We start from the raw sequence: 144,179 nt of genomic DNA, 5'->3' as shown, positions 1-144,179 counted from the left end.
TATTGATGATGACGAATATCTCTAGAATTCTCTAAAACATCAGTAAGGTTGTAACATAATTCCTGCGTCAGCGTCTGTTTCCATCCAGAAGTGAAGGGGTTAAACATTGTTTACATGCTTTCTATTTTTTAAGTTATTTTTTGCACGTGTTTTGGAAAGCTATCAATCTGCTGAATGAAAGGACAGGAATTAGATTGCAGAAATTGTAGCAGCTGTTCAGAACATCTACAGACAATAAAAGAATTTTCTAATTTATCCAAATGCAGATGGAAACTCTGAGATCATTTGTTCTCAGCCCATATTCAGGAGGAAATCACTCTCAGGTGATACACAGCACTAATAGGCTCCTAAGAAGGATATTTATTGTCTGGAGGGAACATTGGATATAGTTCTGTTGAGTTTCCAGATGTAATGGTCCAGTGATACATACAGCACGACCATAGACAAAGCCAGGACCTTATACTGCCTTCTACAAAGCAGGTATAGTAGCGTCCTGTACGTCATCAACTTCCTTGCTGGCCTCTTAATAAACCAAGTACGCTCCCATACCCCAGAGCTGAACTCTATGCAGATAGGAACTGGTGTGGATTTCAGCAATACCTCTACTCTACTATAGGAAATTTGTTAGGCTGAGGCGTCTTTACCATGGCCTGCCATAGTCTGCACCACACTTCACCCACTTTGTAAAAAAATAATTGGTAAACAGGGCGCAAAGGGAACAATGTGGCAAATCTTTATTGTCCAAGGGCAGCAAGTGATAGATCAGTGATTAAGTCTCTGTCTTCCTATGTGAATCAGCATCAACCAGTTTTCCCTGCCTCCTGCTTGAGGCAGATTTTCTCCTACTTTGCTCTTACAAGCAGGAGGGACAGGGAAATTGTGTTAAGGTGCATCTCACAGAAATACACTGGAGATTCTGCACACAGCAACCATACTGTACACAACACAGAAAGACAGTATGAATCAAGGGAATTTATACCACTCTCTTATCATCATAGGTACTACTTTATATGCTTTATATGCCATAGTCTCCACCAAACTTTACCCACTTTTAAAAAATAATTGGTAAACAAGGCGCAAAAGGAACAATGTGGCAACTCTTTGTTGTCTAAGGCCAACAAGTGATAGATCAGGGATTAAGTCTCTGTCTTCCTATGTGAATCAGCATCAACCAGTTTTCCCTGCCTCCTGCTCGAGGCAGATTTTCTCTTAGTTTGCTCTTACAAGCAGGAGGAACAGGGAAGTTGTATCAAGGAGCATCTCACAGAAATACACTGGAGATTCTGCACACAGCAACCATACTCTACACAGCACAGAAAGACAGAATGAGTCTACACCTTATCATTATAGGTGCTACTCTATATGGTTATATATTGCCTTACATCTATTTGAGCCCCAAACAGATGTAAGGCAAAAAATTGTTTTGTGTGTTGTCCATCCATAAGGAGTACATCTGCAGTATCAGGTCTTGGTTTCTCTAATATTCTATTCTAGCATGGTGTGTAATAGTTCAGAGGATAATCCCGAGTCAGACACATGCTATAACTTAGGAATACTGCTCTTGCTGCTCAAGTAGTATGGGTAGTGTTATAGCAGTGAGAAGATCAACTCTCACTACAAGGCTTGGGGCAGGCTGGAGATGCTAGTGGTCTGTGTGGCAAAAGCAATAATCTAGATAATTAAAGGCCTGCCCCCATTGCACCAAACATTGACTCATTTTCGTAAGACTTCAAAGCTATTTGTCTCCAGATCTACACAAGTGACATATATAACAAAGGTTATTGTTTGTCATTGTAAGGCTAGGTTCCCGCTAGCTCTGAGCTCTCCATCATTCAGGTCTTCCAGTGGACCGAAACGTTGAAAAGTTCATCTGCTAAAACAGCAGTTATCCACAGATCCTCGCGGACCCGATAGACTTTAATGTAGTCCGCCAAATGTCTGTTGGGTTTTTGCTGGTTTTATACTTAAACTGGGTTCACATCTGCACCAAAGTCTCTGTAGGAAATTCTGCCACAGATTCCAAAGGAAGTTTGTCAGGTTTCCACCGTTTTTATACTGATACCAGCCTGGGGGTAAGGAGGAGAGAAGATACAGTATGTGTGAGCAAGAGGGCGGTCTGGGGGCAATTAAACTGAAGGCAGATGTAGGGGGCAATTAAATTGAAGGCAGATAAAGGTGAACATTAAACTGGTGGAGGGGGGAATTAAAATGGGAATAGATAGCCCCAAAATGGCCGCCGGCCAGCTCCTGTATTGAACTGCAAGAGCGGCTACCCCATTTTGGGGTGGCCTCTCTATGCTCCTGTATAGAACTACAAGGGCAAGAGAAGCCAGAAGAGGCGGAGTTGCTGCAGAAGAAGGAGGCAGCGCAGGAAAGAGCTCTCGGGCAGCAATGGGGATGCGCTCATCGGACTTTCAGCTTTGGGGCCCGCCCTCGTTGCTGCGGAGAGCTCATTTGCATACCGGTTAAAACTGGTATTTCTACGGAACGGCGCGACGGAGACCACGTCTAAAGGTAGGAGACGAATAGTCTTTCTTAAGGCTATTCCGACGTGGTAATTAGAAAAAAAAAGTAGTTTAATGGTAGAATCCCTTTAAACTGGGGGCAAATGGTGGAAGATATTAAAACATGGAAGATAGCTGGACATGTCTGCCTCTAGTTGCTCCCAGTTTAATGTCCCACTCCAACTACCCCCACTGTTTAATGTCCCCCTTCAGCTGCCTCAGTTTAATGTCCCCCTATAGTTTCCGCCAAAAATGCCCCAGGAGAGGGACTTAATACAGTGGGGCATTTGGAGGAGAACATTATAATGTGGGGACATATAATGTTAGGGTGACTGTACAAGCATTATACTGTGTGGAGGCACTTGGAAAAATAGATGAGAATGGGCGGAGTGAACAGAGAAGTGGGTGGGGCTAAATTTGCGGCTGCACACATAGCCCTCTAAAACAAATTAAATTGTTCATGTGGCCCAATGGGAAAATGAATTGCCCACCCTGCTCTAGTGGCTGTTGCACCAGTGGCTTCTTATGTTAATCATGGTGCAAGTGAATTTCACTTTTCTATATGAAGTTAGTATGGTTGTAAAATATGGGATTATTATTTTTGAAAAGATGGAGAAGAAGTTGTGCCTGAAGTTCAGGTAAACTAAAAGAGCTGTACAAGCCAAAAACTTTCCCATATATAAAGATATCAGAAAAAGCAGCCTACCACGCTAAGATCGCTCGCAATGTATGTGCAGCATATGCTTCCCAATTACAGAAAACAGATTAGTCATACAAGATGTTTGTCTTATAGCTGTGTTTTTCCTCCATCGATTTAGTCATATATTCTTTCCTTGAGCACACATTTTCGAAATTGGCAAAGCATATCTAGAAACAAGGAACAGATTGCGGAATATTGATCTTTCATAAAAGATTATTTGAAGAATAATTTCAGCTAAAACTGAAAATTCTATTCTCGACAGAAAATCACATATCACCAAAAGAGTATTCTCTCTACAATTATTGGATGGATTTGCCTTTTGGTGGATGGGATACAAAGTCGACATGTTCACTTGTAGGTGGGGATGTTCAGAAACATCCTTCTGACACTAAAGCGCTACGGTACCGGCACCGAATGCTCTTTACAAGAGGCACAGATCGTGAAAACCAACAGTGCGCTAAATTCAGCGCACTGTCTGCTTTCCAGCGGTAAATAACACCACATGTGCCCAACTGATGAAAGGTCCTCTTTAACCCTTTCCCGCCGATGGAAATTTTTTGATTTTTGTTTTTCGTTTTTGACTCGCCTCCTTCTAAACCCCATAACTTTTTTATTTCTCCGCTCCCAGAGCCATATGAGGTCTTAATTTTTGCGGGACAAATTGATCTTCATGATGCCACTATTAATTATTCTATATAATGTACTGGAAAGCAGGAAAAAAATTCAGAATGGGGTGGATTTGAAGAAAAAATGCATTTCTGCGACTTTCTTACGGGCTTTGGTTTTACGGCGTTCACTGTGCAGCCAAACTGCCATGTCCCCTGTATTCTGTGTTTCGGTACGGTTCCAGGGATACCAAATTTATATGGTTTTATTTACATTTTGATCCCTTAATAAAAATCCAAAACTGTGTTAAAAAAAAATTTTTTCTAAAAGTCGTCATATTCCGACAGCCGTAACTTTTTTATACATCCGTGTACGGGGATTCATAGGGCGTCTTTTTTTGCGGGGCCGGGTGTACTTTTTAGTTCTACCATTTTCGGGAAATGTTATTGCTTTGATCACTTTTTATTCAAATTTTTATCAGAATCAAAACAGTGAAAAAACGTTGGTTTTGCACTTTTGACTATTTTTCCCGATACAGCATTTACCGAACAGGAAAAATATTTTTATAGATTTGTAGAGTGGGCTTTTTCAGACACGGGGATACCTAACATGTATATGTTTCACAGTTTTTAACTACTTTTATATGTGTTCTAGGGAAATGGGGGTGATTTGAATTTTTAATACTTTTTATATTTTTTTATATTTTTTTTAAAAAAATTTTTCTTTGCATTTATTAGACCCCCTAGGGGTCTTGAACCCCAGGGGGTCTGATCACTAATGCAATGCATTACAATGCTAATGCATTGCAAAAAATCATCCTTTCTTTTGCAGGCTGCTTAGACCAGCCTGCAAAAGAAAGAGCTTGCAGACAAGCCTGGGAGCCTTGTAAAGGCTCCCAGCTGTCATGCCAACGTGACGTCGGCCCTGGAGCATGCTCCAGGACCGGGAAACACCGGCAAAATGGCGGCGCCCATGCGCCGCCAGGAAAATGGGGCCTCTGGTGCCTTTGACCGTGGCGCCGGAGCGGTTAATGTCTCCGATCAGTCCGGGGACCGATCGGAGGCATTAGAGCCGGTTGTCTACTGCTGAAAGCAGTAGACACCTGGCGGCTATGGCGGCCACCCGGCTCCCGGACGGTCGCCATAGTTACACACCCGACATGCGACGTACTATTACGGTGGATGTCGGGAAGGGGTTAAGAGGCTTTGTGTAGGTGAGGACCATATGGGTCAGGTGCCTGGAGACGTGAGGAGTCAAAGATGTCTGTGCTACGAACCTTACAGAGACAAATCACATGCTGGAAGAAGTGGCCGTGGCGGTCCAGAGGGAAGAGATGGGAAATGTGAGCGATTAGTCAGGGACGTCTCCGGTAAGTCACCACAAAATGTTACCCACTGTATCAATGTATTCACTGCAATGTTACCACTAGCAACCCCCCCCCCCCCCCCGGTATTCAGTCCAGCGGGGGGGGGGGGCCTTTCTGTCGTCCGCCTCAGGCAGCAGAAAGGCTAGGTTCACCACTGTGTACAAAGCATAAAAAAACTTTCCCCATAGACCTCAATGTGTTGATTTCAGTCTATTGCCACCTATGGCTATGAATGTGCTGTAAAGCATATCACTAAATGCTGTTAACAGAGCAGAAAAGAAGCTCAGGCAAGATGGCCGCCCTCATAATCATACATTTTAAATAAAATTAAAAATCTACAATCAATAATTAAGAACAGATTAAACTAAAAACATTATTTTACTATCTGGATCTAATAAATACAAAGTTGGCAATACATTCTTTTTAAGAGAAGCCATTGATCCTCTGCCATCCAATATTAGTAAACACTTGTATTATCCATAAAAGAACAAATCTGGAGTACTTTTGCCGTTTTCTTAGAAATCTGCTTCTGCCGTTCATCTGTTATTTTGTCCTAGAAATTTGTGACTACACTGATAACTGGATGTTTCCATTCCCCTTGTCAATAAGTGAAGTCTTTATAAGAAAATATTCTCTTGACATTACAGGAGATGTCATAGGACTTCTTTAACCCTTTAACAATCTGTGCCATATTATTATGCCATGCTGAGTGTACAGTTAACCCTCAGAACCATAATAGTATGGCAGAGGGCTATAGCAGACACAGGAGTTGCGACTGCTACATCTTTTTTAGGTTCCAACTGTATTATACAGCCAAGACCCAGACTAGCTGCAAGGGTTGGAAAATATTCCAAAATACTAATCCCTCAACTCACGTGATCAATAATAATCATGGTCTATGGGTGGTTTTAGGGTTCGGGGTGCTCTTCCTTCTTTCATGCCTTCAGTTTCTCCCAACAGTGAGATCGTAGGGTTTGTAGGGGTTTGCTATGGCAAGTTCACTGCCTTGCCATGTTACACATAGGCTGCTTATGTATGATATACTGCAATATAGAAGTATGACAGTATATTCTACCTGGGGCTATAGCAATCCCATGTTCAAGTCCAATGGTGAGCCTCACATGACTGCTGAGCCAAACAGTGGCTAACACCTTCATAATTTAAAGGGGTCATACAGGGAATAATAATAAATATAATAATAAAGCTCAGAGACCCCCTTTCCTCTGCCGAGACACTCATGTCACATGACCGACTCTGCTATACCCTATGAGCATGCAGCCAGAGTAGAGTGGAGTCTGTGATGTCAGAGAGAGCCAAAGCAGTGCATGAGCGCACACAGACTTCTGGATACCCGTTGCACCCTGCAAATTTAATCATGGGTCTCAGCGGGACTAGTATATATATTACTATTATCCAGTGCAAAGAAAACACTGGTAAGCAGGGGCGTAACTATAAGGAGTGCAATCGCTACCAGGCCCTGGAGCCTGAGGGGGGCCCAAAAGACTCTCAAGAACATGAGAACATAACAGTATTATAGATAGTACATAGTAAGTGGGAGCCCCATTACAAATTATGCACTGGGGCTTTGAGTTTATTTCCCACCTGGTCCTTCAACATAGATGGTCAAGTATCTATAGGACCAGTGTCATTACTTAAAGGAGACAATTATTGTAAATTGTATATTTGTAATATTTTCTACCTGAATAGAGTAAAACAATAACACTCAGTAGTTTCAGGCCTTGGCCTGCCGAACAAAACATCAGGGTTGTATAGTATGGGAAGGAAGGGGGGATGTTGTTGAAGATATTGTGCATTATATTGAATTATCTATGATCTTCTACCATATTTATTTCTTTTCACAGATAACAACATCGAACACAAGCTGAGCGCGCCCTACTAAAGCGAACCACACTCATAATTAATCTGGAATAAAGTACACGCCATGAGTGCTTCTCTTACCTCCCGTCCATTATGGAGCTGAGCTTTTAGACATGACTGTGCCTCGATTCAGATACTAATGGCCGTTGAGTGTATACCTTCCCCTCTGTATCCTTAATGTACAGCACCTAAACCAGGGACGGTAATAAGCGTGTACATGAGCCGTGGGAATGATGCCTGCGACGTGACTCATCTTATGGATTCCATTCTCTAATTCCAAAGTCTAGGTTTTATTCCATTCCACTAACTATTGAAGGAATTGCTACCTTATAAAAATGCTGTTCAAGTTCTTTCTGCCGCTTTGGAAATCACAATGACCCTTCAGCTGGCAAACAACTATAGTAGATGGTTCTTGTAGGGAGCAGCCATTCCCCCATTAGATGAGGATAGTTTTTGGACTGCTGAATGGTTGTGATTGCTATAATTGACCACTTTACATTAGGACATAGATAATACTTTGATTCTACACATCTATAGGAGGAATATAGGGTCCAGGCCCTTTGTTCCCTGCTGTATAGCTCCTCTGTACAGCACCAGTACAGAAATATTCTCTGCCACTATTTAGCAGCCGTTTATTAAAGGGGTTATCCAGACAAATTTTTTTAAAGGCCTGTTATTGCTATTAATGGGTTAATAAGTGCACCCCTATAACTTTAGCAGTGTTTTGAGTGATTTCTGGGTTTCTTCGGGAGCGCTTGGCATCTTCTGCATTTGTTTACAGATTTAGCTTCCTGCTCTAATGCATTCTCATAGTTGTAGTCACTCACACTCTCCCTCTCACTCCTCCCCCTCCTCTCTAATACTCCTTCCCAGTCTCCCTAGCTATTCCTCCCTCTGCTAGCCCTTCCCAGCTCATTCAGCCCACCCTCCTACCCTATTATATTTTACCTGTCTTCTTCCTTCCATGCAGCACTCTGCCGCAGCCTTCAATACATCTCTATTGTGCAGGCTCCCAGGTTCCGCAATAGACTCTGCTAAACCAGGACTCTGGTTCAGTTGCGCATGCGTATGATGACATCAAGGAAGAAGGAGGAGCCGTTCTCTGTAGAAGGAAGCCTAGACAGGAAGAAGATAGGTAAGTATAATGGAGTGGATGGGAGGAAGAGTAGTGATGATCCGTTTCCGGAAATGGGGAAACTGATCGTCATCGGATAATCTGTAAATGTCCCTGGGGCGGTCTGATGACCATCCCAGGGATAAGGATAAATATACATTTTTGATTAATAATGTAATTTAGAAAGTAGGAGGGTGCTTAGATTAGTTTAGGAAGGCTATTCGTCTCCTACCTTTAGATGTGGTCTCCGTCGCGCTGTTCCTTAGAAATACCAGTACTTACCGGTATGCTAATGAGGTCTCAGCAGCAATGGGGGCGTCCATCTGCCTCCTCCCCTTGTCTGTCGTCTTCTTTCTTTGTCATGTCTGACGCCTGCGCAGTCGGCTCTGACAGCAGAGACCCTGTTAGAGCCGACTGCGCATGCTCAGTAAGGTCCGTACAGCCCTCCGACGCGCGAGTGAACTCATCCAGGCGTCAGAGGGCTGTACGGACCTTACTGAGCATGCGCAGTCGGCTCTAACAGGGTTTCTGCTGTCAGAGCCGACTGCGCAGGCGTCAGACATGACAAAGAAAGAAGACGACAGACAAGGGGAGGAAGCAGATGAAGAAGAAGAAGGATGCCCCCATTGCTGCCGAGACCTCATTAGCATACCGGTAAGTACCAGTATTTCTAAGGAACAGCGCGACGGAGACCACGTCTAAAGGTAGGAGACGAATAGCCTTTCTTACGACTATTCCAACGTGGTAATTAGAAAAAAAGTTGTTTTAATGGTAGAATCCCTATAAAGTATATGTACATCTTTGCAACCAAAAGCACCATAGCAATTCAGCAACCCATTGGAGGATATTCAAAGGCTGGGAGTAGTAGTAGCTTTAACAGCAGAGGTCATAGTCACTTGTCGACTCAAACGATTCCTCCAGGGCTAATGCAGGGTACCATACGGTGCTGTTGGTCTCCCCCAGAGCATATCCTAATATTCTTCAGTCCTCTTGAGCCAGATGGGAGTTGATGTGCCCATGATGGTAGATACAGGTAAATGTCTCAGGAGACATATGTGGTTGCAAGAATTCAGTTCACAACTTTACTGGACAACTGATGCAAAATAGCTCCCACAATGATGGAGGTATACTGTAGGTCTTACTCAGACTGTGGGTGTGGGATGATCTTGGAGATGGTTGTTTCAGAAGTCTACTCTTTGGTCTGACTCTCTAGATTTATGTGCCAGTCCCTCCATTCTTTCTCCACCCAGGACTGCCCTTTCCCAGGCGTGTACTCTAAGACCCGGGAAATAAGTGTCCTTAGACTCCACAAAATACACTCCCTGTCTCGGGGGTGAACTGCACACACACACAGACTTGGCTCTAACACCTACACTTTTCTCTTAGGAGGCTGGATGGGACACGTCTACTCTTTTTGGAAACTGGGTGAAGACTGATGACCTCCTCCTTTTACCAGAATTCTGTTGGCGGGACGGTACCCTCGCCTCACAGCTCCCAATCCCCAGTGAACAAGTCTATTTCGGGGGCAACACACAGTTAAAAATGTACAACTAGATACAAATGATTTTTCACAGTGGCACAGACATAGCAAACGTAACACAAGCAATATAAAACAAGTTTTTCCATATCCACTGGGAAGGAGTAGGCAATAGATAAAAGAAAGAATAGCTGCAGGATCTGACTACACAGATTTATTTGTAGTCTGTAACCATAGAGAAACCTAAGTCAGACATAAAGTGGGAGAATTTATTTCTAGTTAAAGGGGTTGTCTCTGAATGCAGCCCCCTGTGCAAGTATTTGATGTTGGCACCCCTGGTGAACAATTGCCCCTACAAACACAGCTCAACCATAGCTCTAATCCAATTCTTCCTCACTGATCATGTAGATAAGGAATGGGGGACTTCTGCAAATTTATATTAGAGATAACAAGGGGAAGTGGTGGAGTTAGGCCTCGTTCACATCTGCGTTGGTAATCCGTTCGGGGGAGTCCGCATGGGGAAAGTACTTCACAATTTACTTTCATGTTCGCATGTTCCCTGCAGAGATCTTGCGGCAAGCACACAGACCCCATTATAGTCTATGGGGTCCTTGTGCTTTTACTGCACACCGCTTGCAAATGTATTCGGTAGTCCGTTCAGGGGGTCCCCATGCGGACTCCCGGAACGGATTACCAAACGCAGATGTAAACCAAGGGTAAGACTACCATGGGCCCTGGGATGTTTGAAGATTGTGGTCCCCCACCAGGGTTAAGTTTTTCAGACCAATTCATAGGAATACTCATTCACAATCAATTCCCAGTGTTAGGTTTGGTTTGTACATTTGTAAATTGTGCATGCAATGTGTACAACACGCACTAGCGGATAGCTACCTAAAAAAGCCATATTATAATCCACCATTGAGTGGGGGTCCTGCAGTGAAGAAAGTTGCTACATTCTGTAGGTTTGCTCTAATTCTCCCGCCTCTTCATGTCATCCCAGATAGACTGGATGTTGATGAGATCAGGGCTCTCTGGGGGCCATCTTATCACTTCCTGGACACCTCCTCCAAATGGGTATAGGTCACACCAAATATTGATGGGATTTACTATTCTCTTCATTTTGATAACTGACAAAAATTAACTATTAAAGGGGTTGTCTGAGATAACTTGAAATCCCTACACTATTTATAAACATCCTCCTCCCTCCTACTTTCTAAAATGAAATAGTTACCCATATCCCTGGGACATTTTCCTTATTATCCGGTGATGATCCATTTCCCCATTTCTGGAAACAGATTGTCACTACTACTTCTTTTTCCTCCCCATCCACTCCATTACACTTACAGCTCCTTCTCCTGTAATGATGCTCTTCTCCACTGTACGCGCCGCCACTGCTGGTAATTCACCTCGACTGTGATTCCACGCATGCGCAATAATGGTGGCTCATCGCTGCTGAGGAGGAGTACCGGAGCAATACAGGAAGGAGGGTCTCGTCAGAAGAAGCGTGAAGGGGGAATTATATAATATGAGTCGGAGGTTGGGCTGACTAGGTAGGGATGGGAGGGATAGTTAGAAATGCAGGGTGTGGGGAGTGTGTAAGGAGGGAGGAGTAAGGTGAGAGGGGTTAGTGAGAAAGTTACATAGCAGGAAGCTGAACTATGCAAACAAAGGTAGAGATACCAGCAACCCCCAAAGACACCCAAAAATCACTCAAAACATGCTAACAGGTATATGGGTGCATTTACTAACCCATTAGTAGCACTAACAGACATTTTTTACAAAAAAAAAATTTTGCCCGGAAAACCCCTTTAAGGGTGCATGCACACTACGTAACGCCGGGCGTGTATGAGAGCCGTACACGCCGGCGTTACAGCAGGGCTGCCGAGCACTTCCCATTCACTTCAATGGGAGCGCTCGTAACAGCGGCGTTTACGAGCGCTCCCATTGAAGTGAATGGGAAGTGTTCGGCAGCCCTGCTGTAACGCCGGTGTGTACGGCTCTCATACACGCCCGGCGTTACGTAGTGTGCATGCACCCTAACCCTTCTATTCCTGAAAGCATTCTCACTTCGTAGCATCCTAAAACGCCAACATAATTTTTACCTATCGTTAAAAACGTGATACATACATGATACATTGTACAATAAGCTCCGTTACGTGCTAATGCTCCACACACTCCATCGCAATATTATCCTGTTCAAGACGCTAGCCATGAAGAGATGTAACGGCGGTGGGCGTGGCCTGTTCACTTATCATTTACAGACGATATTCAGATCAAGTAAGACAATCTGGAACAAGGAGAGGAGAAGACTAATGAATATATTCAGTATATAATTAGAAGCTTGTTATAATTGCCATGCAAATCTTACCCACCATTCTCTTCTGAAACCAAGCCGCGCCAACCTGTTATTTCCCAGGATCTATGAAACAAAGTACAAAAAAAAAACGGAGAATAAAAAAAAGCGCAATGAGATCTGTTTGTACAAGAATGTAAACACTTTATTTATGCTCCTCGCTGCCTTAAAAGGTTTTAATAATGGAAAGATGCTTTTATTATTGTACCTTCCATGAGCACCAGAACAACACATCACTCAAACAAAGCCAGAAGGACAAAGAGCGATGCTCTGCAGTGTTTACCTATATCTGGGAGGCTTGGAGTACCCTGCAAATTTAATGTGACTTATGCTTTTAGACAAAAAGCTACTTCATAAGTAAACACGACCATGTTAAAGAGAAATGCCTTCTATTTTTATAGATTGATTTAGTTTCTTAAAGAAAATCAGGATTCTTTACAGACGATCTGCTGGCGTAATACTTTGCTGTAGGGAAGGATGTTATGTTACAGCTACAGGTACGTGCTCATACGGGGCACGGAATGACGTATTTGGGTCCTGATTCTGATACTTGCCACTCCGGCATAGGCTCAAGTGAATGGGCTTAGTCTGGAGGGTGCAGTCGCGAGGCCAACGCCAGGGCTGACTCAGCCGCGGAATCCACCTGAAGAAAGGGCAGCTTGTTTCTTTTTTCCATGAGCCGGAACATACTGCTCACGGAAGAAAGGAAGGTAGCAGTCTATATAGACCTCTAGTGTGAGGGGGATTCGGCATCAGAATCAACCCCTCTTGCCCCATGTCAGCGAACCCTAAGGGGCTCAGTATTTTTCATCTGTTTTTGTAACCACAACTGAGCCCAAAACACAAATATTTCCATTAGTCTTTGTAACAATGACGGTCCTACCAGGGTATGCAACTGCAAGTGTATGTACACGCTCAGTTTTTTTGCAGGCGGATTTTGACGCAGAATCCGCCTCAAAATCTGCCTGCAAAAACGCCTTAAAAATTGAGTATGTGTCAGCTCACTCACGTGTCCCTTTAGAAGCAAAGTCCACTGTATTGATGGTGCATTAAGATGGGAGATGCAAGGATGTCGAAAAGCCCCTCGGCCCAGGGTTAAAATCCAGTGAAACGAAAATATATCCAGCAGTCGATCCCAGTTTAAAACGTAACCTTTATTTATGAAGTTCAGGAACTTGACATAGTCCAATAAAAAATAAATTCAGTAGTCCATGATAGTGGGAAGAAAAGCGTCTGGTTTCACTGCAAAAACGCCTCCTATTCATTTCAATGGGAGTCACTCGCAGTTTTTTTTTCGCTAGTGATTTTTTTTCAGCTAGCAAAAAAAAAAAATTACAACATGACCTATTTTCACACAGATTCCATGGCGTCCGCAGCTTGAGACTCCCCCCCTGCTTAGGCCCATTCCTCCGGGCCTAATCAGGAGCAGGATGCCACAACAGAATGCCGATGCACTATATGGGCATCCTGTTGCGGCTAGCTGCACGAAAAAGTCAGCGGTGGAAAGTGATCCTCTTTCTGCCATGTGAACTTACCCTTATGGCACCTGTGAAGACCCCGCTCGTAAAACTTCAAAACTTTGATCTTTTCAACTGTGGGAGTCTAACACTAGGTTCACACCTGCGTTTCTGGGTTTCCAGAAACCCAATCCACTTAAAGAGCTGTTATCCGCAGACCCCTAAGGGGGCGTTCACACTACTGTCAGTGTCCAACAGGTAGTGTCCGCTCAAAATCTGGCACGGACATTAGGAGCGGACACTAGCTGTGTCCGTGACACCTGTCATTTATTTAAATGGCGATCGCGTGCGTTCTTTTGCACTCCGTGCCTGGCCTTCACTGTCCGCTTGTAAAGATGTCCGACTTTTCAAGCGGACAGAAAAACCTGACATGTAGGGTTTTTCTGTCCGCTTGAAAAGTCGGACATCTTTACATGCGGACAGTGAAGGAAGGGCACATAGTGCAAAAGAACGCACCCGATCGCCATTTAAATAAATGACAGGTGTCACGGACACAGCTAGTGTCCGCTCCTAATGTCCGTGCCAGATTTTGAGCGGACACTAGGAGCGGACACTATCGGACACAGACGGTAGTGTGAACGCCCCCTTAGACTATGATAGGGTGATTTCTGCCAGAAAAATGCAAAGAGAAAATTCCTGCTTCCAGGTCTTTTTTCTCTCCGTATTTTTCAAGCGGAATTGGGAAACTGAATCCCCGAACGGAGACTGGGCAAAGGCATGAACCTAGCCTAAGGCGACAGGCACATGACCATGCATATGTCACTGGGCCATGATTAAATGGCATATGGATGACATCCATATACTGCACATGCCTCAGTGGCCCCATTCATTGAGATCAGTGAGCAAAATGGACAGGAGTAGGACCTGCCCTGAGTTTTGGCCCCATAGATGGAGAAATACACACAGGACCATAAGAATGAATAGGTCAGTGTGCTATCCTGGAAAAACATGGCTAGAACAATGACAGTGCTCACGGTCGTGTGCATGAGGCCTAAGCATCAGAGATCATTCCCCCCGCTCTACTGACATTTATGGTATAGTCTTTCAGACATGCCCCCTTAGACTGAGGCCCCACATTGTGGAAACGCAGCTTTTTTGTTGCAGATTTTGTTGCAGTTTTTTTGGACCCAAAGCCAGGAGTGGATTGAGCAGGAAGGTAGAAATATAAGTGCTTTATATATACCTCACATTCTTCTTGTATCCATTTTTGGCTTTGGCTCAAAAAAATTTGCAACAAAAAAAGCTGCGTTTCCGCAACGTGGCGTCTCAGCCTTACCCTGGTAGATCATTCTTTAATGAAAAGTAGCAGTACAAAGTGAAAAAAAGCTGCAAATTTTTGTACAAAACTCTTGTTTGCGCCAAACATTTGTGACTTTTTTTTCATACCTTGTATGCCAGTTTTCTGGCATGTTAAACCTCCTTCAATGACCCAGGGTGGGGCCACTAAACTTATGATCATTTAGCTTAATTGCATACATGATGCCTCAATTCTATGCCATCTCTCTTAAGGCAAGCGCAAGGAGGCGCGCGCCTTGTCATAAATGAAGCAAAATCTCCCCCAGCATAAAAGATATAAAGTTGGCATTGAAAGTGCTAGTCCTCATAAAACTTCCCCATTGGCCACTTGTTTGTCAAGTCAAGAAAGTTAAGAAAAGCAGGGGGCAACACGTTGGCTCAGTGGCTAGCACTGCAGCCTTGCAGCGCTGGAGTCCAGGGTTTAAATCCTGCCAAGGACAAAACATCTGCAAGGAGTTTGCATGTTCTCCCTGTGTTTGCATGGATTTTCTCCCAAACTGCAAAGACATACTGATAGGGAAAATGTACATTGTGAGCCCTATAAGTTAAAGGGGTATTCCCATAACCCTTGTTCACCAACCTGCAGGCTCTGTGTTCTGTTCACTTCCTGGTTTACTCGGCACATTGGTGGGCAGGGTTTCACTTGCTCTGCTATCTGCTATGCTTGCAGTTAGTAATGAGGGATTGGTTGTAAATGCATTACCACAGTATGAAGCTGATGTAGAGGATGATGTAGCAGAGCTGGATTTGAGTCAGCTTGCATTACCTACAGAGGTACCGTACTTCCTATCTCAGCCCTTATCAGCCAAATTCAATTAATTCAGGTGATAAGTGGAAGAGCTGAAGATAGAGTTCAGAAATCCCGGAGCTCTCACCTCCCCCTCCCCTATCTGAGGAGCTCCATTGCTTGTCAGACACACACAGCTCAGAGCTGCTGCTGAGCACTCAGCCCCTCCCTCCCCCCTGGGAAATGAGCAGATAAGCCCAGTGGCCATAGAAACTGAGTGTAAACAATGAAGTGAATAAATTAAGATAGCGGCCAAACAAAGCAGTTTTAATAAAGTAATGTATTTAGGAAAAGTCTTAAATCCACATAAACTAGAAGTATAGATAGGATGCTTGTTCTGTGACAACCCCTTTAAGAAAAGTGTTATTTGTGTTCATGGCCATGTTATTCAACTTCTACCACCATGTTACAGAGCACATTACAGTAATAAACACCATATCTTTGTTATATAGGTCACTTGTGTAGATTTGGAGAAAAACAGCTTTGAAGTCTTATGGCAATAATGTGCATTGGAGGCGGGCTTTAGCCTTAGGAGCACTGCTGTTGCAGCTCAAGTTGGATGGGTGATGTTGTAACAGTGGAAGGATCGACTCTGATTGCACATGGGGGGGGTGGTAGGGGTCTACGTGGAAAAAGCAGTGCTCCAGGGAGCTGAAGTGCACCCCCAGTGCACCAACTGCCTCATTAGCATAAGACTTCAAAGACTTCATGTATCACTTTAAATTGCTCTTTAAGATGGCGGTGAGTATTGAATATGGTTGGAGAAGGTGGTAGACTCCTTCTAAATAAAACTATAAGAAAATATCCCAATTAGAGTATAATAATTTTATCGGGTTTTACAAAGGAAAGACTAAATCGGGTAAAGCCGTTGTCGCCATCATTAGCCCATTAGGTTGAATAGATTTGTTATGACTCTAATTCTAAGCATGAATTGTAAGACAAATGTGTGTTTGCAGAATTCGCCGCGCAGCGCAGACTTCCGTCACTTGTGCCTCTCTGACAGTACAGATGACAAGTCTCAGATGACAATCCGAGGTCTCTCTCTGATAAATGAAACTGATTAAACAAAAACAACCACCAGCGCCCTTGTTCTGGTAAAATAGACAGCAAACGTTTCTATGCTTGGATGGGAGCTAAATATAGAGTCGTGAAAGCAGAAAATGCACTAAAAATATAAATGGGAGGTCTAAAATAGTCCACGAAAAAAGAAATCACAAGTATTGATATTTCCTCAGAGAAAAATGATTGTGTGCTTGTTCTTCAACTGCTTGAATTTAACTTTCTATTTTATTTCCGAGGAATCACACCATCTAGAAAAAGCAAGTCTTCGCATGGGATATAGCTATAGGGGGCGCCGGCGTAGCAGTGGTATAGGGGCCCCGATACCTGGCTGGTTTTACATAAGAAGACACCAGTATAATGAAAGTCCATGGTAGGTGAGTGTCCTGGCTACTTATATAGAAGCTTTAATGAAACCTATAAGGTGATTTTTTTAACCCTATACTCCAAGTAACAACCTTTCCTATGGTGTCCCACACTAAGATTTCTGTTGCTGAAAAGTCAAGTTATAAGAATATAAAACCTTAGGCAGGGCCAGGTCATCACCCAATAAGCCCGAGCAGCTTTCAGGGCCCACTGGGTTCAAGGGGGCCAACTGATCAGCTAAGACCTAAAATAAGTTTTATTATCAAAACAAGGCTCTTCCCTTGCTAAACTTGTTCTTGTCCATCAGCAAGCCCTTGTCTGATAATATCTGCCCTCTCTGCCTGCTCTGTAGCTTCGGTCTTCTCCAAGTGATGTATAGTACTTCTATAACTGACCTACGCAGACACTGGAGAGCTGGTATATTACTGGTTCATTGCAGATATATAAGGATCATTAAGGCCATGGTATCTGTTGAGTAAAGGTGGCGTCTGCCATGAGACAAACCCAAAATTATGGCTGATATGGTTTATATGGTGAACAGAGACTTAAATTGTGTTGGGTTTTTTGTGTTAAAGGTTTGTTAAGAAGAATATTGAGATTTCAACAGGGATAGGGAACCTTTGGCTCTCCAGCTCCTGTGAAACTACAACTCCCAGCATGCTCCATTCACTTCCATGGGAGTTCCAAGAAGAGCAGAGCAAGTATGCATGCTGGGAGTTGTAGTTTTGCAACAGCTGGAGAGCCGAAGATTCCCTACCCTTGACTACAATGAATTGTATTAATGTCTACATTCACCCTTTACAGTCCATTGTTCTGACAGAACGACAGATGTAGACAGTGCACCCTCCATTTACATCCATCACCATTCACTGCCACGTTAAAAGCAAGATGGAAACGTTCTTCCATCTTGCTTGATATTGTTTTAACTTATTGTGGTGGATGTCAAGTATTTAAATATGGCGGCTCTACACTGTATTATACAACAGAGACCAAGCGCTATTGCCCACAGTCAGTTCCCACGCTGTGGACTTTAAGGTGCCTGGGTCAAAGCTGACCGAGTCGGCAATTTCCTGGTGGAACATGAATTTTAGGAGAGAATTGCTGGCCCATGGAACGAGATCCAGGGCTGGCAATCCATTGTCATGACAGCTGGGAGTCTATTGATGACTGCCGAGCTTGTCTGACATACACTTGTATTACAGGCTGTTCTATGCAAAGTTTTGGATTTGAAGGACCCTGATGGTATATACACTAGTATTCTACATGGCACAAGGTAGGTAGGTGCTCCATTACAGCATTACAGGTCTTAGATTGAGTCCAGAAGCTTCACATTACACCACTGGTCTGACCCCTTTGCAGTCTCCTCCATCTTGATACATAAACAACAAAAATGTGTCAAGGAAAACTATACAAAATGTATGCATGTCAGAAGAGAAGAAAAAAAAACATTTGTCTGCTGCTACTCTGCAATTTTCCCTGTCGGTAAATGACCTTTCCATTCTTCCTGCTGCCATTGTTATAAATTCATTGAAAATGATGAAGTCTTTTATTCAGGTTTCTCATGTGCGTTTTGTCTTTTAACAATATCTCTGTTGTCTTCAGCGGCATGAAATGTGAACACATTGCCTTCCCGCGGAGCAGCGCAGCATATCCTGTGTAGACCTTTTTAACTTATTTCAATAATTAACACACATTGTAACATTGTCATACACCCTCTAATATCCAGAGCAATCCCAATTGTAATATCCAGAGCAATCCCCATTGTAATATCCAGAGCAATCCCCATTGTAATATCCCAAGCAAACCCCTGTAATATTCAGAGCAACCCAATTGTAATATCCAGAGCAACCCCCTGCAATATCCAGGCAAACCCCATTGTAATATCCAGAGCAACCCCCATTGTAATATGCAGAGCAAACCCCTGTAACATACAGAGCAACGCCCATTGTAATATCCAGAGCAATCCTCATTGTAATATCCAGAGCAAACCTCTAATATCCAGAGCAATCACCATCATATTATCCAGAGCAATCCCCATTGTAATACCCAGAGCAAACCCCTGTAATACCCACAACAGCTACCTGTAATGTCCAGAGTAATCCCCATTGTAATATCCAGAGCAAACCCCTGTAATATCCAGAGCAAACCCCTGTAATTTCCAGAGGAATCCCCAGTAATATCCAGAGCAAACCCCACCAAGTGTAGTTAAACAAAGAATAAGGGGGCAGTCAGTATTATAGGAGATTTATAAGATGATTTTTGCCCAACCGATTGACTGCCAGTGCTTAGCAGGGCTTTTGACAACTTGCCTCACTTTACCTCATCAACCTTGAAAGTGTTATCCAGATGGTGAGTCAGAATTTTGGAGCTCCTAGAAATACTCCATATTTATGAAGTTTAGTACGAGAGATTCATAAATGTCTAAAACTACAAGTGCCAAGATAGACAGTATTGATCAATGCTCCCCAATATGTTTCTGATAACTCATAGGCCTTATTATATGACATATCAGGAATATCATGTGAGAATGGTGTCAAAGGATAAAGCAAAAACAAAGTGGAAAAGTAGTCTGTATCAGAAAAGAGGAGTAGAATATTCAGTGCAGTACGAAAAGGCATAAACTTCATTGTTAAGCCATCTGTGTCCAAAATTAAGCAAGCAATGAGCAGGAAGCAAACAACACCAGGGCAAAGGGTATATACATAATGGCAGAGGCATTGGTAGTGTTGGGGATAGAAATTTCACACATACAAATGCATGCAAAATTTCAATTGTATCTGCCTTTGACATATATGGTAGAGCAGGAAGCTGCTGGCTTCCTGCTCTATCATTCTGTAAAATATACGCTGCAGGCCTGGAAACAGCTAAGACTTCTGTATCCCAACACAAGTGAGTGCTGGACATCTGGTGGTATTGTGCCTTGTGGTGGCTTTACCTGAAGTGGCTTGCAGCCTATAAGATAAAGCAAGAAGTAAGAAGAGGCAGCAGTAGCAAATATTATTAATAGAAGTGTTTCTTGGGGCAAGCAGTGTTAATACAAAAAAGTCACTACTTTTGCAAATTTTTGATGCCAGAATTCTGGAATGCAGTTCTTCATACAATTCCTTCTATGTTTATATGGTATATGAGTTGGTTTACTCTGTAAAATTTGCACTGGAATTTTAGCCCAATTCTGGCACACATTCTCCCATTGTAAACCCTTCCATGTTAAGACCTGTTCCTTGTCCCACATGGTGGAAAAAGTGTCTCAAACATAACAAATGGAGTGAGCAACATGTAAGTAAGTACGTAGGTGGTGCAAATACAAGTCAAAATTCTGGTGCATTCATTAAATCTGCCCTTCAATTCCACCAGGTTGGTGGGATCTACAGACAATTTGGTTGCATGAATATCTATTAGTCAGATCTGGTGACATTGTTCTGTAATATGCAAGTCAAAAATGCAAAGTGATCTTCACTAGAGATGAGCAAACAGCGTTCGATCGATTACATGTTTGATCGGATATCAGGCTGTTCGAGATGTTCGGTTCGAGTCGAACACCAGGTGGCAAACTCACAAAAAATTTGATTCCCCTCCCACCTTCCCTGGCGCTTTTTTTGCACCAATAACTGTGCAGGGGAGGTGGGACAGGAACTACGACAACGGAGGCATTGAAAAAAAATCGGAAAAAGTAATTGGCTGGCTAATTCAGGTGACCTCCAATTTATACGAATAGTGGATTTAATATCCGGTTCATATGAGACTGTGAACTATGTGAGTGTGAGACAGGGATAGATGTACAGGCAGGGTTAGCTAGGGATTACCTTTATTTAGGTGGGAATGTCACTCACCCGGCTCTTTGGGGCTCTATCTTGTCAGGATCCCTGTCAGCTTGCGATATGCGCAAGCTGATTTTTTCCCATAGGAATCCATTGACCAGCGTTGATTGGCCAAATGCCATACAGAGTACAGCATTTAGCCAATCAACGCTGGTTCTGCTGGAGGAGGCGGAGTCTAAGATCGGTCCACAGCAGTCTCCATTCTGGTCCGATCTTAGACTTCGCCTCCTCACAGACGAGCCATCAGCAGAACCAATATTGATTGGCCAAATGCTGTACTCTGTATGGCATTCAGCCAATCAATGCTGGTCAATGCATTCCTATGGGAAAAAGTCAGCTCCCGCATATCGTAAGCTGACAGGGATCCTGACGTAATACAGTGACTTGGGCATGTTAGATGCCCCCACACATGCTTCCCCTGCTGTCCTAGTTGCATTCCAGGGTGTTGGCATCATTTCCTGGGGTGTCATAGTGGACTTGGTGACCCTCCTCAGTCGAATAGTGGTTTCCCCCTAAACGAGTATTTAATCCCCATAGACTATAATGGGGTTCGATGTTCGATTCAGCAGTCGAGCATTGAGCGGCTACTAGAATCGAACTTCGAACATTTCACATTGCTCATCTCTAATCTTCACCACAAAAGTAGTGGTCACTTGACTTCTGATCATATTAAGAACTTATTATTATCATAGTTTTGAGGTTAGGACAATGATCCAGGGATTTATTCTGATGGTAGTTGGGAAGGAATTTTTCTCCTAAAAATTGGTTTCTACGTCTTAGGGTTTTTGCCTTCATTTGGATCAACATTGCAGAATAATGGACTGAACAGAATGGACATATGTTTTTTAGGGCTTACAAGCTATGTTACTATTACAAAAAAAAATGCAAAAATTTTCTTGCATTATCCGCATCTGAAGAACTTCAGTTTAAAGGGAACCTGTCTCCAGGTTATATTCACTTCATATTAGTGCACCTTTCAAGGCTGAACTAATGGGTGCAATTGCATCAGCTAACTGAATGGGGGAATGAGAGGTCAGACAAAGGAAGCCTGCCATATAGCTTTATACAGAGAAGGTTCAGGACTTTAGGCTATGTAGCAGATCCCTAGAAATTAGGAGATGTTTTAAAACAAAACACTTTTGTTTCTAAGAATTCTTGCGCTGACTTATCTTGTTCTGCCTTTATCCGTGCCCCAGATGCTGATGCACCTAATCTGTGCTGCAGTGGGTGGGCTGTGGACAAAATCAATTTCCTTCAACCTCTGGCAGCTGACAATATGGCTTATTCTTAGCCTTTCCAGTTATAGGACCATTCCACTTCAAAAGGCGCTGCTCCTACTCTGACAACCAGGTCAGAAAGCTATTTCTTTTGTCTGCTGTGCAGTAAACAGACTATATAGAGAGACCTGGCTGTGAGGAAAGAAACTGAGTATAAAACATAGTGTAGAATATTTTCAGGGTTCCTGGGTACTTATCTATAAAACATAGTGTAGAATACTCTTAGGAATCCTAGAAACCTATCTAGAAATATAATGTAGAACACTGTCGGGATTCCTAGGAACCCATCTATAAAACACAGTGTAGAACACTGTCAGGACTCCTAGGAACATATCTATAAAACATAGTGTATAACACTGTCAGTGCTCCTAGGAACCTATCTATATAACATAGTTCCTATGAGCCCTGACAGTGTTCTACACTATGTTCTATAGATAGTGTAGAACACTGTCAGGGCTCCTAGGAAACTATCTATTAAACATAGTGTAGAATATTGTCAGCACTCCTAGGAGCCTATCTATAAAATATTGTGTAAAATACCGTCAGGGCTCCTAGGAACCTATCTATAAACATAGTGTAGAACACTGTCGGGGCTCCTAGGAACCTATCTATAAACATAGTGTAGAACACTGTCGGGGCTCCTAGGAACCTATCTATAAAACATAATGTAGAACACTGTCAGGGCTCCTAGGAACCTTTCTATAAAACATAGTATAGAACACTGTCAGGGGTCCTAGGACCCTATCTATTAAACATAGTGTAGAATACTGTCAGGGATCCTAGGAACCTATCTATAAAACATAGTGTAGAACACTGTCAGGGCTCCTAGGAACCTTTCTATAAAACATAGTATAGAACACTGTCAGGGCTCCTAGGAACCTATCTATAAAACATAGTGTAGAACACTGTCAGGGCTCCTAGGAACCTATCTATAAAACATAATGTAGAACACTGTCAGGGCTCCTAGGAACCTATCTATAAAACATAGTGTAGAACACTGTCAGGGCTCCTAGGAACCTATCTATAAAACATAGTGTAGAACACTGTCAGGGATCCTAGGAACCTATCTATAAAACATAGTGTAGAATTCTGTCAGGGCTCCTAGGAACCTATCTATAAAACATAGTGTAGAACACTGTCAGGGCTCCTGGGAACCTATCTATAATACATAGTGTAGAACACTGTCAGGACTCCTAGGAACCTATCTATAAAACATAGTATAGAACACTGTCAGGGCTCCTAGGAACCTATCTATAATACATAGTGTAGAACACTGTCAGGACTCCTAGGAACCTATCTATAAAACATAGTGTAGAACACTGTCAGGGCTCCTAGGAACCTATCTATTAAACATAGTGTAGAATACTGTCAGGGATCCTAGGAACCTATCTATAAAACATAGTGTAGAACACTGTCAGGGCTCCTAGGAACCTATCTATAAAACATAGTGTAGAACACTGTCAGGGCTCCTAGGAACCGATCTATAATACATAGTGTAGAACACTGTCAGGACTCCTAGGAACCTATCTATAAAACATAGTATAGAACACTGTCAGGGCTCCTAGGAACCTATCTATAAAACATAGTGTAGAACACTGTCAGGGCTCCAAGGAACCTATCTATAAAACATAGTGTAGAACACTGTCAGGGCTCCTAGGAACCTATCTATAAAACATAGTATAGAACACTGTCAGGGCTCCTAGGAACCTATCTATAAAACATAGTGTAGAACACTGTCAGGGCTCCTAGGAACCTATCTATAAAACATAGTGTAGAACACTGTCAGGGCTCCTAGGAACCTATCTATAAAACATAGTGTAGAATACTCTCAGGGCTCCTAGGAACCTATCTATATAACATAGTGTAGAACACTGTCAGGGCTCCTAGGAACCTATCTATAAAACACCACCTATTATACTCTAGAGTCTGCAGAAACCCCAGAGTATAATGTAGCAGCCATTTAAGTTCACCTGAGACAAACCTCCATTCGTTTAGTTTAGTAAATATTACTAGAATATTGGGGTCGAACCTGGCTTGTTACGAGTCGGTTCGTCCATCTCTAGAGCAGATCAGTCCTGGAGTGATATCGGCCCATGATGGTTCCTTTATAATGGATCCCTGGTTAGGCAGAAATCAAGTTCATTATTGGTGAACAAGACATTTATATCTCTAGCGTATTCATTGGAATTTTCCACAATAGAAGGCGACATAAGTGATATTTTAACCTATAATGACAAAATTATTCAATGCAGATTTTTACCCATACCGTTCCCATTTTGCAAGGTTAAGAGGCACATAACCACTTAAATGCACATCTCACCTATGTAACGGTTATGGCACTTTGGCTTTTTGACACGTCTCCGGTTATTGCTCCCCTGAAACAAAGTGACGCTGAAGTGGCAGCTGAAGTGTGAAGTGTACATTACGGTAATGACACCATTGGATTCTGAAGAGCCTACAATCTAATTGTGCCTATAGTATCTATGTTGTTGATTTCTGAAAGCCAAGTAAGATATTTCTATTGATGCAAAAAGAAAATGCATCCAATTTCTCCCACTTTTCACTTTGTCCTGTGAGAAAATAAAATCAATTCCCAGCTTATAAATGGCAATTTAGAAATATGTAATTCTGCGGCGAAATATGAAATGAAGAAAACTCATTCTATTTTTCTCTTTTTTTTTTCTTTTTTTTTTTTTGTTCGCTCCAATCAATCTTACTTTCCATCTATTTTTTTTTTTTTTTTTTTTTCCCTGGTACTAAAATTAAGAATTGATGGTAGGCAGTAAGTGGATTTTTTTGTCCTCTCTTTCAGAATACTTGCTGGATTTTTCTGCTGCTCAGAAAAAGCTTTTGTGAAAAGCTTTCTTGCATTATCTCGTGAATTATAGATAGAGTGGAGCTGTTCTGATTTACATACTTTCTCTATTTAAACATACACCATCAGAACAAAATTTGCACCCAAAGCAATTATTTTCTGAATAACAGGACAACCATCTATTAACCCGTTTCTTACCGCCGCTGCCTGCAAACAATAGTCTTCCCCCACAACAAATTTTAAGCATCTATTCCTTCCTGTAGGTGCAAAATAAAATGATTTACCGTATCGCCACTGCAGAAGTCGATGAATTCAGAAAGCTACTGCCGCAGCTGCTGGGAGATAAAAGTAAAGTAGGTGTTCTGTACATTTTGTATGCGTGCCACGTGTTCGGAGGAGATTACAGACATAAATGCCTATATACACTACTTGGACAAAAGTATATGGCACTTCAATATCAGAACTGAGTGCGCAGGAAAATGCAGAATATTTGAACGGGGGTTTCAACCGTGTTGGTGCCCATAAGAGACATGGGAAAATTCTCCTCCTGAACCCCCAATGATACTATCATTGCTGACTTTCTGCATATTTTTGCAGGGTATGGTTTGCCTAGTAATACTCATGGAGGACTACAGTGAGTCAGTGGTTAATGCATATCATGATATGCATTATATATGCGTGATATGAATATTGATGATAACTAATATCCATGGTGCACAAGAATCCTATCTACTATCTACTATTAGAAATGAGCAAATACTATTCGAAACTCCAGTTTCGAATACCTTGCTCCCATAGGAATGAATGGGAGTGGGCGAATTACAAGGGGTTAAGCGCCATTCCCATTCATTCCTATGGAGCGAGGTATTTGAAACTGCAGTTTCAAATACTATTCGCTCATCTCTATCTACTATCTAATCTACTAGTTATATCTAATCTTACTATCTACAACCACGAGGGTGGTATAGCATATTTAAAGAGGTTGTCCCATCTCAAGGATCCTATCTATATTGGTAGATTATGTAAATTGAAGACTTTTCCTAAATATATTGCTTTAGAAATTTTGCTTTGTTTGACTGCTATGTGAACTTATTCCTTCCATTGTTTACCCATTGTTGTTATAACCACGGAACTAGGAGATAGGACAAGTGACGTCACTTACACAGTGCCAGCAGGACAATCCAATCAGCTAATTGCAGTTTGCTGATAAAGCCCTGGCTGTTATCTCTGTATGTAAACAAACAGATAACACTGAGTCCATTCTGTACAAGCATCTGCATATTATCTGATCTTAAGATGTGTTTTGTGTCCTGTTCAGAAGAGGAAGGGGGAGGGAGGAGAAATACAGGAAGTGAGAAGCAGACACTGCAGGCAGCGTGGTGAAATACTGAGATGGGAAGACCCCTTTAAGTTAGATTGGTCACCAAGTATAAAATACTAAATACCATATCTCATTCGATTCACATCACGACCCCAATCAATTTGGTGTTTTTCTTTTTGTCCACCCGTTCCAAAGATACGGCCCCTGGAAGTTATATTGTCCACATGGGCAGTAACCTTATGTTTATCTATGTGAAAAGAAAGGTTCCCGTCCACATGGAGAATCAGCATTAATTCACATATAATCTCTTTTGAATGGGTGGATGGAAAAGAACAAATTGTTCAGGGGAACAGTAAAAATGAAATGGTGAATGTTATTTAGCAGATCCTATGTGGTGATAGGTCTTCTTTAAAGAAGTATCCCACATCTCTATAAGATGGGGGATAACTTAGGGTTCTATTGGGAGGCTTTCTTTGGAGACTGATTTTGAGGCGGATTCAGCGTCAAAATCAGCGCCAAAAAACTCTGTGTGTACTGACCCTTATACAGTTAAGGTCAGGGCTTTGTATTGACCAACTAATTCACATTACACAAAACAAAGAATTTTTAAACAATTCTGCCATTTCCTCCCTCCATGTCCTCCTTTTTCGTGGTTCTATGTTGTCTTACATCACAATTAAAACTTATATTAAAAAAAAATCTTCTCTATATGTCTCCGGAGATCAGCCATGTCCACCCTTCTCAAAGTCCTGGGTCTGACTGTAAGACGACTGGCGAGAGCAGGAGCCTCCCTGCTGTGTCTTGTGTTCAGTAAGACAAAGGGATTGCTAAGGATCATCCCCGTCATTTGGCCACCAAAGATGGAGTGGATAGTGCAGTTTTCCACTGCCTAGTCCAGGTTTATACCACCTATTTTGGGCCTACTTTGGGTTGGAGTTTTACTTCAAAATCTTGGCACATTTAATCCGTGTCCCTGTGAAAACATGCCCCATTTCCATGAAGCCATATGCACTATTTTGGAGCAACTTAGAAAAATTTTGGTCTAAAACTAGATGTGGTGAAAAGGATCAATTTTATACCAGTAATAGCTGCTTTTCATCCCAAGGTCAAGTTGCAACCACAATAATAAATTTGCCCCAGTTTTTGCGTCAAGTTGTTAACCATGAGATGGCAACATACTATTCCCATACAATTCCATGATGAGTTTCCTTTGATGAGACAAATCCCCAATTGTTCCATTTCATTAAACCTTGCAATATTCGGGTCAAACCTGGCTCTTGCTCAAGTGATTTTCCAATTCTATTCAACACTTTTCATTGTTGAGTAAGAACAGGTTCACATCTGTGTTGTTGTCTCCATTCGCAGGACCAAAAAAATGAAAAAACATTCTGTCTATTGAAAAACAATAATGGATCCCGTAGGACCACTTTGACTATAATGGGTTCCTTCAGGTAGCCATTAATTCTGCCCTTACATTGCCAGACAAAATAGATGGGTTTGCAGGACTATTCGTCCAGACTCTGCACTGGACAGATACCTGGTACAGATGTGAACATAGGTTTATATGGCTTGTGGGGAAGTTAGCTCGGTAGAAGCAATGCTGCTGACCCAAAGAGTCAAGACAGGGACACAAAATATGCAGCAAACAGGTTTATTTAGGGAAAAAAAACCAGGAAAATAAATAAACCTTGACTTTAGGCACAAAATGAGCAAAACATAATACAGCCTTAACTTCAGGCAAAAATAAAATAAAAACCTGCTCATCTGAGCAACTAACTAAACAGAAAGGATAACCTAACTATACGTGTGGATTACTACCAGCCACATGAACAAAACATGAGCAATATTATTTCACAGGACTCAGGGTTACATACATCTCCTTTCACTCCATGGAACTGCTCTGTAATGCAAGAGCTGCAGTCTTTTCTCACCCAGTAATGAGCCCAGGATCTACACCTGGGCTGAGGTCTACTCCAGATCCGATCTGGACCACACATATGTCAGAAACCTGGGGCTGATATATCTGGACTCCAACACTCTGCCTGACATCTTCTCTTTATGGTCCTGGAAATCCAATCCATGGAGTTGGCACTATGCACCTCGAAAAGTGACCTCCAAACCGGAGAAGAGAAAACATTCTGCCTGTTTAAAGGGAACCTTTCTCCACTTCAACCAACTCCAGTTCTTCACATCAGTCAATAGACATTGTTCTAGTCATTCTGGAGCAAATTATTTTTTTTTCTCTAGTCCCCACCATTCTTGAACAATTTGTGCTGCATCCAAAATGCTAATTAGGCTCTCTGCTGTCAGGTGGGCAGTTCTAGACTGGAGCAGAGAGTCAAGGCCGGCCCACCTGACAGTAGTAAGTCTAATTAGCATATTGGGGAGTGAAACTAACAGAAATGATTGCTCCAGAATGGTGGCAGCTAGAGAAAAATTTCCAACTGTTCCAGAATCTGTAGAGCAGTGCCTATAGATGAAAGAGAGGAGTTGGTGCAGGTGGTGAAAAGTCTTCTTCAAGACATACTCTATGATTTTATTTTCATTTTATATAACAATTTGCTTTCATGTAAGAATTAGGGCCACGTAGACCATGATGTGCCACTACAGGTGTACACATAGAGGAGCGCAGCATTTTCATGGCAATACTGTCAACTTCCTCATTAAAGGGGTTTTCTTGTCAAGACAACCTCTATCTATTTGCCCTGTTTGGACATATCGGTGTCATAGGTGGCCTCCATTCCCTGGAAACTTGAACCATCCTTATAGTACATGCAACAATCCGTCATTGTTCTTGTTAGGTAGTTGAGCAGTTCCATCTAAGCTCCAATCAGAATCGAGCTCTCATTCCTCGGACAACATTCAGTAATCAATAGAACTAATTTTTGGATGGAAAGAATCACTTAGTTACCATAGAAACCTGGATCATTCATGAAGGTGACACTTCTCAGACTGTAGCTCCATATCAAACCTTCATGTTCTTCATCTATACAATGAAGACATTGTTGGGATTCTGAGGCCAGATACAAAAAATTCACAATATTAAGGTTACACATCTTATATATATGGTCATATATGCTGCATTAAAGGTGTGTGTACTTAGAATTAAAGGGATTTTCTGATTTAGGCCATCAGCAACAATATTAGTACAGTAGTAGTAGTTAAAGCAGCAGTGGTCACAGTGATTTGTTGACTCCAATCCCTCCCGGGCTGGTGCTGAGCTGAGGGGGCCTGCAGTATACCTGATGCTGATGCTAGTCTTCCCCCACATGTTAATTGTCTTCAGCCCTTCTGAGCCAGATGGGAGTCAGAGTGCCCATGATGATAACGCAGGTAAATGATTTGGGAGAAACACGGTTGCAAAGAGTCCACACAGCTTTACTGGATAGCCAATGCAAACAATAGCTGAAAGCTTTTACAAATGGAGGTCCAGATCTTACACACTCCACTGTTGGTGTGGGGTAAGCTTGGTGATGGTGGCTCCTGCAGTTCTTTGACCTGTTTTTCTCTCAATATACAGTATGTGCCAGTCTCTTCACTTTCACCCTCTCTACCCAGCATGCCCTGTCTGTCCTGTGGCACAGAATGGTCTATACTCTAAGGACTCTCTTAAATCTCTCCAAAACTTCTTCTAGCAGTTGAGAGATGGTTATTCCGCCCTGTCTTAGGACTATATCACATTTGCAGAACTTCTGTCCTAAATCATGCACATTCCTGGATGGGAAATCTCCTCTCTCTGTGAAAGCTGGGTGGTGACAGACTTGTCTTCTTTCCCTTGATGGAACCATCAATGCTCAGTCTATCTCAATCCCAAGTGGACCAGCCCATTAAAGGGGACAGTCTATAAGTTACATATAAAACTATGTACAGGTTGTATAGTAACATGGCAAATGCAGAATGAACAATGCACCCTCTATTTAACTACCTTAGAACCCATGCCGATCAGCTGTTTGTAGTGGCCATGGTGCTTAGGTAAGTGCTACAGACTCTTCATGGTTTGCATTGCTCCATATTATAGAATACACAGGGTCCCACATTGCGGAAATGCAGATTTTTTAACAGCAATTTTTTGAGCAGAAACCAGGATTGGATTGAGCAAAAGGGAAAAAGTATAAGAACTTCCTATATATTTCCAATTTGCAACATGGTGCTTCAGTCTTAAAGAGGACCTTTCATGGTTTGGGGCACATGCGGTTTTATATACTGCTAGAAAGTCAACAGTGCGCTGAATTCAACGCACTGTTGGCTTTCATGATCTGTGCCCCAGGTGAAGAGCTATCAGTGCCGGTACCTCTTTACAGTCAGAAGGGCTTTTGGATAGTGCTTTTGGATAGTTAAAGCTGTGCTTTGATTGGTTGCATCTAGTAGTGGTTGTATCTGGTATTACAATTCGCTATGGCTTGGAGGAAGCTGCACTATCCTGCTCGGCCATTACTAATTTGAGGTGTATGAAGACGTGTAAACGATAAAGCGTGCCTAAGTAATGTGGCCTCCTTAAAAGGCTGGAGGAGGTGCCAAAATTCAGATCCCCACTGGTTTGATATTGATGACTTTTCCCCACTCTCCCGGAATATCTGGGAGACTCGTGAAATAAGGGTAACCTCCTGGACTCCTGGAAATGCTGGCAAATCATCCAGGTCCGGGGCACTCTCTATGACGGTCATGACCAGCACAATTACAAAAAAGAGACATGGAAAGCCTTCCAATTGGAGGTGGCTTTCGGCAAGGGTGTGTTCCTGACCCCAACTCATTGTTCTCCGAGACAGCTGCCAGCACATGTTGACCAAGTTGCCTATCCTAAGCATAGATCATCCATTTTCTGCTATATAATGCATTCCTACAGAGGCAAAAGCTCCAAGAAAAATATGTAATTTCATATTCTATCCCTATACCAGGCTATATAGACAAGATACTTTAATAGGGATCAATATATTAGAGACAAGGCATTTTCACCTGCAGCTTCATGCGCCGATCCCGTTTTCCAGGTTGCTTTGCTGCAGATTTAGAGAACATTTAGTGATCTGTTATATGCGCTTTATTAAAAAAAAAAAAAAAATGGAAAAAATAAGATGTATTTGTCCCATATATCAAACTAGCTGGGATCCTTCTGAACAGCTACAGCACACACAATGCTTTCATACAGACAGATTTATTCTACAGTTTATCATCTAGGATTCGGCTCCTGTGTCATCTAGGTACCGAGCTCCATCTAGTGAAGCAAAAGAACTTCTCATTGGGCAAACAAAGCCATTGTTGTGTATTATATACTGATAGCCTTCTATGGTAGTATTGCATGGCAGAGATAGCACAAGTCGGCATCCATGCCCTTATGCACTCCAAATTTAAAGGGCCAGTAACCTAATATTGTCTAATACATTAGGACTCGTTATTGTCATTATATGGTTTCAGGACAATGGTTCAGTGGGTAATAGTGCACTGCTAACCACTGAGCCATTGTGGGCTGGATAGTGATTAATATTGTCACTTTGCAACACTGGCGTCATGGGCTAAAATACAACATGGACATGGAATTTCTATATTCTTCGTGGGATTGTGTGGGTTTCCTGTGATATCGCAAAAATATACTGATAGGCCAACTTGCAATTCACGTTGTGAGTCCCAAAAGTGCCAGAAAAATACCTTGAGTGCCAGAAGCCAAATGGATTACTTTTTGCTTCCTAAGAATATCACTACTGGGATATGCATCACCAAAAGTAGCCGCAAAAACCAACAATGAACAGTTACATCAATTGTCCTGGGAACCAATAAAGCTACAACCCTGTATGGTGGTATTATTCACTAAGGCCTCGTTCACATCTGCGTCTGTAATCTGTTCGAGGGAGTCCACATGGGGAACGGACTACCGAACGCGTTGGAAAGTGATGCACAGTGAAAGCACAGGGACCCCATAGACTATAATGGGGTCCGCACGGAACATGACTCGTGCGCGGACCGTGCGGAAAGCACATGGACCCCATTATACTCTATGGGGCCGGTGTGCTTTCACTGTACACCGCTTGGCAACGCGTTCGTAGTCCATTCAGGGGGGTCCCCTTGCGGACTACCACGAACAGATTATCGACGCAGATGTGAACGAGGCCTTACTGTATGGCAGTATTTTTCAACCAGAATACCCCTTTAAGGCTCTATTCAGACCACATTTTTTACATCCATGCAAGAAAACGGACGTAAACACATGCAAACAGATGGCCATCCTTTTACCTAGACATCAGTGTTTAAGAAAACAGATCCGTTTTTGTGTCCTTCAAAAAAAAAAAATGAAGCAACGGATCCATTTTTCTTTTTTTAATAGTAATGTCTATGTAAACGGAAGGCCATCCATTTGCATCAGTTAAAAAGCGTGATCTGAATAGAACCTAAGTACGCTTTCAGAACACAACACCGGGATCAACTTGTAAAATCAGTTTTTTTAGGGAACCTTCACACGGAGTAAACGCACGTGTATTTTTGCAAAATACACGTGTAAAAACAAGACTCCCATTGACTTCAATGATATTTTTTACACGTGTAAAAATACGCCTGTAAAATGTCATTGAAGTCAATGGGAGTCTTATTTTTACATGTGTATTTTGTAAAAATGCCGCGTTTTTTTTTTTTTTTTTTTTTTATGTAGATTGTGAGCCCAACATAGAGCTCACAATGTACATTTTCCCCTATCAGTATGTCTTTGGAATATGGGATGGAAATCCATGCAAACACAGGGAGAACATACAAACTCCTTGCAGATGGTTTTTTTTTTGCCCTTGGTGGGATTTGAACACCAGGACTCCAGTGCTGCAAGGCTGCAGTGCTAACCACTGAGCCACCATGTGGCCCCTAAATGCTGTGGTTTTTGTCATGGTGTTTCCGCAGCAGTCAAACCGTGACTTTATGTCACGTGGGACTTCAATTATTTCATAGGGACCAATCAAATCATAATGATGACAATGAGGGCCTTCTTGCTACTGTTGAACAACAGGAGGCTCTTACAATTTTGGAGCACCATTTTGGTGTAGCTCTCTATAGAACTAAGTATGCTGCTCAGTATGTTCAGTTCTATATCGCGGACTACACCAAAATGTCACTCATACATGTGCCGAACCGCACATGCCCGAGACTTCAACTGCAGGAGCGCGATCTGGACGGACAAACATCCGGGGAGGAGGAGGCCAGACGGGAGCACAAGCAGTGGAGTGTGTGAGCAGAGGTATGATATGGGGGGGTGCTCGGAGGCCCTGGGGAACGCCCACGGTGCTCGGAGGAGTTAATTAACCTAAACATTTATAGGGATTTATAATAAAACGGCGGGGTGTCTTAAAATATAAAGGCAGCAGTAGAATAGCCATTTTAAAGGCTATTCAGAAATATGTTTACTTAAAAATGAGTTTTACCAATGAGAGACCCCCTTTAACATTTTGATGTTTTGTTTATTCAATTCGTATAGCTATTCCAAAGATATAAGCTCTTTTATTATCCATACAGATGAGGGAATAATAGTCTAGTGGACAGTTAAATACAGAATGGTATACGATAGAGATCCCACCCCCACAGAACCGCAGTGTTACCGCTCACTTAACTAGTATAACCTAATCAACACTAAAAGGGCTTATATCTTTGGAAAGGCTGAACAGATGTATGGGAGCAACATCCTGGGTCCTTTCCTTAGGCCGCTGAGGGGAAACAGGACTGCACAGCGGTCTGGGACACCGGAGGACCAGGGACAAGTGATTATGTTTTGGTTTGTTTTTAACCATTTCAGTACTGGGCCAATCTCTGATTCAAGACCAGACACATTCTCGGGTTTCTTTGATGTGCAGTTTTGAGGATTAAAAACTTTGCGTTATTCAACATTTTTTTTAGTTTTCTTTTCCCTAGAAAGCCCCTTTAAATAAGCCTTGAATGTATAATCCACCCAGAAAAACTGGTTGCTTTCACTCTCGTTCTCATTTCCTGACCTCAACAGATTGATATGCCTGTTTTTCGAAGGAAGGGATGATTTTCCCAATTTCATTTGGATGCCATATCCCTTTATTTTCCATAACTTTTATTTTTTTTGCACTTTCCTGTATTACATAATTTTGGTTAGTGAGACTCCAGTTACATCTACATCTAAATGATGTACATGATTGTGGTCAATGGAGCCATGGAGCTTCAAGGGATTTAAAGTGTTAATAAACTTTTTTTTTTCACAAATCCATAGAGTATGTGAAGATAAGAAACTTTGCAATATACTCTATTAATGAAAAGTGCCTGTGCCTTAATTGCCTCCTTCTGCCACTGATGATATCTGTACAATAGAAGTCTATGGAGAAGGCAGGTAGAGGAAGAGGAGAGCTCCTCAAAGCATAGAGACAATAAAGAAAAGGTTTCTTTCATAACACAGCTAGATTATTAAGAATTACTATCCAGCCCTATCATGAAAGAAATGAATCATTTAATGCTGTAGACCAGGGTTTCTCATCCCTTTCAAACAAAGTACTCCCTAGTGAGAATACGTCCCAATCGAGTAGACCTAAAGTAGTGATCAGTAAAATAAATAAGGCTGTTTTTTTAGCCTCTTCCAATAGATATGTATTGGCCCCGTTGGTGCCCCCCTTATATTATAATGGCCTTCACATTCAGTATAACGGCCCCTTCAGTGCCCCCACGTGCTATAATGATCTCTTTAGTAAACCCACATGTAGGGTAATGGCCCCTTAAATGCCCCCACATGTTGAATAATGGATCCATCGGTACCCCCATATGTGGTATAATGACCTCTTCAGTGCCCCCACATGTAATACAATGGCTCCCACATCCAATGATGTGTAAGGAGTGAGTGGTGAGCTGCATTACTAATCAACCAACACTCCTGTCTGCTCCTCGGTCTACACCACCACCGTGCATAGTTGTTCATCCTGGGTAGGGAGGACAATGCTACTCATCCCCTGTATGTACCCCAGGAACTGTGGGAGGTACCCCCTTGGGTAAATGTACATTAGATTGAGAACCACTCCTGTAGATAGCCTCAAATCTTCGTCCCTCTTTCTCCTCCTCACCTGTTCCTCTCCATAGACATCATTGTAAACTGGCACTGCTTGGTATGGAGTACAAACAACATCACAAAGACAAGTTAAAAACACAGGCATTTTTCTTTAATAAAGCATATTGCAAAGTTTTTCCTTTCTCCCGCACTATAGATTTACTGTATGAAATGTAGGCAATGTAGATCGGTAACAGCAATGGTGCGGACCCAACCAGTCAGAGAAAGGGAGACAAAATGTGGTGCAAAAAGCTTTATAATAATAAATAAACCTTTACTTCAGGCACAAAAAGATCAAATAAAATACAGCCTTAACCTCAGGCAAAAGATTGTCAAACAAAAACCCTGCTCGTCTGAGCACTAACTAAACTATAAAGTACTAACTGTACACGTGGCTTACTACCAACCACACGATACAGTCTCGTCAGACTCTCAGTGTGTCAGGACAGACTCACGTGCCTCCTCTCGCTCCCAGGATCTGCCCTGAAGTGTGGGCTCTGGAGCTTTTTATTGCCCAGGACCCCCACCTAGGGCTGAGAACTATTCAAGACTCGCCCTGGACCCACATAGGTTAGAAACTGGGGCTGATATATCGGCACTCCAGCACTCTGCCTGTCGCCTTCTTACAGAAGAAAGTTTTCTATTTTAAGGCTAGTGTAAAATATCCAGTATTTGGTGAAACTTGTGATCACGTGTTGAGAGGCCTTAAGAGTTAGGACTCATGATGAGAAGAGTCAGCTTGTTATAAAACCAATGTGGAGGTTTATTAAGGAGAACGCAGGAACACAGGAAAAACTTCCAGAATAACAGAAATATCAGTCAATGTCTCATTAGCTGACATCATCAGAGAAGCTCATAGTTCGGTTTCTTGATCTGGATATCTTGTAGTTCCAGCTTGGTTCGTGCTTGACCATCTGGTTGATGGACTCTGGGCTGGTCATGACTAGAGATGAGCGAACAGTAAAATGTTCGAGATTCGAGATTCGTTTCGAGTAGCCCCTCAATATTCGACTACTCGAATCGAATATGGAACCCTATTATAGTCTATGGGGGGAAAATGCTCGTTTCAGGGGTAGGCAACGTTCGATCAAATTACACTTACCAAGTCAACGAGTGAGGGTCGGGCTGGATCCTCCGAGAAGTCTTCTCCAGGCAGCGTCCCCGCGGCATCTTCCATCTCTGAATTCACTCTGCCAGGCATCGGGCACTACAAGCGGACATGCGCAGTCGGCTCTGCCCAGGCCCGATGCCTGGCAGAGTGAATTCAGAGCCGGAAGACGCGGCGGGGAAGCTGCACGGAGAAGACTTCTAAAGGTAGGAGAACAACCAGCGTTGATTGGCCGACTGTATAGCATTCGACCAATCAATGCTGGTTCTGCATCGAACTTCTCCATTCGAATAGCGAGTGGTACTCGATTGAGTACGAGTATTTCGAATACCGTAGTATTTGATCGAATACCTACTCGATCGAGTACTACTCGCTCATCTCTAGTCATGAAGTCTTTGTCCAGGATAACAAAGAGAGAGATAGCAGGCAGACCTGCCATAGATCCCCCATGGGTGACCACCACCACGACCACCCACAATGGCCCAGACATGTGTGTCTGTCACTTATTTATGTTCATGAGAGAGGATGTTGCCCTCCATCTTGTTGCTTTGTAAGGACAACTCTAAAATAGTGTACGCTAACCGCACCCATGTACCAAAATATAGAAGAGTGAAGTCAGCAGAGTATTAACCCTATGTATGCCTTGAATATTGTAATATCATATTTAATAGTAATGCTTATTTTTTATTCCCTTGCCCCAAGACATCAGGGACCTATAGTTATGGCCCTGCTCCGCACCTGTCCTATGAATTAGCCACATATAGCATTGTGAACAAGTAACGTCTTCTCTTTTCGAGCAGGAGCCTCTAGAATGGCGTCTCTAGAAAGCCTTCCCTCTGTATTTAACATCAATTGGCTGTACTCTTCTCCAAAGCAGCTACTTTTTAATGCACTTTGAGGAATGTACAAATCAGTTTCCAAATACTTTGGTTAACTTCACCATCTCAATAGCTCTGCTTCAGAAGAGAGAGATTGTTGTTCCAGCGTCTGGTAATAAATTACTTTGGAATGGCACACTCTTCAATTTCAAGTCGAGAGAAGCAACTTTAATAAAATGTACTCTGGTAATACACTGAGACTTGTTTCCACAGAATCAACTCTAGTTCTTTGGTTCTCAACGGAGCAGAGTGAAATATAACATGCAGCCTTGAGCAATGGAACGGGAAAACAGGCAGTTTTATGATAAATGGCCTTGGAAAGTGAAATTACAACTTCAGCAAATGAACAATATGTAGAAATGATTCTGTGTTTTCATTTTTTCTCCTTTCTTTTGGAAATGCTGCTGAAATGATTTGACAATGTGACGTTGGCTGTACATCGTAACGCAAGGTAACAGTGCCATCAAGTGATGGCTGGGAGAAAGGGAGAACAATGCTCGAGCCGTGCGAAATTGCTTTTACTCAAAATATTAGCTGTACAAGACGGAAGGCTCGTTCATTTCCATGCTATGGGAGAACAAGACCAATCTCCGTCCTCTAATACAATGTGTCAACATAATTATGAAGGGAGATTACAGAAAACTAATATAGGAGATTGCGTGATCCTCGCTAACCGGAGCCTGGACACATCACAAGTGCATATTAGATCATGTTAGAGGGGATTTTTTTCCTTATAGACACTGTCAATTAAGGTTTTTATTTTTTAGAGTAAAAATAATGACATTGCCGACGTCTGGACTCACTGTGTCGCTGATCTATGAAAATGGATGAAGTGGATTTTGCTTTTTACACCGCAAAATGCTGCAGAAAATAACCAAATAGGTGATAGGGGTGTCTACAAGATTTCGTCCGTGCATCCCCCATACTCTGGAACTCCTTACTAAGACACATAAGACTGACCCCCACAATCACAGGATACAAGAAGGCCCTGAAGACTCACCTATTCAGGAAGGCCTACAACCTCCAATAACACTATCTCCGTACTGCCATCTGTACAGTCTCCCCCTCTCCTTCTGTCTCTACCCCCTTCCCTCATAGATTGTAAGCCCTCGCGGGCAGGGCCCTCTACCCCACTGTGCCAGTCGGTCATTGTTAGTATTATATCTACCTGTATATTCTGTGTATTGTATGTAACCCCCAAATGTAAAGCACCATGGAATTAATGTGCTATATAAATAAACAATAATAAAAAATAAAAAAAATAGGGATGAATCAAATATGCCAAAGCAGCTGGGCTCAAGGGATGATCTGCAGCGTCTGGCCCATAGCCCTAGGCAAGTACCACCAGGGTCGGACTGGCCCACCGGGGAACCAGTGAATCCCCCGGTGGGCCCCAAGCCTTGACTATCAGTCCTCATTTTCCTATTGCAGATGCATTGCTCAGGGGCCAGGTCGGACCCCTGACCAATTCATTTGCATTGACAAATTGAGCACTGATAGTGGTAAGGGGCCGGAATGGTAACATCAGGGGCCCAAGGCTGCCGCCAGCACTGTGATGATTAAAGATGGCCAGCTGCCAGCAGTTTCCCAGGGCCCTGACACACAAAGAGGCCCCCATTGCATTGATATACTTTCCCTATTAATATAGAGATAGTATACATCGGGAGGACACCAGGGGCAGCAGCAGATATCGCTGCCATCTTATGAAGCGCTTTCTCTGCAGTAGTGAGTCATCACTTACATCGCACTGTGTGGGGACAGAGACAAGTCTGCTGCGATGCTGAACTTTCTGCTTCATAAATGTGAGTATATTTTTTCTTTTTTTAGCAAAATGTAATATTTAATATGTATATGTGTACATTTGTTTAACCCTTAAAGGGATACTACCATTAAAACCTTTTTTTTGTGGATAAAACGTCAGAATAGCCTTTAGAAAGGCTATTCGTCTTTTACCTTTAAACATGTCTCCGCTGCGCCGTTCCTTAGAAACAGTATGCAAATGAGTTCTCTCGCAGCGATGGGGGTGGGCCCCAGCGCTCAAAAAGCGATGAGGGCGTCCCCACCGCTGCCAGAGAATTGTCTCCAGTGCTGCCTCCTTCTTAGTCCGCAGCGTCATCTTCAATGTCTTCTTCCGGTGCAGGCTCGTAACTTCTAGACGTCGGGCCTTGAGCAGAGCAGACTGCGCAGGTGCACAGGCCACGGGAAAATGTCCACTAACTCTGTCTCAGTATCGCTGGACTGCAGGGTCCTGATAATGGGCCCCTAGAAACAATTCCACTGGTGGGCCCTACACACCCCAGTCCGACACTGCCTATGCTCTTAGCTGTATTTTGTGGTTTTGAGAGGGGTCTGAGTGCAAAATATGGGGCAGGTCCTGTTCTTGTTTGCTTCTGCAGTTCGGTCCATCTATGTTATTGGTTGGGTCAGTGGAAAACACAAATGCCAACCTTGTAGTCCTTCGGCCCTTTGGTTTTCCACTGATCTATCCACGACTATGGTCCTGAGCGTTGGGCCTTACAATAAATCAGTGCTGGTAAGACTCTGTTTACACCTGTTTTAGTAATATATCTGTAATAAATATGTTCTTAGATCATGTGTAGTTCCTCAGTTACACTGCCTGGAAAAATAATCAGTCTAGAGTAACCATCAGTATGGTGTGTCCCTGCAGAGTTTGGGCAGGCACCATGCCTACGGAGGAATCTCTATTGGTAGGATTTCCCAGCCCAAATTCAGTCCAGAGACCCAAAATCCAAGCACAATAGTGATTTATGATATTAGGAGTCCCTACGTCCCTGCCTCTCTTCTGTCCTGTATACGATATATAGATCACTATGATGCACTATGCCCGGTCTCCACACCGAGAAATCCGTCTGATGTAGGGACAAGATTTTCCCATCTGGATTTTGCCGTGCCCCATAGTCAATTTATTTATTCGTTTCCAGGAGGAACAACAGAGGGACAACACAATGTAGATTTCTAATAGATCATTCTGAATTGTAATGTACGGGAATGAAATATGTCAGGAGAGGTGACAGATCTTTACATCAATCTACAAGATTGGTGATATTAGATCGCTGGGGGCCCCATGAGCAACAGAAAAGGGGCCCAAGTCATGGAACGGTAATCGAGCATGTGAGGTACAAGTCCATACACCTGTATAGTCATTATAGGCTTGTATACAGCATAGGGAAAGGGTTAACTGCGTACTTAGGACCCTTGAAGTGACTAATGGGGGCCCTGCCATTGAGTATCACCTACATATAATGTACCTGTGGATCTCACAGCATTCTGGGAGTTGTAGTTCACGGGGCCAGAACTAGAACATTACTTAGATATGATGAGTATCTTGTATACAGACAATATTATTATTATTGTGCTGCCCCCTGCTGGTAAGCAGTCATAGTGTAATAATACACAGAAAGGGAAATCCCAGCAAACACTGAATTTCCAGGAGTAATTATTGAGGCACCCGTGAGACTTTCTATACAGCTGTTTGCTCATCAGGGTCTGAATGAATAAAAAATTCACTATGGTGGTATCCCTCTGTTATTCCTCCTAGAAATGTATGAATGAGTTAGAATTGCCCTTGTGCCGTAACAGTCAGCCCTGTATGATAATAATTGTCATTAGTCAGAATAGCCCTTAAAGGGGTTGGCCAGGAATTTCTAATTTAATATGTCCTATACTACATGGGGCCATATCAGACTCCCTGCCCAGAGACAGAAGCACTTGGCTCCATGTCTTGTATAGTGGCCGGGGCCGGTACTGCAGTTCAGCTCCCATTGACTTCCACTGCAGCTGATCCATGCGGCGATCATTTGATCACTGGGAATCTATAAGGAAACCATTAATATTGGGGCAGATTATATGGCAGATTATCTGCCAGATAAAAGCCGGTGTAGATTTCAGTGCAGGCGTGCGACCTGGAGGAGACCTCCTCATAATTCGGGTGCACCCTCCGCCAGCAGAGGAGATGCGATGACGGACGATAAATACATCAGTTTTGATAAATCTCGGCCATTGTGTTCAGCAGGAATGGCTGGAGCGTGATGTTACACAATGGGACGGTTTTACCCCTGTACATGAATGGCAGACGGCAGGTGATATAGTTTATAGGATTATAACAGTAATATATTCCACTTTTGTGCACTTTGCGCCATTTTCCAGTATGGCGTGACACTATGATATCCCCCGGTATCAGCACCAGTGACAGTTGGGATATTTCTTATATCCATCTGTTGGGCGGCTCATGCTATATTGTCATGGTCAGTACAGGCTTCAGTTGCGGCCTAGTAGAGGACAGCGGGGGATCTACAACTTGCCGCCATTCTGGTAGGTGACATATAGGGGGCAGTAGCTGATATTTCAGTGTTCCCTGTAGTTAGACGGTAAAGCAGACATCCGGTGATATTAATAAGAAGATATCAGGACGTGTGTACAGGTAAATAATAAGGACCTGCCATCCCTCCATGCCTATAGGCGCCTGGACCTCAGGACTGTTCACGCCATGAGATCACAGTATGGCAGTTCCATTATCACAGTGATTCCATGGAAACCAAGACCAGTAAGGCGGCCATTTTCATCCCAGAAGACCAAGCAGCAGCTCCATCCAGATCTCCAGGACAGAGACGTTCTTCGTGTGGATTAGGAGGGGGAGAAGTCTGTACAGCCGAGCCCTGACCAGAAGGACGTCACCCAGTTACTGATCGGGGGATTCAGGAGCAGCGAGAAGTCACCATTTGTGGCCAGAGGATCCATGTAAGACAGGTGAGAGCTGGGGTAGAGGGTCACCTGTAGCAGTCAGTAGTAGCCCCTATTGTCTTAACAGTGGTGTTTTGCTGCCATCTACTGGTGTGAAGAAATATAGCCTGGGACTGTACTACTGTGAGACAATAATCACCCTGTTCTGTTTGGTAAATGGTGCGGTCCAGAGGAAGTGACGTGAGCAGCGTGGTGTGGGCCCAGAGTGTGTGCTGTGAGGACCTGTGAGAGGCCATTGCTGCTGTAGGCCATAGTAGAAGGCCTGAAACACTGCAGAGACTGACTGGAGAAAGCGGCAGTGTTGTGGAGATTGTTCTGGAGACTAAAGCCGGACTGTGCCTTGGACTTTGTTCAGACCTTCACCCAAGACAGAAGCAAGACAGAGTCTGCTGAGTTCCTGGACAGGCCTGCATCGAGGGAGCACCACAGAGAGCTGAGAGAGACTGTATAAACCCGGTACCGTACAAGTATCTCAGGGACAGCTAGGGCCAGTTTATAGCGTGCGTTATCCTCATACTGTTATATGTAACTTAGTTTTATTTTGTTGATTCCTTCCCATTTTCCATAAGTAAATTGTGTTATATACCTGCCAGTGTGCGTCTGTCTCCTAGTCGCGGATCCTTGTTACCTGCTGGCCCGGACTTACACACCGGCCCCCTCACGGGGTTACCCAGGACTCAGATGGGCGGCCCATTCATTATATTGGGTGCAGTCTAATGATAACTGCCCCATAGCAATAACAGTGGGGTGCGGGCAGAGAGCACATTGTATATCACTGTATATATGACCTGTTACTGTATATATTGTCCTATATATCACTGTATATATGACCTGTTACTGTATATACTGGCCTATATATCACTGTATATATGACCTGTTACTGTATAGACCGGCCTATATATCACTGTATATGTGACCTGTTACTGTATATACTGGCCTATATATCACTGTATATATGACCTGTTACTGTATAGACCGGCCTATATATCACTGTATATGTGACCTGTTACTGTATATACCGGCCTATATATCACTGTATATATGACCTGTTACTGTATAGACCGGCCTATATATCACTGTATATATGACCTGTTACTGTATATACGAGCCTATATATCACTGTATTTGTGACCTGTTACTGTATATACGAGCCTATATATCACTGTATATGTGACCGGTTACTGTATAGACCGGCCTATATATCACTGTATATGTGACCGGTTACTGTATATACCGGCCTATATATCACTGTATATGTGACCTGTTACTGTATATACTGGCCTATATATCACTGTATATGTGACCTGTTACTGTATAGACCGGCCTATATATCACTGTATATGTGACCTGTTACTGTATATACGAGCCTATATATCACTGTATTTGTGACCTGTTACTGTATATACCGGCCTATATATCACTGTATATTGGGAGATATGAATCAGGGCATGTATATATCAGTGAATTGTTACTTTATAGCTACAGCTGTACATACGTCACTGTATATTAGGGATGTCGTATACAATGATCTATGCAGTGAATCAGTGCATAGGAGGGGACTGTCGCTGTATATACGAGGATGGGGATGTCATTGGATAACCACATATATAGATGTATATATATCATTGTGTGTATACATTATGCTTGTGTAGGATCAGGTATTTCTAGGATGTCATGTAGATGTGTATCTGGTTTCTTGTTGACAACACACATATACAATGTGTGTGTGGTTATGTTGTAGTGTATATGATATATGTATATATGATATATGTTAGGATGTATTCTTACATCCGTTTAGCAGTTCAGTTTTTTAAAAATTTTTTGAAAGACACAAAAACATTATATACCGTACTGTCATGTCCATGGGGGAAAAAATGGATAGAAATGGATCCATACATTTTTTTTAGATTGATCTCTATGTATACAGGATATATATATATATATATATATATATATATATATATATATGTATATCCCACAGTGGCCCACCCAACTATTATGCCCCACAGTGACCCACCCATGAACTATTATTATACTTAAGAAAGTAAGAGAAAAAACAGGGCGCCGAGCCGACCCTAGTGTAGTATTTTCAGCAGAAATAGTGATTCAATATAGGCAAATTATAGCCGCTCACCTTAACAGGTTGTGTAGTTCACAACAACCCATAAGCATAAACATGTGTAGAATTCAAGGGGGTAGCGGCTGCAATACCGTCAAAGGACGTAGAGTAATCAGCTTATGGAGACCTCACTCTTCAAAAAAGAATGCAAAAGGCAGCGCTCACCCAAAGACAAACTTTATTAGGCACAACGCGTTTCGGGCTCCTCAGGCCCTTTATCAAGTGCAACAGATTTCCTTTAAAAAATAACATAAAAACCAAAATGACCAGATACTTACAATAAAACTGATGCCAATACAAATGATGCATAATTACATTCAGTATTGAGCCAAATCCAATACATTTTTTTTAATACATTTTTTTTTTTTCATGATACAAAAAAATGTATTGGATTTGGCTCAATACTGAATGTAATTATGCATCATTTGTATTGGCATCAGTTTTATTGTAAGTATCTGGTCATTTTGGTTTTTATGTTATTTTTTAAAGGAAATCTGTTGCACTTGATAAAGGGCCTGAGGAGCCCGAAACGCGTTGTGCCTAATAAAGTTTGTCTTTGGGTGAGCGCTGCCTTTTGCATTCTTTTTTGAAGAGTGAGGTCCCCATAAGCCTATTATTATACTTGGGACTTTTCAGACCTCCAAGTATAATAATCGGAGCCCCAGGGGAGGTGAGGGAACATAATAAACTGTTTTACTCACCTCTTCGAGATCTGATGTTAGTCCTAGCAGGCTTCAGGCCTTCGCCAGCAGTAACAGCCTGTACCATACAGGCCTGAAGCCTGTGCTAGCAGTAACAGGTTGTTACTACTAGCAAAGGCTTCGGGCCTGTATGGTACTACTAGTGCAGGCTTCAGGCCGATATGGTAATGTCCCAGACCATGGGACGTCTGGGACATTACCATACAGGCCCGAAGCCTGCTAGGATTAACATCAGATCCCGGAGAGGTGAGTAAAACTGTTTATTATGTTCTCTCACCTCCCCTGGGGCTCCAATTATTATACTCAGGGGGTCTGAAAAGCGGTAGTGGGATCGAAGCCTGTTTAGAAAAAAAAAGTTAAAAAAAAACAAACCTGGCTGCCGCCCCCCTCCGGAGTGCCGTCTGAGGCTGCCACCTCACCCTGCCTCATTAGAGGTGCGTCCCTGTATATAGACCCCAAGCAAAGTCGCAGTAAAATCTCTTGTGGTGTCTACAGGGAGCCAGACTATTACTGTGTGGGCTATGGCTAGATGGTGACTTGTAGCGGTGACCTGAGATCACAATGTTGTGTTACTACATCACACCTAATACTGAGGCGCCCATCCCGCCTCCCGTTACTTCCAGACATCTCACATTTACACTTTTCTTTTTAGAGAGAAGAAGTTTCCATGTTACCAGCCTTACAGGTATGTGACGGGACAAGTGACAAGAGGTAGGTGACTGCTTACTATGAGTATATAGTCTTTGCTATTAGATATATTCCATTTATAGTATAGTGGTTCTCACCTGCTGGGGATATGCCCCGCTGAGCTCAGGGGTACGTGCCATAGTAAGAGCCCTCCTCATGATGGTAGTTTGTTGGATCTGCCCCCAGACTATAGCAGAAATCCATGGGCGGGGAGTAAATATAGACCCCAGCGTATAATAGTAGTTTGTGGGTGGCAAACCCCAGATATTTAGTCTCAGCAGAACCCAAAATTGTTAGAAAATTGTTAGGTGGTAGTTTTATCATTCCATTAGCATATGGGCCACCTTGCAATATTATACTGTGTGATGGATCGCTATAAATGGGGCACTGAGGGGACCATTATACTACATGTGAGGGAACTGAGGAGGACTACATGCGAGGGCCATTATGTTATATGTGTGTGGGGGGGGGGGGCACTATTTGGGGTCATTATTTTACATGTGGAGGCAGTGTGGGTGGACCATTATATTACATGTGGGGGTACTGAGGAGGCCATTATACTACATGTGGGGGTACTGATGGGACATTCTATTGCATGTTGTGTCCCTGAGGAGGCCATTATATTTCATGTGGGGACACTGTAAATGCCATTTTACTATATAGGGGGACAGTGAGGGGGCCATTATACTACAGCTGAGGGCAGTGAGGGGGCCATTATACTATATGTAGAGACACTGAGGGGCCTGCGGCCAAACACAGCTTGGGATTAAAATATCAAAACCTGTGATATTGAACTGACTTTTCATCCACAGTATCGAAATAGCATCAAAATTTTGATGCATCGTGCAATCCTAATGAGGATTTGATGCTTCAGCAGAGTTGTAAGTAACAGACTTTGGCTGCCTTCACACGGAGTAACGCCGGCTGCCATTCACAGCTGTACACGCGAGTGCTGCGGATGGCTCCCGAACACTTCCCATTCACTTCAATGGGAGCGCTCGTAATGCCGGCTTTACGAGCGCTCCCATTGAAGTGAATGGGAAGTGTTCGGGAGCCTTCCGCAGCGCTCGCGTGTATGGCTGTGAATGGCAGCCGGCATTACTCCGTGTGAAGGCAACCTTTAGGTGGTTCACAGAAACCTTGTCCAAATGAGGACCAACCTAAATGGTGCCCTACAGAGGCTAAAAATGAATGATGCCCAAATGAGGCCTAAAACAGATGATGTGCTAAAAAGTGAGGACCCTGGAATTGGTGCCCAAGTGAGGACCATAAAAATGGTGCCCGAATGAGGACCAAATAAAAATGGTGCCTGAATGAGGACCATATAGAAATGGTGCCGGAGTGAGGACCATAAAATGGTGCCTGAATGAGGACCATATAGAATGGTACCTAAATGAGGACCACATAGAAATGGTGCCTGAGTGAGGTCCATATAAAAATGGTGCCCGCGTGAGGACCATAAAAATGGTGCCCAAGTGAGGACCACATAGAAATGGTGCCCGAGTGAGGACCATATAGAAATGGTGCCCGAGTGAGGACCATATAGAAATGGTGCCCGAGTGAGGACCATATAGAAATGGTGCCCGAGTGAGGACCATATAGAAATGGTGCCCGGGTGAGGACCATATAGAAATGGTGCCTGTGTGAGGACCATATAGAAATGGTGCCCGAGTGAGGTCCATATAGAAATGGTGCCCGAGTGAGGACCATAAAAATGGTGCCCGAGTGAGGACCACATAAAAATGGTGCCCGAGTGAGGACCATATAGAAATTGTGCCCGTTTAAGGACCATATAGAAATGGTGCCCGAGTGAGGACCATATAGAAATGGTGCCCGAGTGAGGACTATAGAAAAAATGGTGCCCGAGTGAGGTCCACGTAGAAATGGTGCCCGAGTGAGGACCATAAAAATGGTGCCCGAGTGTTGACCATATAGAAATGGTGCACGAGTGAGGACCATAAAAATGGTGCCTGAGTGAGGACCATATATAAATGGTGCCCGAGTGAGGACCATATAGAAATGGTGCCCGAGTGAGGACCATAAAAATGGTGCCCAAGTGAGGACCATATAGAAATGGTGCCCGAGTGAGGACCATATAGAAATGGTGCCCGAGTGAGGACCATAAAAATGGTACCCGAGTGTTGATCATATAGAAATGGTGCCAGAGTGAGGACTATATAGAAATGGTGCCCGAGTGAGGACCATATAGAAATGGTGCCCGAGTGAGGATCATAAAAATGGTGCCCGAGTGTTGACCATATAGAAATGGTGCCCGAGTGAGGACCATATAGAAATAGTGCCCATTCTTGTATTTGCCGACATAGTGCCTGAATGAGGACTATAGAACTGGTGACCCAGAGAGGCCAAAAATGTATGATGCCCAAAAGAGGCCCAAAACAGATGATGTTCTGTATAAGTCGAGCCCTAACAGGAACAAAAGGAATGGAACACTGAGAAACTGAAACAAATGAATCCCTAAAAGAAAAGAAGAAATGGAGCCTTTCACTGGTCCAAAGAATTGGTGCCCAAGTGAGGACCATTCATGTATTATCTGACACCATTACAAGAGTAAAACATTAATGCCAAAAATGTAACTCAATATAAACTATTGATAGGCAAAGACAAAAACTTAACCCTTGTTAAAAAATAGTCCCATAATGAACAAAAAGGACCCACCCAGGGGTCAAATATCCAGAACTGCACCTAAATAAATGAATCCTGCAAACCCCTTAAAATATATAAGATAAAGTGCCCTGTGCCAAACCGAATTGTTTTACATCTGACCTCTGCTAGTGTAGGTTAGGCTTCATCTGTCTGCTCTGCTGGTCGGCGGCTACTCTGCAGACGCAACCTGGGGATTGTAGCAGCGAAGGCCAGATCCCTGTATAGGGGTTAAAGGGTGAAAACCTGCAATCCCTTAGACTCTGCTAACCAGAGTAGCTCAAGTCAAGTCCGACTGGCGGAAGCTCTATTTTAGACAGTTGACAATAGTGTTATAGCAGCCCTATGGATCTTATTTTAATGACTTATATGTGTAACAACTAGAGATGAGCGAACACTAAAAATGTCCGAGGTTCGAAATCCGATTCGAACAGCCGCACACATTATAGTCTATGGGGGGAAATGCTCGTTTCAGGGGTACGCAAAATTTGATAAAATTATACTTACCAAGTCCACAAGTGAGGGTCGGGCTGGATTCCCCTTGAAGTCTTCTCCCGGCGCAGCGCCCCCGCGGCGTCTTCCGGCTGGAATTCACTCTGCCTAGGCATCGGGGCCTAGGCAGAGCCGACTGCGCATGCGCGGACATGCCCGCGCATGCGCAGTCGGCTCTGCCTAGGCCGGATGCCTAGGCAGAGTGAATTCCAGCCGGAAGACGCCGCGGGGACGCTGCACGGAGAAGACTTGGGAAAGGTAAGAGAAGAACCAGCGTTGATTGGCAGAATGTATAGCATTCTGCCAATCAACGCTGGTTCTGCATCGTACATTAAACTTCGAACAGCTAGTAGTGTTCGATCAAGTACGAGTATTTCGAATATCGTAGTATTCGATCGAACACCTACTCGATCGAACACTACTCACTCATCTCTAGTAACAATCCCTCCAAAGCAATAATACCCAAGTGATAACAACAGAAATGGTGACCTCAAGAGGCCAAAATGAAGCCCAAGAGAGGCCTGTAACAGATGGTTCCCCAGAAAAGCTAAAATAAGTCAACAACTAAAAGAAGAAAAACACAATCAAAGGCCTAAACACATGAAGCATTTTAGCAGAGCAGACAGAAAATTGGTGTCCGAGTGAGTTCCACAAAAATGGTGCCCAAAAGAAAACCACAAAAATGGTGCCCAACTGAGGACCAAAAGAAATAGTGCAAAAACGAGGACCAGGAATATGGCACCCAAATGTGGACCAAAGAAATGGTGCCCGAGTGAGGACCAAAGAAATGGTGCCCGAGTGAGGACCAAAGAAACGGTGCCCAAAGGAATGGTGCCCAAGTGAGAACCAAAGACATGGTGCCCGATTGAGGACCAAAGAAACAGTGCCCAAGTGAGGACCAAAGGAATGGTGCCCAAGTGAGGACCAAAGACATGGTGCCCGAGTTAGGACCATAACGATGGTGACTGATGCCCAACAGGCCTAAAATTCATGGCGTCCTAGAATAAAATAAGTCCATAGAAATAAGTCCATAGAAATGACCTAGAGATGCCAAAAATAGGTGTTGCCCAAGAGAGGCCTAAAATACGTCCAGCCCTAAAGGTGCAGAAAGTGAGTTCGACAAAAATGGTGCCCAACTGAGTACCAAAACAAATGCCCGAGTGAGGACCATAAAAATAGTGCCAGAGTGAGAACCAAAGACATGGTGTCCGAGTGAGGACCATAAATATGGTGACTGATGGTGACTGATGCCCAACAGAGGCCTGAAATTCATGGCGTCCTAGAACAAAATAAGTCAAGCCCTAAAGGGGTCAAAAGAAGAAGAGGTCTATTGTAGCCAAAACAAATCCCTTAAGGGGTGAAAACAATGAACATTTAAAAGATCCAAAGAAAAGGTGCCCAAATAAGGAACATATAGATGGTGCCCAAGGACCATAGTCATGACCTAGAGATGCCAAAAATAGGTGATGCCCAAGAGAGGCCCAAAACAAGTCTATCCGCTCTGCCCTCATCCGCTCCTCACACAACCGTCTCCAAGATTTCTCCCGTGCATCCCCCATACTCTGGAACTCCTTACCACGACACATAAGACTGACCCCCCCAATCACAGGATTCAAGAAGGCCCTGAAGACTCACCTATTCAGGAAGGCCTACAACCCCCAATAACACTATCACCGCACCCCCATCTGTACAGTCTCCCCCTCTCCTTCTGTCTCTACCCCCCTTCCCTCATAGATTGTAAGCCCTCGCGGGCAGGGCCCTCTACCCCACTGTGCCAGTCCGTCATTGTTAGTATTATATCTACCTGTATATTTTGTGTATTGTATGTAACCCCCAAATGTAAAGCACCATGGAATTAATGGTGCTATATAAATAAATAATAATAATAATAAATAATAAATGGAGCCTTAAATCAGGCAAAGCAAAAATAGTGCCCAAGTGGACCTAAAGAAAGACAATGCCCTAAAGAGGGAAGAACAACTGGACCCTCCACATCCTAAGTAGGGTCTGGGTCTTAAGAATGCAGCAATTTTTTTTTTTTTATTCTGGTATCACTAAGAGCCAGAATTTTTCAGTTTTTACATTGACTATTTCATGACCTCATCTTTCTACCTGGTTCGTGACTGGACACATTTTCAGGTTTTTTGGGTAATGGAGATTTACAGGCTACTACATTTTTTTTTCGTTCTGGTTATTGAAATAATTTTTTAATTTTTTTTTTTTTTTTTTTTTTACAAACGGCTTCATTTTTTCTCTATTGTTTTTACATTTTTTTTTAAATATTAGAGAAAATAAATCTCTTTTTCCAATTTTTTTTTTTAATAGCACAAGGTGTTACTAAAATATTTTTTTAAAATATTTTTCCCTTTCCAGTATTTTTTATGTAGGTGACACAGGGGGCAGGGCTAGAACCTGCGATGTGGGCGTGGTAGTGATTTCTTTTTTATTTTACTTTGGGGGGTTTTTTTACATTTTTTTCATGTTTATTTTGCACATTGTGCCCCACAAGGTTATAAGAGACTTTTGGGGGTATTTTTTTTTTTTTTTTTTGTTGACTGATTTTTCCTGTAACTGGCTGATACATTCCTACAAGATGAAACGTGGATGGAGGCGTACAAGGCGCTGTATCCCACATGGAAAGAGCATTGGTAAGTCTACAATGCCATATACATCCTATATAAATTTGGGGTTAGTAATATTCCCTATAGAAGTTCGGTTTTAAACTCTATAGTACCACGGTAGCTATATGCACTATACTATATACCAGACCTGGGCAATGTACGGCCCGCGGGCCATATCCGGCCCCCTGACTGAACATTTAGGAACATAGGAATGTTATACTGGGGGCAGATATGGAGGGGGAATGTTATACTGGGGCAGATATGGAGGGGGAGTGTTATACTGGGGGCAGATATGGAGGGGTAATGTTATACTGGGGGCAGATATGGAGGGGTAATGTTATACTGGGGTAAGATACGGAGGGGGAATGTTATACTGGGGCAGATATGGAGAGGGAATGTTATACTGGGGCAGAGATGGAGGGGGGAATGTTATACTGGGGGCAGATATGGAGGGGAATGTTATACTGGGGGAAGATATGGAGGGGGAATGTTATACTGGGGGAAGATATGGAGGGGGAATGTTATACTGGGGGCAGATATGGAGGGGGAATGTTATACTGGGGGCAGATATGGAGGGGGAATGTTATACTGGGGCAGAGATGGAGGGGGGGGGACATGAAACGGGGAGAGATGGAGGGGGGACATGAAATGGGGCAGATGAAAGGGGATATGAAACTTTTAGAGAAATGGAGGGGGAGACATGAAACTGGGGGTAGATGAAGGGGGCACTTAAACTAGGGACAACTGGAGGGGGCATTAAACCGTGCAGGTAGCTGGAGGGGGACCTGTCTGCCTCTAGTTGCCCCCAGTTTAATGTCACCCTCCAGCTACCCCTACAGTTTAATTGTTGCTTCCAGCTGCCCGAGTTTAATGCCCCCCTCTAGTTTCCACCAGTTTAAACTGGGGCACCAGGAGAAGTAGTTAATACAGTGGGGCAGTTGGAAGGGAACATTATAATGTGGGGACAGATAATGTACGGGTGACTGTAGGAGGATAATACTTTGTGGGGGCACATGAAAAGATGATTGAAAATGGGCGGAGTCAACATAGAAGTGGGTGGAGCTAAATTTGCCACGGCATGCATGGCCCTCTAGAATAGTTTTAATTTCTTATGCGGCCCCATGGGAAAATTAATTGCCCACCCCTGCTATATACTGTAGTATATGGCAGCTAGCTATAGGCAGTGCTGCACCTATTCTATATATAGGTCCAGGTACGAGGGTCACAAGATGATAGTTTTTCATGACAATATTGTCCTGTGATCTTCCTATATGTGACCCCCTAGTGGTTGTGTTGTGAATTGCAGCCTTTCAAGGGTTTTGCTGTCATGTTGTGATATTGTATTGAATTGGTTTCAGGAGACATTGGAATCCTTATCCCAATTTGAGCTAAGTTATGGGTGGACACATCTGTACTATCCCCTATAATAGCAGCGGTCTGTGTATACAGCAGGTTATACCAACTGCTATGTACAATATAGTGTGGGGACATTGCTATGTATATACTGCTGGTATTACATGTACACTATAGGGCATCTGATAGAGGAGGCCATGTGAGGTCACATGATAACTTTTATCTCTTTTACAGAACTGGAAGGAGGAGACCCAGTGTTACCAAATTGGGGGAAAGGAACGTCCCAGACCAAGGTCATGAAGCTGCTCCTGGACAATCTGAAGAGCAAAAACATGAGATCCACCGCCCCCATAGGAGGATACGTAGCTATACCCTCGGGTACTCGTGTCCTACCTATCTCCATACAACAATCAGAATGTGAAGAGCAGGCAGAGAAGATCCCCCGCCCTCACTGGAGGACGCCCTGTGATATATGTGGTTATACCCACCGATCCTCAGGTCCTACTATCCGTAGAGTTACCTAAATCCATCAAATCAGAATCTGATGAACAATCCATCCAAGGAGCAGACGGCCACCCAGTAACCTTTGCACAGACTCTCGGCACTCGTAGTGACTTCTTGTATCGCAGTATTTCTTCTACCGATAATAAATTATTGAGATAAATAGAATTTGTTTCCTTTGTGGAGAACAATTATTATTATTATTATACACAAGAGCACAACCCTGGGGAGGGGACAGGTCTTCATGGCCCAAAAACAAACATACACTTATTTCCTCCAGAGATGGGACCTCCCGATATGCCCCCAGATTACTAAGAGGCTCACGTCTACCGCACATCACACTTACAACTTATTCACCCATCTGTGCGGGCTCAGTGCCATCCCCGGGGTGTGCCCGGCATGTATTGTGGGACAACCTACCTGACTCCGGCCGCTTAGTAATTCTTGTGCCTATAGGTGCATCTCAATAGTCTTGCCATTCAGGAATGTGCCCCCTGGGTTTCACTACTTGCACCCCAATACAGCTGATATTTCCCTTGAATCCCGTGGCCAGCCATTGTGAATGACCATCCTGTAATACAAGGACACTGCAGTGTCTGCCAGAACAGAGGGGGGTGCTGCTCTATGATATTTTTACAACCTAAAAGGGAATATGGACAAGGATCGTGATTGTGGCAGAACCCTGTTAATGTTATATAGGACCTTTCACATCCTCTAGTACCGGCTGTATTATATACCTCTAGGAAGCCAAATTCAGCGCACTGTCAGCTTTGCCGGTATGTGCCCAGAGATATCAGAGCCATTAGTTAGAAAGGTGGGCCTTAATGCCAAGCGTCATCTCTGGTCTGTGATGAATGACCCCCTAACAGTAATCCTTCATAGCCTTCTGCTGTGCGTTTCTGACAGTGGACGGATATCGATGCTGAAACTAACGGTACCAATATTTCCGGTACCCGGGAATTCAGCGCACTGTCAGCTTTCTAGTGGTATATAATACTGCCAGAGGACGTGACTGGTCCTCTTTAACCCTTTAGTGGCCGAGGCCATCAGCTCTACATCCCCCCAGAGTGGCACCACAGTAGTAGAGGATGTAGCTACTATGTCCTCCCTACTAATGCCGATATCTCTGGACTGCATGAACATATATTGATGCTTTAAAATTCATTTTAAAGATGAGAATCTCATCTTTAAAATGATATCAGGACTTCATGATAGAATTTATAGTTTTGGAGCAATTCACTGTTGAAAACGCTATTTGGCATTGAGATCCAACTGCAGATCTCAATTCCCAACTGCGTTTCAACAGTAAATCGCTCCAAAACTATAAATTGTATCATGAAGACCTTGGTATCATTTTAAAGAGGAGATTCTCATCTTTAAAATGAATTTCAAAGCATCAAGATATCTTAATGCAGTCCAGAGATATAGGGATTTAAAGTGTCCACCCCCCTCTTGTCTCGGGAAGCATTAGTGAACTGTAGCAGAAGGGGAGAGGGAAGGAGCAGCCCAGCAGCGTGCAGAGTGATAATGAATGATCATCATTATCTGTGCATAACCTGTATGTGACACCAGGAAGGGGGTTATCAGGGACTTTCATCCTTCTTAACCCCTCTCATGTCAATCAGAGAGCATACTATTCCTTTGCAATCTGATTGTCACATACAGGTATAATGTAATTCCCCCTGAGCTTTACTAGTGGGGTATTCTTATGTTATACCCCCTGAACATAACCAGGAAGTTCATTGGCGCTGTGACCCAGACGTTTACCATTGTCCAGGTCTCAGCGCCAAAAAAAGTTGCACCAAACACTTAAACAACATATACACAAAGTTGAGAATAAAATTTACATTTACCCAATCCCTGTCCTGTCCATACCTGAGCTTTCTACAGTAAAATACGCCTCCTGAGGGGACCTACGGGGCTGCCAGGTTGCTGACTGTGTGAGGTGCTGAGGGAGAAAGACTCCGTGCTGTAGGAAGATGCTCTTGGGCTTAAGGACTTGTGATGACGTCATGTTTGGGTGGAGCTAAATGGGATTGTACAGAACAGGGTGATGTTACACAGGAAGATGAATCTGCTGGGAACAGTCTGATGGAAGGAGAGAAGAGACAGCATGTGTGAGCAAGAGGGGAGACATGGGGGTGCAGGCTGTGTGAGCAAGAGGGGAGACATGGGGGTGCAAGCTGTGTGAGCAAGAGGGGAGACATGGGGGGCAGGCTGTGTGAGCAAGTGGGGAGACATGGGGGTGCAAGCTGTGTGAGCAAGAGGGGAGACATGGGGGGCAGGCTGTGTGAGCAAGAGGGGAGACATGGGGGTGCAGGCTGTGTGAGCAAGAGGGGAAACATGGGGGTGCAAGCTGTGTGTGTAATACTGTTTGGGAGCCACTGTGGAACACGTAATACTGTATGGGGGCCGCTGTGGTGCTTGTAATACTGTATGGGGGTCACTATGTAGCATGTAATACTGTTTTGGGGCCACTGTGGTGCACGTTATACTATCCCAGTATTGCTTACGTGTGAGGCGTTGCGCTGCTTGCTCACCGTATTCTTGATAACTGCAGTTGTGGGTACTAAAGCTTTATCACTTTTAAGTATCTGAGATATCGCTTCAGCGCCCATAACCGCCACTATCAAGAAATCACTCTAGGAAGGGGATAGGGGGCCCCAGACAAAAGTTTGCACTCAGGCCCACAAAACTTTAGTTACACCAATAGCGGCTGCTCTGGGCCCAGGCACCGCCATTAATATATCTTACTTTTAACTAGATCGACTGTGCTTATATAAAGACGTCCTGCACTTGGACATAAAGGAGGCAGCAACTCCGTTCATCCGGATCGCAGGTAGGGGAGTACAACTTATTTTTTTGTGTTTTTTTTTTTTTTTTAGCTTAGTTGTGGGTATTTTAATAGTACAAGGGGTTGTTTGGAGGGGAAATTATAACTATAAGGGAGGGGGCATTTTGAACATAAGTGGGGGTCAATTATATAAGGGTTATTAGGGGACATTATGACTACAGGGGGAAGTTATATTAGGAGGCATTATGAACATACGGGGTTGGCAATTGATAAAAGGGATCATTATGGGTGCAGTATTTATGTCAGGAGGAATCATCGGCATACTATGAGGGGGCAATTAATTTAATGAATGTGGTACTTGGGCATTATTAAGACTAAGGCATCATGTTGCAAACTGCAACAAAATAGCGCTGCAGAAAAAAACGCAGCAGCAACACATTGTGTTTTTTTTCCCACAGCCCTTTTCACTTTCTGCTTCCATTACACCTATAGGGTTTTCGTAGATTTTCGTAGGTATAATTGATATGCTGTGATTTCCAAAACCCCAAACGGTTTTAGACATCGCAGTATGTTCACTGCACATATTTTTCCACAATGTGTGGATGGGATTTGCTAGAATCCAATTCACTTTGCAGGAAATGTAAAATGTCGGGTTTTCCCGTGGTGTTTTCGCCACATGAGGCCCCATCCCCACTTTACGGTAACATAAAATACACGCTGTAATTTCCAAAACAGTCTCGGTTTTAGACATTGCAGTATATCTATGGAAATTCTGGCGGTTTAGATATAATTGAAGCAGAAAATACTGTAAGCTCTGCAAACTTTCTGTGCCAAGGGCTGCAGGAAGAAACGTGATGTGACATGGCCACGTTTTTTCCCGCAGCGCTTTTTTGCTGCAGGACACCACGTGGTTCCTTAAGCTTAAGGAGTTTTTCAGCTCATTTATATTGGTGATCTATCCTCAGAATAAATCATCAATAAGAGATAAGTGAGAGATATGTTACACAATGGGACGGTTTTACCCCTGTACATGAATGGCAGACGGCAGGTGATATAGTTTATAGGATTATAACAGTAATATATTCCACTTTTGTGCACTTTGCGCCATTTTCCAGTATGGCGTGACACTATGATATCCCCCGGTATCAGCACCAGTGACAGTTGGGATATTTCTTATATCCATCTGTTGGGCGGCTCATGCTATATTGTCATGGTCAGTACAGGCTTCAGTTGCGGCCTAGTAGAGGACAGCGGGGGATCCACAACTTGCCGCCATTCTGGTAGGTGACATATAGGGGGCAGTAGCTGATATTTCAGTGTTCCCTGTAGTTAGACGGTAAAGCAGACATCCGGTGATATTAATAAGAAGATATCAGGACGTGTGTACAGGTAAATAATAAGGACCTGCCATCCCTCCATGCCTATAGGCGCCTGGACCTCAGGACTGTTCACGCCATGAGATCACAGTATGGCAGTTCCATTATCACAGTGATTCCATGGAAACCAAGACCAGTAAGGCGGCCATTTTCATCCCAGAAGACCAAGCAGCAGCTCCATCCAGATCTCCAGGACAGAGACGTTCTTCGTGTGGATTAGGAGGGGGAGAAGTCTGTACAGCCGAGCCCTGACCAGAAGGACGTCACCCAGTTACTGATCGGGGGATTCAGGAGCAGCGAGAAGTCACCATTTGTGGCCAGAGGATCCATGTAAGACAGGTGAGAGCTGGGGTAGAGGGTCACCGGCCCCCTCACGGGGTTACCCAGGACTCAGATGGGCGGCCCATTCATTATATTGGGTGCAGTCTAATGATAACTGCCCCATAGCAATAACAGTGGGGTGCGGGCAGAGAGCACATTGTATATCACTGTATATATGACCTGTTACTGTATATATTGTCCTATATATCACTGTATATATGACCTGTTACTGTATATACTGTCCTATATATCACTGTATATGTGACCTGTTACTGTATATAACGGCCTATATATCACTGTATATGTGACCTGTTACTGTATATACTGTCCTATATATCACTGTATATGTGACCTGTTACTGTATATACTGGCCTATATATCACTGTATATGTGACCTGTTACTGTATAGACCGGCCTATATATCACTGTATATGTGACCTGTTACTGTATATACCGGCCTATATATCACTGTATATGTGACCTGTTACTGTATATACCGGCCTATATATCACTGTATATGTGACCTGTTACTGTATATACCGGCCTATATATCACTGTATATGTGACCTGTTACTGTATATACCGGCCTATATATCACTGTATATGTGACCTGTTACTGTATATACCGGCCTATATATCACTGTATATTGGGAGATATGAATCAGGGCATGTATATATCAGTGAATTGTTACTTTATAGCTACAGCTGTACATACGTCACTGTATATTAGGGTTGTCGTATACAATGATCTATGCAGTGAATCAGTGCATAGGAGGGGACTGTCGCTGTATATACGAGGATGGGGATGTCATTGTATAACCACATATATAGATGTATATATATCATTGTGTGTATACATTATGCTTGTGTAGGATCAGGTATTTCTAGGATGTCATGTAGATGTGTATCTGGTTTCTTGTTGACAACACACATATACAATGTGTGTGTGTGGTTATGTTGTAGTGTATATGATATATGTTAGGATGTATTCTTACATCCGTATAGCAGTTCTGTTTTTTAAAAATTTTTGAAAGACACAAAAACATTATATACCGTACTGTCATGTCCATGGGGGAAAAAATGGATAGAAATGGATCCATACATTTTTTTTAGATTGATCTCTATGTATACAGGATATATATATATATATATATATATATATATATATATATATATATATATATCCCACAGTGGCCCACCCAACTATTATGCCCCACAGTGACCCACCCATGAACTATTATTATACTCGGGACTTTTCAGACCTCCAAGTATAATAATCGGAGCCCCAGGGGAGGTGAGGGAACATAATAAACTGTTTTACTCACCTCTTCGAGATCTGATGTTAGTCCTAGCAGGTTTCGGGCCTTCGCCAGCAGTAACAGCCTGTACCATACAGGCCTGAAGCCTGTGCTAGCAGTAACAGGTTGTTACTACTAGCAAAGGCTTCGGGCCTGTATGGTACTACTAGTGCAGGCTTCAGGCCGATATGGTAATGTCCCAGACCATGGGACATCTGGGACATTACCATACAGGCCCGAAGCCTGCTAGGATTAACATCAGATCCCGGAGAGGTGAGTAAAACTGTTTATTATGTTCTCTCACCTCCCCTGGGGCTCCAATTATTATACTCAGGGGGTCTGAAAAGACCCCCCCGAGTATAATAATAGCGGTAGTGGGATCGAAGCCTGTTTAGAAAAAAAAAGTAAAAAAAAAACAAACCTGGCTGCCGCCCCCCTCCGGAGTGCCGTCTGAGGCTGCCACCTCACCCTGCCTCATTAGAGGTGCGGCCCTGGATATAGACCCCAAGCAGAGTCGCAGTAAAATCTCCCTTGTGGTGTCTACAGGGAGCCAGACTATTACTGTGTGGGCTATGGCTAGATGGTGACTTGTAGCAGAGACCTGAGATCACAATGTTGTGTTACTACATCACATCTAATACTGAGGCGCCCATCCCGCCTCCCGTTACTTCCAGACATCTCACATTTACACTTTTCTTTTTAGAGAGAAGAAGTTTCCATGTTACCAGCCTTACTCCTACAGGTATGTGACGGGGCAAGTGACAAGAGGTAGGTGACTGCTTACTATGAGTATATAGTCTTTGCTATTAGATATATACCATTTATAGTATAGTGGTTCTCACCTGCTGGGGATATGCCCCGCTGAGCTCAGGGGTACGTGCCATAGTAAGAGCCCTCCCCATGATGGTAGTTTGTTGGATCTGCCCCCAGATTATAGCAGAAATCCGTGGGCGGGGAGTAAATATAGACCCCAGCGTATAATAGTAGTTTGTGGGTGGCAAACCCCAGATATTTAGTCTCAGCAGAACCAAAAATTGTTAGAAAATTGTTAGGTGGTAGTTTTATCATTCCATTAGCATATGGGCCACCTTGCAATATTATACTGTGTGATGGACCGCTATAAATGGGGCACTGAGGGGACCATTATACTACATGTGAGGGAACTGAGGAGGCCATTATACTACATGCGAGGGCCATTATGTTATATGTGGGGGGCGGGGGCACTATTTGGGGTCATTATTTTACATGTGGAGGCAGTGTGGGTGGACCATTATATTACATGTGAGGGAACTGAGGAGTCCATTATACTACATACGAGGGCCATTATGTTATATGTGGGGGGCACTATCTGGGGTCATTATTTTACATGTGGAGGCAGTGTGGGTGGACCATTATATTACATGTGGGGGTACTGAGGAGGCCATTATACTACATGTGGGGGTACTGATGGGACATTCTATTGCATGTTGTGTCCCTGAGGAGGCCATTATAGTGGGGACACTGTAAATGCCATTTTACTATATAGGGGGGCAGTGAGGGGGCCATTATACTACAGCTGAGGGCAGTGAGGGGGCCATTATACTATATGTAGAGACACTGAGGGGCCTGCGGCCAAACACAGCTTGGGATTAAAATATCAAAACCTGTGATATTGAACTGACTTTTAATCCAACGTATCGAAATAGCATCAAAATTTTGAAGCATCGTGCAATCCTAATGAGGATTTGAGTTGTAAGTAACAGGCTTTGGCTGCCTTCACACGGAGTAACGCCGGCTGCCATTCACAGCCGTACACACGAGTGCTGCGGATGGCTCCCGAACACTTCTCATTCACTTCAGTGGGAGTGCTCGTAATGCCGGCTTTACGAGCGCTCCCATTGAAGTGAATGGGAAGTGTTCGGGAGCCTTCCGCAGCGCTCGCGTGTACGGCTGTGAATGGCAGCCGGCATTACTCCGTGTGAAGGCAGCCTTTAGGTGGTTCACAGAAACCTTGTCCAAATGAGGACCAACCTAAATGGTGCCCTACAGAGGCTAAAAATGAATGATGCCCAAATGAGGCCCAAAACATATGATGTCCTAAAAAGTGAGGACCCTGGAATTGGTGCCCAAGTTAGGACCATAAAAATGGTGCCCGAGTGAGGACCAAATAAAAATGGTACCTAAATGAGGACCACATAGAAATGGTGCCCGAGTGAGAACCATAGAAAAATGGTGCCCAAGTGAGGTCCATATAAAAATGGTGCCCGAGTGAGGACCATAAAAATGGTGCCCAAGTGAGGACCACATAGAAATGGTGCACGAGTGAGGAGCATATAAAAATGGTGCCCGAGTGAGGACCATATAAAAATGGTGCCTGAATGAGGACCATATAGAAATGGTGCCCGAGTGAGGACCATAAAATGGTGCCTGAATGAGGACCATATAGAAATGGTACCTAAATGAGGACCACATAGAAATGGTGACCGAGTGAGGACCATATAGAAATGGTGCCCGAGTGAGGACCATATAGAAATTGTGCCCGTTTAAGGACCATATAGAAATGGTGCCTGAGTGAGGACCATATAGAAATGGTGTCCGAGTGAGGACCATAGAAAAAATGGTGCCCGAGTGAGGTCCATATAGAAATGGTGCCCGAGTGAGGACCATAAAAATGGTGCCCAAGTGAGGACCATAAAAATGGTGCCCAAGTGAGGACCATAAAAATGGTGCCCGAGTGTTGACCATATAGAAATGGTGCACGAGTGAGGACCATAAAAATGGTGCCTGAGTGAGGACCATATATAAATGGTGCCCGAGTGAGGACCATATAGAAATGGTGCCCGAGTGAGGACCATAAAAATGGTGCCCAAGTGAGGACCATATAGAAATGGTGCCCGAGTGAGGACCATATAGAAATGGTGCTCGAGTGTTGACCATATAGAAATGGTGCCCGAGTGAGGACCATAAAAATGGTGCCCAAGTGAGGACCATATAGAAATGGTGCCCGAGTGAGGACCATATAAAAATGGTGCCTGAATGTGGACCATATAGAAATGGTGCCCGAGTGAGGACCATAAAATGGTGCCTGAATGAGGACCATATAGAAATGGTACCTAAATGAGGACCACATAGAAATGGTGACCGAGTGAGGACCATATAGAAATGGTGCCCGAGTGAGGACCATATAGAAATTGTGCCCGTTTAAGGACCATATAGAAATGGTGCCTGAGTGAGGACCATATAGAAATGGTGTCCGAGTGAGGACCATAGAAAAAATGGTGCCCGAGTGAGGTCCATATAGAAATGGTGCCCGAGTGAGGACCATAAAAATGGTGCCCAAGTGAGGACCATAAAAATGGTGCCCGAGTGTTGACCATATAGAAATGGTGCACGAGTGAGGACCATAAAAATGGTGCCTGAGTGAGGACCATATATAAATGGTGCCCGAGTGAGGACCATATAGAAATGGTGCCCGAGTGAGGACCATAAAAATGGTGCCCAAGTGAGGACCATATAGAAATGGTGCCCGAGTGAGGACCATATAGAAATGGTGCTCGAGTGTTGACCATATAGAAATGGTGCCCGAGTGAGGACCATAAAAATGGTGCCCAAGTGAGGACCATATAGAAATGGTGCCCGATTGAGGACCATGTAGAAATGGTGCCCGAGTGAGGACCATATAGAAATGGTGCCCGAGTGAGGACCATAAAAATGGTGCCCAAGTGAGGACCATATAGAAATGGTGCCCGAGTGAGGACCATATAGAAATGGTGCCCGAGTGAGGACCATATAGAAATGGTGCCCGAGTGAGGACCATAAAAATGCTGCCCGAATGAGGACCATATAGAAATGGTGCCCGAGTGAGGACCATATAGAAATGGTGCCTGTGTGAGGACCATATAGAAATGGTGCCCGAGTGAGGTCCATATAGAAATGGTGCCCAAGTGAGGACCATAGAAAAATGGTGCCCGAAAGAGGTCCATATAGAAATGGTGCCCGAGTGAGGACCATAAAAATGGTGCCCAAGTGAGGACCATATAGAAATGGTGCCCGAGTGAGGATCATAAAAATGGTGCCCGAGTGTTGACCATATAGAAATGGTGCCCCAGTGAGGACCATAAAAATGGTGCCCGAGTGAGGACCATATAGAAATAGTGCCCATTCTTGTATTTGCTGACATAGTGCCTGAATGAGGACTATAGAACTGGTGACCCAGAGAGGCCAAAAATGTATGATGACCAAAAGAGGCCCAAAACAGATGATGTTCTGTATAAGTCGAGCCCTAACAGGAACAAAAGGAATGGAACACTGAGAAACTGAAACAAATGAATCCCTAAAAGAAAAGAAGAAATGGAGCCTTTCACTGGTCCAAAGAATTGGTGCCCAAGTGAGGACCATTCATGTATTATCTGACACCATTACAAGAGTAAAACATTAATGCCAAAAATGTAACTCAATATAAACTATTCATAGTCAAAGGCAAAAACTTAACCCTTGTTAAAAAATAGTCCCATAATGAACAAAAAGGACCCACCCAGGGGTCAAATATCCAGAACTGCACCTAAATAAATGAATCCTGCAAACCCCTTAAAATATATAAGATAAAGTGCCCTGTGCCAAACCGAATTGTATTACATCTGACCTCTGCTAGTGTAGGTTAGGCTTCATCTGTCTGCTCTGCTGGTCGGCGGCTACTCTGCAGACGCAACCTGGGGATTGTAGCAGCGAAGGCCAGATCCCTGTATAGGGGTTAAAGGGTGAAAACCTGCAATCCCTTAGACTCTGCTAACCAGAGTAGCTCAAGTCAAGTCCGACTGGCGGAAGCTCTATTTTAGACAGTTGACAATAGTGTTATAGCAGCCCTATGGATCTTATTTTAATGACTTATATGTGTAACAACTAGAGATGAGCGAACACTAAAATGTCCGAGGTTCGAAATCCGATTCGAACAGCCGCACACTGTTCGGCTGATCGAACGGATTTCGAACCCCATTATAGTCTATGGGGGGAAATGCTTGTTTCAGGGGTACGCAAAATTCGATAGAATTATACTTACCAAGTCCACGAGTGACGGTTGGGCTGGATTCCCCTTGAAGTCTTCTCCCGGCGCAGCGCCCCCGCGGCGTCTTCCGGCTCGAATTCACTCTGCCTAGGCATCGAACACCTACTCGATCGAACACTACTCGCTCATCTCTAGTAACAACCCCTCCAAAGCAATAATACCCAAGTGATAACAACAGAAATGGTGACCTCAAGAGGCCAAAATGAAGCCCAAGAGAGGCCTGTAACAGATGATTCCCCAGAAAAGCTAAAATAAGTCAACAACTAAAAGAAGAAAAACACAATCAAAGGCCTAAACACATGGAGCATTTTAGCAGAGTAGACAGAAAATTGGTGTCCGAGTGAGTTCCACAAAAATGGTGCCCAAAAGAGAACCACAAAAATGGTGCCCAACTGAGGACCAAAAGAAATAGTGCAAAAACGAGGACCAGGAATATGGCACCCAAATGTGGACCAAAGAAATGGTGCCCGAGTGAGGACCAAAGAAACAGTGCCCAAGTGAGGACCAAAGACATGGTGCCCAAGTTAGGACCATAATGATGGTGACTGATGCCCAACAGAGGCCTAAAATTCATGGCGTCCTAGAATAAAATAAGTCAAGCCCTAAAGGGGTCAAAAGAAGAAGAGGTCTATTGTAGCCAAAACAAATCCCATAAGGGGTGAAAACACTGAACATTTAAAAGATCCAAAGAAAAGGTGCCCAAATAAGGAACATATAGACGGTGCCCAAGGACCATAGAAATGACCTAGAGATGCCAAAAATAGGTGATGCCCAAGAGAGGCCTAAAACATGTCCAGCCCTAAAGGTGCAGAAAGAAATGGAGCCTTAAATCAGGCAAAGCAAAAATAGTACCCAAGTGGACCTAAAGAAAGACAATGCCCTAAAGAGGGCAGAACAACTGGGCCCTCTACACCCTAAGTAGGGTCTGGGCCTTAAGAATGCAGCAATTTTTTATTTTTATTCTGGTACCACTAAGAGCCAGAATTTTTCAGTTTTTACATTGACTGGTTCGTGACTGGACACATTTTCAGGTTTTTTTGGGAAAGGAAGATTTACAGGCTATTACAGTTTTTTTTTGTTCTGGTTATTGAAATAATTTTTAATTTTTTTTTTTTTATTTTACAAACGGCTTTATTTTTTTGTCTATTATTTTTACATTTTTTTTTTAATATTAGAGAAAAAAAAACTATATCTTTTTCCAATTCATTTTTTTTAATAGCACAAGGTGTTACTAAAATATTTTTTAAAATATTTTTCCCTTTCCAGTGTTTTTTATGTAGGTGACACAGGGGGCAGGGCTAGATCCTGCGATGTGGGCGTGGTAGTGATTTCTTTTTATTTTACTTTGTTTTGTTTTTTTACATTTTTTTTCATGTTTATTTTGCACATTGTGCCCCACAAGGTTATAGGAGACTTTTGGGGGGATTTTTTTATTTTTTTTTTTTTGTTGCGATGGCTGATACATTCCTACAAGATGAGCGTGGATGGAGGCGTACAAGGCGCTGTATCCGACATGGAAAGAGCATTGGTAAGTCTACAACGCCATATACATCCATATACAACGCCATATACATATATAATATTCGCTATAGAAGTTCAGTTTTAAACTCTATAATACCTCGGTAGCTATATGCACCATACTATATACCAGACCTGGGCAATGTACTGCCCGCGGGCCATATCTGGCCCCTGACTGATTCAGTCCGGCCGGCATAGGAATGTTATACTGGGGCAGATATGGAGGGGGAGTGTTATACTGGGGGCAGATATGGAGGGGTAATGTTATACTGGGGGCAGATATGGAGGGGGAATGTTATACTGGGGCAGAGATGGAGGGGGGAATGTTATACTGGGGGCAGATATGGAGGGGGAATGTTATACTGGGGTAAGATACAGAGGGGGAATGTTATACTGGGGCAGAGATGGAGGGGGGAATGTTATACTTGGGGCAGATATGGAGGGGGAATGTTATACTGGGGGCAGATATGGAGGGGGAATGTTATACTGGGGAAAGATATGGAGGGGGAATGTTATACTGGGGGAAGATATGAAGGGGGAATGTTATACTGGGGGAAGATATGAAGGGGGAATGTTATACTGGGGGAAGATATGAAGGGGGAATGTTATACTGGGGGAAGATATGAAGGGGGAATGTTATACTGGGGGAAGATATGAAGGGGGAATGTTATACCGGGGCAGAGATGGAGGGGGGGGACATGAAATGGGGCAGATGAAAGGGGATATGAAACTTTTAGAGAAATGGAGGGGGAGACATGAAACTGGGGGTAGATAAAGGGGGCACTTAAACTGGGGACAACTGGAGGGGGCATTAAACCGTGCAGGTAGCTGGAGGGGGACCTGTCTGCCTTTAGTTTCCCCCAGTTTAATGTCACCCTCCAGCTACCCCTACAGTTTAATTGTTGCTTCCAGCTGCCCCGAGTTTAATGCCCCCCTCTAGTTTCCACCAGTTTAAAGTGGGGCACCAGGAGAGGGACTTAATACAGTGGGACAGTTGGAAGGGAACATTATAATGTGGGGACAGATAATGTACGGGTGACTGTAGGAGGATAATACTTTGTGGGGGCACATGGAAAGATGATTGAAAACGGGCGGAGTCAACATGGAAGTGGGTGGAGCTAAATTTGCCACGGCGTGCATGGCCCTCTAGAATAGTTTCAATTTCTTATGCGACCCCATGGGAAAATTAATTGCCCACCCCTGCTATATACTGTAGTATATGGCAGCTAGCTATAGGCAGTGCTGCACCTATTCTATATATAGGTCCAGGTACGAGGGTCACAAGATGAGTTTTTCATGACAATATTGTCCTGTGATCTTCCTATATGTGACCCCCTAGTGGTTGTGTTGTGAATTGCAGCCTTTCAAGGGTTTTGCTGTCATGTTGTGATATTGTATTGAATTGGTTTCAGGAGACATTGGAATCCTTATCCCAATTAGAGCTAAGTTATGGGTGGACACATCTGTACTATCCCCTATAATAGCAGCGGTCTGTGTATACAGCAGGTTATACCAACTGCTATGTACAATATAGTGTGGGGACATTGCTATGTATATACTGCTGGTATTACATGTACACTATAGGGCATCTGATAGAGGAGGCCACGTGAGGTCACATGATAGCTTTTATCTTTTTTACAGAACTGGAAGGAGGAGACCCAGTGTTACAAAATTGGGGGAAAGGAACGTCCCAGACCAAGGTCATGAAGCTGCTCCTGGACAATCTGAAGAGTAAAAACATGAGATCCACCGCCCCCATAGGAGGATACGTGGCTATACCCTCGGGTACTCGTGTCCTACCTATCTCCATACAACAATCAGAATGTGAAGAGCAGGCAGAGAAGATCCCCCGCCCTCACTGGAGGACGCCCTGTGATATATGTGGTTATACCCACCGATCCTCAGGTCCTACTATCCGTAGAGTTACCTAAATCCATCAAATCAGAATCTGATGAACAATCCATCCAAGGAGCAGACGGCCACCCAGAAGCCTTTGCACAGACTCTCGGCACTCGTAGTGACTTCTTGTATCGCAGTATTTCTTCTACCGATAATAAATTATTGAGATAAATAGAATTTGTTTCCTTTGTGGAGAACAATTATTATTATTATTATTATACACAAGAACACAACCCTGGGGAGGGGACAGGTCTTCATGGCCCAAAAACAAACATACAATTATTTCCTCCAGAGATGGGACATCCCGATATGCCCCCAGGTGCCGGAGGGGTTAATGCTATTAGCGCTGGCTGTCTATTGTGTAACACAGTAGACACCCGGCGGCTATGGCGGCCACCCGACTTCTGGGTGGCCACCATAGTTAAACACCCGACATGTGCCGTACGAGTATGGCGGATGTCGGGAAAGGGTTAAAGGTTCTATTATACGCTGTATATTCTCATCCTGTCGGCATACATTATCCAGGGCTGCTCATGCCATTAGAGGAAGCTGTGTGGCTGTCTGTTGCAGCCGTTCCTCAAAAACCATCAAGCAAGGAGAACACTCCGGCATCTAGCACCCTGGGGTAAGAACAGCAAGTCTGTACCACCCAGGACTGGTAGGACCAGATGACCTGCTCTTCAGCGAAGTGAGGCAGATTCTGTGCTCGGTCTCTGTCCTCTCCACTGGACGTGACTTCTTAACTGGATTGGCTGCAGCCAGATATATCCGCTGAATAATTGAGTTATCGGCTGCATTAAGAAGCAGATTCTACTCTTGGCCTCATCACTGGATGTGACTGTTATGGGCAGCACAGTGGCTCAATTCACTGTTGTCTTGCCACTCCATCTGCATGGAGTTTGTATGTTGGTGGGTTTTCCCCGGGTACTCTGGTTTCTTCCCACACTCCAAAATTATACCAATAGGGCATTCACATGAGCTTCTTTTAGGATCTTCTTAGCACTTAAAGGGAATCTATCATTGCCTAAATGTTTTTTTTAGCTAAGCATATCTTCAAATAGCCCTTAGACATACCCATAATTCTTTGTTCCTTGTAGCCATTTTCACAAAAATCTGGTTTAATTGATATGCAAATTAATCTTTAGAGCAGAGGTGGTGTTATCTCTGTGCTCTGAGCACCCCTGTATCACCTGCTGCTTCAGTTGCTCACTACCCCCTTCTTGAAAGATGATCCTTCCTTCTACACCTCTTCACTGCTTCCACAGCAGCTAGTCACGTCGGTGCGATTAAAATCTCACGCTTAGTTAAAAAATGATAGACTCCCTTTAATGCAACAAAGGTGGCCAACCCAACACATTAAAAGAGCTACAGCTACAACTAGTCTTCTCATGAGTAAGGGGGCAGAACCTTGTTGTGTGGGAACCTGCTACTCTTTCATAGAAGTCCCCCCTCCTACACCTTTGACTAAATGACAACTTTAGCCACGACTCCCTTCATGCAGCAAAAGATTGCCGTGCGCCCTGTTAGTCTTTCATTAACGTAAATTAATGGAGTTGTATTGAGACCCCGAGGGTGCTGCCATTGTGACTTCTATCTGTAAATAAATCCAGCAGTGCCCGATATTTTTGTGACTAGAAGTTGCAGTCGCTGCACCCTTGGGGTCGCAATGCTACTCCATTCACTTACATTAGTGAAAGAGTGGGAAGGCAGCAAGGCCATCTTTAGTGGTTTGGCATTGAACTGAATAGCAGGCTTGCAATACCTTATTTTCCCTTTAGAGGGCACTGTAGGAAATTGTGTGCTCTCCCAGCTGTTTAGCAGAGGTTTCAGAAACACAACCTGTAGCAGTATCCAATCGTTTTCACAAAAAGCAAAAATACAGCTGATATGAAAAGCAAAATTCTCAGAAAAATAAAACTTAACTAGAAATCAAGAAATGTGAATAGATCCTTAAATTTACTTTGTAAATCAGCAATAAGCACATGGCGCCTATGGACCCCAATGACTACCATCATTTTACCTGAATGCCAGGGTGGCGCTGTTCCAATATGTACAACTCTTTCACAGAACTTGCAAAGCAGGCTCCAGATGTGAACGTAGCCTTACATGTTCTTGCAGTTTCTTAACATTTTGGTAGTAAACTTTAAGATTGGAAATGTTTACCAAGTGCGCCCTCTAGTGTTAATACTTACTGGTATCTCCTATATAGATGCAGCGTATTAAATCCTATCCTACTAATATAATAATTATTATTATTATTATTATTAATAATAATAAATAAATAAATGTGATATTATAAATGTGAAAGTTTGTGTTTGGATGTTTGTTCCTCAATCACACAAAAACGGCTGAACGGATTTGGATGAAATTCGGCACATAGATAGATTGTAACCTCGATTAACACATAGGCTACTTTTTATCCGGTAAATGACATGGCTTCACGACTGTTATGAATTTATGTTCACATTTACACTGCTCCTGCAGCAGCCTTATCTCAGGTTCCAGGGCTGTTATTTCTCTGTGTAAACACACGCTAACCCTCAGTGGTTTGTGTACACACATTTGCATATTATCTGATCATCTCCAGGCAGTCCTGACAAACTGACACGGGCAAACACCTTTAATCCAAATTGGCAGTTTGTCAATTTTAAACATGCCTTGAAAAAGAAAATCTAATTTGTCGCAAACAACGAGAGTTATAAAGGTAGCGAGAAGTTAGCAGAGTTCTCCTCAAGAGGAGCTGAGGGGAATCATCGACGCCAACAACACACTCATTATATGACGTCCCAGCGAGCTGCTGAGATGCTGGAACAATCACAGGCACAGTGTGAAGACCCACTTCAGTGCCAGGCCAACTTGAGAGCTGCCGAAACACCGGAGCAAGTGGATCATCATTGCCAACAACATGCATATTATATGGTGTCCCAGCGATCTGCTGAGTTGCCGGAACAATTACAGGCACGGTGTGAAGAACATCTTCAGTGCCAGGCCAACTTGAGAGCTACTGAAACACCGGAGTAGGCGGATCATCAACACCAACAACTCGCTCATTATATGGCGTCCCAGCGAGCTGCTGAGAGGCTGTAACAATCACGGGCACAGCGCGAGGAACGAATTCAGCGACAGGCCAGCTTGACAACTGCCAAAACGCTGGAGCATGCGGATCATCAATGCTAACAACATACTCATTATATGGCTTCCCATCGAGCTGCTGAGATGCCGGAACAATCACAGGCACAGTGCGAGGAACAAGTTCAGCAATAGGACAGCTTGACAGCTGTCAAAACGCTGGAGCAGGCAAACCATCAACTGCAGCAATTTGCTGAATATAGGCGGATCATCGATGCCAACAACACGCAGACGAAGTACAAACTAGATTTTCTTTTTCAAGGCATGTATTTCCGTCATCGTAGCGGCCCACACAATACAGGTAACGTGTCATTTGATTTGCAGTGATCGCCCTAAAAACAAAACCCATAAGAACATGCTGCAAATGTGGTTTTTTTTTTAATTCCACCCCATTCACAACGTTTTTCCAGCCTCGCAGTACATTGTATAAAATATTACATGGTACCATTATGAAGTACAACTTGTCCCACAAAAAATAAGCTCTGTGAATGGAAAAACAAAAAAGTTACGGATGCAGGGAGTAAATAGAAAAATGTAAGAACAATAACCCATAAAATATGCAGTTATGGACCATATAGTCAATGTACTAACGTATAAGTTATATACAGGAGCATTTAGGACCTGACACCCCACTAACTGCAGTCCCACAAATAATAGGACCTTCCATCCCCTATTATACCAGAGACTAAGAAGTGTCAGCACAAGGCGCATGCGCAGCTTCCCTAGAACTGTCACTGTCAACAAAAACTGCGTTCCTCGCCTCGTTCTGGAGAACAGACGCTCCAGCCTTCTTCCGCGGTGAACGTCAATGAGACAAGACATTCTATTGGCTGGAGGGTGACGTGCGTCACCTTGTAGCCAATGGGCTTTGAGTTCCACTCGTGTCACGTGACCGGAGCGGCAAGCCAGCCATCTTGCGGCGGCTGTAGATGATCCGCCCTGCGGGTTGCGGAAGCGGTGACCCGGCCGGGCCTGCTGCTGCTTTATTGAGGGAGACAGAGACACTCATGCAAAACTGGAGCTGTAAGGAGGAGCGGAGACGGTAAGAGGACGGCGAGTGTCTGCCTGGTAGTGTATGGAGTGGTCGGTACTTGGGGCGCCCTGTGCTGGGGTGACCCCCGGTGCTGTGTTGTGGGCTGGTCCTGGCTCACCCATAGTTTGCCCCCCCCCCCCCCATGCTGCACCTTCCTGCTGCTTTGCTCCGTGTTATTGAGCTTTTGGTAGGAGACTGTTGTGGTCAGAGAGTAAGCAGACGTGTAAAGAGTTAAAGAAATCTGTGTCTCCCCCATCAGAGAGGAGTCTGAGCGGGAGACCCCCTTATAACATGAAAGGGATTGTCCGGGGTAATCGGGGAGACAGAATTTATTTTAGGAAAGTGCTAGGCGTCCATCTCTTGTCCTGTGCTAGGGCTGGAAGTGACCAATCACTGAGCTTACTTTGGGTAGTGATGACATCATCGGTACCCAACATGTGACCACTGAGATAAGTGATTGGCCGCGGCGGTCACCTGAGCCTCATCACTTCTAGCCTGCCCAGACACTGTATGAGGGGGCACTGGGGGGAGGGGAGTATCCGGGGGCACTGGGGGGAGGGGAGTATCCGGGGGCACTGGGGGGAGGGGAGTATCGGGGCCAAATCACCGACTCCTGTATATGTCCAAAACCCCACTCTGACTCCTCCATCTATTGCTGTGCATGACTGAGGCACTGGCTTCCTAATTACATCATGGAAGTCAGAGTTGCGTATTCTTCCCATGTTCCTTCATCTATGTCAGACAGAATACGTAAAGATCCTCTACTTCATAAACAGCCAGTATATAGGTGTATAATTAATAATTGTATCATATCATTAAAACTGACTTTGGTAACCTTCTCCCTTCCTCTATTGGCTCTGACCTCACTAGTTTTATTTTGCACCACCTTGTTTTGCCACCTTTACCCTAAACAACCCCTTAAGGGGAGTCTCCAGCAACGTTCACCTTTACATACTGCTTAGTCTGCGTTCACATCTGTACTATTATTTCCGTGAAACTTCGCCAGACGCAGATGGCAGCTTATGAGTATAATAGGGGCCGTCCTCATGGCTGTCACCTTACCAAAAAGTGTTCTGCTCGTACCTAACACTGTCCCTACAACTTGTCCCCTATGGGGTTTCCGCTGCTCCACTGTGATGACTGATCTGTTCCCTAAACTGACACCACAGCAGCAGCCAATATAGACAACTTGTCAATGAGCCAAGACCATAACACTTCAGCAGATGGAATCCACAAGGGACAGCGGGATGGACCGCCGCGGTTTTCTTCTTGATAGTTAGATCTGCCTTGTTGTAATGGAGTCGTCGGTTTCCGACAGATGTCATGTTGTCACTTTTTATCACTTTTGTAAAAACATCACTTTGGTATAAAAATGTCGCTATCTCTATGTACACTCTGAAGCTGTCACTGCAACCTTTATTTATATCCAGGGGTGCGGTGTCAGAATTGAGGCCAGTTTTAGGTGTAGTCGTAGTCACCGAGTCTGGTTTGAAAATACAATGTTCAATTATTTTGAATTATATGATACAATTATTAATAGGGTGTAATTATTAGATGTTTAGCTTGTTACATGTTTACTTTTTCCTTTGTAGATTATGAGCCCCATATAGGAATCACAATGTCCATTTTTTTTAATTTTCCTATCAGTATGTCTTCGTAGAATGGGAGGAAATCCACGCAATACAAGGAGAACATACAAACTCCTTGCAGATGTTGTTCCTGGTGGATTTGAACCCAGGACTCCAGCGCTGCAAGGCTGCAGTGAGGCTAACCACTGAGCCACCGTGTTGCCCGTTACATATTTACTTCCATAGGAATCGATCACTAGATTTTTCATGGATTAAAGGCCCTTTCCTCTTGAACGGTCTCTGCCCTACATGGCCCTATACATTTCATTACAGGGGTTATCTGGTTTCTAACATTGATGGACTTTTCCTTACAATCATCAATATTAGATCTGTGGGGTTCGACACCCGGGGCCCCCAAAGGTCACTGATACCAAGACGGCATGGTTTGCAGCATTGTTTACATACCACAAACTGTAGCGATGACTGTGGGATTTGGCAGCGCTGCCACATAAATGTCAATGTGACAATGTAAATGATACAGCGAACATTGCGGTCTCGGACCCCCGCAGATCTAGTATTGAGGACTTAAGGATAGACTGTCACTGTTAGAAACCAGATAACCCCTTTTATGAACCTAGACCACCATATGCACAGGAATAGGACCTGTCCTAAGTTTTGTCACTAAGTTCACAGATCTGTAATGACGCTGTCCTGTGTATGGGGTGCGACTAGTGCATGGGACCTATGGATGGCCCTACATTACATACAGCTGGCCAGTTAATGTTTATGGGGGGCTCCTGACTTTCCTTCTATGGTAGAGAGAATATTCAGCTAAACTTCAGCATGCCTGATGCTTTTGTAGCCACCACCAGTGGAGTCTGGCCGGGGCTTATTGCCCTCTCCCCATTTAGAAGATGTGTACACTTCACTTTGTATGCGTTTACAAGAGCTAAGGTGTCTGGGATGCCGGTGCATTATAGTATCCAATGTCATGGTGGAAGGTTCCAGCTCGATCTTGGATCTTGTAAGCTGAACTAACAGTATCAGAGGGATCGGTGATGGTTTTCAGTTCTGGACAATAGACCTGAGGTCAGGCCGTGTGATGCCGAAACTCCTGCTGTATGACAATCATCTGGAGTGTTTGTCTAGGCTGTGTATGATGGTATATACTGTGTATGGTCCTATATACTTATCAGCTGTGAGCAGGACCCGGCCTGTACTAGTTTCACTGGATAGACAAGAATGTTTCCCTTCACTGACTTCGAGCAGATCATACAACATAATATTTTGTATACTGTCTAACTGACCCCCCTTTAAACAGGTTGGGCCACAACACATACTTATCACCTATCTATTGGCTAGAGGATAAATGGCTCATTGCGGAGGTTTGCCCCCCTGAAGTAAATAGGTACCCCCTCTCCCAATCACATCGGTGAGAGCGCAGGGGACAACCAAGTGATGAATTCGGTGGTCAGACCTCACCTGGCAACAATTTATCCTCTATCCTATGGTTATTTTTGTGGTTTTCCAGCCCTAAATCCATTTTTCTTGCTGTTGACTTATCCACAGGATAGAAGATAAGTATGTGGGTCAGACACCCAGGCCCTGTGCAGATCAGCTGTTCTAGCACCCTCTGGTGGGAAGCGAATGGCGGCACTGCTCCTACTCATAGTGTTGATGTTGCAATTCTCCAGAAGCGACACTACACAAGATTTACCGGCCTATGACTATGGGAGACTCCTAGACTTTGCGGTATCTATGATGCTGGGAGTCTCCGCCTCTGTGCTATATACTGTCGTATACTGTAATCCCTACTGGGCAGTATATAGCCGAGAGGATAACTGTGTTGCATAGAGTACAGTAAGTCCAGCTGTTACTTGGTGTAGGTGTCATATTTGGGCCACCCAAGATGCATCCGAATTATTAAGAGGTGTACGCCTCCGAATTGTGGCACATCTGATGCCAGCAAGGATCAGAGTAAGAGCAGTGTAACAAATAATTGTCCTAATAAACTAACCCCACTGTGTCAGTCCTATTGTTGGTCACATGACACAGCAGATAACTCACAGATAAAGCCAGTGGTAAGACGTTTATATTCGCTACGTTTTTTTACATTATGTACATTGCTTGGGGGTTAGAATATAACATCTCCCTATGTCCTTTTTGTGAATGGAGCACCATTGTGCTTTTAAGGATTTTTGGTCCTCCTGATCACCAGGGACTCGGTCGGTCCCTGATCACTTATCCCATGTCCTGCGGATGGGGAGTAAGCGTCCGTAGCCGTACAACCCCTTTGACTGAACGCTCCAATGAACACTACTGACCCCTCTTATTGACAGAATAATGTCGTCCTGCTTTCTGCCAGGGTACTGGTGTGCTCTGTAGATATTCTTTATGGCTGATCCGATGTGTCCATAGTAGTCCTGTGGCTACTATAGCTGTGAGCCTAGTCTTGAGGGTGTCCTATACCTGTAAGCACCGTCTTCAGCCTCTGCCCTAGTGGTATATTCTGGCCTAGCTCTTCTGTTGCACTTGCACAGCTAGTACAGGTGACGCTTATTCAAGGAGTTTTGCGCGATTTAGACGTGAATGAGAAATCCTTTGGTTGGGTTATTAAAGGGCTTTTCTGAGACTCTGCAACTGAGCACGCTCCATCAAGGATCCCTACTATCCCTACTCCAGGCAGGGCAGTGCAGGTGTCCGTACACCCTCCATTACTCAGGGGCCTGGAGAGCACAGACAGGAGCACCTGCTATACCTGACGTCAAAGCAAGCAGCGAGCATGATCACATGACCACAATGGGAGCGCTGCTAACCGGACTGTTCCGGTAATAACATATTACAAAGCTACATCGCTGTCGTGATTTCAGAAGATCTGAGTCCTGGACCACCCCTTTAATACGGACTGATAGAAGCGTGAACTTGGACGTCACTACTGTGAATTTTTACAGTTACACGTGAGTCATCAGTTTAGTTCCTAAAACCCTAGACCAGGGGTCAGTAACCTCCGACACTCCAGCTGCTGTGAAACTACAACTCCCAGCATGCTCCATTCACTTCCTTGGGAGTTCCAAGAACAACAGAGCAAGTATGCATGCTGGGAGTTGTAGTTTTTAGAGATGAGCGAATACTGTTTGGATCAGCCGATCCGAACAGCACGCTCGCATAGAAATGAATAGACGTAGCCGGCACGCAGGGGGTTAAGCGGCTGGCGTCAAAGCAGAAGTACCAGGTGCATCCATTCATTTCTATGGAGCGTGCTGTTCGGATCGGCTGATCCCCACAGTACTCGCTCATCTCTAGTAGTTTTACATCATCTGGAGTGCTGAAGGTTGCCTACCTCTGCCTTAGAGGATTGTAGAGTACTTCTCTTATAGGGGGTGTCCAGGATGATGACATTGATGACCGTACCTAACCAATATTAGATTGGTAAAGTCTGATATGTCATCCTTCGATCATATAACCATGTGATGTTAAAATGCGCCCCAAGATCTGTCATGGGGGACATAATGTGTAAAAATAAGGGGGACAACTCGGTGGCTGTATTTAGCACTGTAGCCTTGCAGTGCTGGAGTCCTGGGCTTGAATCCCACCAGGAACATCATCTGCAAGGAGTTTGTATGTTCTCCCCGTGTTTGTGTGGATTTCCTCCCATTCTACAAAGACATACTGATAGGAGAAAATGTACATTGTGATCCCTATATGGGGCTCACAATCTACAATAGAAAAATGTGTAATAAAAAGTAAATAAAAAATAAAGTAAAATTATAAAAATAAAAAAAATAATCATTGCCACGCCCACATCACATGTTGTAGCCCGACCCCCAATGACTCAAAGCAGTGTGTCACCTATGGAACCTATGGAAAGGAAATATTTTATTTTTTATGCAGCGCTTTTTGCTATTAAAAAAAAATTGCTAACTATTTTCCTGGCCAAAAAAAACAAAAAAACAAAAATAAAACTTGAAACATGAAAATACAGCCCTATATATCACCAAAAAAATTTACAACCTGAATGAATGAAAGGAAGAAAAAAAATTACAGTATTTTCCGGACTATAAGGCGCACATAAAATACTTCGATTTCCTCAGAAATCGAAAGTGCGCCTTATAGTCCGGTGCGCCTTATATAAGGCTTGAAGCGGCGGCACGCGAGGAGTTAAGCGAAGTCTCCATGCCGCTTCCATACATTGCAATGGGAGCGCGCTATTCAAATAGTATTCATTCATCTCTAACTATTTGAATAGCGCGCTCTCATTGTAATGTATGGAAGCGGCATGCAGACTTTGCCGGCGGCCGCTGCTTAAAGGGATTCTACTAGAGATGAGCGAGTACTGTTCGGATCAGCCGATCCGAACAGTACTCGCTCAACTCTAGATTCTACCATTAAAAGAACTTCTTCCCCCTGACCACGTCGGAATAGCCTTAAAAAGACTATTCGTCTCTTACCTTTTCCATAGCCAGTGCTGCCTTCTCCCTGAGCTGTGTTCGCGCCTTCCGTGTCCCCGTCTGTGTTGTCTTCTTTGGGCCTCATGGATGACGCATGCGCAGTCGGCTCTGGCTGCGAGAGCCTGTTAGAGCCGACTGCGCATGCGTCATCCATGAGGCCCAAAGAAGACAGAGACGGAGCTGCGGAAGAAGGCGGCGCTGGCTATGGTAAAAAGGTAAGAGACGAATAGCCTTTTAAGGCTATTCTGACGTGATCGAGAAGGAAGAAGTTCTTTTAATGGTAGAATCCCTTTAACTCCTCGCGTGCCAAGCGCTTCCATTCATTTCAATGGAAGCGTGCCATTGAAATGAATAGAAGCGGCTGGCACGCGGGGGGTTAAGCGGCCGCCGGCAAAGTCTGCCGGCCGCCGCTTTCAATCACATATAAGGCGCACCGGACAGCGCTGCGCCTTATAGTTCGGTGCGCCTTATATATGGACCTAGGCAGGACTATAAGGCGCTCATGGGTAATGCGCCTTATAGTCCGCAAAATACGGTACATCCCTCAAAAGCACATGTACCCAAAAAAATCTGAAAATGTGACTGTGGGAAAATGGCCTAGTCATGAATTGGTTAAGGAGAGTTTCTGTTTGGAGTCTCGGGATGGATTTTTGGCATGGTTGTGCCTTCAAGTATTTATATCCCATCCAGAATATTCTTTCCAGTCGTCTTCGAGGCCCTTGGGTTGGTAAACACGAGACTTCCTTCTCTGGGAGACTGGAGACAAATCTCTTTTTACGACTGGTTTTTTTTTTGTAGATTGTGAGCCCCATATAGGGGGATATATATATATATATATATATATATATATATATATATATATATGGATCACAATGTACATTTATTTTCCTGTAAGTATGTCTTTGTAGACTAGGAGGAAATCCATGCAAACACGGGGAGAACATACAAACTCCTTGCAGATGTTGTACTTGGCAGGATTCAAACCCAGGACTCCAGCGCTGCAAGGCTGCAGTGCTAACCACTGAGCCCCTCTTTTTAGGACTTCTGACGCCCGGGAGTTATTGAGTGGTGGTCTCTTCTCCACTCTTACTTGTGGTTCTTCATAGACCTGAATGTGTAGAGGCGATGTCACATCTCGCCTACAGTAAAACACGTCCTAAGAGTGGTTGTCGGTGAGGTAGCCATATATCCGTATGTCTTATTTGGGTGTGTTGATGTCATGCTGATCCTTCCAGTCCTCCGGTGCGTCCGCGCTCCACAGCCTGTTCTCTCTGCTTTTCTGTCCCTTTCTGTTCTTCTTTGACATTCATATAAAAATAATCCATTTTGGTTCACTTTGCCTTGACAAATGTTATGTTTCACCTCTGGCAGGCAGCGGGACTAGAGACGTGTTCATCATGTACTCGGAGTGGCGGACGCTGCACCTTGTTATTAGGAACGACCAAGGTCACACCAGTGTATTGCACAGCTATCCGGAAAATGTGGGCCGAGACGTTGCGAACGCTGTTGTCCGTCCGCTGGGACAGGCACTCAATGCCCCCTCCACTGCGGGAAGTGAGAGCATACTGAAGACTGATAAACAGGTAAGAACAACTCTGTGCGGTTATAAATAGCCCCTGGCGTGATGTCCTCTCATCCAGGCCGTGTGTTTAGACATAGGCAGGACTGGAACATTTCTGCTATATGTATGAGGGTGTAGTGCTGACTCTGGTCTGAGAAGAAATTGCTTTTTACTTGCTTTACTCTGCTTAAAGGGACTTTACTCTGCTTTAGACGTCGGAATAGCCTTTAGAAAGGCTATTCGTCTCTTACCTTTAGACGTAGTCTCCGCCGTGCCGTTCCTTAGAAATACCAGTTTTTACCGGTATGCGAATGAGTTCTCCACAGCAATGGGGGCGGGCCCCAGTGCTCAAACGGCGATGGGGGCGTCCCCACTGCTGCCAGAGAGCTCTCTCCAGCGCCGCCTCCTTCTTCAGCTGCAACCCCGCCTCTTCTGTCTTCCGTCTCAGTCCAATCTCCGACGCCTGCGCAGTACGCTCCTGTATTGAACTAGCGGTTGCTCTTGCTCTTGCAGTTTAATTTAGGAGCGTAGTATGCAGGCGTCGGAGGTTGGACCGAGACGGAAGACAGAAGAGACGGGGTTGCAGCTGAAGAAGGAGGCGGCACTGGAGACAATTCTCTGGCAGCAGTGGGGACGCCCCCATCGCCGTTTGAGCACTGGGTCCCGCCCCCATTGCTGAGAACTCATTTGCATACTGGTTAAAACCGGTATTTCTAAGGAACGGCGCCGCGGAGACCACGTCTAAAGGTAAGAGACGAATAGCCTATCTAAAGGCTATTCCGACATCTAAAGCACGAAAAAAAAAGTGATTTAGTGGTAGAATCCCTTTAAAGGCATTGGATCGCAAATGATATATATGCATGGACACATGGACCCCCATAGGCTATAATGGTGTCCGTGTGCTTGGTGAACTACTTTCCTGTCCGCATCATCCATGCGGAGATCTGGCAGCAAGCACACGGACCCCATTATAGTTTGTGGAGATCCGTGTGGCTTCACTACACACCACTTGCAATTGCGTTCGGTATTGCGTTCAGAGGGGTGCCCATGCGGACTCCCCCGGACAGAATACAAACGCAGATGTGAACCAACCCTAAGGCACTGCTGAATACTCGGCTTTCCTATCTCTTGACAGTCCCATAGAGTTGAATGGAGCAGCGCTGCACATGCGGGGCTGCCACCCATACAAACAGGAGACTCAGGCCCCCCATTCTCATGATCAGTGGGTACCCCAGTGATTGGAGCTGCGGCAGTCAGACACTTATATCCTTATTGTATAGAGGGTGAAGGGGTTCACACTTACCTGTTCTTCTACGGAAAGGACATATGTAGGTATCGTGCGTCTCTAGTGACCTAAACTAAATAACTATCTTATTATACTGTATTTGTTAATGCTGTTTAGCCCTTTAATGACGCAGGGTATTTTGGGGGTTATTCCTCAGCAACTTTTTTTTTTTTTTTTTTTTTTCAAAATTCATATTTAAAAAAAAAAATCTTTCTGATGACATGGCTGTGTCAGGGCTTATTCTTTGCACAATGTCCATCTCTTTATATCAGTTAAGAAATGCTGCTCTACTGATTCTGACACAGTTGGAATTTTTTTCTCTAGCTCCCACCATTCCTGAGCAATCAACGCTGTTAGTTTTGGTGCCTGATACACTAGTCTCTGTACAGTCAGGAGGGCAGTGTCAGGCAGGAACAGACAAGGGGTGTGACTCTGAGCTCTAACACTGGCTGCCTCTGATTGGAGCTCTGATATCACGCCCCCTGCCTGATACCGCCCACCTGACAGTACAGAAATTCTCTAAAAGAACTGCACTTGTTACTCACCAACATGTAGTGATCGCTATTGGTCATGGCATTAAGCTGCTGGAGTCTGAGTATTTTCCGACTTGAGCATCAAGCCCCATCTCCTGTGACTGTGTAATACAGCTGAGACACGTAAGCCTTGCTGCAGGCAGATCTGCCAGGGTGCCCACTGATCAGCCATAGTCGGAGCTCCCTACAGCGCTCACTCACTGTACATTTGATAGTGGCTTTAATAAGTACTGCAGCCATTGTCCCATAGACATGAAGGAGGAGAACCCGGCAGTACTCACTATGGCCAATATTAGAAGTATGGTGAGTGAGTATGGCTGCTCACACTGGCATGGGAAAATAGTTGGACTTCCACCGGTGTAAAAATTGATGTCCTATTGTATGGGGGGAAAAAGTTTGGTAACCTCATACATCTACATGGGTGTTAGTGGGGAGAATGTATATCTTTGCAATGCTAAAAATTATTTGGCTTTGACGACCCAAACCAGGGCGGTCACGAAGAGGTTAATAAACGTGCCCGAGACATGAAGTCTTCTTACTGTTCTGTACATAATGTACCAAAATGTTGTTTCTGCATTCCAGGTGAAATGGACCATGGAGGTGATCTGTTATGGCCTGACGTTGCCACTAGAGGGAGACACTGTGAAGTACTGTGTGGACGTGTACACAGACTGGATCATGGCGCTGGTGTCTCCGAAAGATTCCATTCCCCAGCCCGTAGTCAGGGAACCAAACAAGTATATCCAGATCATCCTCAAGCATCTGCAGAATGTCTTCGTACCCAGGTGAGAACTCTGCAGCCAAGTGTAAGGAGACCTCGTGCCACTGGGGTCTTAATAATAATAATAATAATATTATTATTATTATTATTATTATTATTATTATTATTATTATTATTTTGCATCTTCATCTTTTTTATTCCACATCTTTATATATCAGACGTAGGCTACAAACATTGTAATGAGACATTTGAACCCAATCCTTTCTTCAGTTCTCCTCCCAGCGAGTGTAGAGAAGGCTTTAGGTTCAGTGTCCCTGTTACTGGAGGGGTCTGTAATAAAACAATGTAGGATCCGCCACATCAGTAGACCGGTCAGATCCTGCCGGCAGGAATTCCTGTCTGTTCTTGAGCGAGTACATTTCCATTTTCTGAGATCAGAAGACTATCTGCTTTGAAGAGAGGAAATATTTTTCGACTTTTGTTGTAATGTAAAAAAAAAAACGGAAGAAAAAACTATTGTGAAGGTTGTAGGCTGACACACACGGCAGACAGTATTACTATAGATCAAGATTATGGCTGCTGACAGGTTTATCTGGAAATGTTCTGACCTCGTGCAGCCATTTGGTTCCGTCCTCCATGTTTTATCTCAACGTCATTGGTTAAATAGGTTAGCTGGTGGCTAAGAAAAAAAAATTCTGTTTATACACTCACATGAAAGTTTATAATATAAGGGGGGAAAAAAAGCACAAAAATAACTGAAAAAAATTGTATAATTTATGAACTCAATGTAAAATATGTAAATATACATAAATGGGACCACAGAAAGAGAACAAACAGACCCCTCCTCGGAAAAAGCACAGATAATAAATGTACCAAAGCAATAGCAACTGCACAGTCCAGTCACATTACTGTGACCACCTGTCAAAATCCAGAATATCCACCTTTGGCAGAGCGGACCGCTGCGAGACGTGCAGGAAGAGAGGGGACGTTGTGATGATGTCACTGGGATGTTGATGCCAACTCCAGTGCCGTGGCCAGCTGCGCTAGGTTACGTGATTGAGCATCCATGGCGTGAACAAGGTGGTCGCACAGATTCTCGATTGGGTTCAAGTCCGGGGAATTTGCTGGCCATGGGAGTACGGTAAACTCATCCTGGTGCTCCTAAACCACACACGTACACTGCGAGCTTTATGACACGTCGTCCTGCTGGTAGATGCCATCATCCTGAGGAAAAGCAATTCACATGTGGGGGTGAACATGGTCTGCAAGGATAGATGCATACTTGTGTTGATCCAACTTGCCTTCCACAATGATGGCTGATGACACGTGCCTTCTGCAATTGGTTATTTAACGTTGATGTCAGAAGTAGGCGATGGTCACATTAATATGACCGGACTGTGTACATAAACCCCAATTTCTCATGCAAAGTGCGCATATACAAATAGAGCAAGTGTGAATAGTAACTTAAATATAGAGGAAGTAATGGTGGCGAGGGGAAAGAAAGCGCCGCACCTTTTGTTGTAAGCCGTCCGTAGATCAGATTGAAAATCTTTCTGCCGCTCACATAAAACTTTGTCTCTCACCGGAGATGTGGATCATCTAAGCCCTGGTCAACTTGGGGCTGTCGAGAATGGAGTGCGGCACCTAAGGTGTCTCCACGTTCTGTAGTACAACCAGGTCATAGTCTCCAGAGTAGCCACCCAAAAGCAGTAGAGTAGCCAAGCACAGAGCTTAGTGTTGTCACCAGGAGGCAAAACTAGGGGTCAGAACTACAGTCAGGTACCAAGAGAGTAATGTGCAAAGCAGAAGAGTACAAGGGTGAGGTCACACTCCTAGTAGGGCTGGGTCATTCATTTTCCGGCTCTAGTTGTCTTTACAAGAAAATGCCTGAGGCAACAGGCAGTGTGAAGCTGGAGTCCTCCATAGAGGATGTCTGGCCAGAGAATAGCAAGAGGCCCAAGGCAATCTGATCCGACAAGAGGGGGATAAACTAGCCAGGAGGTGCAGATTTGCAACCAACAGTGGATCAGAGTAGAGTAAGATTCCAGGCGACCTGGTGTCACTGCAGCCACCGGCCATGTCTGGTACTGAAGGGGACAGAACGTCTGAAATAGAAAGGCCTTTCCATTATGGAGAATATGGAGGTGTTTATTATGCTTACATATATAGCGCCGTCATACTTCGCAGTGTTTCGCAGATATTGTCATCACTGTCCCCAGTAGGGCTCACAATCTACGTTTCCTATCAGTAGGTCTTTGGAGTGTGGGAGAAACTTAGTAATGTAGATGGTCTGTCCTACTCAGATGAGCCAGAGGTAGGAAACTGCTTAGGGTCTGGTCACCCATGTAAGGCTGGGTTTACACAGGGTTTTTTGGGACGGATTTTGATGCGGAAAATGCATCAGAATCCGGGTCCAAAAAACACCTCCAATTGACTTCAGTGGGAGCCATTCACCTGCCCTTTCCACTGTGGAATCCGCCGCAGTGTCTGCGACACGAGCACTCCCTCCCGACTAGGCCGATTCATTTGGGCCTAATCCAGAGCTGATAAGAAAATGGAAAGGAGATGCAACAAGTGTAATATTTTCCACATACAGCAGGATAGGAGAACATTCAGAGTCTTCTCTACTGACACAGATGAGGCAGTGACACAAAACCATCTGTCCTACACACATCAAATGATAAAAAAGGGGGGGCACCGAGCTGATCTTTTTGGTTGGATCTTAGGATTGATTCGAAAAAACAGGGTTTTTGGGAGCTGCAGTTTGGACTAGTTCACCAATAGGGAACCGTATACTGGAAAATAGAAAGCAACCTATATGATCATCCAATTTAAGGAAGATCAATAAAAACTGCGCTTAACCTGAGATAGCATAAAATGTCCTTTATTCAAAACGCACTATAACACACGACGCTAAGTTTGTAGCGTTTTGGGGTGACTCCCCTTTCTCAAGTGATAAAAATCAGAGCAAAGTTGAACCTTGAAATAAAACATACAAAGAAGCAAGTCACTCAAAATGATAGATGGTGATTCGCGGTCTTTTTAGGTATACATATAGACCATGCGGACGCTAGCAAACTTAGACACATTTCTGAGCATTGCAGACGTGGTCACCTTCGAACTACAGGTATACTTTATTCCTTTTACATGCATATATATATGTACATGTCTGATTTGAATGGCTTCAATATGTATACATTTTTATTTTTCATTAATTTATTTTAACCAGGAATCTGTATTGAATTTTTTACCATACAGTGTGTGCTCTTTGAAATTTTATAATTATCACTTTGAGTGACTTGTTTCTTTGTATATGTTTGTGTTTTTTGGATTTTATATCTATCATTTTGAGTGATTTGCTTCTTTGTATGTTTTATTTCAAGGTTCAACTTTGCTCTGATTTTTATCACTTGAGAAAGGGGAGTCACCCCGAAACGCTACAAACTTAGCATCGTGTGTTTATAGTGTGTTTTGAATAAAGGACATTTTGTGCTATCTCAGGTTAAGCGCAGTTTTTATTGATCTTCCTTAAATTGGATGATCATATAGGTTGCTTTCTATTTTCCATATCAAATGTCAGACAGTACCGTACATGGAGCCGTTATGTAAGATGTTGAGTCATACTAGGAGGTTAATAATTCCTAAATATAAGATGCTTCTCTTATCTTATCACTGATATTAGCAGAGACAGATGGGCCAGGTGTTCACCAAAAATGACCCCTGAAAGGTGGCTCAGTGTGAGTCTCATAGGCTTGCATAGAGACTGACTACTTTTCTGCTCAAGGAGACTGATCAAAAAAACCCAAAGGCTGTTTTGCGGAAAATAACAACACTGCAGATTATGATATGCCCATCAGGGTTGGTTCACATCTGCATTGGTAATTCGCCCAGTAGAGCCCACATGGGGACCAATGAATGGAATCCCAAACACAATTGCAAGCGGTGAGCAGTAAAATCACATGGACCCCATAGACTATAATGGGGACCGTGTGCTTGCCGCACGCTGCCCGCACAAATCATGCGGACAGAAAAGTAGATTGTGAAGTACTTTCCTGTCCGCATGTTCCCTGTGGAGATCTGGCAGCAAGCACACGGACCCCATTATAGTCTATGGGGATTTGTGTGCTTTTATTGCACACCGATTGCAATTACGTTTGCTATTCCGTTCTGGGGGGGTCCTCATGCGGACTCCCCGGGATGGAATACCAATGCAGATGTGAACTAAGGGCAAGGGTATTTTCACAGGATAGAAAATGCAGAAGGATTTTCAACTCGACCCGATGATCCTAGGACCCGATGAAGGGGGCCTAGTCAGTGGGAATTTGCCTTATGCTAGGTTCACACTACAGTTTGTGTCCTTGTTGTTCAGGTCCGCATTGGGATCCAAAAGACCGGGAGAATCCGTACACTAAAAAAGCGGTGACCAGTCCAGTCCACCCCATAGGTTACAACATAGCCACAGTATGTAGAAATAGAAAAAGTTACAGTGTCAGTCACAAGATGGTAAAATCCATACACAAAAATCTAAAACCTTTAGGGTCTGGTCATACGGAGTAAAGTGGCGCTGATTCTGGCACGGTAACTCACGTAAGAATCAGCGCTAATAACAAGACTCCCATTGACTTCATTGGGTTCCGTTTTCCGCGCCGAACACATTGAACTCAATGGGAGGCTTTTTAACTCATTGATTTTAATGTGTTCCATGCAGAAAACGGAACCCATTGAAGTCAATGGCAGTCTGTTTATCAGCGCCGATTCTTACGCGAGTTATCGTGCCAGAATCAGCGCCACTTTACTCCGTGTGGACGGACCCTTACAGGTGTCACAAGATGGCAGCGCAAGGAAAGATTCCTTACACGGCATCAATGGATATCTAAAATGTGACAATGTGGCGGATTAAATGGCAATTTTTTTTCACCCTTCCTTCCTGTTTATGAAGTAGAATTTGTGACTTTAACCCCCTCCCCCCAAAAAAGCCCTTATTTTGTGCTGTGAATGGAAAAGTAATATAGTTCTAGGGTTTGTAAGACAAAGGAAGGAACAAAACTGTAAAAACTAGACCCTGCCCAGGAAACCGGGTGGGTGAGAGGTGCCACTGTCTGCCCTTCCTTCTCAGGATCATTGGGATCCCAGAGGTCGCCCCCCATGATACTTTACCCCAGCAATGGGCTGCACTTTTTAAAGTGGGGTGAATACCCCTTTTTAATGTTCCTTACATGACAAGACCTCACCCTGGCCTGTGATTGCTTTCCTGCAGACTGTATGTATATGTCCCGGTGTCCGGCCATCCTTCATTACTTTATCACCACCTCCTAGACTTGCCAAATCTGTATATGTAAGAGAGTTACGTTGCCCTGACAGACGTTTAGCCTGAATATGGGGTTGCTGGGAAGGGGCTTATTGTGTTCCTTTAGTCAGTACATTTGGAGCGTTGCAGTCTGGAAATAGCATGTACCTCTTATATGGGGACATGAGCGGAAAACCTTTATAAGCCGCCTGTAAAGTAATAACAGTTTATAGTAGGATTAGCGCCGCACCACTCCTGGCGCCCGCTGCACTATCCTGCACAATGTAAGCCCTTAAGTATTTTAACATTTCCCATAAAGTGGCCATGTGTAGCCTCTGGCTTGTCCCCCTACTTTTTTGTTTTTCTGAGATTTTTCCATAAGTAGAACAAAGCATTCTCCTCTTTTGATCTTTTTTTCCCCATCAAATGTGAACCGGAAAACATAATGCAATACAAGTAGTAGAATACGGAATGGCGTCCATCTATTTATAGGAGCCCGTGACCAGCGAGACCAATATCCGACCAGCCACAGTATAGTGTAGGGGACATCATGTCACGCACCGTCATCCCCTTTAGATGGTGCATTTATTGTATTATTTTCATACAGTTTAGTAATATGCCGCAAGGCCCTCATTGCGCTTGAAGCTCATTCACATGATTCTAAAAACTAATTTTCAAGGCCTTGATTAATATACTGAACTATGTAAGGCTAAGGCCCCACGTTGCGGGAATACAGCGTTTTCGTTATAGATTTTGCTGCGGTTTTTCGAGAATGGCTCTCAAAGAAAGGAACCTGCATCAAAAACCTCTGCGTGTCCGCAACGTGAGGTCTTAGTCTAAGGGTAAGTTCACACAGGATTTTTGTTGCGGAACCTGATGCAGAGGCCACCTCAGGTTCCGGTCCAAAATATGGGTATCTGTGACTGGATGCCAGTACACTGCAGCGGCGTCCAGTTGCGCACTCTGCTCTGGATTAGGCCCAAATGAATGGTCCTAGTGGAGAGGAGGGAGTGTCTTCAGGCTGAATCGTGAGGTGAATCCGCCTGAGGAATGAGCGTGTCGCTTCTTTTTTCCAGGAGCCAGAACAAACAGCTCTCGGTAAAAACTGACCGGTTCCTATTGATTTGAATGGGAGCTATCTTTTTGGTCAGGATTTTGAGGTGGATACGGCCTAAAAATCCTGACCAAAAAACCCTGTGTGAACTTACCCTAAAGGTAGGCTGGTTCTATAGGTAGTGTACCCTATAGCGCACTGCGGCTGGTGTGGCATTGAGTTCCCTGGTGTCCTATTCCTATCAACCTACCAGCAGACCAATAGCACTACCATAGTGTTTTGGACTCTCTTATAGGACACAGTGCATGCCTTCATATTGGAAAAACTACTTCTAACTTAGGTGCAAATTAAAGTCCAAGTGCACCCAGGGCGAAGCTCCACCAGAACGTGCAAAGGTCTTCAGTCCAGATCTCCTGGGCTCCTTCGCTGGTTGTGGTGCTGACTGTTTTGGCAGGCGTGCTAATGTATGCATAATGTTTCAGTATTTTATGCGGTTTTCTGTGGCAGCATGATGGCCCAGTGGTTAGCACTGTAGCCTTGCAGCGCTGGAGCCCAAGGTTTGAATCCATTTAAGAACAACATCTACAAGGTGTTTATATCCTATCCTTGCTTGCTTAGGTTTCCTACAGGTACTTTTGATTTCTTCCCACACTCAAAAGACATCCTGAATGGGAACTTACATTGTGAGTCCTATATAGGACAGCAGTGTCTGTAACGTGCTGCCGAATATTTTGGCGCTATATAAGTAAATAAATATTCCATCTAGCTTTTGTATCCACTTCTGGGAAAGGGAACTGAATACATTTGTTTTAACAAAGTTATTTAAAGCTTGTACTTTGGCTTATTGACAGGCAAGAACTGATGGGCAACCAGATCCGGCTGTGTCTGCAGGTCTTACGTTCTGTCCAGAAGTTGGCTCGAGACTCCACCAACATGGCCCGGGAGACCTGGGAGGTTCTCCTGCTGTTTCTTCTCCAGATCAATGACACACTCCTCGCTGCTCCGACTGTATCAGGTTAGTCACGCAGACAATGGTAGTTTGGTAATGGTATGACTGGTAATGAAATGAGTTTCAGGCCCAAAAGGATTGGGCCAAACAGCTGATCTGTGCGGCGTTCAGGAGTCGGACCCCCCCATAGATCACATACTGTCATCAGTATGAAAATCCTTTTGAGCATTTAGTTGGGACTACGATGTTAAGCTCCATTTTTTTTTTCTCTTCTGAGACCAGTGACCTCAACTTCGTTGGTCCCATGACCCTGCTGCAGTTTTGCCCCATTCAAATGAATGGTGCTGAGTTGCAATACCAATTACCTCCACTATACATTGTAAGGCGCTGTGCTTGGTAAGTGAAGAGGCTGCTGCGTTCTGTATTGTAGTCTTGGATAAGCCCTTTAAGAAATGATTTAACTGCTTAAAGGGGTTGCCAATTAAATTTATTTAGGGTAGGGGATAAGTGTTTGATCAGTGGGGGTGCAGCTGCTGGGACCACCAGAGATGTTGAGAATAGGAGTCCTGTTCCTCTCTGAATGCTCTATTAATCTCTATGGGCCTGCCAGAGGTAGATAACCTTGGTAGTTCCATTGACATGAATGAAGTGCAGCAGACATGCTGATATTGTCTCCATTCATCCACATAGGAACAGGCCCCTTGGTCTTGAGATTGGTGGGGTCCCAACGGTCAACCCGTCCCCCCCCCCACACACACACACACACACACCATTGAGACACTTGTCTCCTATCCTCTGGTACAATGTCACAGCCTCATAATAGAATTTATAGCAATGTTGCTAAACATTGAATATGTCAACATGTGATGTTTTGTTTTGTTTTTTTACACCTCCCTCTTTCTTGCGCAGGAGGTATTGCAGAAAGCTTGGCTGACAAGCTGATTGGGGTTCTCTTTGAGGTCTGGCTCTTGGCCTGTACTCGCTGCTTCCCAACACCACCCTACTGGAAAACGGCCAAAGAAATGGTGGCCAACTGGAGACACCACTCAGCTGTGGTAGAGCAGTGGAGCAAAGCAATCTGTGCCCTAACGTCGAGGTGAGGAGATGTATAGTACATGTACTGAGGAGAAACAGACTGTTGTGCTTAACTTCAGGCAAACCCTCAGGGGGTGTTCACACATAGGCATTTGTCACAGACTTGGGGTCAGATTCTGCCTAGATTTTTCCACCTTTAGTCTTCAGAGCTGAAAGTCGGTACGCAGCCCTTCTCTCCATTCACATAGAGCATTTGTGGACCCCCGTCCTCCTGATCCCTGGGTTCTCAGTGGTCAGATCACCACTGAACAGGCACTTATCACTTATCTTTGTGTCATTATTAGGAAATCCCCTTTAATGTCGCACACAACAGCCAATGTGATTTCTTTCTCTCTGACATCACTTCCTACTACGCCGCTATTAGTAGGAGGAGAATCTCACAGACTTCCTGCTCTGCCCACCCCATACTTATACCGCTCACATAATATTATGGGCAACTTCCTAAATAGCCCTAAACTGCTGACTGTCATGGTAAAGTTCACTGCTGCTCATACTTTACCCCAGCAGGGCAGCCATTGCGCACCAAGTCTATTGTCATTTTGGAGCCGTATACGTTGTAGTTTGTCACAAATATTGCTTAAATCTTCCTAAATCATGTTACATAGACTTATTCGTTTGTTGATATGGTTTCTTCCAGGTTGTTGCGGTTCACATATGGACCTTCATTCCCCCCCTTCAAGGTTCCAGAGGAAGATGCCAGCCTGATCCCTGCTGAAATGGATAATGAATGTGTCACCCAAACATGGTTCCGATTTCTCCACATGCTGAGGTGCGCAGTTGGTAAATTCACTGCAGTATAATGTATATTCAGCTCACGACATCCACCTGAAGACACTCCCTCCTCCCGACTAGGCCCATTCATTTGGCCCTAATCTGGAGCGGAGTGCGCGACTGGATCCCAGTGCACTGCAGCGGCATCCAATTGCAGCTATTCGTGTTTTGGTCTGGATCCTGAGGTAGCCTCCGCCTCAGGTTCTGGACCAAAAAACCCCATGTGAACTTACCCTAAAAGAAATGTCTAGGATTTAGGTTTTCATGACCTTGCCATAGGATAGACCATAAATATCAACTGTATGTGAATGTTTCTGATGCCTGTGCTGTACAAAACATAGCGCAGGAAGCAATTGGCGCCATTTCCTGTATAGTGGCCAGGTGCTGGTACTGCAGTCCAGCTCCTATATAGAATATATGTGCACAAAAATGATAACTTATCAGTAATATTTCATAAAGGTCTCGTAGTAGGCCAAGGCTCTCTGGCGAGGGCATCCAGTACTCCGTTCTGATGATTATAGAGGTCCTATTCTACTCCATGTCATCGACAGAGAATGGCTTGGAAGCCCCCACAGAAGTGAATACATCATAGAAGGCGCTTGTATATCTTCCTAGTGCATTTTGTTATAAAAATCATCCCCCATTTGTCCTGCACACTCTGCGTTGTGCTTGGACCTACAGCTAAATCCTCTACTGACCCCCATAAACAAATCTTATCCTCAATACAGCTTCTAAAACTATAAACCCACTAAGCCTTCCTCACCGTTTATTACCTCTTCCCTCCTCTCCAGTAACCCCGTGGACTTGAGCAACCCAAGTATTATCGGCACAACTCCAAAGTTCCAAGAACAGTTTCTCAATGTGAGCGGGGTGCCCAACCAGGAGCTCAACCAATACTCGTGTCTGAAACAGCTGCCTCAGATCTTCTTCCGTGCCATGCGGGGGGTCAGCTGTCTAGTGGATGCTTTCCTTGGTAAGACTGTTATCTTTGTTATATTCTATACAGCTTCCTGCAATGTATACCTAAATGACACAGCAGATTTTACTTTTCATTGGATTACATATCCCCCCATAACTTCCATTGTAAGAGCCCTTGAGCATTGGATAAGTCTACCCCTCTCCCCCCAAGGTTTTGACAGCAGGTTTCTCCGTAAGTATAACCTAGCCCCTATGATATCGTCAGTATACAGCACCAAGGTAAGAGGTTCTGTTGGATACTCTGCAAAATATATCTCATTGGGATGGCTGTTTTTTTTGTTATATCGTTTTAGGAAACCTGTCATGTTCTATAAGCCATGGTAAACTCATATGTTTCTTCTTCAGGAGTTGCAGTCTTTAAGAAGGTTGTGTTGGAAAGATTACCAAAATATGGTATCCACACCTCATTATCACTCAGTTTGGGCCAATAATCTGGTATTTGTTGGGTAATAACTACTGATCTGGGCTAGAAATACTAATCTCCATGTCATAGAATTCTACCCGAGCTCTACAAGTCACCTTGTTTGTGTCAAGTCTTGCAAAAGTAGCTGTAAGGGTTGTCCAGGATTTTAAGAAAGCTGCCCAAGACCAGGAATGGCCTCCAGTGCTGCCCTCTGGTGATTGCTGCCAATTCTGCAGTGATGACATTGCATACATAACTGCAGCCAGTCTTTGGATCAAGCAATAGCATTCTGTACATGAAAGGATCAACGCCAAGGCCAGTGGTCATGTGACTAAGGTACATGATAGCTTTGCAAACCAATCAAGGCCAACAGATTGACAGGGGATTTACTGCACTTGGGCAGTTTTCTAGAATCCCAAACAACCCCTTTAATGCTTTGATAGAGCTTCATTCGCTTCTATTGGATTTCCAAAACCGTAAACTTCAGCAGTCCCGTAGAAATGCCTGAGCATTCTCGCCATCGCCATCACCCTTTTTACATGGTACTTGAGGGCCCCCGTTCTCATCATCCCTGGGGTTGCAGTGGTCGAAACCTGCAATCAGTTATCCTTTATCTAGTGGATAAATGCCATTTATCTGAAAATCCCTTTAATTTCCAGTATTACAAGACATCGTACAATTTCTCTATAGACCATGTAAATGAATGCTTTACATTTGGGAAATATTCGTCCTTTACCACACCGTTTATATTACAAAAATAACAATATTGGATTCAGTCCTATTAATATTTCCTGCTTTATATTTCATCTCTGCATCTCTTTAAAGGGTTATTCCTATTTTATATAGTGAGTCAAATAACCCGCCTTTCCATAGATCTCTCATAAAGATAAGTACACAAATTTTGCATATCCATATCTGAAAATGTCTGGTCTACAAACATTACAAAAGCAGTAATTCTCTCTCTTTTATTTTTTGGGGCGGGGGAAGAGACTAAAATTACAAAATGTGTGCAGTGGGAAGGTTAATGCATACCTCCAGTTATAACCAACTTAACATAAATGCATAGCCCATGTGAAAATAAGAAACTTTGTAATATATTCTATTAAGGAAATCTGCTTCTTTCTCTACTTATTAAGCAGTTCTCCTGCTCCTTATCTTCAATCTGTCCGCTAGTATACATTATATCTTCGTATTCGGCATCACACTGAGAGTAAGTTCACATGGGGTTTTTTGGTCAAAATTTTGAGGCCGTATCCTCCTCAAAATCCTGACCAAAAAGACGGCTCCCATTGAAATCAGTTCTCTTTTCCGGGAGCCAGAACAAACAGCGACATGCTCATTCTTTCAGGCGGGTTCGCCTTGTGGCATCTGTCTGAAGACACGCCCTCCTCCCGACTAGGCCCATTCGTTTGGGCCTAATCCGGAGTGGAGTGCGCGACTGGATGCCGGTGCACTGCATTGGCATCCAGTCACAGCTACCCATATTTTGGACCAGAACGTTTCCAGTCCAAAAAACCCTGTATGACCTTATCCTTACACCTCTATGGAGAAGAGAGAGGTTGAGTATAATTCTCCTGCTGGCAGCCTCGTTCTGTGCACTTTTAGCATCTTATCTACAACCAAGCAGTGTTGAAAAAGAAAGTAATAGAGCGTAGCACCAGCAATTATTTGAGCGTCTTTTCTCATCTCCTCCCCTCTTCATAGACTAATATAAGAAAGTAACTCCCTGAAAAGCAGGGAAGGAAACCTATTTATATACTGAGATATATTACAAAGTTTCTTATTTCCACTTGCACTATTCATTTATTGTTTATAACTGGAAGTTCACTTTAAGGCCACCATACTCCTTTAAAACTTTAACACCTTTCTACTTTTAAACAGGTTCTTCCACCGAATCAAGTTATTCCCTATATCTATAAATTAGGGGATAACTTGCAGTTGGATGGGGGTCCTATCGCTTGGATCTCCACCGATCAGAAGAACGTTGTCCCCTGTTCTAATTGGAGCTGTGGTTGGGAAGTATGTACACTGCTCCATTCATTTCAATGAGACAGTGTACATAGCCTTGTCCTTCGGCTATCTCCGCATGTATATGCTGCCCGACCACCGCTCAGTATTTATTTTGCCGCTACACAAAATTGGCACAAACAATGATCACTTGTAGACTAACGCTCACTACTCCTTCCTGGAAGAGTCTAAGAACGATTTTGACAAAGGATCCAAATCTTAAAGCATGCTTTACGTCTGGATGACATAAGCCCTAAATTTTCAACATGATCTGGTGTCTCCGGTGATGGTGAAATTGTCTGTCTGTAAATCCGTAAATGTAATATATGAACTGAAATGCTTTTTATTTCATGTTTTGTCTGATCTGATTGTAAAAGGTGACACTTCCTGACTAGGTATCAGTTCACATGTAGTGCGGGACAATACATTTTATGTCCATTATGAACGCACTATAAGTAAACTGACATTCAATACAGAGGAAACGAGAGATCCTAAACATAAATTCAATGGACTCCTTTTATTTGATTCCTGAATGTACAATGAAACAACCTTCTAAATAGTGTCCTACTTCTGAATAAAAATGTCCTACTATTTTGTTGCCGTGTAGACTGTGTAACTCCTTCACCTAGCTGACTGTCCTGGTGACAGAAATAACAGAACATTGTTCCTGGCACTGTAGTAACTCTTTTGCTTATACCCCTTTTCTACAGCAATACAGATAGGAGGGAGGTTATTGGGGGTTGTACATAGTTGGAGGAAAGTGCACACAAGACAGTCTGTGGGGCCAGGGGGGGTCGGTAAGAGAAATATAACAGTGTAAAAGTCTAAACAGCAAGTGGACTACCCATGGTGAAGTCTATATGGAGAAGAACACTCGGTGTCCGTCACCACACGCAAGAAGATAACATGCATGCAAGGGGCAACACAGTGGCTCAGTGGTTAGCACTGCAGCCTTGCAATGCTGGAATCCTCGGTTCCAGTCCCGCCAGGAACAACATCTGCAAGGAGTTTCTATGTTCTCCCCGTGTTTGTGTGGATTTCCTCCCATTTTAGACATACTGATAGGAAAACAAAGTTTTTAAAAAAATGCATGGGTAGCAAAAGGAGGAATTAGACCAGAAAGCTGTGCTGATATATATGAACTGGTGAAGGCAACAGCGTCCTAAACACAGACCTCACTTGTAATACATTACTGGGAGGGATGCACGCCACTTAGGAGAAATCTGGAATTATAAGTAGGTTGGAAACTGTATAGAAGGATCAAAATTGAAGCTTAGGGCGGGTTCACACCTGTGCCTGGTCTCTGCTTTAGCCATTCCGGCGGGTTTCCATCTTCTGCCCTGAGAAACTGGACAGGAGACTGAAACCCGGCGGCCAGTTTTCAAATCCATTCACTTGAATGGGTTTGCAAAGTGACCGCCCGTGTGCGTCTTCCGCCTCTCCGCAGCAAAGCCGTTTTTGTTTTTTTTTTTTGTTTTTTTTTCTATAACTGTACACAAAGTCAGACATGCAGGACTTTGTGTCCGGTTAAAAAAAAAACAACTCTCACTGTGGAGAGGCAGAAGACGCGCACAGGCAGTCACTTTGTAAACCCATTCAAGTGAAAGGGTTTGAAAACTGACCGCCAGATTTCCGTCTCCTGTCCAGTTTCTCGCCGGAATGGATAAAGTGGAGACCGGGTGCAGGTGTAAACCAACCCTTAAAGGGGCTGTCTAGGACTTGGACCAATTACTGAGGATGCCTAAGGAGGTGTAAAATATGTATTAAAAAAAAAAAAAAAAACTATTACCCCTCCCTGGCACTCTGTTGCCCACTGCTGGTATCAGTTTGGTCTCATGCTGGCGTGACATGAACAATCAGACCAATTGATGGTCACTGGTAAAGAACCGATGACGTGTTTGGGTTTTTTTGGGGGCAAAATTCTGTATTGTGTTGTAAGCATCACATACTGTAGCTTACTATAACATTGGGGCCCCAGTTACTGCCCATTTCTGGGACCACAATGGCTCCTTGTAATCTTGAAATCCCACTCCTGGTGCAGGACAGAGCCGTGCATCTTTTGGGGTTGTTCTCGGCAGTTTGCTTCTGCTGATGTTTCTATGGAATTTTCCTTTATTGACTTCAGTTGGGAAAACCACATCAACACAAAACTGTAATTGTGACTTTCCATGGAAGAGATGGGAGAAACCATTTCTACAGCTGCCTCAACAGATGTGACTTGTGGTTTTCTAAATGAGGTGAACTAGATGCCAGACCGCTACCATGCCCTAAGAGCACGTTCACATGACAGATTTAGATACGACATCTAACGGCTGACCCTTGGATTTTTGCCACGGATCCGCATTAATCCTCACATTATTTTTGATGGCAGCTCCAGCTATATTAGACGTGATGATGATGTAGATCCAGTCTGTGAAATGTTGCGGCAAGGTGGCAGAAACGTGGAGGGTGTTGCTTTAATACTACAATGATACCCTGTATTGCACTTGATTATATACTGCCATGGAGCCCTAACCTGGTCAATCCCTACTATTATCCTTAAAGGATCATTAGGTTTCATGAGAAGTTGAAATATTTGCAGGGTCTTGCTGGTTAGCCTGTTCTATGACTGTATACGCCTTTACATTGGTGTCCCATCAGTTGTTCTGCTGCTTATCATCGCATTATGGCTGAAACACATTTTACTTTTCAGTCTGAGGCTGTTTACATTAAGGGGCAGTCCCTGATCCAGTGCTAATAATGTTCTGCCAGGAGGAACTGTACAATTGCAAACAAATACCTGAAAAAAGCCCAAGTGCCTGTAATATAGGCGATCTAGGAAAACTGGATACAGATACATGCAGCCAAGCAGATAAATAAAACCAATCTATGAGCGGCGTTAGTAAAGCTGCTTGCTGTCAGTGAATAATATCCCATCTGTGCCCACACAAGCAGCCAGTGGAGAAGGGAACAGATTTCTTTAATAAGATACAAAGTTTCTTACATTCACCTGTACTATTCATTTATAAGAACTGGAGGTTCCCTTTGATGGGACCCTGTCGTGTGCATATGCAATTCAGCCTACTGCATCTTGTTATAGAGTTGAGAAGAATATTATATACTGAATATAGAGCAGATTTAGTATAAGGGCGGGTTCACGCCTACGCCCGGCCTCCGCTTTGCAGGTTTCCATCTTCTGCCCGAGAAACTGGACAGGAGACGGAAACCGGCAGTCAGTTTGCAAACCCATTCATTTGAATGGGTTTGCAAAGTGTGCGTCCGTGAGGGTCTTGTGCCTCTCCGCGGCGAAACGTCTTGTTTTTTTTTAACTGGACACAATCGGACATGTAGGACTTTGTGTCCAGTTAGAAAAAAAAAATGGTTTCGCCGTGGAGACCAGAAGATGCTCACGGGCGGTCACTGACTGACGGATTTCCGTCTCCTGTCGGCAGAAGACGGAAACCCACAAAGCGAAGAACGGGCGCAGGTGTGAAGCTGCCCTAATCTGTGTGAAATCTCTGCACTTTCTATACCTAGGAGTCCCGTGGGCGGTTGTACGCAGGCTCTTATATGGAAGGCTGCCGATCTAACGCCTCCTCCTCTATAACACTGGTAGATAGGACTGCATACTCAACATGGCCAGATCCACTTAAAGGGGCTCCATACTGGAAGATGTTAACCCTTTAAGCTTTGATGTGTGCAGTAATGACCAGCTGCTTGCTATTGATTTGCTTTGGGATTAATAGATGTCTTTAGTAAAGGCTTTCTAGATACAGGCTGGTGATCTTACCGTCTATGACATCTATATAGAAGTTTTAGGTCTTCTGGTAGTGACTTTTATTTCTCCCTCAGGCATCTCTCGCCCCAGGGCTGACAGCGCTCCTCCCACACCAGTGAACAGGCTCAGTATGCCTCAGACGACCGCAACCAACACTACCCCTCCGCACAGCCGCAGGCATCGGACCGTCACCGTGAACAAAACCACCATAAAGACTAGTTCAGTAAGTGGAAATGTTCTTATTGTGTGCGTGTGGTCCTGGGCATTGTCAATGTACGGGTATTGGTGAGTATATAGTGTGTACAAATGGACACAAAGCTCAGCAGTTTGTCTGCGTCCTAGCTATAGAAACCAGTGTCGGATCTTTATCCCCAAAGCAGCCCAACTCCTGCATGACTTTAAGGCTGAGGCCGCACATTTAGGAATCACAGCTTTTTTTGTTGCAGATTTTGCTGCGTTTTTTTTTTTTTTTGAGCCAAAGCCAGGAGTGGATTGAGCAGCAGGTAGAAGTATAAAGACTTCCTATATAGTTCTCATTACTTTTGTATCCATTTCTGGCTTTGGCTCAAAAAAACTCAGCAAAATCTGCAATAAAAACAGCTGCCTTTCCGCTAGGTGGGGCTTTGGCCTAAAAGGGGGTTTTCTGGGACAAACTATCCTTGGCATAGGTCATCAATATGAGATGAGTGGGGTCTGATACCCGGCACTCCCATCATCAGCTGTTTAAGAGCCTGCAGCATTGGGACAGATACTGTGGCCTCTAGACTACTTACCAAGCACAGTGCTTTGTATTGCAGCTCAGCCCAGTTCATTTGAATGGGACTGAGCTGCAAATTGGCCATGAGACTGGTCAGCATTACGTCACGTGGCTGTGGAATCGGCTACAAGCAGCTGTGGGAGTCCCGGTAAGAATTGATTATCAATATTTTGGTTCCAGAACACCCCTTTAAAATGTCAGTGGCCCTTTAAGGGTGCATTCACACAATGTCTTTTGGCTCGTAATTTGGCACGTAGACGCTGCGGGAGCTTTTGCGGGCCGTATTTGCTCCCATTCATTTCAGTGGGAGCGTGGATCATATACGCGGCGCTATTTTGCAGCCATGATTTTGCGGCCGCAAAATAGCGCCGCGTATACGATCCACGCTCCCATTGAAATCAATGGGAGCGTATACGGCCCGCAAAAGCTCCCGCGGTGTCTACGTGCCAAATTACGAGCCAAAAGACATTGTGTGAATGCACCCTTAAAGGGCCACTGACATTTTAAAGGGGTGTTCTGGAACCAAAATATTGATAATCAATTCTTACCGGGACTCCCACAGCTGCTTGTAGCCGATTCCACAGCCACGTGCCAAATTACGAGCCAAAAGACATCGTGTGAATGTACCCTAACCCTGATAAGGACCCACACCATAATAATTTATGGAGGACCTGCCCCCATACTATTCAATTGCTCTGATCACATGGGCACTACCACTGGAGAAGGAAAAAAAATCAGTCCTTGCGTTTCTAGTTTTATCATTCTTTTAAAGGGGTTGTCCAATATTTATTTTTGATCTCCCCTAAGGGATAGGTCATCAAGAGGTGAGTGGGAGGGGGTCTGACACCCAGGATCCTTTCTGGTCAGCTATTTGAAGAGGCCGTGGCACTCTTATTACTGCTGTGACCTCTTCACTGTTTATAAGGCTGCAGTTACATTGTACCAGACTGTGTGTGATGTAATTGGCGGAGAGGTCCTAGCTCTCGTACTGGCACCACAACCCCTTTAAACCGCAGATCAGTGGGGATCCAAGGTACCAGACCTCACTAATGTCCGGTTGATCACCTTTCCTGAAGAGTTGTCCTCAATATGAATGAGTTGGACACCCCCGACCCCTTTAAGATCTAATAACGTTGCATTTGTTTATATGATCTTGTAGGCCCATTCATCTTGGGGTTTCTGTTCCAGGTAAATACCACACACAGCACAAAGGTTCAGCAGCAAGCATCTTCCACCTCCCCACTATCCAGCCCGAACCAAACAAACTCCGAGCCTCGTCCATTGCCTGCCCCTACAAGACCCAAAGTCAACAGCATCTTGAATCTGTTTGGCTCATGGCTGTTTGATGCCGCCCTGGTTCATTGCAAGCTGCAGAACGGGGTCAACCGAGACAGCAGCATGACAGGTGAGTGCTCCGACTGCTCCTACCTCTCTGTCATCTCAGAATTCCCATTATTCCTACCTGCAAGATTAAACTTGGCTAGATGGGTAGGCGCGGGCCGGGTGGGCTGAGGATGCATCAGTGGATTTGTTCATCTTACTTGCAGAAATGAAATGAATCCTGTGTAACCCAGCTCGGCTATATCCTTGCACCACAACCTGAAGGAAAGTTATTTATAAGATCCTTGCCTCATAGCAGCAGCTTTTCTGATCGATGCAGGTTAATATTGGGGCTAAGTAACCATTGTATGGTATCATGTCATAAATATATCTAGTTACAGTGTGTGGAAAATCTCCTTTTTGCTGAATTTGAGGGGAGCAATACCCCGAACTCTCCCCACCTTCCTCTCAGGTCATTCATGGCTGCCTCACATTGTAGGGAGTTGGAGAACGTGGTACCCATGAGTTACAGCATGGTCGTAAGCGTGTGTACAGGGAGGAGGCAAAAAGGGACAACACGGTGGCTCAGTGGTTAGCGCTGAAGCCTTGCAGCGCTGGAGTCCTGGGTTTGAATCCCGCCAGGAACATCATCTGCAAGGAGTTTGTGTGTTCTCCCCGTGTTTGCATGGATTTCCTTCCATCTACAAAGACATACTCCTAGGGAAAAAAAAAGTACATTGGGATCCCTATATGGGGCTCACAATCTACATTTAAAAAAAAAAAAAAAAGGGAGGAGGCGAATTTTGCCACTCCATTCAATGTCTAGGGTAGCGTTTCCCAACCTTTTCAGACTCGGGGCAACCCTAGGAGAAAAAAAAATGAAAATTCTTGGGGCACCTCTTCCAGATACAGTCCATACATTTGGTTTGCTTGTAAATTTAGAAAACCTCACTGACGATGACATGAAAACTGCATGTATTATGCAATTGTAACTGCACCCTCATAGCTACACTATCCTAGATTACCTCTCCAGCATATCTAAAAATTCACCAAGGCTTCCTTAGAAGATCACATAGAGTCTTGCATCCCGATTGGCCCTCAGCCAAGTGGGAATGCTCCCCCACGGTAATCGCTGATATAGGGTCTGATGGAGAGAGCCCCCAATATATGGCATGACCTCTGCACAGGAGTGACCACCACTCCATTGTAACACTCACTCACTGCCACTGGGAAGAGAAATGGGATCCCAGTCGTCAGATGTTTATAGAGGGTACATGTTTTTCACCATATACCTCCTTTGAGGGTAGATTCACACGGTATATCTTGAGTATACATTTGCAGGGTTTTTTTGCCAGTTTTCAGTTCAGTTTTTTAGGCCAAAGCCAGAAGAGGACTTAGAAGAAATTGAGACTCTAGAAGAAGAGCTTACATTTCTCCGGCTTTCTGCGTCCACTTCTGGCATTGGCTCTAAAAGCTGCATCAAAACCTCGGCGACCTTTCTCCAGAAATGCCAAATGTGAAACAGATTTCTGTAATAAGATATTACAATGTTTCTTATATATTCACTTGTACTAAGGGCGGGTTTACACTGGCGACCGGTCTCCGTTTTTGGGTTTCCATCTTCTGCCCTGAGAAACTGGACAGGAGACGGAAGCCCGGCAGTCACTTCTCAAACCCATTTACTTGAATGGGTTTGCAAAGTGACCGACCGTGTGCATCTTCTGCCTCTCCACGGTGAAACCGTTTTCTTTTAATCGGACATGCAGGACTTTGTGTCCGGTTAAAGAAAAAAAAATGTTTCGGCTCAGAGACCGGAAGACGCTCACAGGCGGACACTTTGCGAACCCATTCAAGTGAGTGGGTTTGAAAACTGACTGCCGGGTTTCCGTCTCCTGTCCAGTTTCTCGACGCAGAAGACGGAAACCCAAAAGCGGAGCCTGGGTGCAGGTGTGAACCCGCCCTAAAGTGTATTATGTTTTGCTCCAGAATCACATGCTCTATTAAAGAAGACTAAGTTGTCTAAAAGGTTATTGAGTATTTAGGCTTCACATGAAGGGGAGTCTGTCCTCAGAGTTAAGCATATTAAACTAGAAACACTGTTAGATAGGTCAGGCTCACCTGAATGTAACTCCTTTTTTCCATTGCTGAGATTCATTTATTTCACAACATGTAAATGAGCAATCTAGAGCACTGAGGGTGACTCCATTGCTCCAAACTGTTATGCCCCACACTGCTAAGATACTCCTCCTTCCTCTCCCCCTTCTTTGAATGACAGGACTGAGGGAGTCTTGCTGAAACCTCACCTGGCCCTGGTCACACTGATGTATTAGATCATAGAAACTTGGTGCAAGGGATCTGCCCCAGTGCTCCAGACTGCTCATTGGCATATACAGAAATAAATGAATCTCCAAGGCACAGATTTTCATGGGAGAAAAAGGTGTCGGCTCATTCTCAGTTGTTTAGAACACCTTTTCCCAAAGAAAATCGGTCTCTGACCCCTCGTTCACATCTGTGTTTGCTATTCCGTTTGGGGGAATGGATTAACAAACACAGATGTGAACGAGGGGTAAGATTATTCCTGTATATGCAAATGGAGAGTCTGGAGCACTGGGCGCGGCTGTCTTGCTCCAAGTTGCTATGCTCCACTCTGCTCTAAGCCTGAGTGCACACAGCGTTTTTTTGGTCAGGAATACGCCTCAGGGTAAGTTCACATGGGGTTTTTTGGTCAGGATTTTGAGGCCATATCCGCCTCAAAATCCTGACCAAAAAGATGGCTCCTGTTGAGATGAATGGGAGCCGATCCGTTCTTTTTTCTGGGAGCCGTTTGTTCCAGCTCCAGGAAAAAGAAGTGACATGTTCATTGTTCCAGGCGGATTCGCCTCACCCCGACTAGGCCCATTCATTTGGGCCAAATCCAGAGTGGAGTGCGCAAGTGGATGCTAGTACACTGCATCGGCAGCAGCTGTATTTTGGTCCAGAACCTGAGGCGGCCTCCGCCTCAGGTTCCAGTCCAAAAAACCCCGCGTGAACTTGCCCTCCAAATCAGCCTCCAAAAAAAGCCTCCCAATAGAACTCTATTGGGAGGCTTTTTTTGGAGGCTGATTTTGAGGCAGATCCTTGACCAAAAAACTCAGTGTAAACTCTACCTAATACACCAGTGTGGCCAGGTCCAGGTAAGATTTCACCAGGTCTCCCTCAGCTCTGTCATTCAAAGAAGGAAGGGGGATAGGAGGGCACATTTGAGTATTGTAGGGGGAGGGTGCGGCAGTTTGCAGCAATGAAGCCTCCCTCAGTGCTCCAGACTGCTCATTTACATGTTGTGAAATAAATGAATATTTAAGCAACGCAGATACAGATCTTCATGGGGAGAAAAAGACCTTAACGTTCAATGGAGCCTGACCTATCTGTGTTGCTAGTTTAATATGTTTCACTCCCTTTAGTCTTAGATGTCTATGGAGAGGGAAGGTGGGGGTGGTGGAGGCAATCCAAAATACCAGTCTTGCGTCCATGGCTGCAGGTGCTTGTTCATAGGAGCGCCCTCCTGATCCCCCGCATAGTCCAGACACCCCGGACAGTGGAAGGGTCACTTAATTATGGTCGGAGAGGTGCATGGATATGGCCGGGCGGAGTCCAATTCATTTCATTGGATCAGTAAAAACCCTATCTAGTGACACGCCATCATCCCATTCTGTAATTATTTAACCCATTGTTGTACACAATGTTTTCCAGGCTCACACCTCACTGTTACACAACCCCCCCCCCCCCTCCCCGTCATCTGATTTTCTTCCCCCCCCCCCTCCCTTTTTATTTTATTTTCAGACAAATTACAAAAAAAAAGCAACTTTTTGCCATATTTTAAAGTACTTTCTTGTAACTACTTCTGTCCTTTGATTTCTTTCCATTTTATTTCTGTTATCTTGCAGCATCTTTTATCCAAATTCTCCTTTCTTATAAATCTTGTAAGTAGGAATCTGTAGCTTCTCCTCAATCGCAATCATCTGACCTCTCTCCAATCTCCTCATAACCGCTCGCAGTCCTTTCCGTTTCTTCCTAACATTCTTTTGTGGTCTTGTTGCTTTTCATTTCTTTTCCTTTTTTTTCTCCTGTTTTTTTTCCCCCTTCCTTTCTTTTCCTCCATCATTCTATGTTGCACTTGTGGGGAGACATGTCTCATTCCTTCCGTTCTGTCAGCCCGAATGGGAACGATTGTTAGCAGAGAGTCCAACGAACCTGTTTTCAATCTTCCCCATTTGATCCATATCCATTAAGTCGAGGATTTTTGCACTAACCGAGGTTTTCTTTTCATTTGGCATTCCTTTTAGTTTTATTCTTTCTGAATGTACTGTTTGATATTTGTGCATGTAGTACACATATATATATTTATTTTTCAGTGTAGTTTTGTTGGTGTAATTTGCATCTAAAGCAGCAGAGGCTCATGGGAAAAAAATTGCATAAAGATTGGCTCATGGGTCACAGGGAGCATGGTGACTGGAATGAGGTTTATTTCTGTGTGCCGTGGTTTTAAGATGCATGATCTGGTGGGATGAAAAGGGGTTAATGCTTAGAAAAAACTAATTTTTTTCATGCACATGACTCTTTGCATAGAGGGTGATGGTAGAAGGAGACGCAGCCCCCCCAAAAAAAATAAAATAAAATAATAATATAAATCCTTCAGTCTCACCCTTGTATTGCGGAGTTGAAATATTCTTCAAGGAGTATTGCAGCCCGAAATAATGTTTTCATACTGATGACCTTCCACTCCGCACCGCCACTATGCAGTGAAGGGGCTGCTGCGTCACCTCTATTACTTGTATAGTACCGGTGCTGCACATACTCCTTTCCTCTAAAAGCTCTGGCACACGGAGCCCATTGCAACAGCTGATCTGTGTGGGGTCCGGTTGTTTGTCTGGCAGATCACATAATGATGACTTTGTAGATTGGGAGCAAATCCATGCAAACACTGGGAGAACATACAAACTGCTTGCAGATGTTGTACCTGGTGGGATTCAAACCCAGCGCTGCAAGGCAGCCATCGTGTTGCCCTTTCTGGATAGGTTACCAGTATGAAAAATTGATTTGAGGCTAGAAAATCCCTTTGAGAGGAGTCTCTCAGGTCCAAAATGCTTCCCAAACTAATAGCAGTGACATACTTTTGTGGGAACAAACAGATGTAATACAAAGCTATACATCAGCTATATCAGCTTGTAAGTGCACTGGAGGCGGGATCTAATTTACCTACAGACAAAGGCTGAAATTGACAATCATTGATTAAAGAGGACCTTTCATGTACTCCTCCATTGGCGGTGTTATGTACACTGAATTCAGGACACTTTCACAGTATGTGCCCCGTTTGCAGAGATATTGGTACTGTTCATTTCAGCACCAATATCCCTGCACTGTCAGACGGGTTGGCCTTTCAACTCAGTGTGATCTTTGAGCTATGAGAAATGCCCCTTCCCGAAAGCACAAGGTTATAGAAGTGTACCATCATGAGGCCGGTCCCTTTAACAATGCAGAGAGATTGATGCCGAAACTAACAGCACTCATATCTCTGCAACTGGGTCAGAAACCTCTCAGGGTGACTGAATTTCGTTCACTGTCAGCTTTCCTCTGATCTAGAACACTGCTAATGTCAGAGGACATGAAAGGTCTTCTTGAATAGGTGACATTTGGGCAGTATGTCTAAAGGATATTCGGAGCACTTAAGTGAGCAAGCCCACCCCAGATGCACTGGCCATAATAAGCCGTAAGCCATGATATGCATATCCATAAAAAGATGGTTATCTTTGTATTGCTTCATTGTTTTATGGGTCAAAAAACGGATGTTTCCTCCTATTAAAGGGCCCCGCACTGCACTAACATTGTTTAGGGAGGTTATTTTACACCTGGTAGATTTGCTTACGGCCCCTAAAGCCCTTTTCAGATAATCTTCATACAAATAAAACACTGGATTTCTGGTAAATAGAGTTGCAATGCAGAATAAGCAAGGCATTTATGGAAAGTGTAGAAGCGCCCTACAAGGTACTGTCATTAGTTCGACACCGGCTGACAGACTCCCTTTAATCTGGCCTTGGTTTTCTGTTTCTAGGATAATGGTAGAGTTCCCTTATAGTGACACATTAGAGCTATATAGGGTTGGTTATAAAGTTCCATGCTTTATCATGAGCTCAGGATCAGCGCCATTCCTCCTGATGATAACACACCGTGCCATCCCTGCCCCATCCCCTTATTGTCTATCCCACTCTGCAGTACTTGTAGGTATAGTGGACTTGCTTCTCAGCAGACCCCATTATCTCTAGATTTCCCCTGCATTTTCTCCTTCTGTGCTCTATCAATCCTACGATGCCTCAGCACAATATCACATATATCAATATCGCAAGATTGTACTATCTCTATATCTAGAGACAGTGCGCTCTTGGCCTGCTGGGAGGACATTGTGATCTGCTTTTTCCTCTGTAGCCTCCCAAATAAAGCTAAGAGACCATTAGAATATAGTCGGGAACTGTCTTCTTCTTCTTTATAATGTGACACAAGCTTGTCTCATCTGTGTATTGCACATAGACCAGTGTTAATCGCTTTCCTATAATATCAGGGACTACCAGGCATCCTGTCCGTCCCTGGTACCTCTCATAAATTCCATATTGTGCTGATGCTAAATGGGTAAAGTGTAATCCTATAAGTTGTCCTCCCTGGTTGTTAGTCTGCGGCATTTTGTACCCGATCCATGCAACCGGTCTTGTAAAAATCTAGTGTAGAGCACAAGGGACTAATGGATGATCTGTTCCTTCTTGGGTTGACGGCCATCTAGATGGGGGCAGGTTGTAAAAGAATCTGTCTGGGAATTCCAGCAGCTTTCCTCCTGTCATACAGCTGGTGCCGGGTGAAAGGCGACCTATGGTGGGCACTCAACAGAGAGTAGGTGCTGGGCATTGTGCACACCATGTTCATTGTTCATGACAATTGAAATCGTAAGATGCCCTTATTGAATCCTTTTGAATCATGGGGGAGATTACTGCTGCAGACAGTTGTCTTACAGTCAGACACAGGACATTGGCAAGAAGGCGGGCACGGCTGAGATTCTGCGGCAGTTCGGGATTTCTTTATATATTTCTTATCCTTAAAGGGGTTTTCACACAACACAAGTAATTCCTTATCCATAGGATAGGGGATAACCCACAAATTAGTGAGGGCCTTCTCTGGCAGGGGCTCAATACAATTTCTTGGGGTTTTTTTACGTTCAACTTTATAGTAAACTAGCATCTGCCCGTGACTTTGTCCACATGTTGGTGGCGATGCCCTGCGTATATGTCTGCAATTGCTGGTGAGGATCATCCGCCTGGGCCCACGTCTCAGATCTGCTCCATCTCTGCTTATGCGCAGCATACACAGGTGTTTGTACATGTGTGCATATGGTGGGCATACTGTGCTGTGGCCCAGCTGTAAGCATGCTCGGCTACATGTCTCAATTTGTTCATTTATCGCTGCGTCCATCACCCGTAGTGGGCGAGATGGCTAAACGGATATTGCCAAACTTTGCCCCAGTCCCCCCTCCCCCTTTCTCCCTTCGTGCCCCCAGCGTACTCACCAAATTGGTACATCCGATAAACTTCTCGTGCCCCCAAACTGAGGTTGCGTGTTTACTACTCTCCTGCCCGGACAGGAGACTACTGCAATTGCTGGTGGCGATCATCCGCCTGGGGCCGCGTCTCGGCTCTGCTACATCACTGCCGATGTGGAACATACGCAGATGTATGTACATATGTGCATATTGTGGGTATACTGTGCTGCGCTTCAGCTGTGCCCATGCTTGCCTACATCTGTTAATTTGTCCATTTAGTGCTGCGTCCACCACCCATTGTGGCCGGATGCTGCCGAACTTTGGCCCAGTTTCCCCTCAAACCCCCCTAACCCCCCCCCCCCCCCGTGGTCCCTGTGTACTCAACGAAACTGTACACCCGATCCACTATTCGTGCCCCCAAAGAAGATTGCATGTTTGCTACTCTTCTGCCCGCACATGAGACGCCTTTTTCTGCAGCTTGCACCGTGCCCGGTTTCATCCTATATGCCTCCGCCCACACAATTGCGTGTAGCTCTGCCCACAAATAGCGTGATTCTATCGGAGGGTGGCTCAAAGACCTGTGATGACTTCATCAAAGGTCCTTAAGCATAGTCTGAACATAAATTTGGTCCTAGCGGTCCTGAAGTGACATCATGTACTGGCATAAAAAGTAGCCTATGTTTGATTCGGGGTTTCAATCTGTTTGTGCCAAATTTCAGGCTAATCGATTGAGCAGTTTTTGCGTGATTGAGGAACAAGCATCCAAACTTATTAGTAGGATAGGATAGGAAGGATAGGATAGCTTATTGGAAAATTGAGTTGACACAGAATATTGGTGAATGTGACGTACTCGTATACAAGGCCTTGTACAAACCTTCTGGGCACTGCACGTGAATTGGGCTCAAACGGGATCCCCCACTTATGTAATATTGGGCAGATCCAGTCTGTATATGGATGTATATATACGGTGGATCTATAGGTATATACTTATCAGGGGAGTGGTCTTCTCATACCAGTTTTTGTCCTAGCCTTAAATCTTTGTGTGCTTCTTTCCCATGAGCCTGAGCGTATACGATATATAGTAACAGTTCCTCAAACACTCTCTCCTCATTTTCTACAGCCATAGCTACCCAGGCCACTGTGGAGTTGCGACGTAAAGGTTCCCAGTTGTCCACAGACACTATGGGCTCCGGCACAGTGTTCGATACCAATGAATTCCCAGAAAATTATGAGGCCGGGCGGGCCGAAGCTTGTGGAACCTTATGTCGGATTTTCTGCAGCAAGAAGACTGGAGAAGAAATACTATCTGCCTATCTGTCCAGGTAATGTTAGAGAATATAGGTATGGGTAGGCTGGGGGCTGGATTGGCTAATAGGCGGTAGGGTGGATTTTGGCACCGAGAGTGACGCGTGGAGCCCCGTCAGTCTTGGTTCAAAACCCTCCTGCCACGACTATCGCGGCTTCCTACAGTCGTGGCTTCCCCCTCCGGAGTAGGCTCAAATGAATGGGACAACTCTGGAGGTTACTGCCGCCAGGTCATCGCCGCAGCTCAACAAGCCGCCGAAGCTGCCTGAACAAAGGGAATCCCGCTTCTTCCGCTCACGGAAAAAAGTAGCCTGGCAGTCTACATAGACCACCATTGTGAGGGGGCGGATTATGATGTGGATTACGCGCCATAATCCACAACCTTAGTGCCCATGTGAACAAGCCCTAACGGAATCGCTTTATTCCTTCTGGTATCACGAATACCCCGTGCCCCAAAGATCTGCTGCATTACCCAATCTGTACCAGAAAACTGGCAGAAATTGGTTGGTAAATTCTCCTTTATGTGTTTAAAGGGTTCCTATCATTGGATACTGTTTTTTTTTTTTTCTCCCTTTCACATAGGAATAGCCTTAAGAAAGTCTATTCTTCTCCTACCTTTAGATGTCTTCTCCGCGCCGCCGTTTGGTAGAAATTTGTATTTTCTTCTGTATGCAAATTAGTTCTCTCGCAGCACTGGGGGCGGTCCTCAGCGCTTAACAGCACTGGGGGCGTCCCCAATGCTGCAAGAGAACTCTCCAGTGACGCCTCTATCTTTTTTTGGAACGCCCTCTCCCTGTGTCTTCTTCCGTCGTGGGTTTCAATCTTCTAAGCCTCGGGCAGAGCTGACTGCGTATACCCAGGCCACAAGAAAAATGGTGCAAGTGGCCATTTTCTTGTGGCCGCTGGCATGCGCAGTCGGCTTTGCCCAAGGCCTAGAAGATTGAAACCCAGGACGGAAGAAGACACAGGGAGAGGGTGTTCCAGAAGAAGATAGAGGGGTCGCTGGAGATTTCTCTCGCAGCATTGGGGACGCCCCCAGTGCTGCAAGAGAACTCATTTGCATACCGAAGAAAACACAAATTTTTACTGAACGGCGGCACGGAAAAGAATAGCCTTTCTTAAGGCTGTTCCTATGTGTTAGTCAGAAAAAAAGGGTAACCCTGACAGAGGAGAGAGAGTGCAGCTGCCTAGGAAGACCATTGCCATTTACTGGGGAATACAAGGGTTTATAAGACACCAAACCAGACGTGACTTTCAGTAGTTGCTGTAGTGAGACTTTGTTCCCTCTGTAAAGTTTTGTTTTTTTCTTGATAGGTTTTACATGGTTCTCGTCCAAGGGCTGCAGATCGGAGAGTTTATCTGCCATCCAGTTCTTGCCAGTATAATCCTGAACTCTCCTCCCCTCTTCTGCTGCGACCTGAAGGGGATTAATGTGGTGGTTCCGTATTTTATATCTGCGCTGGAAATTATTCTACCAGACAGGTTAGTTTTCATCTCCTGACTCCGGGAGCGTCTGATGTCATTCACATGTAAATGTATGGACAGCTAATAAGAACACGGCACTGGGATATAATTGTAGTTACCAATAATCCTATTTAAAGTGACCACGTTCTTCACAGGACTGTGGTGTCAGACATTTCCAAGGTTGTCAGAATGTAGTGTCCATGTTTTACGCTGATCTGTACATTCCGAAATAAGAAAACCAGAAACAGTAGCCTTGCACCTTTTTATAAGGCCCTTGCCAACCCTACAAATCTGTATAGGACAGCCTGATTTTAGGCAGAGCCACTTCTCGCCGCACGCTATGCATCTCTACATGTCTGTGTTATGTTATAGGGAGCTTTCCAAGTTCAAGAGCTATGTGAACCCTACAGAGCTGCGAAGATCCAGCATCCACATCCTGCTCTCGCTTCTGCCTTTGCCGCATCATTTCGGGATTGTGAAGTCAGAGGTGACTTGTATGCAGTGATTCAGACTTTAGGAGCTCACCTCTTTCCATCAGGCGTCGTCCTCTTACATTAACATTTCGCTTTCCATTTGAAGGTCTTACTGGAAGGAAAGTTTAGCAATGATGACGCCGGCAGCGACAAACCAGTCACTTTCCTGTCCCTGAAACTGAGGCTTGTTAATATCCTCATTGGAGCGTTACAGACGGAGACCGATCCCAACAACACTCAGATGATTCTAGGTACACTTCTCAATTTTCGGGGTTTGCAAAGAGAATTTTCCTTTCCATAACTGCAGGTTTTAAGGTTGTTTGCTATATTTATAGGGGTTGTCTAGAAATATATGGACAGTGACCTCATACCTGGTTCCCATGACCATTCTGCAGCACTGTCCTATTCAGATACATGTGTCTGAGCTGCAGTACCAAGCACAGCCATTATGCAATGTGTGGCACTGTGTAGAGGCCACATCAATTAATATCATGGTCCCGAATAACCCTTTTAGAAAAATATATATGGGTTAAAACCAATGGTTTCCAACCTTGTTCATGAACCCAAAAACTACTTAAAGCAGTTTGCCTGTCTTGCCAACTTATCCCTCACCCTAAGGATAGGGGATACGTCGCAGTTCAGTTGGGGTTTGACTACTGAAAACCCCACTGATCATGAGAAAGATGGTGTTATATTCATTGCAATGGGACCACTGGAGTTATGGCGGGTTCACACCAGCGACCGCTCTCCGTTTTGTGGGTTTCCATCTTCTGCTGACAGGAGACTGAAACCCGGCACTCAGTGTCCACCCATGAGCATTTAGTGGTCTCCGGCGAAACGTTTTTTTTTGTTGTTGTTTTTTAACCAGATACTACAATCTGCATGTCCAACTTTTGCCCGGTTTAAAAAAAAAATGGTTTTGCCAGAGACTAGAAGACGCTCATGGGCGGACACTTTGCAAACCCATTCCAATGAATTGAGGCAGACATGTCCCCCTCCAGCTACCCCCCACAGTTTAATATGCTCCTCCAGCTGCCCCAGTTTAATGTCCCCCTCCATCTGCCTTCAGTTTAACTGCCCCCTACATCTTCCCCCAATTCCCTCCTCTTACTCACACATACTGTCTCTTCTCCTTATCTTCCTTCAGTCTCCATTCCTGGCAGCTTGCTCTTTCTGTGTAACAGCAACCACACTGTCCTGTATGGCTCCACCCACTAACGAGTCTTAGCCTATCCTAGTGAGCGAAAGGACCTGTGATTACGTCATCACAGGTCCTCTAGCGGACCTCCCATTCAGCATCTACTTTTATCCCACAAGCTATGCGGGCCGGTCAGAACCAGTCAGAGGGCCGGATGTGGCCCGCAAGCCGTACATTGCCCAGGTCTGGGTTAGAAGCTTTCTCTTGCGTAATTCGGCACCACCATTACAGAGTGGTTAGTGTTGTGTGCATTGGCTTCCAAACACTGTATTGTTCCAGTGTCATGGCTGCCAATAGAAGATGATTGGCAGAGTGCAGCGTGTCAGACTGATAGAGATAAGCTATCCTATGGTAGGTCATCAATATAGACCATCGACCCCAACGATGGAACCTCAATACCCAAATTGTGGGAGTTGTAGACATGACTACATAAAATACTCCGTCACATGCTTGTAAGATTGTATGCAGTTGTGGCTTCATTTTGGGGGGATACTGTTTTGTTTTCCTATTACACATAGTACAAATACTCAATGAAATACGGTAAAGGTGGGATTTGTGTTCCAGGTGCCATGCTGAACATTGTCCAGGACTCTGCATTTTTAGAAGCTACGGGAAACCAAGTGGAGATGGTAAGATTACTTATTTTTTTGTGTCCTTTCATATTACTTTTACGGTCTAAAGTGGACTCGCACCCCTCAGCATACTACACATAGCTCAATAGGGAAACTTCAGAATACATATGACCAGAGAAAAATGCTTCTTTTCCTTCCTAAACTAACAATCACGTAGAAACAGCTGCTGAATCTGTCTTGGTCCCGCAAGACGGACTGTAGCTCACTGGAGTATCAAAATGAGTTGTCTATTTCTGTGTGTTTGATGCAGATTGAGAATAACGTGATGAAAAGTCATAGCCGCAATAACAGCGGCATCAGCACAGCCAGCGGAGGCAGCACCGAGCCCACTACTCCGGATAGTGAACGACCAGCTCAGGCACTGCTGCGGGACTATGGTAAGGATCCGCCTGTAACATGGCGTAACCACACAAGTGACGCAGATAGCAAACGGCATGACTAGCATTTTGTAGTATCTGCTTTTTCCTTCTAAAATCTAGTATGAGTGAAAAGTGGAGTTGCCCAGTACATTCAAGGATTATAAAAACATGGCTGCAATCTCTCAAAAAACATCCTTACAGGCTGTGTACGGTATTGCAGCTCAACTCTACTTATTTCAATGCCAGGCACAGTCCATGGATGGGTGCAGTACAAGAAGGCAGCCATGTTTTTTTTTTTTTTTAATTCTGTAACTCCCCCTTTAAATATCATGAATTGCTTGTATCAGGCATTTTTAAATGAGACGTAAATGTGGGGTTTGCATGATCCTATGCATCCATTGGCGATGATGTGGCATGTGTGCAGTGTCATGTGCTGTGTATGCTTTTGTCTGACGTCCTGTCTGTAAATTGATAGTAAGTGAACGTATATGTCATGCTTTTTGACCACATTAGACGGCTTGCAGAAGATACTGACATTCGCTATTTTGTGGCTATGGAGCCTCTAGTATTTGTGTAACTCTTAGGGGTCATCCTATCTGTCCTAGGAGTCCACTAGACACCCCCCTACATGCAGTCCGTGGACACCTATAGTAAGGCAGTGTCACTTTAAGGATAGGCATTGACCAGATGACCACAAAGGGTTAAATGAGCGTGTTGACAATGGCCAATAGAGATACCTGACAGAAGACTACTCTACCATCCGGTCTCTGTCCATTTATAACACTTAGAACCCGAAAAACCTTTATCCATAGGTATGATTGTTGTAGGTCCCATTGTTAGGACCCCGGACATGCGCGCAGAGCCCCTGTTCTTCCTAATTACACAACTGGTGTGAGGAAGCGTATGGGGAGGGGGCGACAGGTTATTGCTGACATTAGGGAGGATTCAATAACCCTGGTTCTCTTTACTGTTTTTCCCATAGGATATCCAGGTACCCCACCAGCCAGTTATCTCTATTGTAAATCATTTATTTCTCTCCTCATTACACTCAATCCACACAAAAACGTCTCCGATAAAAATTCACAACTAACAATCACAGGTCAAAAATATCCAACACGGTGTAATCCATTTTTTTTCCTGTATGTTCTCAAAATGTATGTTGCATGGATATCCATCATTGAAGATGCCGATGTTAATTCACAGCAGAGCCAAGAACTATGGGAGATTATTATTTCTTTATGAAGGGGTTTCCCATTTTGGGCATTAATACATGGGGTCCCACCTCCGAAACCTACACCTGTTTAGAGAATGGGGTTGGTAAACCCATGTCTCATGGCTATTGTGAATGAAAATGTGACCATGAATGTTCATTTGTCTTAATTCAGAAACTTGGGTTATGTTTACACGGAGCAATATGGCGCTGGAAAACATGGGAAAATGGACCACTAAAATATCAGTAACATATGGAGCCAGGCAGGCCGCCCTTAGGTGTCTGTTCAAATTCCTGACCAAAAAAACTGTGTGAACTCAGCCTTAAAGGGATCCTATCATTAAAAAGCAATTTTTTGTGACTAACACGTAGGAATAGCCTTAAGAAAGGCTATTCTTCTCCTACCTTTAGATGTCTTCTCCGCGCCACTGTTCGGTAGAAATCTCGGTTTTCTTTGGTATGCAAATGAGTTCTCTCGCAGCACTGGGGGCGGTTCCCAGCCCTCAAACAGCACTGGGGGTGTCCCCAATGTTATGAGAGAACTCTTCAGTGCCTCCTCCATCTTCTTCAGGAACGTACTCTTCATGCGTCCTTTTCCAGCATTGGGGGTCAAACTTCTAGGCCTCGGGCAGAGGCAACTGCGCATGCCCACAGGCCACAAGAAAATGGTCGCTTACTTACTGTGTAAGCGTCCATTTTTCTTATGGCTGCGGGCAAGCGCAGTCGGCTCTACCCAGCGCCGGAAGAAGCGTGAAGAGGCCGTTCCTGAAAAAGGTGGAGGCGGCGCTGCAGAGTTCTCTTGCAGCATTTGGGATGTTCGCAGTGCTGTTTGAGTGCTGAGGACCGCCCCCAGTGCTGCAAGAGAACTCATTTGCATACCGACAAAAACCGGGATTTCTATGGAACGGCGGCGCGGAGAAGACATCTAAAGGTAGGAGAAGAATAGCCTTTCCCCCTACGCCAAACAGCAGCACAAGATGGGGTATTTCTGCCCCTGTGTGCTGTTAGGACAGGTGGAACTTTTAATTAGCTAACAGTTTTTCCCCCTATAAGAGGCCAGAGCGACCTCCTCCCCCCTGTGTTTTTTTCTGTCCTGTGCGACTAGACAGGTGGAGGAGGCTGTGGCCTCCTCTAGGGTTTAGAATAAGGTGTCTTAGATCCTTTCTTCTCTTTCCCTTCTTTCTGAGTGAAAGATCTAGGTTTATACTGCAGTCTTTTGTCTTACCTGCCTTGTGCAGGTTACTGACTTTTTCAGCTGCAGTTCATTTACTGCCTGCAGTAAGGTAAGCCGTGTCCTCTTTCAGCTTTCCCTCTGTGTTCACTGCAGAGACTAAAAGCACTAATTTCTATTTGCTATGGGCACTCTGTCAACTTCACAATATGGAAGTCGATGCACCGCCATTATGGTAAGATCCAACCAAATTTTTGTATTTCTTGCGGTTTTTCAATGTGCATTTAATTCCTAAGCGGGGACTTTATGCTATGAACCTAAAAGAAGGGTTCAGATACCTATGTACTATCATTACTTATTAGGTGCATATTTGCTTATTGCTCACATGATGGTGGATGCTCTAAGGCATTTTGTTGTAAGGTTATGCATGTCTGCACTGCTGTCAGTACGGGGTCCTCCAGCTAGGAGCCCTTCATTTATTGTTGTCATCTCCTGGGTGAAGGAGTACATGCAGATTTCTGGTAAGGTTCCCTCTCCCAGTTTTCATAAGAGGTCTTACTTAGAAATAGAAGCCCTAGTGGCTCAAGCTGTAGGGTTACAGACTTGTATGCCTGAATCCACAGTATCCTGGGTTCAATCCCAGTTGCACTTTGCATTTGTGATATGAAAAAAAAAAAAAAAAAAAAAAAAGTTAATAAGGTACTTGTGGTTCTCATGGTCCATTCACATGGAGAAAGTCTCTAAACTTCATGCTGGACTCTGTCTGCTTGAAAATCTCCCTCCTCTAGGTGGGAAAAGATCATATCAGCAGTGCATTATCTATAGGTGATACAGCGGGTTTCCATCCTAACTGCCAAAGGTTACTGGATCTTATGTCAGAGTCTGCAGTTGCAGTCCCTTGGGCCATATAGCGCATGCGGCCTGCAGAAGGTAAGTCTGAGGCCTGGAATCACAACCCGTGGGGCCTGGAGGGGCTTCATTTTAAGGGCTGGATGTCCATGTCCAGATAGTCTGGACCCTGTTGACCACAGAGACAGCCCTCTCCGGTAGAGAGCGCATCTACAGGAGATTCCCATACGGGCAATGAGGAATTGGATGGAGGAGGCTGTGTCATCCAGCTGACAAAAAACTCAGCAGTCTGGGTCAAGCCAATTTAGTTATTCCTCAAAATTTGTCTTTCATCCAGGTGGTGTTCCATCTTAAGGATGGGATGTCCATGGTCCAGCTAGCGCTGGACCCTGTTGACTATAAACGCCCCTCTCTCACTAGTGGGGCGAATCTAGAGAAAAGTTCCATAGGAATAAAGTGGAATTGGATGAAGAGTTCATGGTCCAGTTTACCTGGACCCTGTTGCCCACTGATGCATCCCTCTCTGGTGGAGAGTGTCCACGGTCCAGCTAAGGCCGGACCCTGTTGACTACCTATGTCTCCCTCTCTGGTGGAGAGCACATCCAGATAAGCATTCCATAGGAGGAACATGAAATTAAATGTAGAGTCCACGGTCCAGTTTACCTGGACCCTGTTGACCACTGATGCATCCCTCTCTGGTGGAGAGTGGCCATGGTCCATCTAACGCCAGACCCTGTTGACTACCTATGCCTCCCTCTCTGAGGAGAGCACATCTAGATCGGCTGGGTAGGCTATTTGGTCTCATCATATGTCTGCCTGATCACGGCTTATCCAAGATCCATCGGTCCTTCAACTTGTTCAAGCCAGACAAATACGTAAGGACCCTCCCTCTCCAGGGCATCAAGCAACTTTATCTAGACAGCTCTCCCATTCGGCAAATCCTTGGCCCCCCACACCTTCACAAAGGTAGTGGCCCCGGTCGTAGCCGCCCTGCGCCTCCAAGGGATCTTATTGTCCCATAACTAGACGAATGGCTCCTAAAAGCCCGGTCAAAGGAGGTGCTTGCCACACAGTTGGAATCCACTGTGGCTTTCCTAAATGAGCTGGGCTGGCTAATAAACTGGCAGAAGTCGGTAGTGGTTCCATCTACCCCGATTCAATTTCTGGGTTTATCTTGGATTCTCTCAGCATGATGATCTCCCTGCCTCCTCCTTGGAAGGAGAAGATTGGTCAAGCGGCTCATCACCTATCCACAACCCGGAAGGTTACTATCAGGACCGCCATGAAAGTCCTAGGTCTCATGTCCGCAGCCATCAAGGCAGTTCTGTGGGCCCTATGGCACATGCGCCCCTTACAGTGCGAGATCCTGAGAGTCGGGAACCACAGTCCTTCGGGGCTACAGAAGCCTATCCAGTTATCCATCAGAACCCGTCGATCACTGGCTTGGTGGTCCCAGCTCAGAGACGGGAAATCCACGGTCCAGACATCCTGGACCCTGTTGACCACAGATGCCTCCCTCACAAGATGGGGAGTGCTTCTGGGGGAGACCCCGGTACGTGGGACCTGGAACCAGCTTAGAGAAGGCTCATTTGTCCAACTGGTGAGAGCTCACTGCAGTGCACCGTGTGCTTCTAATGTTTGCACCCCACCTGCAAGGGAAAGCTGTGAGAGTGAAACAGACAACTTAACAGCAGTCCGATATATCAGCAAACAAGGGGGGAACCAGATCCCCCTCACTTCTGCAGGTGACGAATCTAATATTCTCCTGGTGGAGAGGAATCTTTCACAACTATCAGCGGTTCATATTCAAGGTGGGCTGAACATCCTTGCGGATCAGCTAAGCAGAGGCCTGATGATGACAGGCGAATGGTCCCTAAATCCGGACATCTTTCATCATCTCACTGAGATGTGGGGTCTCCCCGAGGTGGACCTGATGGCCACCCAGTACAACGCCAAAGTGACAAGGTTTTGCTCCCTCTACCGGGAAGACAATCCTTTGGCGGTAGATGCCCTGTCAATACCTTGGAGGTTCAAACTGGCATACGTTTTTCCTCCTATTCTGATGATTCCGAAGGTATTGGCGAAACTCAGGCAGGACCAGACTTCGGCAATAGTGATCATGCCGTTCTGGCCAAAAAAGGGCATGGTTTACCCACCTCATCCTAATGAGTCAAGGGACCTACTGGAGGCTTCCACAAGTCCAAAACCTGGTAATTCTGAACCGACAGCTCTGCCAGGACCTGGACAGGTTCAACCTCATGGCCTGGAGGTTGACCGCATCGTATACGGAGATAGACGATTATCCCAGGCCGTTCTAAGAACGTTGGCCCATTCAAGAGCAGATTCAACTAACAGGAGTTACCAAAGGATCTCGGATAGGCAGCTTAATAACTCTGCTATCGAATCGGTCTTGGAGTTCCTACAGAGTGACCTGGATAAGGGGCTAACTCCAGCTACCCTGAAGGTTCATGTTTCAGCACTTTCCGCTCTTCTAGGGACCTGGTTATAACAAGATCCTCTATTAAAGTAATTCCTTAAAGGGGCCTCTAGGCTCCGCCCTCAGATGCAGCCCCCTGTCCCGCAATGGGACTTGGCTGCGGTTCTTCAGGGGCTTTGTTCTCCCCCTTTGAACTCTTAACAGAAGTGGACTGGAGATATCTCTCCTACAAGGTAACCTTCTTGTTGGCAATTACCTCTGCCAAAAGGGTTGGAGAATTACAAGCTTTGGCTGCCTCGGAGCCATTCATTACCTTTTTCCCTGATAGGGTTCAACTTGGGTTCATCCAGGGATTTTGTCCTAAGGTCGCATATATTTGCGCATATATTTGGATTGTACAGCTTCCTTTCGAAGAACCTGCTCATCAATACCTACGGCCATAACAAAGGTGTTAAAGCCTCTAAAGCCACCCTGTCAAGATGGATCAGGGAGGCCATCGCTTGCTCTCTTCGCGCTCAAGACCTACCAGTACCGGAATTGGACCAACTTCCCGGTCAGAGAGACGCTCGCTCTCCTTAGAGCAGATATGTTCCGCTGCTTCCTGGAGTTTTCATCTGATGTTCGCCAGACACTGCAGATTGGACTGGCGCAGCTCAGAGGCCACAGCCTTCGGACATTCTGTCTTGGCATCTGCTTGCCAAGCATCTCTCCCACCCTAGTTGGGATTTTACTTGCTAGATCCCCATCTTGTGCTGCTGTTTGGCGTAGGGGGAATGGAAGATTATAAAGATAATCTGTTTTCCCTTAGCCCAAACAGCAGCACAAGGCTCCCTCCCATTGTTTATGGTAATGTTTGTATTGTTTTATATTGCCTTTTATACTTTTTGACTAACACAGGGGGGAGGAGGTCGCTCTGGCCTCTTATAGGGGGAAAAACTGTTAGCTAATTAAAAGTTCCACCTGTCCTAACAGCACACAGGGGCAGGAATACCCCATCTTGTGCTGCTGTTTGGGCTAAGGGAAAACAGATTATCTTTATAATCTTCCATTCTTAAGGCTATTCTTAGGTGTTAGGGACAAAAAATAGCTTTTTAATGATAGAATCCCATTAAACTAAATCCAGCAGAGGTAAAGTCCTCTCTGTGGGACCTTTTCCTCTGCTGAATTTCATCGGACACCTCAATGTAGACTCCGGCGCAGATGTGAACATGGCCTTAGTCTGCTGTTTTGGAGGTTCCATAGACATGAATGAAGGTCTTCCTTCACGGCATCCATGAGATGACCCCATTCCTTAGATAGGTGTGGTCTTCAGAGGTAGGCCTTGTATCTAAAGACATTTATAGATTGGAAATCCCTTTTAATTTTTTTTTTACAATTATTACACACAATAAATTGGCCCGATATGAAGGAAGGCATATTAAGGCATTTGATTTTGCTGCCATAAATAACAATGCCATAATGTTTCTGTGTTCTTTAGGCTTTGTACACACTGAGTTTGGTGAACACGTTCAGCACATGCATCATAAATGTCCCTTACACGTATGATGGACATCGCCTTAGGCCCCCAGACCCCTGACCGCGTCACATATAAATAGTCTCAATCTGCTGTGAACTAACATGTCCATTGACTTGATTGTAGACTGATTTATTAACACTTGTATGTGCCACGTAATGATCCTATAAGGGAGCGGAACAATTAATGGCGCTCGGTTGTTACTTGTCTGTGTGCCCTGTGGCTGTGCCCTGCTCCTGGGCTGTCGCTTCCCGTTACTAATGGGCGGTTGTTTTCCCTCCCCCGCTTTGCATTGGTTCTTCGGTTACATCCTAGCTCTTCATACAGATACAGCTGCCGGTCTGCTCATGCGCAGCATCCACTTGGTGACCCAGAGACTCAACTCGCAGTGGAGGCCGGACATGAGCATCTCGTTGGCTGCCCTGGAGCTGCTGTCTGGTCTGGCCAAGGTCAGTGACTATATTTAGTGTAATCCATAATATAAGTAGAAGTTAGAGGTTCATGGTCTCCAGATTGAGTATAGTTTCCTTGGCCGGGGTTCCAGGCATGCTATCCCTCCCGTCTAATCTAACGATGGACGTGGAAAGAAGAAGCAGCTGCCTGTGGGGAGGCCGCCAGTTATTGAGACCTGTACCCAGCACTCGCCTCTGATCCTGGCCGGTGCAATATACACTCAGCTGCTCCATGACCTCTCCATGACATATTATTACATACATTGATGCAATCTATACAGTTCTGATGATGTAATAGTATTTCAGGGTGAGGGAGGGGCTTTCCCACAAAACAAGTTATCCCCTATCCGTAGGGATAATGGAATGATCCGACCACTCGGACCCCCACTGATAAGGAGAACTTGATTCCCCCCATTCTAAATAAAGAGTTGATCGGCAGCACAAGCACAGTTTCATTCATTTTAATGGGAGCGCCGGAGATAGCAGAGGGAATAACTTTAAAGGGGTTTCCAGGTTAAAAATATTGATAAACTATGATAGGTGGGGGTGACTAATATCAGATGTGTGGGGGTCTGACACCCCTAGTAATCAGCTGTTCTCAGAGAATGGAGCAGGAAGCAGACAGCGCAGATTCCTATGTAGTGGTGAAACTGAGTTACTGCAGCTTAGACGGAAATCAAATAAAGAGGAGCTGGTCTGCAGTACCTGTTGTGGCCACTACATGGGGGATGGAGCTCTCTGCTTCCTATATACACTCACCGGCCACTTTATTAGGTACACCATGCTAGTAACGGGTTGGACCCCCTTTTGCCTTCAGAACTGCCTCAATTCTTCGTGGCATAGATTCAACAAGGTGCTGGAAGCATTCCTCAGAGATTTTGGTCCATATTGACATGATGGCATCACACAGTTGCCGCAGATTTGTCGGCTGCACATCCATGATGCGAATCTCCTGTTCCACCACATCCCAAAGATGCTCTATTGGATTGAGATCTGGTGACTGTGGAGGCCATTGGAGTACAGTGAACTCATTGTCATGTTCAAGAAACCAGTCTGAGATGATTCCAGCTTTATGACATGGCATTGCATTATCCTGCTGAAAGTAGCCATCAGATGTTGGGTACATTGTGGTCATAAAGGGATGGACATGGTCAGCAACAATACTCAGGTAGGCTTTGGCGTTGCAACGATGCTCAATTGGTACCAAGGGGCCCAAAGAGTGCCAAGAAAATATTCCCCACACCATGACACCGCCACCAGCAGCCTGAACCGTTGATACAAGGCAGGATGGATCCATGCTTTCATGTTGTTGACGCCAAATTCTGACCCTACCATCCGAATGTCGCAGCAGAAATCGAGACTCATCAGACCAGGCAACGTTTTTCCAATCTTCAATTGTCCAATTTCGATGAGCTTGTGCAAATTGTAGCCTCAGTTTCCTGTTCTTAGCTGAAAGGAGTGGCACCCGGTGTGGTCTTCTGCTGCTGTAGCCCATCTGCCTCAAAGTTCGACGTACTGTGCGTTCAGAGATGCTCTTCTGGCTACCTTGGTTGTAACGGGTGGCTATTTGAGTCACTGTTGCCTTTCTATCAGCTCGAACCAGTCTGGCCATTCTCCTCTGACCTCTGGCATCAACAACGCATTTCCGCCCACAGAACTGCCGCTCACTGGATGTTTTTTCTTTTTCGGACCATTCTCTGTAAACCCTAGAGATGGTTGTGCGTGAAAATCCCAGTAGATCAGCAGTTTCTGAAATACTCAGACCAGCCCTTCTGGCACCAACAATCATGCCACGTTCAAAGGCACTCAAATCACCTTTCTTCCCCATACTGATGCTCGGTTTGAACTGCAGGAGATTGTCTTGACCATGTCTACATGCCTAAATGCACTGAGTTGCCGCCATGTGATTGGCTGATTAGAAATTAAGTGTTAACGAGCAGTTGGACAGGTGTACCTAATAAAGTGGCCGGTGAGTGTATATATCTATAATCAGCCATTGAGAACAGCAGATCAGTGGAGGCATCTGGTGTCAGACCCCGCCAATCTGATATCTGACCTATCTTTACCCCAAAAGAAACCCATGAATGACGCTGGGTTCACACCTGCGTTCAGGGTCTCCGTACTATGGTTACCATCTTCTGCATGGCAGAAGACGGAAACCATAGACTGGGTCCGGCCGTGCGCGGCGGTGAGCGTTTTAGGCTCTCCGCCGCGAAACCGGATTTTTTTATCCGGACACAGAGTAGTGCATGTCCGACTCTGTGTCCGGATTATAAAACCCGGTTTCGCAAATGGGTGAGAAAGTCTCCTGCAGGCTTCCGTCTCCTGCATCTGTTTTATGCAGGAAACGGAAACCTGCAATAAGGACCCTACAACGCAGATGTGAACGAGCCCTGAGATTGTTCAGTATTAGAAAGCCATGGCTGTCTATTGTTTCTGGCATACAAGTCCGTGGGTTGTATCTTGTATTGTAGCTTGGCTCCGTTGAAGTGAACTTGGCTGTGCTGCAATACCACACACAACCTGTGGACAAGTGTGGCGCTGCTTTTGGAATAAAGCAGACATATCTCTCTTTAACATTTTGCCAAGTCATAGGTGTGTGGGTATTTACCCATTATATATCCAAAGATTGTACTGAACCTCATGTACGAAGACTAGTAAGGTTTCCATTTTACGGACAAGGCTGTTCTCAAACTGAAAGAAGTCACAGCAACAATGTATAAATTACCTTAAAGAGGACCTTTTATGGTTTGGGCACAGGCAGTTCTATATACTGCTGGAAAGCTGACAGTGCGCTGAAATCAGTGCACTGTCTGCTTTCCTGATCTGTGCCCCAGGTAAAGCGCTATCGGTCCTGGTACTGTAACTCTTTACAGTCAGAAGTGTGTTCCTGACAGTCAGTCAGGTACGTCCTTCTCCACAGCAGCGCCTATCGCTGTACAGTGTGAGCGGGGTGGAACGCCCCCCCCCCCTCCCCTTTTCTGCTCATAGTGCTCGTCCATAGATGAATACTGTCAGGAGGGGAGGGGAGCTTTCGAAGCCTCTAGGCCTCTTCCTCAGCCATATGCCTAGAGCCTCGAAAGCTTACAATCTGTTGTCATTTTTAGTTAGCCATTAAAAAAGGTATCAACTACTGAAGACTCAATTTATATTTCATATCCACTGGCAAACACAGTATAAAGATATATTTTCCTTGTACTAAATGACCTTAGCAATACATATCTATAGAACATGTCTGTCCACTATTGTAGACACGTGCCAGTCAGTGAGCTGCATCTTCTGTAGAGCCTCAGGTTTATGTCTGTGACTGATCTTCATCCTTCTTGTATCTACCAGGTGAAGGTCAGCATTGACTCGTCGGATAGGAAGAGAGCGGTGAGCTCCGTGTGTACGTACATCGTGTACCAGTGCTCCCGGCCTGCTCCGCATCACTCCAGAGACCTGCACTCCATGATTGTTGCTGCCTTTCAGTGCCTATGTGTCTGGCTCACGGAGCACCCGGATATGCTGAATGAAAAGGTGACCTAACAATTCCTAGTACCGGTCTTACACTGGCTATTCTTTAAAGGGGCGGTCAGAGACCATGTAGTTCACTTTCTTTTACACAGCCACGTCTGTAATATAGGTCCTGGACAGCGTCACATGACATAGTCCACGTGTGCCCGATTTCAAAGCCTAAACACTATACAGGGAGACAAATGATGCCTGGGGTACCTGCCTGCCTGCAAAATACTGCCCCATAATGATTACAGTATGGGGAGCCAGGGACTCCGAGCCGCATAGGTAACTATAATGCTAGGTGTCCCTTTTACTGTCTACTGTTCAGAATGGGGAAATTCGGCGCTCATACGGCCAAGCCTCAAGTGCAGCCTTAAATTTAAGCTTTTATTGATTTTGCACAATTTTTATCTCTATTATTGTCTCTGTCCTCTATAAATACTAACATAAGATACTGAATAAATAGTAACATATCAGTATTTTCTAAAACAAAGATGTCAGGAGTAGTGATGCGTCCTCTTTCAATGTTCGGATTGACCCCTCTCTGATGTAATATATTGTAAGGCGAGATTTTCTTTTTCTTTCATTGGTTAGGACTGTCTGAAGGAAGTGCTTGAGATTGTAGAGCTGGGCATATCCGGCAGCAAGTCCAAAAATCCAGAGCAGCAAGAAGTGCGCTTTAAAGGGGACAAAGAGCACAACCCGGCCTCTATGAGGGTGAAAGACGCTGCCGAAGCCACATTAACCTGGTACTGAACACTATTATTCTTATAATACCCAATAATCCCACTAGATGAGGATTTACTGTACAGGACGGCCACACTGGAAGTCACAGTCGCTAAGATTAGGCAGCAATAATGACTGTACCTAATCGGTGGTGTTTCCGGGTCTTGGACCGCACTGATCTGATATAAGTCTTGGAAAAACCCTTTAAAGAGGACCTTTCACCGATTTGGACACAGACAGTTCTATATACTGCTGGAAAGCTGACAGTGCGCTGAATTCAGCGCGCTGTCGGCTTTCCAGCAGTATATAGAACTGCCTGTGTCCAAATCGGTGAAAGGTCCTCTTTAAAATATACCACTGTTTTCAATCTGCAGCTCCTTCGCAGTCCTCCACGTTTCCCCGTAGTGTGATCTTGCAGTCCTATTGCCGTTCCCCTGTCCCCTATATTTTGGCATACATTTGGTAGGCTACACTCGGACCTTTGTTAGAGTCTGTCTAAAATTGTGGAAGAAAGAGTCCTAGAAGCGTAACTTTTCTTTGGCTACGATGAAATCCGATACCCAACTGACCCCTGTTATAGTTGATGGGGGTCCTTTTAGGAATCGGAGTTATCTGCCATTAGATGGATCCGTCTGTCTAGTCTGTGGTTCTGTTCCTATGACGGAACGCAGAAAAGCACCTTTAGCAGGAATTAGGTGGTGGTTATTGGCCTACATATAAATATAGCCTCTCACGTGTCGTATACCTTCACTTGTATGTATTGCACCATGAAGCACACAGGGCAAACTGATACATATCATAAATCCAAAATCTTCACCTGGGTTCTTCTTTTTCCTAAAGTATTATGCAGCTACTTGGGGCCTTCCCACCGCCGAGCGGCCCCGCGTCTCCGTGCAGTCTAGTGAATGAGACCACCCTGATCACTTACTCCCGACTGCCCACTGTCAGCAAGTACAGCTTCCGTTACTTTGTGCTAGACAACAGCGTCATACTGGCCATGCTGGAGCAGCCGCTGGGGAATGAGCAAAGTAAGAAGCTGTTTGTATATTTCAATGCTGTATATTCTAGTCCACCAGACTCGCAGGCTACAAGTAATCCAGGATCTTATAAGCTATATTCACAGTAAATCTTATATCCTTCAGGCAATCCAAGTCCATCCATTACTGTACTGATCAGAGGCATGTCCGGGCGCCACGCGTGGGCCATGCAGCTCTGCCACTTACCACGAGCAGCAAGAGCTAACCAGAGGGTGAGTGTATGCAGACGGTATCAGAAATTGTCAGATTGACCATTGTGCTGTATAAGCAGCTGATAAAAGGGATATGTCACGTGTAGTTGTCTGTGTAGTCCATTCACCTAGTAGTGAATGGAACAGCAACCTGCTGCTCTGTCCATACAGGGGTACCAGGAATCAGTGGGGTCCTAGTTTTTGGACTCCTACTAATCTAGTAGTTATCCCCTGTCCACACACGGGATTTTGTTTTTTGTAATTATTGGAGAACCCCTTTAAGCTTTCACTTATCTGCTGGATCTTCATCTGGTGGCCAAGTTTAGGGCTGGATTGTGTCAGAGGGGGGCACATCTGCCTCCTATTGTGTTCCTGTCCATCTAAAGATGGACTGCAAGGGACCCAATTGACTATAATGGGGCCATTGGTTGTTAATAATTTTTGCCTTGACATTGCTGGGTGAGAAGTCGAGTTTGCAGGACTATTTCATCCAGGAGTGCGGCACACTAGGCAAAAAGGTAAGCTCCTGCTCCAGCCAGTTGCAGGATCTTAAGGAGAAGAGGGAGATGTGGCTAAGTTCCTTGGACATATAGAGAACATTTCTTTATGCATTTCTTATCATCGTACAGTAACATTCTCTATGATTGTAAAATAGCCATGTGACAGCATTATGGGGAGGCCAAACGCTTCTCTATTAGTGGGCACAGGGGCTATTTTGAAGGAACATGACTATTTTCTTCTCTAAAATATTTTTGCGATCGCATTGTAAAGCTAAGTATCAAACCCGGCCTTTATATCCTCCAACCTTGACGGCACAAATGTTCCTTTGACCATATGGACAGAAATCCCAGCTCCTATGTTTTAAGGCCTAGTGGAAAACCTTTAGAAGATCACTGCAGAATGTTATCCGCATCCAGGTCCATGATTTTGGAATGAATGTACATAGACACATGCAGTATATGTATATAGAGACTAATGTATGGGTGCTCAGGGGGGAGCGCAGTATTAGTTGACTATTGTAGGTGCGTGTTTTACCCCTGGAGGTAACAACTTGTAATGTGTAAGGATCAGGTTATTATGATCTGCCTTCTCTTTACAGATGTTCATTCCTGAAGCCAGGCCGGAGCCAAAGAATGACGTGGGCATTAAGTACAATGTAAAGCATCGTCCGTTTCCTGAAGAGGTGGATAAGATTCCCTTTGTTAAGGCCGATCTTAGTATTCCTGACTTGCATGAAATAGTTACTGAAGAGGTAAGGTGATTTCTTTGGTAAGATCACAACTTGAGCAGTGTCTGAGAACTGGGGACACCCAGTCAGGATGTATTTATGGCTTAGGCCATAAATATCTGATCATTGGAGGGGGTGGGGGGTGGATGTGGCTGAAGGCCCCTGCATGGATCAGCTGTTTGGGGGCCACTTCCATATTCCATATTATACACAGTACACATAGCACTGTACCCTGCACAGTGGCCGGGCGCTGATACTACTGATGTCAGTAAAAAGGTCCATTTTAACTCTTTGACTGAACCTAGTTATGAAAATGTACATACTATTTATTTCTTTTTTTCCAAGTTGGAGCTGAGACATGAAAAGCTGAAACATGGAATGGCTAAACAGATTTCTTATGAGGCCGCGTTGGATCACATGAAGGAAGAGGAGTTTAAGAAGAAAAGTTACCCAGATCCTGTGACGGAGTGTAAGCCGCCCCCTCCGGCCCAGGAATTCCAGACCGCACGCCTGCTCATGTCACATTTTGGGTTCCTTTCTCTTGAAGCACTGAAAGTAAGTAAAAAAAAAGTTCATGATCTGGATATGAGGATACTTTGAGGTTGTCTCAATACAGACACTTTACCTTTTATTGGGTCCCCAGTAATTAGGATGACAAGGGCCACCAAAAGTTCTCCTAAGGTCTCTGTGTGAATGAGGAGCTAGTGCCCTTGTGTGACTGGGGCACACATTGAAATAAAAGTATGGCAGCCATATAAACACACTTGTGTTTCATTCTCAAGGAGGCTTTAGTGAGACTTTAAGGCCCCCATTCTCCCGATCTCTGGGGGTCCAACTGTTGAGACCCCCATTAAACAGGATAACGGGACCGCAAGTGTAAATGGTGTTTGTAATGGCACAACGTCTTTAGGTAGCATTGCCCTCTACTGATACTAGCATGGCGTGACTAGTCCTGGTCTTTCTGACTATGGTAACCCTTGTCGCCCCCAGGAGCCAGTAAATAGCCGTCTACCTCCTCACCTTATTGCACTTGACTCTCACATCCCCGGGTTCTTCGACGATATTGGATACTTGGATTTGCTTCCCTGTCGTCCTTTTGATACGGTTTTCATTTTCTACATGAAGGCTGGCCAGAAAACAAGTCAGGAGGTAAGAGAGGACAAGTATTTCTCCCTCTCAGTCCTACGGTATAGGACGGTACTTGGGGTCTTCAGCACTAGCATTCTTATTTAACATTTCCGCTCATTGTCTGCTTCGATATCTCAGATCCTGAAGAACGTAGAGTCTTCTAGTAACGTCCAACCGCACTTCTTGGAGTTCTTGCTGTCTCTTGGCTGGCCAGTCGACGTCGGGACACATCCGGGTTGGACGGGACATGTTTCCACAAGCTGGTCCATTAATTGTATTGGAGAGAATGATCAAGATCATGGTATGTCTGTAACCCTTTGTAAGGTGCATAGTCCGTGTGTGCTGATTGTTAGCCCCTAGTCGAGTGTGGCTATGTATGACCAAACATGTCCTCACATCACTACTGCTGCTGTATATGAGAGGTTCTCCATCATTGTTCCCATAGGATGCAGTGCTGTTTTTGGAGCTTAATGTAGGGATTTCACAATGACAATGCAATTCACGGACCTCCATTTTTTTTTTGTTTCTTTCACTAGAAGAGCCGGTGACGTCTGAAGATACTGGAGGAAGCATATTCAATGGGGAGAAGAAAGTCCTGTACTATGCAGACGCCTTGACTGAAATTGCTTTCGTTGTACCTTCTGCAGTGGAGTCTCAGAGTAAGTTCTGAAACATTGGGGAAAGTTTTTGAAAGCCATGGTGAAAATTTACACATAAAGCGTTTGTGCAAAAATACAACTTTTCACACCTTTTATAAAATGTCAGCTGTGCAGAGCCCTCCCGGGCAACGCGTTTTGTTAGAATTTGCTCTGCAAAAGGAACTGGCAAGTTTGTGATGCCTGAGATGTGCCCGAATTATTTTGCAGAGTGTGCGACTTAATAAATCTGATGCCATCAGGGAAGAGCTTATGACTGGGGTATCAAATGCCGGTCTTTATAAATCCCTCCACCCCATTGTAACTAGATGATGATACAGGTTGTGTTTGTTAACAGACAATTAGTTTTTTTTTTCCTTCTAACAGCAGAGACATCAGAAAGTAATGTGTCCGAGCAAGAAAGTGACTCCAACATGGATCTCCTGCCAGGAATCTTAAAGCAACCTTTGACATTGGAGCTGTTTCCTAACCATACGGAGAGCTTAAATTCTACACAAAGGGTGAGTGCCTGTTTATTGTAGACCAGTATCAGAGAATGGACAAACTAAGGCTACATTGTGGCTCAGTGCAGTGCTGGAGTCCTGGCTTCGAATCCTGCCAAGGACAACATCTGCAAGGAATTTGTATGTCCTCCCCGTGTTTGTGTGGATTTCCTCCCATTCTACAAAGACATTACTGATAGGAAAAAATGTACATTGTGATCCCTATATGGGGCTCATAATCTACATTAAAAAAAATAAATTAATTAAAAACTGCTGGATTATTTGTTTGTTTGTTTTTCCAGCTCAGTCCCACATCCAGGACAAGGAAGACTCCACACGGGCGAACAGTTCCCCCATTGGGGCCAGAGACCAAGGTGGCTGTTGTGTGGCTGGAGCAGTACGATGACCTGGGTATAGTATTTCTATTTCATCCCCATTTTTCTTTTTGCTATAGATCTGTTCTTTTGGTTCTTGCTTTGTCTGCCTGGGTTTATCCAACCCATCGGTTATACAGAATATTACTCCACTTGCATTTATGTTGTCAGTACTTGTCATCTTGCTAAGAAATATTAATTTCTTCTAATAATTGTGTCCTCAGAAAACTTCCCACTGTCAGACCTGGCAGCAGAGACCTGCACTGGTATAGAGACGACAACAAACAGCAGCACGTCCATCAGGTACCACACTCGCCCGCCGTACGCCTCCTGTCCTCTGTCTGACTTACTGCTAACCTCTTCTGCCTCTTTAGGAACAGCACACCCGAGAAGGAGGTCCCTGTAATATTCATACATCCCCTGTACACAGGCCTGTTCCGTGTGAAAGTACACGGGGCTTCTGGGAAGTTCAATATGGTTATCCCACTGGTGGATGGAATGGTGGTGAGCAGAAGAGCACTTGGTAAGTTATAGTCTGCAACAAGCTATATAGCTGGACTTTAGGACGGGGTGTCAGATCAGTGTGGGGGGAGGGGGTTCCTGCAGCAGCGACAAGAGTAGCAGACACCATTAAAGGGGTTTTCACACAAAGCAAGTTATTCCCTATACAGATGGCTATGTATGACCACCGCTACTTTCCACATCTTAAGGGTTAGCAGTAAAGCAAATTATAATTTGCAATTTGGTGGGCAACTGACTGCTCCGACCCCCACCATTCAGGAGAATGGAGGACATTTATTACCAGTTCTGAATAGAGCAGTGGTCGGGGACCCTATGCACCTTTCCATTCATTTCAGTGGGTGTGCCGGAGATCACCAAAGTACAGCTATCGTCTGTCTCTGGAACTCCTACTGCAATGAATGGTATTGTGTGTGTGTGTGTGTGTGTGGACTGTCCAAACACCACTATATTCAAAACGGGAGATGAATGTCCCCCATTCTCCTGATCAGAGGGCATCTAAGTGGTCAGACCCCCACCGATCCTCAGCCACAGGACTATTCTTGGCCACTGCACAACTGTGATGTCTGATCCAGAACTTCTGTTTGTTTTTAAATATTCTCGTGGTTATAGTGGTTATATACACTGTAACAGTTAGGGCGGGTTCATATCTGCACCTGATCTCCGGTTTGGCCAATCTGGCCGGTTTCCTTCTTCTGCTCCATGAAATTGGACAGGAGACTGAAACAGAGCGGTCAGTTTTCAAACCCATTCATTTGAATGGGGTTGCAAAGTGACCGCCCGTGTGCGTCTTCTATCTGTCCACGGGGAAACCGTTTTTTTTTTAGCTGGACACAAAGTTGGACATGCAGGACATTGTGTCCGGTTACAAAAAAACGGTTTACCCGCGGACAGGCAGAAGACGCACACAGGCGGTCACTTTGCAAACCCCATTCAAGTGAATGGGTTTGAAAACTGACTGCCAGGCTTCCGTCTCCTCTCCAGTTTCGCGGGACAGAAGAAGGAAATCGGCCAGATTGGCCAAACCGGAGACCGGGCGTAGATGTGAACCCGCCCTTAAAGGGTTTTAATGTAGACTCCAAAGTTGCTTTATTTGAAGTCCTTTAGCTCAATAATTATAATAATAATCTCTTATTTTTAGGCTTTTTAGTAAGGCAAACAGTCATCAACATCTGCAGGAGAAAGAGGTTGGAAAGCGACTCTTACAACACCCCACACGTGCGGCGAAAGCAGAAAATCACCGATATAGTCAACAAGTACAGGAACAGACAGCTGGAGCCCGAGTTCTACACTTCTCTCTTCCACGACGTTGGCCTAAAGAGTTGCACTCCTTAAACCAAAATTCACCCACTCCGTGGGGCCTAGGGGCCAATGACTATGTTTTAAAAAAAGAAAAAAAAAAAAGGGTCGCTCTGGCAGGGTCTGGAAACCAAAAAAAGAAAAAAAAATTAGTAAGGTGATGCACTGAACGTGTGCTTGAGGAGGGTCCATGGCATGAGGGGTTATAGTCAAGGTCAGTACAGGCGAGTGATGGTCACAGTCCGCCTCTTGTAGGTCTGTTACTGAGCTGGACATGGATCCTCAATGCAAGAAATTGCCAACACACTAGAAAGCCAGCTCCGATGTGAGCGCTCAAAGACTTAAGAAGGCTGCGGACGGTCGTGAAAAGGGTTTAGCCATATAGGTTCCTCCATCCCACAGCCATCTGGCGTCCATACGTGCCGGTGATTGCAGGCTAGTACCATGTTGCTGGTCAATGAGATGTTCTATTGAGTTTCGGAGCGAAGCCTCTCGATGTATGCAATCCTATATAGTTCAGTAGGGTCCATTTTACGTTACACCGCCAGATGCATTAACCGCTGTCACGGAGGTGTGTACTCGGATAGCAAGCCTCCTATGATCCAGAATAATAGGTATTCCGACTTCGCCACCCCTGCCATTCCCTAGGGACGTGTAAAACCCTGAAACTCCCAGTTGGGTGGTCACGATGACCATAAAGCGATTCCAGCCATTCGCTCCGATTTCCAGAGACCTCTAGGCTGCGCCTATAGAAGATAGCCATATTAAATATGGCCGGAGTTACCGATCTGGATGAAACCACTACTTTGCTGTATTTTTATGGTTTTATATATACCCATGTATATGTTAGAAGACTTCCGTTCAACCCTATTCATTGAGCAGATTTTGGCATTATTGGCTAGGGAGAGGCCGCGCCCGCTATAATGACTCCTCAGTAGGGCTATTTTATATTAACTCTTTATTTCCCCACTCGAAGGCTCCTCTCTGCAGTCATCACAGATTGAGAATGGAGCCTTGTTTTAATGAAATGACTTCAGCCGAAATGGTGACATTTGGGGACCCCCTTTGTATTCAGGTTTTGGGATAAAGGTAAAGGGAACCTGTCAGGACTATTTGAGGCATTAAACTATCCCACATGTCTTTATGGGACCAGTGGTTTAGTGTCCTAAATAGCCCTTCCCTATTGTGGTCTCTGTACCCCACCCGGCTTCTGTACCCCTGCACAGCTCTAGGAGACGCTCGGTAAGTAGAAAGGTTCGTCAGCTTTTTTTAATGCGGCTGTGGACAGAATTAGGAATAGTAAGCCCCTGGCCCATAAGTGCCCTAAATAGCCCTGACAGGTTCCCTTTAAAGTGACCTCCAGTCTCCATATTGTTTTAGGTTGGAAAAAGATTGCTAATAAATTCCTTAATAAATTTCGGCGCTGTGTCAGTGCTCCATTTTTATTTTTTATACAGCCCTTGCATTCCCCGCATAGTTATAGACTTAAAGGGAGTCTATCAGCAGTTTTGACTCATCAGGCCTGGTTCACATCTGCGTTCGGGAGTCTGCTTGGTGACATCCCATGAACGGAAACCTATTAACATTAAAAAGCAGTTACCTAAGGAAACCACACGGACCCCATAGACTATAATGGGGTCCATTTGGTTTCCGCACGAATCATTTTGGGCGGACACCGAGTAGAAACCACACACAACCCATGATAGTCTATGGGGTCCGCGGGTTTCCCAACTGATTTTATTAATGTGTATAGGTTTTCGTCCCCGAACTGAAACCCAAATGCAGATGTGTATAGGGCCTCAGAAACACACAGGTTGGGGAGAGCAATCTCAACATGCTTAAAATGATGGTCATGCACGTTTCATATCCATGAAATACACATTTTAATATACTTGGCACTGTCATCACCTTACAGGACTCAAGATATAAAGAGAAAATAATCGGGAAAGAATTTTAGGCCTTAAAGGGGCGTTCAGTTTCTTTTTATTGATGACCTATCCTCAGAGGGGTTTTGACATGCTGATCAGCTGTTTGATGAGTTGTGTACGAGCTGTGACCCCTTGACTGTTTACATCATACATACGTCATCATACACTTGTTTCCTAGTGGCCATGTGATGAAACAACAGCCTCATCCCAGTCACTTCTATGGGACGTTGGATTTGTATTGCCGCTATGAAGCAAACAGTCAAGGGGTCACAGCACCTGAATGCTGAGCCGCACAGCCTTCAAATAGACAATCGGCAGGGTCCTGGATGTTGTACGTTATTAAGGTCATGTGTAAAAAAAAAAAAAAAAAATTGGACAATCCCTTTAAAGACCTATGGCCAGTTTGATATTGGGGATCTGTATTTGAGCGAGTCACCCCGAGCTGCAATATCTGTATGAAAATGTGCAAATCTGGAGCCTCCATGTAAAATCATTTACTTTTGGAAGATCTTGTTGATGGCAATAAGAATTGTGACTGTAATCTGATTCATCCTCCATCTTGCCCATCACCGCCGCGCACCCGTAATCGCCTCTCCACTGCCATCTGCACCGCGCGAGCTCTGTACATGGTAACAGAGTCCCGATAGTTACCCAGAGAGCATTCACTTCAACCATGGAAGTGGATTTCCTACTTTGTGAGTCGGAGGGGCTGGTTCCTCTCCGATAGATAAGATTTGAGCATCTTTTAAATGTACATATTTTTTTTCTGTTGAGATATCTTGCAAACCTTGTTTTCTTGGATCTATACTATCACTTGAACTCTTGCCTTTGTGTGGGGTGTCCTGTCTCGCTATCACTTGTACAGTTTCCTCTTCTATGTCCGAACTCCACCAAACTAATGGTTAATCTGACTTCCATGTAGCAGATTAAAGACAGCGCCCCCTGTTTGCACTCTGAAGCCCATACATGTACTGATTTTTTTCTTTTTTTTTTCTTTAACAAAATCTAACTTTATTTGGGAACACGTTTAATCACTCGGCTTGCACCCGCTGATGCAAAGTGCGTGCACAGTTCTCCCCCGGTTCTCGTAAGTCATGGACACTGTGGAGTTCTTCCCGGTTACTGTATTTTATTCTGTATATAAGGCGTGGGCACAGAGCTGTAAATAGAGAGGGGTGACTCTGTTTAGCAGATTTCCTGTAACCTTTTTCCTGTTAAGCCACGAAACCTGGTTTCTGTTCATGCCAGTCGCCTTTCTCTGAAAGGAATACACATCTGATATTGAATGTATCACATTTAGTCAAATAAATTTTAAAGGCAATTATTATTTAAGGAAAGTCGTGCGTGTTTTATTTCATCCCTGTATAGGGGGGTAGGTGGGTAATAAAAGGTGCTGGGTATTAATGTAGCTAAACCAGACAGCGCTGTTTTGGGGTGTGTGATCTGCATTGGTACAGGGCACGGTTGCTGGATGAAGCACCTTGGCTGGGGCCCCATGGGCTGGAAACGCCACGATCCGCCCCGGGAAAATCGTGGCATTTTACAGTACTTGCAAAGTGGATGAGATTCATGCGAATCCCATGCCCACTTTGCAGTAAAAACCGCAGCGTAGTCACACTGCAATTTCCAAAACCGGCACGGTTTTGGAAATCGCAGCATGTCAATTATATCTACAGAAACGCTGGATATAATTGTAACAAAGTCTGTGGTGGAAAACTCTGAACTTTCTGTTCAAAGCGCTGCAGGAAGAAAATCAATGCGTTCCCGCTGCGGTTTTTCCTGTAGCGCTAAGCACTGCATATCATCCGGTGAGGCCTTGGCCTTAGACTCAACTAAGTATCTAAGGGCTCTGTGTACTGATTCTCATTGAAGAGAGACACTAAGTGTGGAGCATTATGGGGAACGTATAAATTATTGATTGAAAATACGTGTACAGGCCCTGCTGCTCCAAGGAGAATCCGTGTTCTTATAAAATTTCCCAGATAAACAATTAAAGCTCAACCATGTGAAATAAAAGTAAAACCAATACATTACATTTTGTCTTGTGCTTAAAAGTCCATTCCCCGGACACTACCATAGTGAAAAAAAAATAGCAACTTGTAAATTGTTCTTTTTGTTCAGGTAGCCTCCCACAAAAATTTAATCAGAAGTGACCAAACAGTTATACACACTAGAAAATGGTAACAATAAAAACTTCAAATACCCCCAAATAGTCCCACCGAAAACTAAAATTGTCATGCATAGAATAAGCCCTCATATGGCCAATGGAAAAGTAAAATGTTTTGAATTTTGAAACCCGAAGATTTTTTTGGAAAACCCCAAAAACAGCTGCCGAATCCTAATGTGCAAACTTAAGTCACTTTAAGGCTGGGACCCCACGGACCGGAAACGCCACGATTTGCCCGCAGCGAAGACGCTGCGGGAAAAATCGCGGCGTTGTACAGTGCAGGCAAAGTGAATGGGATTCATTCGACTCCCATCCCCACTTTGCGGAAAAGATCACAGCGCGAGCACGCTGCGATTTGCAAAGCCGTTGCGGCTTTGCAAATCGCAGCATGTCAATTATGTCTACGGAAACGCTGGCGGCGTTCCCGTAGATATAATGTTAAGAGAAAGTCCGCAGAGGAAAACTCAGTGAACTTTCTCTTAAAAGCGCTGCGGAAAGAACTGCAATGCGATCACGCAGCGGTTCTTCCCGCAGCACTTTAGTGTTGCAGATACGGCCCGTGGGGCCTAAGGCTAAGGTTATGCTGGTTTTGGAAATCGCAGCGTGTCTGCACCACAGTTTTTACCGCAAAGTGGGTATGGGATGCACTTGAATCCCATCCACGTTGCCTGTACTGTAAACCGGTTCGATTTTTCCCGCGGTGTTTCCGGCCCATGAGGCCCCAGCCTAAGCCTAGATTTACATCTGCGTTGGACACTCTGCTGAAAATCGGTTTTGGTATAAAAACATTGGAAACCGGGTGGACCCCATTGTAGTCTATGGTGTCCGTGGGTAGCCGATGTTATTGTGGATGGTTTCGCCATTGTTCGGGTCCCGTGGTGGACCCGAATGACACAAAGTCCTGCGCAAGTGTGGACCTAGACATAATTTCATGAAATAACTAGTAAGCAGGAGACCCTGCAGTGTATACGGCTATCTTATAGATGGCTCCTGGGCCTCATCTATCACCTGTCATGTGCAATACCCGTATTTCTGGGGTTCCCCTTAGTAGATGTGCACACATATCAGGTTTGGAACAGATATGAACAAAGGGAAAACTGTGCTGTATTTTTATGACTGCTGAGGGGGGGAGGGGAGCAGCGCCGCATTTTTTCTTACCTAAGCCAGTCCAGGACAAGCTGTCCTGGACTGGCTTAGCAACGAGCGGTGGATTGGGGAGGCCACTGGAGCAGCGCTGCTGCAGCAGCCTCCCCTCACACTCAGGCAGAGAGCAGGTCCTCTCCATGCCTGCTCTCTGCCTGTGAATGGTGCTAAGCCCTGCCCCCTTCACTAAGACCCTCCCCCTCCGCTCTGCCACGCCCCCTCCTCCCCGGGGGGGGGGGGGGCGGCGGCTTTCTATCGTTTGCTTCGGGCGGCGAAAGGGGCAGGTTCATCCCTGGAGGGGAGGGGAGGGTTGCCTGCCCTATCACTGGCTGGGGCCACATGTTGTATTTTAGTCTCAGCAAAGTGAGGCTAAGGATTCCACATAGCGAATTCCAGCCAAATTGCAGGGTTTTCCTCATTGTGTGCGTGCTGCGGTTTTCTCAACGGTTTTTCTTTCCTTATTAGATCTATAGAGAGAATGCGTTTCCACAAATAAAATTTAGCCTTCTGCGTTTTCCCCCAACATTTGAATAGGATTAGCCAGATTCTCAGTTCACTTTGCTGTTGCTGTAAAACGCAGTGGGTTTTTTTTTCTGCTGCTTTTCCGTAGGAGGAAATACGTTCCATTTTTGCAATGTTGCAGAAACTCAGCAGAAAATGACGTTGCGTTTCACAGCACTAGTGAATGAGGCTCTGGCTAAAAATGCTGCAGAAAAGGGGTATTTTCCCTATAGATTAAAAAGGGGAAGAAAAATGCAGTAAAAACACTGCCGAAAAAACCACATTGAGTTTTCTCTGTCGCGGTCATAATGCTGCATGTCGCCATATGGGGCTTAGCCTGATTGAGATTTTATTTTATCTCATCCTCACGTCGCGGAAAAATATCTGCGGAAAATGTTTTTGAAAACGCGCCTGTTCATTTTTTTTTGTTTTTGTATTTTTTTGTTGTATAGGCAAACGTACAAAACACAGTAAAAAACGTAATTTTTGCTTTTTTTTTTTTACTCCGTTACAATATCCATACTACTTCAATAAATACCTGCAAGCTTGACATATGAGCCAGCGTGTGCGGCTTTATAATGGATCCTGATAATATGACGGGTTACGGGATCACAGAGACGGGAAATGGTTGCATATAAGGAAAGAGATCGTAAGGGGTTAAATGAATTACCGCTGTGCAGCCACGGGACTCCATGTGCAGTGCAAAGGGTTAAATCTCCTTTCCCGAGTACCGTAAGATTGGGAGGTTTTGGCGTAGATTTCCTTGCAGCCAAAAAATGGACCTAAAGAGCAGAAACGTCTTCTAGACGTCTTCTAGATCTGCATTTTTACTGACCAGCAGCTCCTGTTCTGGGCAAGATGTGGTTGCAGCCGATCACACGGCGCCCTCTGCTGGATTCCTACGAGTAGTGAAAGGTGAGTCAGTGGAGAACAGATGGCACGGCGACGTCTTGTGCATGTAGAGTATTAGCTCACCTCTCTACGCAGCATCTCTGCTTGCCATATGCAACCACAGCAAATCAGTACAAGGAGAGCGACGCGCGCTGCATAGTAACTAGTACGTCAGGAGGGCGAAGCTGTCGTGGTGTAATGCTGGCGGCACATTTTATGTGGACAGGCATGCTATAGTAATAAAGCAGTCCCCTCTCTTCATCATACCCAGAGCAGCTGCCACATATATACTGTATAATGTGCACCAATATACTACGCTGCCTCACTTCCTAAGCAGGAAGAACATGTGGACAAATCCTCCCACACTTCCTTGAAAAATACTTGGGTAATCTCTGAAGACAACTCAGCGAAAGTTACAGCTTACATAAAACATCCAAAATAGGAGGGTAAGGCTAAGGGGTCATGGGCTGTAATCACAGCACTAAAGTGCTGCAGAAAGAACCGCGGTGTGAATACATTGCAGTTCTTTCCGCAACGCTTTCAACAGAAAGTTCGCAGAGTTTTCCTCTGCGGACTTTCTGTTACAATGATATCTATGGGAAAGCCGCCGGCGTTTCCGTAGATATAATTGACATGCTGCGATTTGTAAAGCCGCAACGGCGTGTCCGCACTGCGTTTTTTTTCCGCAAAGTTGGCATGGGATTCGCATGAATCCCATCCCCTTTGCTTGCACTGTAAAACGCTGCGATTTTTCCCGGGCAAATCGCGGCGCTTACGTCCCGTGGGGCCCCGGTCTAAAGGAGTTTCCCCCGCTGCATTAGGAAAATGTTCTCACAGGCTACTTTTGGGTAGTGTACTTATTGGTGAGAGATTGAGGAATACTCACCATGACATGCCACTATGAGACACTAGAAGACAGATTGCCCAGTTGACAGACTTTTTGACTGGGGGCATCATTGGACAGAGAGAATCAAGACGGTTGTTGCAATGAATTGCGTGAAGGATCTACAGGCCCAGTTGCAACATTTGTGGGCAAAGATGACGTAGGAAACCCTACAGACCCTGTATGCCTCGTTGCCCAGTGGTATCTCACCCACCCAGTTGTACAGTTTTGCCCCAATAAACTTCTCCTTTGACTCTAATATTGTCATCACTTCTATATATCATTATATTCACACTGAGAAAGCTTTACCCAGTCCAACAATCTCTTCTTGAGGCCCATTTTTTTTTGTCAATGAGTTATTATCACTTGCTCTTATTTTAATATTCATCTTCCATAGGATATTAACCTGTTCCATATGCCATTAGAAAATCCTACCCATGGTCGTGTCTAGTGTACAGACAGGTATATTACATGGCAGTACTAAATAATCCCTGAAAACTTGACCTGTTGGGGGGTGTCTGGAAATGCAAAATACTACTGCTGATCGTATAGTTGGGGTTGGAGTCCCATATGTACATTTTTCCCTATCGGTATGTCTTTGGAGTAAGGGAACCCAAACACGGGGAGAACATACAAACTACTTGCAGACGTTGTTCCTGGTGGGATTTGAACCCAGGGCTCCAGCACTGCAAGGCTGCAGCGCTAACCATTGAACCCCCTCTCCAGATCATATGTGTCCAGAGACTTCACTTAAACTTTTGGACCCAAATTCAATAGCTATAAAAGGGTACCCCTATCTACCATGTGTCAAAGACATCTTAAGGCCCCCTTAGGCACCAGCCCATGTACAGCTGTAGCTGCTCCCCTCTACCACTCTGGTTTTTAATGTACATCTAATCTATTGATTCTTAGGTTATCATGGCTTGAACAAAGTCCTTTTATGATGATTTCTAAATCAGTATATATATATATATATATATATATATATATATATATATATATCTCCATAGTGACTGTATAGTTTATGCGTGTGTCGTCAGTCTATTACATTGGTATGAGTGTATACAAGTAATGTCAGGGGGGATAAGGGGTGAACATGTGTCCCCTGCCATCGAGACCAATCATACTGCCAGGGCAAGTCTATTGCTTTACAATATGTTGGGCAGTCAGGCATAAGACAGTGTGACCTAAAAACAGCCACCTCAGTCATCTGTGAAGTATCCCTCTTTCCAAAGCAGAGACAATCCCATCATCAATATAATATGTATGACCAGCCTAAGAGTATGGAGGTGCGTTGCTCTGGTTGTTTTCTACTTCCAACTACGGTCATATGGGGAGAAGATTGAGGCGTTATGACTGGTCATGTGGTGGATGTGATGGTGCGTGTGGGGCCACGTCCACTATGAGATGGTCTCAGCTGATATATAATGGAGTTTTTCCTGCTTTAGTAGTTTTGATGCACCACAAGTTGGTTGCAGAGCCAGATCTCTGGCGGTCACCTAGTCAGGTCAAGCAGAACGAAACTGCCAAATTCTGGTCACAACTCTACTGGCTTTGTTGCCTTTGTCTCAAGATGGAGAATTAAGACTAAATAGTTGAAGTTCCTGCATCCAGTCATCTTGGCCATGTCTACAAGTCTCCTCTCTCCCATCTCAGAAGCCTCCTCAGATATATATAATACTGACCTCTGACCCCACATGCCTCAATGGGATTTATGAGTAGGCTACACGAAGCATTGGAGTAAGACATGACTTTATCACCACTACATAAATGGTTGTATATTGGCATGGGTGCACATAGCTATCACCACCGCAGGAAGCCTCCTAAATCCAATCATTCAGCCATACAATAATCTATATCTATGACTGAGGGTCAAAAATCTAGATCGTGTTATAAAAAGTAAAAAAAACATTTTACTCGGAGCCTTCGGGTTTTCTAGAATGTTACTTTAAATTAAGAAAATCCTCAAGTAAAAAACAGCATTAAAAGATTTCTAAGGTTCGATATAGAATATATTCACTAATACAAGTAATAGATGTCTGTTATATACAGGACATGTTGGTAGGTTTCCATACATTACCTCATTTCAGGTCCTTCAAATGGGTCGTCTTATGTAGGCCACCAGAATGGAGAGTCACGTGGTAAGATTCTGGAGGACAAATGACTGGCAACCATGTTACGGAAGTGCCCTCAATACACAAGGCCTCCAAACCAGACGTCATGACTCCTGGACGGTCAGGGGGCTTGAGTAGCCACGGCTCGGTATACCGAACAAAGAAAATTATGACATCATAGGTGGTAGATCCCAAGAAAAAACTTGTCAGGGCTCCATAAATGTGAGAAGATACCTGTCCTCTTGTAGATTCTGTGGGGACACAGCTTACTATCTATTTCTTACTCTGAGATCCAATGGCCAGGCCTAAACAGGTCTTTTCTAAATCCCAAATTTTATAAAATTGTCCTTGGATTCTAACACCCCTACAAATCTGAAGAGAGTAATAATGGATAGCCGTATGACCACTTTATGTTCTGGTTGTCCATGATTTGGGTATGTTGGTATCTTGTCTACTCTTACATGGTAAGTGGTGGCAGTTCTGTGTGTAAATGTGCGTTTGTAGAAGGTGTCTTCATCCTTGTGTAGCCTACTGTGACAGGTGAGCTGGAAGCGATTGTGGAAGCAGAGTACCCCACTGTCCCACAGGCTTGGTATACGGAGCGGATATATCTGTGTGTGGGACTCCGATCCATGACATAACATTTCACATGTAATCAGTGGAGAACATGGCTTTGTTGTCTATGTACTAGAGCATCAAAGCATCCATCAAACCCCCACCATCACCAATACCATCACTGACTGATGTTCTTACTATGAAACTACATCAAACATGACACGACCTGTGTTGTCCATCGAGATCCACTTTTGAATCATCTGTTTCATAGAGTTAGATGGATCCTCTAGATGTTTTTCTTTGCAGATGAAACATTAATGTCACCCTATGATGGTTTCTGCTGTTCTACTCTCTCATAAATTCCATTTTTGCCTAATTTCACTCTTGCTGTGTTCCTAAGAATCCTGAACGTAGCTGAGGAGGTTCTTATAATGTTCTAGTAGGACATCTTGGATCTAAGGTCTTAGAAGAACGTTGGTGGATCTGCTCCTCCTGGTTCAGAGGTCTTCTGTTTCTTCTCTGTTACTGCAACGTGATGGAGTTACAGAGTCTAAAGACTAAATTAGACCATCCGTACCTTTACATGACATGGAAGAGTAGACAGTGTGGACCAAAGGCTACACAACTATCGATCTACCCAGCCATTGTTGGGTGTTGTGGTTGGCATAGTTGGAACGGCATTCCTGAAACACATATACACCATGGGGTCTGCTCAAATTTGGGTCTATAAATAGCTTACCCCACTTATTTATAGAAACCCAGCCCAGATCACCTAGCAAGGCAAAGACAGATCTGCCTGTAGTCCATGTTTGTCTCTCTGGTCTATCTTTTTATCTTTTCCAGAGCAGCAACCTTCAGACACCAGCTGTGAGAGATAAGTCGTGTCTAAGCAGCGGCGGTGTATTTCTCTGGCGTCAGGCAAGCTTTACAAATCGCCTTGCCAAACATATATTGCAACAACTCCTTTTCTCATATCTCGCTCTAGTCCCTCTGGTCACAACAAAGCTGAAGCATCTTTTCTTAGATTTATGCCGTTCCCCCTTGTCAATGCGGTTGTCCTCGCACCCTACCGTGCAGGGGCAGTCATACATTTCCATATGGAAAAACAGAGGAATACTATAGTCAAGAGTTTGACTGTTCCAGAATTTTATTTTTATGGGACGTACAAGTATTTCCTACCTTAGACATCTCAGGAGAGGTGACCCTCAGTGATGACTAGGGTTGAGTGATCGGGATCAGGAAATATCGGGGTGATCAAGCAAATTTCACGATTTGGATCGGCTGGAAAATGATCCAAAAGCGGATTTTGAAATCTCAAGATCAGCTCAACCCCACTATATATATAATACACAATCAGGGTTGAGCAATCAGGATCAGGAAAGATTGGATCCCGATTTCACAATCGCGATTGGGATCGGCTGGAAAATGATCGGAAATCGGATTTTAAAATCGATCCTGAAATCTCAAGATCGGCTCAACCCTAGTGATGACCAAAGTCTCATGTTCCTCCTCACTTTATGACCACATTGAGGTCAAGTATAAAACGGAGCAATGGTCGAGCAGGTGCACTGGGGCTCTATTCAAAGACAGCCAAGTACAAGATTCCTAGTATATTATACACTTAGGTATCCTTGTGAAATACAGCACTGTGCAAAAGTTTTAGGTAGACATGGAAAAAATACTGCAGAGTAAGAATGTTTTCAGTAATTGAAGGGTTAATACAGGGGTAGGGAACCTTCGGCTCTCCAGCTGCTGTGAAACTACAACTCCCAGCATGCTCCATTCACTTCCAAGGGAGTTCCCAGAACAGCAGAACAAGTATGCATGCTGGGAGTTGTAGTTTTGCAATAGCTGGAAAGGCGTACGTTCCCTACCCCTGGGTTAATAGTTTATTTCTGTCAATTAACAAAATGAAGTGAAACCTAAATCCCATTAAAATTCGGTGTGACCTTTGCCCTTTGCCTTCCATCAGTTCTTCCCGGTACTTGCAGAGACTTTTTGGCAGAACTCAGCAGGGAGGGTGTCCCCACCATCTTGGAGAACTAAGCCCAGATCTTCTGTAGATGTCGGCTTACACCAATCCTTCTCTCTCTTCATGTCACCCAAGACAGACTGGAGGATGATGAGATCAGGGCGATATCTGTGGGGGCCTTATCATCACTTCTCAGACTCCTCCT

General features: G+C 44.5%; 1 protein-coding gene across 5 annotated transcripts; it reads left to right on the top strand.

Moving 5' to 3' along the window:
* The first annotated feature begins 71,447 nt into the window (after positions 1 to 71,447).
* Positions 71,448 to 135,063, top strand: RALGAPB (Ral GTPase activating protein non-catalytic subunit beta). 5 transcript variants are annotated; one of them, XM_075277516.1, is made up of 32 exons: positions 71,448 to 71,576; positions 78,955 to 79,166; positions 81,545 to 81,747; positions 88,876 to 89,039; positions 89,883 to 90,069; positions 90,706 to 90,837; positions 91,631 to 91,812; positions 92,163 to 92,210; positions 98,059 to 98,207; positions 99,930 to 100,146; positions 103,985 to 104,020; positions 108,740 to 108,941; positions 110,239 to 110,406; positions 110,761 to 110,875; positions 110,968 to 111,112; positions 112,624 to 112,688; positions 112,942 to 113,068; positions 120,546 to 120,679; positions 124,019 to 124,201; positions 124,775 to 124,929; positions 125,747 to 125,934; positions 126,049 to 126,155; positions 127,234 to 127,386; positions 127,708 to 127,917; positions 128,353 to 128,511; positions 128,629 to 128,791; positions 129,027 to 129,149; positions 129,513 to 129,646; positions 129,931 to 130,039; positions 130,227 to 130,305; positions 130,377 to 130,525; positions 131,663 to 135,063. In XM_075277516.1, the coding sequence occupies exons 2-32, from the start codon at positions 78,981 to 78,983 to the stop codon at positions 131,854 to 131,856; spliced, it is 4,566 nt and encodes a 1,521-aa protein (XP_075133617.1). In that variant the 5' UTR covers positions 71,448 to 71,576; positions 78,955 to 78,980; the 3' UTR covers positions 131,857 to 135,063. The 5 variants fall into 5 exon arrangements, with proteins under 5 accessions (XP_075133617.1, XP_075133619.1, XP_075133618.1 ...); XM_075277518.1 differs by lacking the exon at positions 92,163 to 92,210; XM_075277517.1 differs by lacking the exon at positions 103,985 to 104,020.
* Positions 135,064 to 144,179: the final 9,116 nt, after the last annotated feature.

This window comes from Leptodactylus fuscus, chromosome 6 (genome assembly GCF_031893055.1).
Source record: "Leptodactylus fuscus isolate aLepFus1 chromosome 6, aLepFus1.hap2, whole genome shotgun sequence".
NCBI lineage: Eukaryota > Metazoa > Chordata > Amphibia > Anura > Leptodactylidae > Leptodactylus > Leptodactylus fuscus.
The sequence above is the reverse complement of the archived record's forward strand: the minus strand, read 5'-3'. Positions and strand labels throughout refer to the sequence as shown.

Bases quoted from the DNA above. Each gene is read 5' to 3' on its own strand.
- RALGAPB (XM_075277516.1), top strand. From the start codon at position 78,981: ATGTACTCGGAGTGGCGGACGCTGCACCTTGTTATTAGGAACGACCAA. The intron at 92,211-98,058 runs GTATCCACACCT...TTTCTCCCTCAG, and splicing joins GGAAAGATTACCAAAATATG to GCATCTCTCGCCCCAGGGCT. The intron at 127,918-128,352 runs GTAAGTAAAAAA...TGTCGCCCCCAG, and splicing joins TTTCTCTTGAAGCACTGAAA to GAGCCAGTAAATAGCCGTCT.